The following is a 121,456-nucleotide window of genomic DNA, read 5'->3' on the forward strand; positions in this document are numbered from 1 at the left end:
CATTTATTACATTCCTGTGTTGAGCAAGTCCTACAGAAATAGAATCTAGATAAAGATTCTTTATAAAAAAAAATGAATTATTAGATACAGTATAATTAATAAAATATTTGATGAAGAGTTAATCTTGGTTTTGTTATTTATATATAATAATTAGGCATTTATTTTTTAATATTACTATTATATTAGTTTAATTTTCAAAAGAAGAGTATTTATAATAAATGGAAGTGTAATAACTAATAATTAAGCCTTTATAATGTATTTTGACTTTCTTTAATATAATTAAAACACCCAGTTCAATGTTATTTGTATAGAACTTAGCAATGTTTCACCAAAAGAAAAATAAATATCTATTCTATTATTTCTTTATTATAATATGTTAAATCTAATCAATTAATATTATAGTTTCAGTTTGAGCTTGATTATATAATCCTCTTGACAACATTTTTAGGGCTTTTTTTAATAATATATTTTGAATTGAAAGTATTTTTTGTATCATTTGACTCAATCCATAAGTTCTTAAGTGCCAAAAAGCCTCATTATATTCATAATAGGAAAATACTTTATCAAAATCTTTGGCCCATATCATCTTGGGCAACTTTTAATAATGATAGACAATATTGTAAACTTAAATTTTTAAGATAACCTACCCCCTTTTAACCACTAATAAAACATACTTTAATATGTTTAACAAAATTTGTTAAACCCTTAATCCATAGTTCTTAAATACCAAAAAGGCTAATTATATTCATATATAGGAAAATACTTTATCAAAATCTTTAGCCCATATCATCTTGGGCAACTTTTAATAATGATAGACAAAGACAATATTGTAAACTTAAAATTTAAAATAACCTATATGAACCTTTTTTAACCATATATAAATTAAATAATATACTTTAATATGTTTAACAAAATTTGTGTTGAACTTTTTATCATTTTTTTGTTTATATAGATTTTACATTCAGCCTGTACATTGTTTTTTTAACTTTAAATTTCCATATAAAATTTTAAAACTCAGGAGAAGTTATTTTCATCCAACTTTGATACATACTATTTTTTTCTTTTATAAAGAAAAAGCACAGTGAATTTAAAAATGAGATTACCAAACACCTCAACGAATTCTCTACACAAAAAAATATATCACTGCAAAACCAAAGTGGTTCTGGTTGCAAATCCAGACAATCTAAATTAAATTTTAACAATCTAAACATTCCAGCTGTATCGCAAAAAACAGCAGACAAGGTTATCATGGATTTTATTATTGACACCTTCCAACCACTGTCTCTGGTTGATGATCCTTCATTTGAAAAAATGATTAAAACTTTTTCTCCTGCAACAAAAATTATTTGTCGCCAAACACTGGGCAACAGGATATCTACTTCCTTCTCTTATATGACGACAAATCTTATAAGAGATTTGTCTGAAGTTTCTTATGTATGCACCACTGCTGATTGTTGTAGTGGTCATCAAAGGTATATTATATTTATATGAATTTTATAATGTTTATTTTATTAGGGCTTTTATTGGACTTACTGCACATTGGCTGGATTCCTTTACCCTCAAGAGAAGGTCAGCCGCTTTGGCACTGAGGAAGATAATTGGGAGGCAAACATATGATGTTTTGGCCAACGAAATCATGGGTATCCCACGTTCTATAAAATTCATAATAAGGTGGTGAAGATGGTGACTGACAATGGAACCAACTTTGTCAAGGTAATATTTATATTTAGCAAAAAATATTTAAATAAATTTATTTTTTCTAGAGTTTTTGGAGAAAATGAAGAAGATAGTAGTGAGGATATGTAATTGATAAATATGGATGACATATTATCCGTTGATGACCGAATTATTCCTACTATCAGCCTACCAAAACATCAACGTTGTTGTTGCCGTAATCTTAACCTTATTGCAACAACAGATGCGGAGATGGCAGATAGTGATCTCAATTATAAACGAATATCTAGATCCACTTTTGCAAAAGTTTTGTTTTAGTTAATAAACAAAATATGTCGTCAAAAATGGCGGATATTTTATTGGAGAAATTGGGAAGATATTTAATAGCTCCCAACAAGACAAGATGGAATTCTTATTACCAATCCATGAAATTAATAGATAAGATGCTTTCTGAAAATGTGATCAAATTGGATTTGCAATGTTTAGGCAAGAGGAATGTTTTTTTGTTAAAGAGTATGCAACAGTAATACAATGATATTCTCTAAATAAATTTAAATTTTATAGGTTATGGAACCTTTGGCGATCTTGTTAAAAATCTTAGAACGGGAAGATAATATGGAGCAGGGATATCTAACTCCCGTTCTATCGATATTGATAGATAAATTAACGAAATTTAGCTGCCTGCGGTATTGTCAGCCCCTTATAGATAGTGTTCTTAGAGGTATTGATAAAAGGTAATATTTTTTATGCAATTATTTTATATTATCAGATATCTGCAAATTATATTAAAAAATTGCAAAGATCTGGCAAATTTAGTTAAATATTTTTAACAGGCCAGTTCTACTAAACCTCTGATATCTAGTAAAACATTAATGGGCCTTTGAAGAAATTAAAAATTTATTAGATTATTTGAATTTTAAGCTAATATTTTGATTAATATTCTTTGTAAATAAATTACAATGTTAATTTCTTTGTATATTAAGTATTAAGTTTACATTTAATCAAAATTTATGATATGACCCAAATATAAATAAATACCATACAGATGATGTGCCAGACTTGACTGTAAAATTTAAAAGGGTTAAGTTTTGCAGATACTTGATTTGATTTATATGAATAAAATGAACAATTATTTAATAATAAATTAATTATCATTTCATAATATAGATTTATTTCCTTCACTGTATGAAGACAGTAACATTTTGGCAGCCATGATTCACCCTAAATTTAAACTTAATTGGCCTTATATTAATCTACCACAAAATATGATGGTAAAAGAAAGATTAGTTGCCCATTTGGAAAATATGCAGGAACAACCATATGCGGATACCTCAAATGAATGTATGGATGACATTGATGCTTTTTTGGGGAAAAATACTGTACAAAATGCTTGTTCCGTTAAAAAAATTTTTTATTCAAATGATGATTCCATGAATATTTTTATATTAATTTTAAAAAAATATTTATTGAATATAATACACCTTTGCCATCAAGCGCTCCTGTGGAGCGCTTGTTTAGTAAAGCTAAACATGTTCTAAATGAAAGACGCGGATGTTTAAATGATGATAATTTAGAAAAAAATTTATTATTAAAAGCTAATTTTAATTATAAATAAATATATCATAATTGTTATATTTATTATTCAATTACAATAAATTTCTACCATATTTAATTTATTTTTATATTAGTTAATTTTGCATCGGTTATATTATTTTATGGAAGGCATTGCATACAAGGTACTAGTAAAACAAACTTTTATTGAAAAATTTATATATATCTGTTTTTTACAAAAATATATTAAACTTTATATACATTTTCAGTAATCAGTTTTTGTAACTATTCACAAAATAAAATGATATAAAAATAAGGTTTTTAGTATGCTAAATAAGAAAAGACAATTATAAACTCTTTAACATATTAAAATAGAAAAGACAATTTTTAAAAGGTATTTTGAATATCATATAATATAAAAACCTTCAAAAAATATAAATATAATATGACATGTATATTAGTCATATTCAACAGTTTATATTATATTATTATTCAATTATAATAAATTTATAACATATATTAGTTAATTTTGCATCGGTCAGAAATTTCCTTCAGAAATTTAAATAGAAAAAGGTCGATCCTGGATTTCGATCCTCATTTTTTGAAAAGATCGTGATTCGATCGTTTTAAAAAGATCGGTTAACAAACCTGCACCTATCCATAGGCGTAGCCAAGGGGGGGGCAAGGGGAAATTCTCCCCCCTTCAGAAATTTATCACTTTTTGTAAATATCATTTTTAGCTAATAAAAAATATCCCCCTTAGTCCTCCCCCCACTCCCTGACCCTCAAATATGTATGCATATATCTTAAATAATAATTTAAAAGAAAGAATGTAAAAGTTGATATTTTTTTATAAAACTATTCATCATAATTTATAGATTTTTGGGAAAATAAATTTATAAATATATAAAATGAACCAAAAATGTTTTTTAATAAATGGAATATAAGCCAAAGATAAGTCTTAAGACAGTAGTGAAATGTATTCTAATTATTAATAGTAGATCCATAAAATTACTAAATAATATAATATATCAAATATAATTTTTTATAAAGTGTGTAATTTTAATTTATTAATCTTAATAAAAGTAAAATATATTTTTAAAACTATTGATAAATTAAATCATGAATTAAAAAAATATTAAAGCATAATACAAGCAGTGGAATATTATATGTCGTAGATTTCCAGTATATCTAATTATCAAATGACAATCAAGTAATTTTAACCAATATAGCGAATAATCAACAAATTTTACTAATCAATGCTCTTGATATTAAATATAGCAACAATTTGCTTTTAATTATTTAACGCCATCTATTTATTTTAAAAAAAATGATATTTTAATTTAATTTTCATATTATTTATCCTACAATGTCTTTAAAAAATATTTTCTATCAATATTTTATATTTATCTGTAAAATAACTGTAATATATTCTCTAACTGTCAAATATGTCTGTAAAAGTATAATTTTACCTAGAATTTTATATCTAATTCTATATAATAGAGTAAAATCAATTAAATGTCTACTTACTTTTTATAAATAAATTACTTATAATTGTTTGGAATAAACTATTACCATGCTTTTATAGTAAGGTATATACAATACAAGTAATTTATTATATTTTTATTTTATATAAACTAATAAAAATATATTTCATATAAACTAATAAAAATATATTTCATATAAACTAATAAAAATATATTTCATATAAATTAATAAAAATATATTTCATATTTGTTCCAGGCTTATTTTTATTTTATTAAAATTTGTAAAAATATTTATGACTATATATAGACTAAAGTAACCCGGCCGAAGGCCGGGAAAAGCGGGCCGAAGGCCCGCCCAAAAGAGGGTCTGGGGGCAAAGCCCCCAGTAATTTTTTAATCCCCCCCCCTCCCCCTTATGAAAATCCTGGCTACGCCTATGCACATATTATACCAAACCATTAAGTGTACTTAATTAGTAAAAATATCATAGAAATAGTAAGGAAATTAAGATTACACAAAAAAATAAGATTATATTCTGTGTTATGCAAATTTTTTAAACATTATTATTAGAGAAATTATCTGTATCTTTTGTCAAGGAGATGAAAAAGATACAAGATTCTTTTCAAAATAAAGAATCGTAGATGCAGGTACTAGTATCCTATTAAAATGCCAAAAAGATACTAAGTACATGTTACGGAAGTATCTATTATCTTAGATAAGTAATCGCGGTACTGCCCAACTCTGATATTATTCAGGCTTGCCTTATGCCTACAACTAAGTTCGTGTGGAAGTTTAGCACTGAGATGCATTTGTTTTATATAAATATTCTAAAGATTTAATATATAATTTCCATCGAATTTTATCCTAAATGAATAAAATTTAATATATATCACAATAAATTCATATAAGCAAAATGGTTTCACTTATCAATTGATCAAATCCAGTATCCATTTGCATGTATTACTGATAAAAAAGGAAGAGATCTAAATGAAGTATTTTTATTTTATTATATTTGTATATAAATTATATTTTATAAATTATTATTTTACATTCTACCATGTCATTATTTGATATCTGTCATGTGACTGGTCAAGGTTAAGGTTTCCAATCTTTTAATCCATTCCAGTTTATTCCTATTTTAGCGGACCCAAATCATTTCTTGTTATATGCAATGATATTTTTGTCCTATTATGGATATCACGAGGAAATCTATAATTCTTATATGATTCTTATTATTTAAAAGTTATACGAATGTTAAATGAGTTAAAAAGTACCAAACCAACTTTTATTATTTAATGCATATATACATGATCTTGCAAGTTTTTTCCAATTTCCTTTTTTTAAATAAACTATAGTCAATTAGTTTTAATAAAATATTAGTACATATTTTATAAAAATTTTTAATGGATTGTCAAGCAAGTATTTATCTGAATTATTCACTATTTTTTTAAAGATATGTTGGTAATAGCTTATGATTGATTATATTTCTTATGTCAGTTTAGAACCTGAATGAAGAAATATGGTCTATTTAAAAGATTATTTTATAAAATTTGGAAAATTGGGTTTATGTTCCTAAATTTGAGGTGGCTTGGGTTCCAATTCCTTACTCTTAAGATGTATCCAAAATATGCTTAAAAATTACAAATTTTAGATTGCAGCAGATTAGTTAATTGTAATAAAATGTTTATAATTTAAAGTTATTTTATTTCCTTTCTTGGAATTACTGTGTATTTTATTGGTTTGCATTATATTACTTTTTTTACAAAACTTACAAATATGTAAAAAATACAAGGTATTTAAAAATGGATAATAAAAATAAGCTAACAAAATTTAAATTGTAATAAAATATCTTAAGATTAAATTTGGTTTAAGAAGAAAGGTTATTGCATATTATAATTTATAAAAAAATATTCAAAATTTATTCTCTGGGCTGGCCTATTAAAATTTTACAAAAAATGAGAAATTTGCAAGGTCCTGCTTGATTTTTTATACATAAATTGCTTGGTTCAGCACAAAATTGTTTCTATATGAATTGCCTTGACCGCTAAAATTTTTTGCTTTGCTCAGCCAATTATAACTTTTTTTAAAGTTTTCCCAAACCAGCCCACAGGATTTGTGTCCAGGTAATACCTTACAGATTTCTATTGCCCTTTAATAATAGATGAATAAAGGGAAACAAAATTTATTTATTTAAAAATAAAACCTTTTTAAAGAAAAGGTAGATATAAAAATATAATGTATTTCCAAAAAAAAATATTTAAAAAAAAATTTAATGAGTCAAATAAGCCATTAAACACTCATATTTTATATGTAGTGAGTTGGGGGGAATAAAATACAAAAAACACTTTATCATTCATGAATATGCACCAAATATCACTTAAATAAAAAATTTAAAAGAGATTCTTGCCTTTATAACAATTGCTTATTATTTTTGGTTTTGTAGAATATCAGATTGGATCAGTGACAATATGTGGAATAGCACAGCCCTCTAAATAATCAAACTTTTAAAAATCTAGGATAGGGGGTTTAATAAAATAAAAACTAGTGCTGTGCCGATATTAAATATCCAGGTCGATACCTGTAAAAAAAACCAATTCGATCTTTTAAATTAATAATTTTCTTTTTTTTAGTTATTTCATGATATTTATTTTACATTAATAATATTTTCTAAATAATTTGCACAACACTCCTTAAATTTTATTAATTTTTTAAATAGATTTATAGTGTTTTAAAAGTTTTTTTATAAAAATAGAAAGGAACCCCCAAAGTTTTATTTATTTTAAATCTTTTTAAATAATAAAGCCGATTTTATTATTTATACTTTAAATAAAATAATTTTTTAAATAATATATCTGAATTTTGGAAATATTTTACAAAAGAAAAGATAATTTTGCAAAATGCGTTATCTTCGGAATTCTAATTTCATGGGGAGGAATAATGAAAAATTCATTTAATATTACCAAGTGAACTTTTTTTAATTATTGTTTAAATAAAAAAATTAAATTAAATGCATAATTCGATTTTTTGTATAAAAAATATTGATTTCTTAATTATATTTGGTTCAAAGGGCGGTGGTGAAAAAATCGATATAAATATCGGTTTGGGATCGGATTGATGAAAAATATATTGATCAACATAGCCCTAATAAAAACCTTGGGTCATCTTAGAAATAATATGATTAAATCATGCCACATTTTGAAAAATATATTTTCAAATTTTGACTGTACCTCAAATTTTGATATTTACAGGTCTCTGATTTTATTTTCACCAATTAATTTTATTTCTATGTAAAAGCTTTTAAATTAAATTTCATAGATGTTTTTGAATCAAATTCTGATCTAATAAATTATAATATTAACTGATTTTATTAAATTTTTTAATTATAGAATAAAACTCTTATTCATGCAAACTTCAGAGCTCATTTACTTGCATTAAATTATTAATGCAACCAAATAGTTATCATGATTAAATGTTAAAAATATAAAGCAGTTACTAAAACATTATGCTGTCTAAAATGAGAATTATTACATTTCTAAAAGTTTTTTTTGTATTTAACTTTTAATAGGTTGTATACAAATGTCAATAAAAAATATATAATGGCAAGAGAAAAATATGAACCTCCAAATCCACGACGGAATTATACTATACTTCCTAACACCAGCGCAAATACAAATTTATTGCAGTCACAAAGCAGTTATTCAAATGCCTATAATAAGTAATTTATATTTCCTTTTTGATTATAAAGTTCAATTTAAATATGTCTCAACTATGTACATTGAAGGCATAATATTTACTAGTGATATTGGTCCTGAACAATAGGATAACACTGTAAATAAAATCTAGTTAGTTAAGGTAGGCAATTGTCTAATTAGCCCAAAGAGTTAAGTGACATAATAACTAACTAAGTTACACTAGTTGCCATGAAGTATTAATGATAAAAAATGTAGCTTTTATATACCTTTATTTATGATAATTTGCTCCTAATTCAATTCTTTCTCATCCTACTAAGTAATCTGTTAAACTAGCTTCTTTTAAACATCTACTTTAAAACAATTAAATTTCGACCTTCTTTCTGAGAGCCATTTATCAAAATTGTGCAGGGGGGAGGGGTATCTAGTTGTCCTTTTTATTATATAGCCAATTGCTCGTTAATAATTTATTTATAGATATAATATAAATATAAAATGTATTTAATCTTATCTTAAAGGAAGGATTATTCGCTGGAAAACGATTACAATAGTTCCAACATTATAAATAACAACCCTAATAATTTGGCGCCAAATTACGGATGGTCCGAGTTGGAGATAACGGGGGCGGTAAAAAACATAAGTCCCAACTTGTTTTCCTTAACCCATTTAACCGTACTCTACTTAAACGATAACAACTTAGCTAACGTAAATATTTTAATTTTTTATTAAATCATTATTACTTATGTGTGCTCAATATATTATGTTGGAATGATCGTATAAAGATTTTTATACTTTATTATTACCATAGATGACAAGAAAATTTGAGATTTGTTAAATTCCGTTAGACATGTTTATGATTTTATTTTATGTTTGACCTTAGATGTAATTTATGTTTATAATACGAACATGAAGTTTTTTTTTAAATTAAATAAACATATGCTTACAAATCACCCCAATTTCAAAAATTTTAAGCCTTCCAATTCAAATAGATCTCATAATTTAATGCAGAAGATCAAAAAAATTATTCTTATTATTTTTAGAATTTGGATTTGAAAAATATATTGACCAAAAAAACGAGATTTTCGGCCGACCATCTCAAAAATGAATGAAACTTGGCATATTAGTTATTTATGTTGTAAATGTTTATAAAATCAAAATTTTAGATTGCTAGCTCAACCAGATCCAAAGATATACACCTTGAAAGTCGAAAATCGCGAAGTGCGTGATTACATTATATCTTGTTATTTTAAAAATTACTTAAGATAGAGTTACAAATTTTATATCATTTTATAGCCCTTAAAATTTTACGTTGGAAAATGTTTAAAAAAAATTTAAAAAATTTTAAGTGTTTTCTTATTTCCGGTGAAGATAAAAAAATTATCATTGTTAGGAAGGAATTTTTTTAGGTGTTAATATTCACTAAAAAATTTTATTACCCTTATATTAAACGATTTAATAAAAAATCTCGATAGCTATTTTTGTTTTTTTTAATTTTATTTGAATTTTTATTATTTTTATAAATAATATAATATAGATGGCGGTATATTAAATTTATTTTATAATATATAATTTTTAATAAAAATATGAATAATATTGTGATTAAAATTAAAAAATCAATTGAGTATAACCAAGAATGATATCCGGGGGCGATATGTAAACAGTCAGCCCATATAGTTATTATTTTATTGACGCTATATTGTAAAATAAACATATTTTAAAATTTTATATTCAAACTATTATAATTTTGCGCTAATTAATAGCCTAAGGCCATAATTTGTAGATATATCCTTTCATTGTTGTGGATCTACTATCATTATTTTATGAAAATAACGATTTTATCAGTTTATTTTAATTTTTTATTCCTATCATCGCTACCAATCAATCATCATATATTTCAAAACTTAAACATTTTTTACAACCAAATGAATTTATGATAATTTGTGATTTATCTAAAAATTGTGCATTCATAATCCAAGACACTGTTCGGATTCCACTGGAATAATAATCAAGCCACTATCTATCCTATAATAGCATATTATAATAATGGCAATATATAAAATCTTAATTATATGGTAATATCAGAGTCACTTCAACATGATGTTATTGCAGTACATTTATACCAGACTAAAATGATAGAATTTTTGGCCAATCAATTCAGCAAAAAGCCAAACAAAATATATTACTGCTCTGATGGATCAGCTGCACAATATAAAAACATAAATTTTTTTTATAAATCTGTGTTATCATGAATCAGATTTTGGTGTAGCAGCTGAATGACATTTTTCAGCTACATCTCATGGAAAAGATCCATGTGACGGCCTTGGCGGAACATTAAAAAGTTTAGCAGCACGTTCAAGCCTTCAGCGCATCAATTCTGCACACATTTTAACGCCAGTTGATTTATATCAGTTTGCAAAACAAAACATGCAATTATTAAATTTTACATATATAACCAACAAACAATACAATTTACAAGAAATTAAACTATGAGAATGATTCAATTTAGCTCGTCCCATTCCAGGAACTCGGGAAATACATGCTGTATTTCCTTTGAGTTTAAGTAAGCTTAAATCAAAAATATATTCATATGCAGAGGACTTTCAAATTAACCATATCTCAAATGCCGATAATTTGTCTTTTGCCGATATTAAAGAATTCTTAACATGTGTTTATGACGATTTTTGGTGGTTAGCCACAGTACTAAAAAAGAATGAAATTACTGGGGAGATATATATTTCCATTTTACATCCCCATGGACCATCACCATCCTTCTTTTACCCCACAATTGAGGAAAAGATATGGTTACCCATTAATCAAATAATAACAATAGTAGATCCTATTACAGTAACAGGACATACCTACAAATTATCATCTCAAGAAATTCTATTAATAAGCACAAAATAGGATAAGATTAAAACAAGAGGTGTTCATTTTTATATTGTTTGTGTATAAAATTTTAAAATATGTTTATTTTACAATATAGCGTCCTAATAAAATCATATGTATGGGCTGCCAACTTATATATCGCCCCCGGACATCATTCTTGGTCATACTCAATTGATTTTTTAATTTTAATCACAGTACTATTCATATTTTTATTTAAAATTATATATTATAAAAAAATTTTTATTATAACGCCATCTATATTACATTTATTTATTTTAAAAAATAATAAAAATTCAAATAAAATTAAAAAGACAAAAATGGCTATCGAGATTTTTTATTAAATCGTTTAATATAAAGGTAATAAACATTTTTAGTGAATATTAGCACCCCAAAAAAATCCCTTCCTAACAATGTTAATTTTTTGTTTACTGGAAATAAGAAAACACTTGATTTTAATTTTTTTTTAATATTTTCACGTAAAATTTTAAGGGCTATAAAATGATATATAATTTGTAACTCTATCTTAATTATTTTTTAAAATAACAAGATTTAATGAAATCACGCACTTCGCGATTTTCGACTTTGATGGCGTATATCTTTGGATCTGGTTGAGCTATCACTCAAAAATTTTGATTTTCATTCATTTTTGAGATGGGCCGAATCGCTGGTCAATTTGTTATGGAATTACCCATATAGCTTCTTTGAGACTTTGAAAGATGCAAATTGGATAGATATCCTATAATTATGAAATATAAATTGCATCCTAAACATTTAACACTGTACTTTTATAGGAATTAATATCATTCACTGTGAAAGAAACAAAGACCAGATTAAAAAAGAAAACTCTTGCAAATTCAGATATGATGTCGAAGAGCGAATACGAGATCATATAATATCGGGAAGTATTTTCCCCATTGAAAGGAATGGGTTCTCTGGCCCAGGTTATCAATTTGAAACCTGACCCAGTACGGTAAATCCTGTCGTTTATGACATTGTACTAATGGTGAAGAGACATTCTATGGATGTAAATATCCTGCGAAATTATAATTATATGAAATTTGAAAAAAAACGGGGAAAACCGGGAAATTTTCTTTTTATATTTTTTTTACTAGTCAATATTGATTTTTTATTCAAGTTCTATTACAAATGCATAAATTATAAACTTATTATAAAACAAGTATGATATAATTTAAATTATTTTGTTTGTTATCTTCGTTTAAAGATTAAAATATCCGGTTTTTATGATTTTTTAAATCTCTATAATTTCCCTCTGCAAGAGATTTGATATTATTTTATAATTGTTAAATATCTCCTGATATAAATAAATGCCCGAGAAACGTAAGATAAAATGGATTTATTCGCTTACACTATCTATTTGAATAGAAATGGCTTTTATAATGATTACAGGATATTTAAAAAACTTTCATTATGAAGAAGAGTAAGTCTCTTATCTCTATCTGTAATATCAAGTATCGCCTTTTCTGGTAAATACCTTTTTTAAACAGGCTATTAATGATAAAAGCTATACTTGCCCAGTGAGTTGAGATATTACTTTAAGGAAATAATCTTATTTTCTGAATAACTGTTTTCCTTTAAATGTTGATAAATGAATATTGTTGGATTATACATTTCTTTAAAATATTTTTGGCCTTTGCTACTACAATTGGAAGCAATATTTTATTTGTTATATTCTTTAAAAGCAAATTAAGTCAATGTGCTTCACACCAGATGCATTTGATAGCTGGATATTTAATTCCAAGTGTCCATGTTTTCTTCAAATTATTTGCATTATCAGTTATTATGGTGTAAATTTTTGTTTCATATTTCTTCAATTACTTTACAAAATTCATTAGATATATTCTACCTTATGCATATTGGTTTCTGTTTCAATTTAGTTATAGAATATGGGACTTAGGATTGCTATAATAAAATTCATAATGCTTTCTCCTCTTATTTTTTGTCTAGCCATTTCGTTTTAATCCTTGCATATTCATTGTTTAACAAATTCTGACTGAGTAAACCTATCCCATATACCCAACCTTTTACTCATCTACCTCAGTTATTACGTTTTAGTTTTAAATATTTTTCTGCTAATTAGAGCTATTATATTATCTTATCGATGATTAAAATCGATCAAAAAAGAGTCATTGTCGTGGATCTCAAATCGAATGAAATTTTGAATTATAATAATTTTTTTGTGCGGACCAGTGCAATTTAATTTTTTTTGTTTTGCTTAATTAGTTTTGGAGATATGGCGGGTTAAAGTTAAAAAATAGCATCCTTACAAATTTGGAAAACGCGATATAAATAAAAGTCAAAAAATATAAATGATAAAGATTTATATTTGGTATTATTAGATATCCCTTAAAAATCACTTTCTTAAAAATAATTAAATTTTTTTAAAAAAAAATCTCAGGTGTTTTTTTTATTTCCAATGTAAAGGTTGAGTTTTTAATGTCTGATTGAGCTTAAAATTTTTAAAAATTTGTAAATTTATATTTAAAAAAATAGCTTGGGAAAATCATTATTTTTTTAGTTATTTTAATTTTTTATAGATAAAAATTCATTATGAATGGCGATGTGCTAAAAAATCTAAATTGTTATTTTTAAATAAAATTAATATAGAACAATATTTTAATAATAAAAATAAAAATAAAAATTTACAAATAAAGAACCTCAATTGTTTACTACCAATTTTTTTAAAAATGGAAATTTATTTTTGCCATAATATATTTTTTTAAACTTAGGTGCCGCCTCAAATAAATGAACTAAGGCATTTAACCTACCTAGATTTATCCTCCAACAAACTTAGGTGTTTACCACCTGAAATGGGAGATTTGATAACTCTACGAGAACTGCACTTGAATCACAATTATGTGAGAACGCTTCCCCTAGAGTTAGGGCGACTCTTTCAATTGCTAGTGCTTGGACTCAAAGGTAGCTATTGTCATTTGTAATTAGTAGCCTTATAAGCATAATTTTTGAGTTAACTGGTGTCCTTAATACTTAAATAAAGTTGGAAAATCTATAATAAAATAAGATTAACAAACTTTTACTGCATCCTATAAGAGATCATATAGTGTATCATTCATTATACAGGTAATCCTCTAGCTCCAGAAATTTTAAGGATATACAGCGAAACCAATGGAACCCAAAAGCTTTTAACCCATCTCCTCGACAATTTAATGACTCTAGCTTGTTGCCCGACCTCGAACTCTTCGTCATCTACTCGTAATTTTAAATATGTTATATATCTTTTATGCTGTTGTTCAAATTAGGTGAATGCTCGCACATTAACCAAGTTCAAGTTCGTTATAATTGATTAAATAAAACGTCGTCTCTTCTTTAATTTTAAATGGGACCCGTCACAAAGACGCTATCCCTTGGAGGGGACTTAGTCTTTTTGGAAATAGATAGGCAGCGAACAAATTTAGATTCATTAGAATATATTTTAAATTTGGGCTGGTAAAATGTCACATTTATGGTTATATAAGACCATTCTCATTAATTTCTTCTTCCATTTAAAAAGCATGCGAAGATTATAAAAAAAATATGGATAAATTATACTTTTTTTTCAAAGGATGTAAAGCGCATACTTCGAAAAATTTTCACATTTTTAAATTAAAATTTTATAATTGATTCCATTTCAGTTTTTTTTAAAAATACCAGGATGGGACGCGATCCGAAACACACTATATTATGACTGACAGCGTTTCAGTCGGAGATGTATTCATCTAGAGAATGAGCGGGTTTTAAAAAAAATTAACCCGCTCGTCTATAGTTTTAAGTAATTACCTTCCCGCCCATTTATTAAAATTTTTTAACCCGCTTTCCCTGTGTTTGAATTATTTGATTGATTGTTTTGGCGCTTTATTTATTTTAAATAGCCAACATTATGAGATGAAGAATTAATTTTTAATAAATACCCCTGCTCATTCCGCCCCTAGAATAATTTTCAATCCCCCGTCTGCCCATTGTTTTAAAAAAGCATGTCCGCCCAATATTTAATTTTTTAGCCCACATGTAGACCTTTAGTTTGCATTCTATTGTGATAATTGATACCAGAAAGTTATTTTTTTTCTGTTTACAATATTACATTACTAGATATCTTATTTTAAATTATGACAGAAATAAGTAATAGAAAAATCCTTTAGAAATTATCATTATAATATATATATATACCACTTGTAATAATAAAATTTTGCAATTAAAATTAATTTTTAATTGCTGCATATGATATTAATTATAGTAATTTTTAATATAATTGATTTTCATATATTAATTCCTGAACACCATTTAAATTCAAGAGGGCACTGCGTATGATAAAATTAAATAAACACTTATAAAAAAACGCATACAATTATGATAGTTATCAGGGAAGACTCACCCAACAACAAAATTAAAACTGGCAAAAATAACGCTAATAAATCAATCTTCCGTGACAAAAAAATGGATAATGAGCTACGTCAATCGGACATCATGGATTTCGATTTTCGGCGTGCCACTTCAGGTCTTCCTTCTCAAGCCTCCGGAATCATTCCTTCCTTACTCGAAGATCCTATTCCGCTCAGGTTTTTTTAAAATGTTTTTTTATGCTTATAACTCCCATTCTATATTATAACAATTGGATTTATTTATTTTCATTCTTTTTTTTGTTAAATGGAGTGATTCTGCTCTTCAAGTTTTTATTCAATTATTATATAATAAACAAGATTTTATATATTCTCTTGAAAGAAAGAAAGGAGAAGAGAACCTATCTTCCTTCCTTCCTTCCTTCCTTCCTTCCTTCCTTCCTTCCTTCCTTCCTTCCTTCCTTCCTTCCTTCCTTCCTTCCTTCCTTCCTTCCTTCCTTCCTTCCTTCCTTCCTTCCTTCCTTCCTTCCTTCCTTCCTTCCTAGAAAGAAAGAAAGGGGTCATTCCATGTCAAATCAATCACTTTTCGGCCGACCCCTTTCGATTTCGATAAAAATTCGTAGGCTGGTTATATATGTTCCCATTAGATTATAAACAAAATTTTAGCGCATTAGAAACTATATTAGCGGAGATATTCGGGGTTAAAGGTCCAAAAAACGTCTTTTTTTGCTTTTTACTGATATTAAATAATTAGTTTTTAATTTTAAAACTAAATATGATCAAATATTGAATCTAATATCAATAGCTAAGTTAATAATTTATAATTATGGCTAAAAACATCAAAATTGATTTTTGATAAAATATGGGTCATCTTATGGTCAGTTGAAAACTTGAAATTAATATTTCGAAATGTATATGATCTCCGATTTTTAATTTTTTTAAGAAATATTATCCGTTTACTATTTTTTTAATAATTTCTTCAACAATTAGCATGGCTGGATATTTATTTAAAAAAATATTGCGATTTTTATACTTTTAAAAAATAGATGACGCTATATATAATAGTTTTAATATGTTAAAATACATTTTTTTTATTGATTAAAAATATTTTAATGTATATATATCATACTAAATCGATTACAATGTGCATTATATATATTTATTTGTAATTCAGATCATAAATTTTTAAAATCTTCACAAATTTTACCTAATTAAGATAGTTTATAAATTAATTAAATCTTACTTTATCTAAAGGAATACAAAGCCTGGCTAGCTTGTGAGATTCTTCAGGAGATAATATATATGTTCGACTGGTGGGAGTAGAAGGATTGACCAGCGAGAGAATATGAGATTTAGGCAACACTAAAATATTATCTTTCAAAGGAAATTTAAATGAGGCTGAAGGTCCACGAGGGTGTAAAAATCGGATTTTTACTTCTTCATTTGTATAAATTTTATCGATTATATATCCTAACCACCATTTATCATCATATACACATGTTATATATCCATTAATATTTTAAAATATAATTTTCTCATTTAAAAACGGAACTTGTTTTATATTATATTTTTTGGAATTAGAATATATTTTGGTTTTTAGTTTATTTTGATCAATGGGAATAATCCCGTGAATTTTTTGGGTCCCATGTATGGGCAGTGCAGAATTAAATCTTTTACGAAGAGCTAATTCCTCTTCGATATATTCTTGATTGGATACATATTCAAATTGAATATTAATATTTTCTTTAGCATAATTATATAATTCTAATGGGGTTAGGATTTGATTTTTATTTGGCCTTTGAAGACTAGCTCTGGCAACTAATCTTTTGACAGTTCCTCCGATACCGTCACATGCATTTTTGCCGTGAGCAGTGACAAAGAAATGCCATTCGGCAGGAATATTAAAATCGTATTTATGAAGGCATATGTTCAGAAAATTTTTGCGATTCTTGTATTTAGACGCGGCTTCATCCGAAAAATATATTATTTTTTCTGGTTTAGAATTAAATTTGGCTGTTAAGAATTTAATGAATTTTTTTTGATAAAGTTGGACTGCACTAGTATTATGGCTTAATGATTCGGACAAAATAACAAAATTTATATTTTTTAATTCTTCTCCAGATTTATAATATGCTACAAATGGATGTATAGTGGCCTGCACATTGTTCCAATGAAATCCCTGAACTTCATCTTGTAAAATAAGGGAATAATTTTCAGAATAATCTAGAATTGTTAAAAATTCCTCATCTTTTAAATTTTCTTTGGAATTCTTCAAAAATAAACTTTGTGTTTAGCTATAAACGAGTGAATTCGATGAAACCATCAATGGACTTTATAATAGTTTCAAGATTTGCTCTATCCACCGTGATCCATTGTTTAAACGTGACATATTCTAAACGATTTCTCTGAAACAATTGGTATAATTGGCCCATAAGAGATTCTATACAAGGGCATTGATCACAATTTGTTAAATAACATTTTGGCTGAGATGGATTACAAATAATTTGCGCCAAAAGATTGTTATAAGAATTTATACAGTAATCTTCTGCTGTAATTTCAGCTATTACATTTGTCATTAATTTCACATTCTGATGAATGGCGCAGACACAAACAGTGTGTGTGCCATCCAACTAAAATTCAGTTTTTTGGTCTAAGTTCGGCAAATTTAGGGAATCCAATTGATATACTTGGGTATTCTTCCTTAAACATCTTGAATATTTCTTTAAGATTATTTAATATAAACCTTTGCTGATTCTTTCTCGCCTTTAACAGATACACAATCTTTTATTCCAGGCATGAGTCGGCTTATTTCATCAGAACTATAATTTTGTTATTTTTATTGCTTAAAAAAATTTTCAAAATCTTTGAAATTATTTTTATCTCTGGTTATTTTAATAATGTAAGATAATGACAATTTCATAACATTATTGGTCTTGATGAGTATTATTTAGTCTGGGGGGGGGGAGGGTTGGGGGTAGGCCTAATAATTAATGTGATTTTCGATTTTTCCCTTAATAATTTTCCTGCACCCCTTTAATCCTGCTTTTTTGTTCGTGTGCTAGTCCGATTCTTTAATTATTTTAATTTACATTGAAATATTAAAAAAATTATTAAAATTTTTTATCCTGCGAATATCTCAGGGGAATAAGGTTTACAAAGTTATATGATCGAATTTTATGATATATTATACATTAAAATATTTATAATCAATAAAAAAAATGAATTTTAACATATTAAAACTATTATATATAGCGCCATCTATTTTTTTTAAAGTATAAAAATCGCAATATTTTTTTAAATAAATATCCAGCGATGCTAATTGTTAAAGAAATTATTAAAAAAATAGTAAACGGATAATATTTCTTAAAAAAATTAAAAATCGGAGATCATATACATTTCGAAATATTAATTTCAAATTTTCAACTGACCATAAGATGACCCATATTTAAAAAAAAATTATTTTTGATGTTTTCGCCATAATTATAAATTATTAACTTAGCTATTGATATTAGATTCAATATTAGATCATAATTAGTTTTAAATTAAAAATTAATTATTTAACATCAGTAAAAAGGAAAAAAAGGCGTTTTTTGGACCTTTAACCCCGATTATCTCCGCAAATATAGTTGCTAATGCGCTAAAATTTTGTTTATAATCTAATGGAAACATATATAACCAGTCTACAACTTTTTATCAAAATTGAAAGGGGTCGGCCGAAAATCTTGATTTTTTTGCTCATTTGACATGGAATGACCCAAAGATGGAGTAAGTTATTTTGAATAATTCGGTATATGGGAAATACGTTTTTATGACTCTAATCTTAATATGTTTATGGAAATTATATGAACCGAACCAGAGTTTCTAAAAATACTTTTCAAATATATCCAAATAGCAATACATGGCATTAATGGTATCTAAATATAAGATACATTCTCTAAAATATATCCAGATATAGACACAATTTTTCAATACATTTTTTACTATTAAAAGCATTCGCTTAACATCAAAATTGTTAATTTAGGGAAAACTCAAATTTTGAATTGAACTAAACATTTTTATTCAGTATTTATGTTTTACTTTTTAATAAAACATTTTTAAAGTTTTTACCAGAGGCATTCCCTTATATCCTTTATTTTAGCCATACTAAAAGACTTCACTGGTGCACTGCACTGGAAATTATTGTTGCCTTATGAATAACACATTTATATTTAGTAGGATAATCCATAATAAAATCCTTATTTTTTATAAAATCATTTAAAGTTTGATGGGTGTTATAAAAATTTCTTATCTTATCCTCTATGGGCTACTAAAAATAGTGTATTAAATCTTTCAATATAATTTTTGGGATTTTCTGGTTATCCATTATGTAAATAAAATTTGCCATTAGTTTTTATTGTAAAAAATTAAATTCGGACAATAAATTTAATACCAAAAATAGGATTAAATATTTTTAATATAATTATATAGAGATAGGTATTAATATACTGATACAAGATTTACATATCTAGATATAACTGATATGAACTCAAAATCCTATTTTACAGGATCCAATTTATAAGACTATATTTTAAAATTATATACATCCTTCCAGACGATTTATTCAACTTGTCGAACCGAATTATAGAAAGCAGATGACTAATTCTAATCGTGATAAAGACCGAGCCAGTGGTAAAAGAAATAAAGGAAGATACGAGGAGGGTAAAACAAGTTCACAATTTTTATTGTTCTAAATAAAAGAATCAAAAAGAAAGAACTTGATTAAATCTTAACATTTATAATTAAAAATCTGAAGGTTATTTATTTTGAATTATTTAAATTTAAGTAGATTGATTAAATAAAATTCAAGGATTCCATTGTATTAAAATTCTTAATACAATAAGATAAACACTTTATTTCAAATTTTTTATTTTACATCCTCAGAAACATTAAAAAAAATGATAATGATTTAGAGTGTAAAAGGACAACCATTCGTATGATTTTTTTTTAAAACGATATTTAGTCCGGATAGTTATAAAAAATTTATATAATAAGTGATTATTTTTTATATTATTAAATAATAGTTAGCATTGGTGTACTATTTGTATATCCAAGATATTCTAGGGAGGATACGACTTTTTGATCCCCCCCCCATATGATTTTATTTAAGGACTTTACTAGTGTGGTTTAAAAGGGGTTTTCTTACGACTTCGACGATGGGCCTCTTTTATTCTCCGCCTTAGCCTATTATTATCATGGGTAATTTATATACCTTTCTTTTTTTTTTTAGCCTAGGCGGGCTTTTGGATTGAAATCGGGTATTTTTGTTGCCTATTTTTTTAGGAAAAGAAATAATATAAAAAAAAGAGCTCACTCATTTTAATTTAGAAAGAATTTAACCGTCATTTATAAATCTAAACTAGAAATTGCAATGAAATATTTCATTTTTTTAAAAAAAAATGATTACTAAAAGAATGAGTATAATGTTTTTAATGGTTAAAACGAAAGTGGAAGATATCAAAAACTTCTGTGAGAGAAGGTATGACGCAAGAGCGTATGGGGGGGGGTGGCATTAAGACGATCGCCATTTGAATAAAATTGAAGAATGATTAGTGGATATTTTAGAATTTCTATGCTAGCTAGGCCAATTTCTATTGGCCTACTCAGAAGCTCAAATTTTTTAACAATTCCCCCAAAACTCTTTTTAATTGTGCAAAGGATAGACCAGTAATTAAATACCTTTTATATAAATAATTACTAATGAATTAAGTTTATTTTATATTCAGAGAAAAGAATTCTTTTAACATATATTTGAGATGTCTTTATATTTTTTTAAGCAAATATATGGCAAGCATTTTTTTTTGTTTTAAATTTATACGTTACATACTGAAAAAATAAAACTTAACGCTTCAATTTAAACACAGCTGCTTTTATTTTTTTATATTCGTTTTTAAACGCTGCGTTGAAACGTTCAATACATGTGCACTATATTTGTATTCATTTTTAAAAATTTCTATCGACTGACTCGAATAATAATTATTCTCATATGGAATTTTTTTTTAAATTAAGATGTTAAAGTTTTCATCTTATTTTTTTAATAAATGGAATCCGTTATATTTTTTTTATTAAATTTTTTTGCATTTTCAGTTCAAATAAGAAATTTATACTTTTGTATAAACGATCCAAATAACAACTTAGACAGTAATAACACATCAGATGATTTTTACACTTCCGGTCGTACGAATTATATAACTAATTTTACCGAAACCATGTGTTCCCATGATGCCAATAATTATGGTTTATTTTTCTTTCCTATAACCGAATTCTCGAGATTGTTAAGTATGGCTTATAAAAATATACATAATCTCAATAGAAATTTTGAAAAATCACCTATTTTTCCATGTTAAGAGCTTCTAAATTATTAAGTATATATAAGCCTATCTATCATAATTTGTGGCTCAAATTAAACTAACTTGAGTGACCTTTCAAACCCCAAGTTTGTTTCTGAGCTTGGTTAGAATTTCACATTCCTTAAATAGCTGAATGTGGCATTTAATTAGTAATTTACAGCACGTTATATCATTTTATTGAATCCCGGAAAAAAAACCCTGGATTTTTTTTCCATATTTATAGAATTTACTTAAGACCTAATAATATAGATATATTTTTATTTGGATTATAATGGATACTCATATTTAAAATGTATAGACAAATTAGTATTTTAGAAAAATATTATATATTAATAAGCTAAATTTCTTTAGACCCTAACTCATTATTTAAAGATTATTCATATACCATCAATAAAAAATGCTTAAACAAGATAAAATGCGGAAGTTCAAATTGGTACTGGGAAATACCCCAGTAAAATAACCCATGTATTTCTTATTTTCGTAAAGATTATTTGCTATAGTAATAAATACAATATCCATCCTAAATTACGATATTAAGTAGACTAAATTTGACAAAATTTTATAATAAAATATATATATTTTATTGGTAAATCAAGATTATATATATACAAATTTAATAATTTAAAATAATAATTATATTGATTGATATCGAATATTGAAGGAAGTTGCCCTTATAAAATCTAGAAGGCTTCGCACCCCATCACGGTATTCCTTGCAAAGTTTCTTTAATCTCATCTGGGTATTATAACTCCGCGATTTTTTTTTGATGTTCAACTATCTACACTCAAGTTTGGTTTCATCCTTAGCCACCTCGCATTCCATTTTTTAAATCAATACCCATATTGATGGGTGTTTATTCCCAACCAGACAAAATGATGATTCCAACCTTCGCGTTGATTATTTGCGCGTTTTTCGTCGGATAGAGTGCTCTGATTTACGTTCCAAGTTTCTGGAGGAAACGAGGCTCAATTCGACGTGTTTGGAATTAAGAATTGCTTCTTGTGTCAAATTCTATAAATATGAAAAAAAAATTCGGGGGTGTTTTTCCGTGGGGTATCTTTGGGGGGTTTTTTCCGGGGGGAGGGGGGTTTCTATTACCCATTTTATTGATATCATAATGATGAGTATAAAATTTCTAATAAAAATTATGTTTTTATATTAAAATGATTTCTGTCATGCTGTTATCAAACAAAAAATATTATATAAACCTATCTCTAGATTTGGTCCAAAGAGGGTCAAACCTTTCTGCCTTTTATATGTAAGGCAATTTTTTTATAGGTTAAAATCTTGATTTCGCCGTGACAATATTTGTGGATTGGTTAATACTTATTTTATGTCAGTTTTTTAATTATATTCTTTTATCGCTAAACTAAGGATCACCAAAAACTCTTTACAGCAGAGCTGTGAACTCTCGTTTTAAAAAGGGTTCAGGGTCAGTAAAAAAATCCATGGGTTTAGAGTCCAGAAGACTAATTATAGTTAAAACAACAGAAGCATCAGTTTTTGAATTTATTTTATTATATTTGATATTCATTATAAAAATAATTTATCAGAATAATGCAATAAAATATATTTAAGTAAATTATCATGATACAATCTAAAATAACATTGAGACTTCCATCTAACTCTGACATATCTTAATGATGAAAATGCTCCTTCAAAGCTAGCCTAATAATTAATTCATATTATATAATATATATAATGTACTTGTGTTTCTGGAAAACTTGGAACAATATTAGCCAGTGTATAATATTGTTGACTTCCCACAAGTCAACAATATTTACATCCTTATTAATCCTTTTAATATGTGAGAATATTTTTGACAAAGAAATGATCATAATCTGTTCACTTTCATATTGGTCTAATTTTATTTTATTTTTCTAAAAACAACTTTTCAAAATCATCATCAAGATCATTTGTAGATTAAATTAATGTTGTCTTCGACTATCTTTTAATTTAAAATCTAACAAACAACATTAACTATTAAAATATATATTATTATAGTTATGATAAACAATTTTACAAAATGTGGTGGTAAAATTTTTACATAAATTAATAAAAATGATTTTCACAAAAAAATGTTTTTAGTGTTGATGATGTCCCATCGCCTGAATCCAATAGAGAAAAGGATTGGGGCAGGTCAGTTATAGCATGCTACGTTGAATCCCTATTATCTAGCATTCTCTCTTCACTTCTTTACTTAATGAATCCGGGCATGAATTTTTAGAAGTCATTCTTTCCAAAAATCTTTAACTCCAACTAACCGACAGTGAACTAACCCATTCAATAGGAAACCGCGTAATTGTTCAAAAACCTTTACTCACTTCTGCTCTGGCTGCAGAATCCCCATAGACTGCAAAGGGTGACTCTCCTTACATTGCAGATCGTGCAAAGGACGACTCCTCAGGCACACACAATGCAATTACTTGATCCAGTAAATGGAAAGTGGCCTGACGGAATCACCCTGATCCCATTGAAACGGGGCCAATTTCTGGTTTGGGACTATTCTTGTATAGATTCATTAACCTTATCCAACCAAACTCCAAACCTACTTGAGCAAAAAGAACAACATAAAATTTCCAAATATTCGGAAATATCATAAGATCACATCTTTACCCCAAGAATATTCACTACCTTAACCTCCTTTGGTAAGCTTGCATTATCCTTCTTCAAGGATTTCGAATCTTACATCCTCAAGCATACCAGCGATCCTCGAGAAGGCTTCTTCAGGCAGAGACTGGCCGTAGCTATCCTTAAAGCTAATTATCGAAGTTTCAATGACAGTCTTCTCTCCACAGATCCGCTAGATTCACTTTTATCCCCTTATTCTTATCATTTTAGTTTTACACTATATTTCATTTTATATTATTTAATTTGGAATTTATTTTATTTATATATAAAAATTTTGTGTTGACTTATATTATGATTAATAAAATACTATAAAATATTGAAAATTAATATTTAAAAAAAAACAATTCCTGGACCCTAAATCTAAAAAGAGGTTGGGTTCTAGTTCAGTAAAATCTCGAGGATTCCGCTTCTCGACCCTGCTTTTCAAAACCTCAGTTGTTTGTTTAAGGCTACCACCGACTCCATTCTCAGATATTTTTTAAATATATAGAAACAAAATAGATTATTTTAAAATATTACGCAATCTATTAAAAATTTGACGATCTAATAGACATGGTTAAAAAAAATTTTTTTTTAAAATGATTTAAACATTCGTATAAAAGCTTTTCGTGGGAAGGTGTTCAATAAAATTTTGACTTAATTTAGAAGTTTTAGAGTGAGCTTTAAAATATATACTGAATTAAAGAGAGCCAATAATTATAAGTGAGGGTAATTTCTTTATTACGAATGGAATTAAAATAGTGTCAAATCTTATATTAAAAAATGAATATGGACATAGTCATAATAGTTGACAAATTTATTGTTAATCAATAAATATTTATATTTATGCTTTTCAATAAATAATAACCTTTTTGGATATTTATAAAAATATAAGGTGGCTTTACTTTCGCTAAACCAGACTTTTTTGTGGTAGCAAACGATTCATCTTCTGAAGGTGATAACTATTACGAAGAAAAGGAGAGTGAAAATCGTCCGCCAAAAACTGGATCCAAGACTATCCTCAAGGAAAATACAACTTCGAGACCTCGTGATATAAAAAAATTGAGTTTGAATTTACCTTGTTATACTTGTTAAATTTTTTTTATATAAGACTATTAAAACCTATGATCGAGGAATTTCAAAAAAATCTAAAATTCTATATAGTTTATTTAAAATGGAATAAATTTATAAATTAAATACAAAAATAAAAAAATCATTCCCAAAAATATAATTGTTTTACAAAATAAATATAACATCAATTATTAGCCCTTGTTGAGAGCATTCATAAGACCCAGTTAGCCCCTAGAAAAAGAGTTATTACTTAAAATCCTGTAAATATAGGTTTGAATTTTTCAGTACCTAATTTGTCTAAAAATACGTATGCAAATTTTAGTCTAATTTTGATTAATTGCTTTTGAAATATCAATTTTTTTTTTATAAATTTTAATCAGCCCAAATTTTTTTTTATATATGCTCTAATTTCAATATAAATGGGTATTTTGGGCAATTTACTTTTTAACAATTAAAATTATTTAATATCTATAAATAAAAAGCAAAAAAATACAATAATATAATTTCAATTATTGGGGAAATATTAACGACTATATTTTTGCTGAAAGGAGTTTGATTTTATTTTGAAATATAATTTGATTTCAATCCTTTCTTTGGGAAATATTGTTTGTATTACTTACGAATGTTTAAGAATTCAAGGTTACCTATAAAATTACCTAAATCATATAAAGAAAGTTAAAATATATTATAAGGTGAGGTGATCATCTCTACAAACTTTTTACGAGGAATAATACTATCTGAGAGGGTTTTTTTAAAAAAAATTATTTTATAAAACTTAGGACTACATTTCCTATATATTGGAAATACACGAGGCATTCAAATTCTTTATTTTGAGATAAGTTATTCGATATTAGCGTTGTTAAGCGGCAAACTAGATTTTTTTTCGCCAAAAATATTACTCAAGCCTGAGATTTTACTCATAAACGAGACAGAAAGGTTTGGACATCTATTAGCGAAATCTCGAGGCGCTTACACAAATTATTTATTTATTTAAGATGTCGGTGAAAATAAGCTTGCTAAATCTTCTGCTGATTCCCAGACGACATCATATGAATCTGCAGCGCAAGAAGGCTCGTCCTGTATATCATTCAGTGAAGATAGTTATTGTTCGTCCTCTATATCGGATATCAACGATTCTGACGATAGTAAAAAACGAAACAATATTTAAATATTTTATAAAGTGATCAATAAATGAATTGGTTACCATAACTTTCTCATAAAACTTGATATTAAGTAATTTAAAAAAAATTAATTTAATATACTTTTATATTTTCTTACGCCAAGAGAATAAAATAATCACATGTGCTGAAGTAGATGTTCTAAAGCTGCCAGTAAAATCAAAAATCCCTGGCTCACCCAATCAGCGTAAAGATAACATTCTTATGAAAGTAGATGAATCTAAAAAATCTATTAAAAAAACAACAGCTGATGATTCCATTACATCGGCAGAAGAAAAAACACTCACATTTACTAAAACAAATGATAAAAATGATGTAAATAGAGATCAAAAAATTTCGAAATTTGAAGAAAATATGAATGATAAATCTTCCGTCGATAACGAAACTTCAATATCTACTAAAATCGACGACGACAACAAAATCACCAAATCAGATGAAAAGTGCCTTGTTAAAACTAATGAAAAATCGCCAAAATTTTTAAAAACAGATTATAATATAACCGCCGATGACAAAATCCAAAAATTGGAAATCGAAATGACAGAAAATTTCAACGTACATGATAAAATAGAAAACGTAAAAATCTCTAAATCCTTGGAAGCAATTTGTATAAACGATTTGCCCACTAAATCTTTTAAAATACACAAAGAACCTAATAACACGTTCACCCTTATGTGCTATAACATTTTATGCGACAAGTATGCCACCCGTCAATTATACGCTTACTGCCCGACATGGGCCTTGGCCTGGGCCTACCGAAAACACAGGATTCTATCCCAGCTTGCCGAATCAAAGTTTGTGGTGTAGTATTTTTTATTATTTCTATTTTTCTTTCGATCTATCTTTTTTTAAAATTTAATCTTCAAGAAAAGAAAATTCAATCTAATATAATTATTTCAAAATAAAATTTTATTTACAATATGAGCATTCTATTTATATTTATTTATATATTGGTATTAGTAAACTAATTGAACATAACTTGTTTATTTTAATATTTTTTTAAATTATATTTTCTAGGGTGGCTACGGTTAGACCTTAGTCTTGTCATGAATTTCCGGGAAATTGGGTGGCTTTTTTACCATATTTATGGAGAGTTTTAGGCCCGCTCTTTGGTCTTAAGTCGATTATTTTAATGTTTTTTGATTTCATACTCATTTATAGTGATTATTTAAAAAAATAATAACATATTGTTTGGTTAGGGGGAGGGTGGGGGGGGGGGGCAGAAAAAATTTAAGGCGATCATTTTTATTCGGTTAAAATGATATTAATGAAAGCTGCCAAATTTGCTAGTGAAAATTTTTCCCTCCCCACCAATTGGTTACGCCAATGGGATCATTTAATTAATATTAATAATTTTTATTTTTTTATCTAAATAAGTAAGATTATAATTTTGAAAAAATCATTAGCTAGAATCTAAGCTAAGGCTACAAGTTGACTTGACTATAAAAATCTTCACATTAATTTTGATACCGCATATGTTATATTGTAAATTAAGCCATTTATACATGTTTTCAAAATTAAAATTATTTCTTACCTTATGGCCACCTAATCATTTATAAACCCATTTAAAATTGTTTGATTGTCCTTTGCAAACTATCACATTATTCAAGATAGTTATGATGACCATTATACATGAGATTAATATTATGTTTATTTTTAAGTGTGACCTAAAATCTTGATTACTCCTATATAGGAGAATAAATTATTACTTCTTTACAAATCTATTAGAATTGTTGGTTAGCACGGGAAAAATAAACACACCCACTTTTTATACTTTACTTTTATAAATCTAGAGCGGATATCCTTTGCCTGCAAGAGGTAGAAACAGAGCAGTTCTCAGATTTTCTTCTTCCGGAATTGGAATTTCTCGGTTACGATGGAATTTTTGCCCCAAAATCTCGCGCCAAAACTATGCGGCATGAAGAGCGTAAGTTCGTGGACGGGTGCGCCATTTTCTACAAGCGATCGCGCTTCAGACTGCTCAAGAGTCACGTGGTTGAGTTCAATCAGGTGGCCATTGCTAAGGCTGAAGGTAGGAAAGAAATATAGAGTGAATAAAAGATGAAGAAGAAAAATAAGGAATAAATAAAATGGAAAGATAGGTTGAGCTTAGTGTTGCGTAATCGGCTAATTTTAGCCGATTATAAAACGGCTTAGCCGAGATTTTAGGTGAATAAATCGGCTAAGCCTAAAAATTGGCTAAAATAAATTAGTCAAAAATTCTGCATCGATGCCTAGCATTAATTATTATTTATTTATTTTATTCATATTTAATGTAAATATTTTATTATTATCAACAAATAAACATATGATTTAATATTTTTTATTTATATAGTTTTATTTTGAAATGAAAATAAATTTATTTATTTTATGTTTTTTTAATAAAAAAAAAATAATATGCGGCTATTGTAAAAATGTAATATTCTTTTTAATATAATTTATTAGTGATTTTCACAATCTTCTTTGTAAATACATCTTTAATTGAGGAATTATATTGTAAATTTTATTAGATAAAAAAACAATCTTTTAGGTGAAATTTTTTATAATATTTTTTTAACAATTTTGTAAAATTATCTATTTTTTTATTAAATGAGGTGTTTTTTTTAAAATAATTTTATAATCTTTTTAAGGATAATATTTTAATGTGACAATATTTTATAATCTTTTTAAGGATAATATTTTAATGTGACAATTGTCATAATCGTTATTTTTAAAGTTTTTTGATTTTTTTTGACGAAAATAGATTAAAATAAGTATTGATAACATGTTTAAATAAAATTTAGTGAAGATGTACCATAGAAAAGTGACAATTATCATAATCGTTATTTTCAAAGTTTTTTGAATTTTTTTGACGAAAATATGTTAAAATAAGTATTGATAACATGTTTAAATAAAATTTAGTGAAGAAGTACCATAGATAAGTGACAATTGTCATAATCGTAGTTTTTAAAGTTTTTTGAATTTTTTTGACGTAAATAGGCTAAAATAAGTATTGATAACATGTTTAAATAAAATTTAGTGAAGAAGTACCATAGATAAGTGACAATTGTCATAATCGTAGTTTTTAAAGTTTTTTGAATTTTTTTGACGTAAATAGGCTAAAATAAGTATTGATAACATGTTTAAATAAAATTTAGTGAAGATGTACCCTAGAAAAGTGACAATTGTCATAATCGTAGTTTTTAAATTTTTGAATTTTTTTGACGAAAATATGTTAAAATAAGTATTGATAACATGTAAATAAAAATTTAGTGAAGATGTAAAGTGACAATTGTCATAATCGTTATTTTTAAAGTTTTTTGAATTTTTTTTGACGAAAATCGATTAAAATAAGTATTGATAACATGTTTAAGTGAAGATGTACCATAGAAAAGTGACAATTGTTATAATCGTTATTTTTAAAGTTTTTTGAATTTTTTTGACGAAAATATGTTTAAATAAGTATTGATAACATGTTTAAATAAAATTTAGTGAAGATGTACAATAGATTGACAATTGTCATCATCGTAGTTTTTAAAGTTTTTTGAAATTCTTTGGCGTAAATAGGCTAAAATAAGTATTGATAACATATTTAACATAAAAAAAATCCAGGACGGGCCGGCCCTGAATATATAAAGTACGGACTATAAATCCTAGCCAGGCCTAATTTTTTTTTGAAAAAAGGAGCCTGGACGAAATTTTTATATTTTAAAATTAGGGCCATGCAAATAACACCTCTACTGCTATCTCATAAATTAATTATTTACAAAAACCACATTTAAAAATTCATAAACAACACTAATATGAATAAAAATTATCTTTACATCAAATTTTATGAAAAAATAAAAAAAATGTCGAGTTAATAATTGATTATTTATTAATCAAATTATCTTTAGCTTAAAAAAAATAAATATTTGTATTTTAAATTCTTAACCAAAATTAATTATAGCACTAATTTTAACCTATTTGCTTCAAAAAACTTAAAAATAACGATTATGACAATTGTCGCTTATCTAGAGTACATCTTCACTAAATTTTTAATTAAACATGTTATCAATACTTATTTTATTTTCGTCACTAAAAATAACGATTATGACAATTGTCACTTTTCTACGGCACATCTTCACTATTTTGTTTAAACATGTTATCAATACTTATTTTAGCCTATTTACGTCAAAAAAATTCCAAAAACTTTAAAAACTACGATTATGACAATTATCACTTATCTATGGTACATCTTCATTAAATTTTATTTAAACATGTTATCAATACTTAATTTAACATATTTTCGTCAAAATACTTCAAAAACTACGATTATGACAATTGTCACTTTTCTACGGTACATCTTCACTAAATTTTATTTAAACATGTTATCAAAAAAAATCCAAAAACTTTAAAAACTATGATTATGACAATTATCACTTCTATGGTGCATCTTCATTAAATTTTATTTAAACATGTTATCAATACTTAATTTAACATATTTTCGTCAAAAAATTTAAAAAACTTCAAAAACTACGATTATGACAATTGTCACTTTTCTACGGTACATCTTCACTAAATTTTATTTAAACATGTTATCAATACTTATTTTAACATATTTTCGTCAAAAAACTTTATAAATAACGATTATGACAATTTTCACTTATCGACGGTACATCTTCACTAAATTTTATTTAAACATGTTATCAATACTTATTTTAGCCTATTTACGTCAAATTCAAGAAACTTAAAAATCTACGATTATGACAATTGTCACTTATCTATGATACATCTTCACTAAATTTTTATTTAAACATGTTATCAATACTTATTTTAGCCTATTTACGTCAAAAAAACTTTAAAAACTAAGATTATGACAATTGTCACTTATCTATGGTACATCTTCACTAAATTTTATTTAAACATGTTATTAATACTTATTTTAACATATTGTCGTCAAAAAAATTCAATAAACCTTAAAAATAACGATTATGACAATTGTCACTTTTCATTGGTACATCTTCACTAAATTTATATTTACACATGTTATTAATACTTATTTTAACATATTTTCTTCAAAAAAATTCAAAGAACTTATAAAATAACGATTATGACAATTGTCACATTAAAATATTATCCTTAAAAAGATCATATAACAAAAAATTTTCATAAAATCCACCTCATATAATAAAAAATAGATAATTTTAAAAAAATGATAAAAAAATTATAAAAGATTTCACTTAAATGATTGTTTATTTATCTAATAAAATTTACAATATAATTCCTCAATAAAAGATTTATTTACAAAGAAGATTGTGAAAATCACTAATAAATTATATCAAAAAGAATATTACATATTTACAATAGCTGCATATTATTTTTTTTATTAAAAAAACATCAAATAAATAAATTTGTTTTCATTTCAAAATATAACAATATAAATAAAAAATATTAAATCATATCATGTTTATTTGTAGATAATATTAAATAAACCAAATAAATTATTTTACTAAAATAAATAAATAATAATTATTGCTAAATATCGATGCAGAATTTTTGACTAATTTATTTTTGCCGATTTTTAGGCTTAGCCTTATTAGGCTTAGGCGTAGTTTTTAGCCGATTACGCAACACTAAGTTAAGCTAAAGAATGTGGTGAATGAATAAAATATCGTATATTTTAATGTTAATTATGCTTCTTGAAAAATTGTTATCATGGTAGGTAGTCAGAACATGCTGAACCGTGTTATGACTAAAGATAATATAGGACTCACCGCTCTCTTTGAAACTGTCCCGGAGGAAAGTGAAAAGCCAAGAAGAAACAAAAGCAAAAAAAATAGTAATTGATAACCATTTATATAAATAATAAACGTATTATTTATTGCTTCTCTATTTTCCCATTATAAGTTAAAATTAGAAATTGAGGAATAAATAGTATTTTGGGATATAATAGGAGATAATTAGGGTTTATATTGATCTTTTTCATTTTTAACAAGGTTTATTTTTCTCTAACAAATAGGAAATTTTAAATCTCCTCATAATAGATTATACAAATTATTTACAAAAAACTATTAATCATTTTTATTTTCCTAGATGAACCCAAGGCTGAAGAGAAAGAAACAAATGCTAAAACAGAAGAGGTAGATGATTCCTCTTTACACATTTCCGATTCAAAAACACTGGGTCTTCACAATATTACTGCCACGTATTAAAACTAAGATTATATAATAATTATCTATTAATATTTTTCATCCCTTTTTTTATCACTTATATCTGATTGTTGACATTTAACTCCAATCATTTTAATCTATCCAATAATTCATTCTAAAATAATCAAATAGGAGCATTATAAAAAATTTGTCATCCATTCTGTATGATTCATTTCCAATCAATGATTTTGTATCCCCTTATTATGCACCTTAACGACATTATTAAAAAATGATATTTATATGAACTATCTCAACTTAGTAAATGTAACTAAAACTTCAACAAATTGTTAATTTGTTTAAACATAAAGTATCTTTTATAAATCACAACTAAATAGTAATTTTATTTTTTTAAAATAAATATGCCTTGGAGATTTTAGGAGGAACAGGAGCAAAAGACGAAAGGTCAAGAGGAAAAACTTTCTGGTTGTTAGCACTGCCCACATACACTGGGATCCTGAATACAGTGACGTGAAAATAATTCAGGCTATGATGATAGTCCACGAACTCAAGGCCTTCATGCGCCAATGCTATGATCAATACGTGCTGGGCGGTAAATTGCTTATAATAAATCTTTGAAAAAGTCATTTTAAAAAAAGAGGAAGCAAATATAAAATAAACATATTTGGTAACTCAATAAAATGACATTAATATTATTAATTAATACCAGGTAATATGCTTTTTGAAGGCTTTTATACTTTTTCTGGCAAATGAAAGATAATTTTTAAAAGCTAGAAAGAAAACTTTAAAAAAATAATACCTTTTTGAGAACTGCCACTAAGATTAGATATTTTCTTATCTTAGATTTCTTGTGATTAATAAGAAGTTTGAATATTGGAAAATCAACTTTAATCTATTTTAGGTAGCACCGGCAAAGATCTCTCCCGGAGTCTGTCTCTCAAAGAACCAGCCCATCATTCCTCGCTCATCACCAGCTCCAAAAATAATAGCAAGGCAATTATGATGGTAAAAAAGAAGAGAACATGCTCAGAAAATAATCATAATTCACCTACTCCCCCTTATCAAAAGCCTTGTGGGAGCAAAGGAGATAAGCACGTCTCTCAACTAACAACGGCTTTATCGGACACTGCTGCTGATATCGAGGTAGACCAAGAAAGTCGGGAGAATGATGAAGGTAAAAATAAATATCAAAAGATATTTTCAAATTTTTTTATGGGTTTTTTTTAAATTATGCCGTTGAAAATTAATAAGGCATAAATATTTATTTGAAATGATGTCTCTTTACAACATATCGATCGTAAAAAGGATAATTTAGAAACACACTTGATATATTTCACTTCACAAAAATAATCTATTTTTTTAATAAACTATTACTCCCAATTTTTTAATCATATAAGTTTTGAATGAATTTTATTTTAAAACTCGAACAGTTCAAAACAACGAAAATTCTTTTATTGAACGGAAAAATATTTTGGAAATTTAGCATATTATATTGGCTGATTAGATATATTCGATTCTGATTTGTCTAATGCCTAATGTTGAAAAATAATCCAATGGCCCTTTTTGTGTCAAGACTTACCCCCCCCCCCCCCTCCTAGTTATTATTCTTTAGTTATTATAATATTTGTTTTTTCGATATTTAAATAAATTTGTAAAAAACAACCAAAAGAAGGAAGAAGAAACACTACGATATTTGATCATTATAGGCGTTTCTACGAACGTCGTGTGCGGAAGAGAAAACAACGAAGGAGTAATTTACTATCTTCATCCCCTTCCCTACTTTCCAGAACCCACCAAGAGACGACTCGGTTTAATAACAAGTTCTCTAAAGATTGGGTAATACTTCCTTTTAATTCTTATTTAGGACTAAAATCTGTTTTCACTTCTATCAAAAATTGATGACTTAAGCGCGTTATTTTTTAATAACATTTTCTTTTTTATTTAAAAAATTAAATGGCAAAATAAAAGCCTTTAGTGGATCTACTCCCTCTAGTGCTTTGCGGGGATCTCAATTCCCTTCCTGATTCTGGCGTTTTGGAATTTTTACTAACTGGCCGTCTGGATGCTGACCACCGAGAATTCAAAGATCTAGGTTAATTTTAATTAAATTCTAAGGACATATAATTATTTTAAAGTTTATGAGTGTTTTTTAAACTTAATAAAGGCACCAATTAAATTTGAAAAGACTAATATGAAGGCAGACGCATTAATGAAATATAAGAGGATATTAATCAGATATGAAAAGACAAACCGTGGCTAACTAACAATTTTAATTATTATTGATTTAAAAATATAATTAAATTTTAAAAATACATACTATATTTAGGTTGTAAAATAAAAAATATTTAAACCCATCGTTGCCACCCATTTATTTTAGGTTACCGGGCATGCCTAGCCAAACTCACTAACGCTGAGGACGAAAATTCGAACGTGAATAACAATTCTACTCTAGAGGCAGATGCATCTATCGACATAAAAACAGATGATACCAATAATTTCGAAAGGGGTGGCTCTCGATTCAAAGGAGATGATAAGACAGGTAGGTATCTAAGTTTTTACGAGAAGTATTTTAAAATATCCTTTTATAAGTCCAACTTTTTGGTTAAATTTTTAGCTATTATCAGAGTTGTTAATGCTCCTTTTTAAAAGTAGCTAGCTCCCGCTCCCTACCTGCTCAAAAGAAGCTAGCTCCCACTACTAAATTTTAAAAAGCAGCTAGCTCCCGCTCCAAGTACTGGGTGCCACTCCATAGCCGCTCCTTTGATTTCCATTTTTTTAGAAAGTACATGAAACAATATCATAATTTTTTTTATCAAAAAGTTTTATTTATATTAAATGATATATCAAAAATTTATAATCCTTTATTAGCTTTTAAAAGTAATAAATTTTATAAATTTGAATCTAACAAACATCCACTCCTCTCCCCTAAAACCTGTTTAGTAATACTAAGCGCGCTCAACAGGCGCACTAGATGGAAGCGTGGTATTGTATTTTATAAAAATATTTTTAATTCAGGAAATTTATCAAAAATAGTAATTTTGATATCATTATTTAAAAAATCTTCAATATATTATCTTCCTGATGATCAATTTCATGGAATCCAAAAAAATCTTTTAAATTATTGCAGGGTTCCCGTGAATTAGTAGCTATTTTTGCATCAGTAATTTGTTTTCCTAAAAAATTAATTAATTTGTATTTTAGTTCCATGTTTTGTGCATTTTTTATCCATTCCTAATTTGAATGCAACGGATAATATCCGCAATGATATTTTCATCATTATAAACATTTGAAAATCTGCAATATTATTTAAATAGATAATTTATTTTTTTCGATTTCTTCTTCTATATGTTTGGATCCATAATATTAAAAACTATTTTTTATCATATATCTACTAAGACTTGCAAGATTTTCTAGGAAATTTTCAATATAAAAAGAAAGACTTGATGTTTAATATTATAACTGTTTAGATGAAAACCAATATAATAATATTGCCTAAATTTAAATAAAATTAAATTTGAAAGAGCTGTGAAGCGGCGCTCCTCCACTCCAGCCATAAAAGGAGCTAGCACCTTTTCCTGCTCCTGATTTTTAAAAGGAGGGACGCTCCAGGTGTTTTTTAAAAAGTTTAGAGGCGCTACAGGAGCGCCTCTCCTTAACAACTCTGGCTATTATTAACTTTTTTTATATATTCAAGATTTATGCTTATTAAATAATTTGATACTAAAATAAAATCTTACATTTATGTAAATCATATGAATAGAATTGCTGATAATATTATTCCAATGCCAAAGATTTATTAAGAATTTTATAATGGGTATCACGGTCGATTAATATAGACTTATATATTTCCCTTATTGAAAAAACCCTTTCTTATAAAAGAATAAAACATGCGCGCTCTATAAAGATAAGGAAGATTTACTACCTAAAAAACCCTAACAGATTTTTCATAAATTATAATGTAATTTAATTATTTTAACGAATTATTAGTTAAAAACATCATTTTTATAAAATTTCGTATAGTGCGCACAAATTGAACATTGCAACGCAGCGTTTCAAAACGTAACCATGTTTAAATTGATGCGTTAAGTTTTATTATTTCAATGTGAAACATTTAAATTTAAAACATTAAACAAAAAATCACTACAAGACCTTTCTTATCTAGCAGGGTGAATAATTTTAATACAATGGAATCAAAAATTCTTAGAGACAAATTTAAATTGGACACTATTCTAATAGCACATTGAACTATTTAAAAGCTTTTAAGGAATGAGCCTCAAACTTAAAATAATATTAATTAAATTCTCTTACAACATGTTACAATTGAAATTTTCATAGAATTTAAGACATATAATTGAATTATTTTATTGTGTAAAAACTATATCTAAATAAGATTTATCTGTTGCTTCTATAAATACATTTTCAATATCAGCCATAGTAATTAAATGATATAATTAAATTAATTGAATATTAAGAAAAATTTAATTGATATAATCCTTAATTTTTATTAAATGTTAATTTGGACACTATTTTAGGTGTATCCCATTGAGCTATTAAGCTTGAGGAATGAACCTCAAACTTAAAATAATATTAATTTTATTCTCTTACAACATGATGAAATTTTCATAGAATTTAAGACATAGACATATAATTTAATTATTTTATAGTCTAAAAACTATACCAAAATAAGATTTATCTGTTGCTTCTATAAATACATTTTCAATATCAGCCATATTAATTAAATGATATAATTTAATTTATATATTTTTTGTATTTATGTTCATGAATTCCTCCTGATGAGCCTGAAGGTTTTCCTATTTTCTCCTTATTCAGCTGATCCTTGAAGTTTCTCAATCTAAGAGGACTGGTATAAAAACCAGGGAATTCCAAAGCTAAGCTAATTATATTATTATATTAATATGCTTATATATTTTTACCTGGAACCAATAACTGATAAATGTTCCATAACTATGAAACTTTTTTTATGGTCGGGATGTTCTTGATTCCAAATTATTTCATCAGGTTCCAGCATTTCTGCAAACCTTTGGGTAATTTCATCGTTCCATGTCCTGAAAATATTATTATGTCATTTTATAATAATTATTCTTACAATTTAGAAGATGTAATATTATCCATTTTATCACTTTAAAATTTAAAAATTTAAAAAAACACAAGCAAGTTTGCCTTTTAAAAAATAATTTAAAACGGAAAACGGAAATGTGCTCAATTTGAACGAATTCATTGTTTGCGTTTTGATACTGAATGGTTATAGTACCATATATGGTACAGCTGAAAACCCATTAAGATTTTGATGGATATTATCAGTCCTTTATAAGGTCATTAGTGGAAAATCATTTTTTTTATATATAGGAAATTGGAGCCACTATTTATGGGTTTACTTTGTTTGATCAGCAGGGGCGGACTGGCGACGCTACGGCCTCGTGGGCATTTTTATAGAGGCCTCGTACCCCCATTTTGCTCGCTTTCGCCCGGTCTTTGACCGGGTTCTCTTAAATGGCTTTTTCGCTTTACATGATTTTTATTACTTCTTATTTTTGAAAATAAGTTCAAATGTACATTTTTAGTAAAAAAAAAAGAATATTATTATACGATAATAATATATTTTATTTTTAAAAAAGCGCATCTAAAATCATATTCATTACCATTATAAAATAATATTCATTGCACATATATATTTTATATTATTTACAACGATATTGCACTATAAAATCAAATCATACATCACATGTTAAATATAAAAAAATACATACTCAATATCAAATAAATTAATTAAACATATAAAGTTATTGCAGTTGTAGAAAATTGCTGCACTTATAAAATCAGGCACCGATCATATTGTAAATAGATATTAATAAGATTCAAATAAAAGAATTAAGAAAATATTAATTTTTACGTTAATAAATCTCTCATTAACTTTGAACCTTTGCGTAAATATACAAGAATATCTTTTCTCTGCGCTAATAGTTCTCGTTTAACTGACATCATTAAAAACGCTTCTAATTTTTCTTGATCAATATTAGCTCTCAGCTTATTTTTATAATTTTTAATTTACTAAATGTTTTCTTGCAACTAACCTGCATAAATGACAAAGTTAAAATGTATTCATATGCCGTGTCACTTTTATGCATATTGTATCTTAAGAATTTCATACACGCATATTAAACACTTGTTATATTTATTATCACTGAGTTATTATCATATTGTAATATTCCATCTTCTTCATTTGACTCCTCACTTGTACATACGCTGCTACCAAATCTTTGAATACACTGGAAAATGAACATAATTCGTTACGTAATTTAACACTCAATATATATGCCAATTGTGCCAGTTTTTCCAAGGCCTTTTCAGAACCTTTACTATTTATTTCATCAAATTGTCTTGGATGCAAATACTGCACATTCAAAATAAGCTCTCAATTCGCAGAAAGCCGTTCCGACAAACTGTTTATAATTTGATCAATTTAGGACGAAATACTTCGAACCTATAAAGGTCAATCAATTCTTGAGGACGTTCATCTTGGCATTTATCACTATATATTCTCTTCGCTCGTCCTATTCAATTTTTTGGCTGAGCATTCTGTAACCTGATACTCTCCGGGAGCTTTAAATATAAAAGTGTTTCATTTAAATTAGAAGCCATTTTATTGCTTTATTTTGAATCGATGTAATAATCGAGGATACCGAAGACTTAGCATCTTCTATCATTTTCCATGCTGACAATTTTTTAGTTTGAAGATATGATAGTGGCCCCATTATTTCAAAAATTTCCAAATATATTATAGCTGTAGAGTCTTAAATTTTTATAAATTATCAAGTTTTTGTCTCAAATGATTTATTATCTATTAGAAATTGAAGTGCATTTATCGTTATTGGGAGCAAGCTCTCTTTACCATATATCGATCTAAGGGTTTTTTCACGTGCCCACCATCTTTACCTATTTTTTGCAGCCTTCTCAACTATTTTGACCAGTTGAATTCTTCTGTTTCACTCAAGCATCCATCCTTTTATCTGATTCACCGACCTGGATTTTATTTGATTTCAATGAATTAAGAACGAGAAATGTTGGCTATATTATTTCTACAATAAATCAATGTATAAAAATATAATATAATACTTAGCTTTCACTCTACTCAAAGTGAAGCGTTTTCACTTCATTTGAAAAAAAAACAAAAGAACGTGTTAATGATGTATAGCGTCAAGTGACGTTATTGATATTTTATGCATTAAAATATAGTAAACAACATGACAATTCTCAAGGAATGTGTTATTCAAATCATAGAGATATCATTAAAAATAAATAAATGATATGAGAAAATAATGTGAACATAATAATATTTATTTTTTTCTAATCGGCCTCTTTTATGATATTTTTCTCTGATCGGCCTCAAAAATCGACATTTTCTCGCGGCCTCGTGGTCAAAATGCCCACCTGGTCTTATGGCCAGTCCGCCCCTGTTGATCAGGAAGATAGGGTGCTATATTAATTAAGTGGCATATTTAATAACCATGTAGTTATTACATATTTCGTTTCAAGGTCAAACTTAAATTTGACTCTGAATATTGTACTTTTCAATTATTAGAACATTACCACCATATTATTTTCTTTTGCTAGCCCCCCAATAATTTTTCCAGTTTTTTTATCTTATTTTCCTTTTGCGAGATTGCCTGATCATATATATATAGTTCTCGACTCTGCGTTAGCAATCGGCATAGCTCCAACCTTTTAAGATTTTTACACTGATTTTCTGGTAAAAGGTGTTATAAGTTTGATTTTTTTTATGAAGTTCTGGGCCAGTTCTTAAAATAATTTACTCAAATTAAGGGATCTTTCAGATCAAAATTTGGTTCAACTGACTTGTAAGACCTATTAATTGGCCTGAACAAGGCTTTTTGACTAAACTAATACATACCATTGATTTTACTCATCTAATATAGATAAAGTGTTGGATGATGATATCAATTACGTTGCAAACGCAGCGGTCGGCAAAAGTTGTCAATATTCTCACTCTTTCAAGCTGGCCAGTGCTTACACCCCGTCCATTATGCCTTACACCAATTTTACCTACGATTTTTGCGGCGTGCTCGATTACGTGCTCCACTCTCGCAATTTTTTAACTCCGCTGGCTGTCTTGGGACCTCTAGACCAGGGCTGGATCAACAGGAATAAAATCGTTGGAGCCCCTCACCCTTTTATACCTTCTGACCACTTTCCCATAGTTGTTAAATATGATTTCAAGCCTCTTGGATAATATAGATTTTGAATATTACATTATATTGTTTTTATGAATTATTTCCCTTTGTATATTTTTTTGATTTTATATGTTGATTTATTCACAAATTTTATTTTATAAACTTCCAGATGTTTCTTTTATAAAATCGGAAATTCGATTGGTTACTCCTATTTTCCAATGTTAAATTACATTGTTTGAAATTGATATCCTCCTATAACAATAATTTTTTGGGTCGTTTCTCTCTTTAAATTTTATATGCACATAATTATTCCGCTTTGGGACATTTTAGAAGACTTTTGGCTCATTCTCTCCTAGAATAATATTGCATTTTACAAGTTTTAAAATAAAAATTAGTGCCAAATTTTGCTTGCTATTTGATTTTAATTGTGCAAGAAATTATATTTTCTAAGTTAATTAAGTCATTTAAGATATTCTATCAGTTATTAATATATCTCTGCATAAACACCTGGATCAACTTTTACACAATCGGTGAGGATTTGATAAAAACCATACTAATTTAATTTTAATCTTGAATATAAGGATCGAAATATTTTTTTACTTTGTTTCTTTTAAAGGCTAAAACTTTCTATTGTAGTATATAGATATTTCTTCCTTTTTTTAAATATTGTTTTTTATTTCGTATTTTAAATATTATTATATATTTATTTCATTAGTTATCATTATAGTTGTAAAAAACAAAGTATATTTCGATTATGACCATATATAAATGAAGAAAGGAAAATAAAAAGTCTCAATGTGTTATTTTTTTAACTTTGAGCCCAAATCATTTATTTAGTTTATTAAATTTGAGAAATATATTCCAGCATGCATGTAACACTACCCTGTGAATTTCCTAATATTTTGCAATTACCGAAATTCGCATGATATTCTACACATATTGGAATGCATTTCAGGCAAAATGATATTCAAATTTAAAAAAGATGCTCATTAAATATTTTTAAGTTGATAAAGTAACACAATTTTATTTTTTAAAAAATTAATTTATTTAAAATTTACGAAATCGAGTTTGGACGCATAATGTATAAATGCGAGAATCATTTTTTTTAAAAAAATTTTTTGACCTTGATGCACCCAATGAAGCCAACATATATATAAGATTGATAAGACGACATATTTAATACTAAATAGGAGTGCTCTTGATCACCACTACTAGATTACAAGGGCTAATGGGAAAAAGGTATATATCTTTCAAGTTATAAGATTTGTTATTTTTTTAAATCATTTTATTTTACGAAACTGTCTAATTTTCATTAAATATATATTTTATAAACACGGATGATCTTATAATGTTTTTTTATAATAGATTGTAAAAAGAGACCTCACCTTATTTATATAAAAAGTTGAGTTTATGATAGGTACTTCAAATTTGTATTTTGCTTATTTTCCATTTGGATAAACAGTGCCTAGTTTATTTATAATATATATGAAAGATCGTGATTTTCAGAAAGCATCTGGCCTAGTCTACAAGAGCTTTATTTGCCTATCCGATGGTTCTCGCTTCAAATCCCCAAGGATCATGTTTTTTCTTACGCTAACTAGGTGATTCCGACCTTAGAGGGATTATATGTAGTAAATTGAACTCTACCACATGATTCCGTTAATATATATTAAATTAGTGAATCATATTTTAATAAATTTTGGGCGGTATTTAATTTAAATTAGGTTGATATTTAGAAAATTGCTATATATTAACTTGTCAATATATATCATTAACAAAAAATAAGAGATATGTAAATCTTCATTAAAATAACATCTAAGAAAAATAAATTAAGTGAACAATTTAAAGACAAATAAGAATAAAAAAATATGGGAGGCTTTCAATTTTTTTTATAAATAGTGAATTAGATTTGCCCCTATTTTTTGTGTTTTCTATTTTTAAAATTCCCAATACGATTATTAACGCTTATATATAAACGAAATTAAACCAACCAAATTGATGTTAATACATCAGAGTATTCACGGTTTTTTTATGTTAGGTAAGTCAGCCCCGTGCGACACTTTTGGCCATAATAAACAAAATTTACCTATTTGATTAATTTTCTCAATGAGAACTAAAAACATATACACTTTATTAATCATTATAAATGAGTAACGCACATTAAAAAATTAATTTAATCATAAATTAAAATATTGCAATTTTATTTATCCTCCTTTCCTTTTTATTTTCAAAAGAGGATACTATATCAGTATAAGCTAACGATGAGGTGAAATCATTTTTTATTGAAATTAAAGAGAGATTAACAAGTCAGTCTTGTATTATACAGGATCCTGAGTAAGTTTTATGCCCAAGGTAATTGGAATGGTTAAAATAATCCTTAATACAATGGATATATTTGGTAAGATGGAGTTTTTATGGGATGCTTACTTAATATATTCACTAAAATTTTTAATACAATTAGTAGATCTTGCGAATTAATATCCCTTTCTAACGTATCCTGATCTGTTAATAAATTGTGAAAACATTTTTCCTTTAGCTCGCTTTCAGGCTCATTTATTAATTCTGGTATATTGAATAAGAATTCAAAATGATCTTTAAAGAGCTTTAATTGCTGAAAACGTTCCTCTAATGAATATCTCGCTTGATCTAATGATACATTGAAAAATTCAATTTCATATTTTTTTTTGAGGACCATGTGTGAGCGTGTCATCTTCGTAAGAAAATTATTTTTGAACCTTCCGTCTACGAATTGATGTTATTGAAGGAAAACACTCCTTCTCTATATTTATTTCCAATTAGTGTGCAAGCTCTTTCGCTGAGTTAAGGGAATTCTGAAAGCCGTTTTCCTTAAAGCAATCTAAAATATCTTGCGTACTTTCTAAAAGTGTAATGACTCTTTCCTATTAAATAATGTCAATTTACATGACCTTATTTACTTAATTAATGTATCTAACCAGATGACAAGGGTTACCAAAAATGGAAATTAATGAAATGGCTTCTGTCCAGAATTTAGGGTCATTAGTCTTTCGGATACATCTATTAGCGCATGGTAAATATTTTACTCAGAGACCTGCAGAGATACCATTTGCACGGCCCTGCCCGGATTTTTTTTCAAAAATTTTTTAACCCGGCTCGGCCCGGATATTTTTTTAAAAAAATTTTTTGGGTCGGATTTTTTTAAATTTTAGGACCGGCTCGGAATTTTTTAAAATTATATTCTACCTGGTATATCCAAAATTCACCTATTCGGTATTTTATCATATTTTTCGGCGAGCATTATCATTTAATACGCAAGCAGATTAGCGAATGTTGTTAAACGGCTAACTCAATATTTTCGCCAGAAAAATATTGATTAAGACTCGAAATTTCGATACTATATGTCTAGACCTTTGCTCCTTCTATGAACAAAATTTTCAGGCTTGCGTAATATTTTTCTGGATAAGATACTGTTAGCCGTTTTTAAAAATCGGCTCAAAACGAGCCGTTTAACAACTCTACATATTATATATTTTATTTTTTTTTATTCTAAACAGATATTTAGTATATTACAAATTGATACTATAAGAAATTTGTGTAAATTATATTTTGAGAATATACTATATTAATTGTATTTATAAAAAAAATAAAACTGATATTTTAATTAATAAAAAATATAACATTTATTATATAATAATTAGTGATGTTAAGGTAACTAGTTACCATTTTGGCTAAAAAATAACTGTAACTAGTTAATTTTTAAAATTGTAACTAGTAACTGTAACTAGTTATAATTTTTGAAATGTAACTGCCAAAAGTAACTAGTTACTTTTAAAGATATATTCAAATAATTAATTTTATTTTAATATGTTGTGATAAATTAATTTTAAATTAAATTTATTTTTTAAATTAAATTTATTAATTTAAAATTTTGTGAAAATGTCTGATTATTATAATTTCCCGTTCAAATTGATTTTCTTTTCTTAAATTTGTTACATTGCTGCTGGGCTTCATAATTTTGTAAGCAAATTTAAGTAATTTAATAAATTTTAATATTATATTTATTTACAAATGTAGCACAATATATTTTTTTCCGTCAAGTAACAAGCATTGAAACTTCATATCATACGTAATAAAAAAAATTTTAAATTTAGTATAAGGAAAAACAGACAGATTATTTTAGAATTTAATATTAAATTATTAATCATTACTTACAAGAACCAAGTCTAACAAAAGCATAAGCACATTACTCAAATTTTAAAAAATGATTGCTTTCTGAAATTTATTTTTTGGTCTAGCCTGAATATTTATTTATAATCAAAGTATATATAAATTAGACACATTTTAGAACTGTATGTTTCACTCATTAATTGATTATTCTATTCCTAATTTAGATAGTGTTATTTATATTTATCTCCTAGATAGAAACAAAATACAATATGAATTCTGAGTCAGATGATGAAGAAATTATACCTTCTCCTACAATAATTGCAAAAAAAAGGACCTTCCTTGGCCAAGTTTTGAAAAATATTTTGAATTCCACAAAGAGAAGGCTGGTAGTAATACTAATATTATTGTCAAATGTCTCTTTTGCCTACCATATAAAAAGTATATTGCAGCATCTAAGTTATCCACAGCTAATTTATGGAAACATATCTCTGTAAGTTTACATAAATTGTATTAATATTATATAGAATAATTAAATGAATTAACTTTATAAGAATAATTAATATTAATTAAATATTTATATATATAAAACATATATCTATAGAGAAAGCATCCTAACCAATCCGTAAATATAAAACAAACCATAGATAATAAGAAAATTAATTCAGCCACATCAAGTAAGTTAAAACAAACTAAACTTGACTTTGGTGGAAATTCAAATTTTAAAGGTATCAGCAAAGATAAATTTAATTCACAAATTATTAAATATATAATAAATGGAAATCACCCATATACAACTTGTGATGATGAAGATTTTATTGAGCTGATAAACACCCTGCAACCTAATATGAAGAGTATATGCAGACAAACATTAACCTTAAGAATATCAAAATATTTTGTTCAAATGAAGGATGTTCTAATAGAAAAATTGTTAGAGCCTAATTATGTTTGCACAACAGCTGACTGCTGAACAGCATTTAATCGGTAAATATTATTTTTTACTAAAGTGCACAATACATTTGGTTATCTTTTGTTATATTAATAATAGCTCCTATATTGGTATAACAGTACATTGGATTGATGTGGAGAAATTGGAAAGGCGTTCAGCTATTCTAGCCTGCCAAAGACTACAAGGTAGGTATACATATGATGTGATCAGCAAAGCCTTAACTGCTATTTTTAAGGAGTTTCATATCCAAAATAAAAATATCTGCACAATAACGGATAATGCAAGCAACTTTTCAAAGGCGTTTAGGTATGCCTAACTAATTTACTTTATAAATTATTTCTCTTAGAGTATTTAGCTGCCCATCTTTTATAATGGGCAAAGATTCTGTTTCTGATATTGAATATATCTCAATAGAAGATATAATGTCTTCTTCTGGGCTCTCCAGTTATGATATTAATGACTTCGACTACCTTCCAAGGCATCGAAGATGTTCTTGCCATACATTAAACTTAGTGGCAGCACAAGTTGCCAACAAGTTACTTTTAAACAACGAGGGGTATAGGAAAGTTTATAACTTAGCTATATCTAAATGCCAACGTTTGTGGAACCTCCAAAATAAATATGGGCCATCCGCCGAACTTATTAAAAAAAATTACATTCTCAACTCCCATATCCCGTTATAACAAGATGGGGTTCCTTTTATAAATCCCTGGCCAAAATATTATCGTTTTTAAATCAAGTGCCTGTGGAATTTGATTCATTACGTGATGAATTAAAATTGTGTAGATTCACATCAGATGATCGTGATTTTATAAAAGAATATTGTAGTGTAAATTTAAATTAATGTCTTATAAAAATTTACAATTTAAAAATTAGATTATGCAACCAGTGTCCAAAGGTATTGATATTCATGAAGGGAAAAATACATGCATCTGGGTTATTATAACCCAACAATAACACAAATACTATGGCAGATGTGCAGGGATTAAAATATTGTCAACCTCTAAAGGATACTATATTAGCTAGTATTGAAAAAAGGTAACTTAAATCAAATAATTATTTATAAATTAATAATATCATGTTATAGGTTTAATAATCTTTATGATAATGACAACATCATTGCTGCAATTCTTCACCCTCTTTTTAAAACTGACTGGCCTTGGATTAGGCAAGAAAGGAATAAAGCAAAAAAGGAGGAAATTTTAAATTTAATAAATACCTTAATACCTCAAAGTGAATCCCAGACGAATGAATCATGCTCAAAACCAACATCACTTGATGATTTTTTGACCTAAAGCGCCAAAATATTCTGGATAATGAACTTATAGAAAACTTTATCAAATCTAATAACAACACTTTTTCTTTATATAACGATTTTCCAAAGTTAAAATTACTCTTTATTAAATATAATGTTGTTCTAACATCAAGTGCTCCCGTAGAGCGCTTGTTCAGTTTAGGTAAGCTCATTTTTGGAGATAAACGAGCACGTCTCCTAGATAATAACTTTGAAATTAATTTGTTGTTAAAAGCAAATAAACATTTATTAGATTCTAATTTTTATGAAAAATAAATGTTTTTTTTTCAATGCAAATATATATTTTTATATTCGATGTAAATATTCAATTTTGCGATATTTTTTTATATAAATAAATTGTATATTATTTTAAATAACTGATTATACTTTGTTTATCCTAATTTTTTTGATATTAAATAAATGCTTTCAATAAATAAATAATGCGCATATGAATGATGTATAAAGTAAGTAACTAGTTACTTTTGAAAATAACTGTAACTAATAACTAGTTACTTTTGTAAAAATGTAACTAGTAACTGTAACTAGTTATGTTTTTGCCAATGTAACTAGTAACTGTAACTAGTTATGTTTTAAAAGTAACTTTTAACATCACTAATAATAATGTATTTATTATCTTATATCCTATGCATAATTCTAATTATATTATGTAATAGATACTATGAGTGTTAGCTAGTGTTAACTTTCACCCAACATTATATTAATCATAACTATATATAATCAATATAACCATATCTAATTGACGAATATAATAATTCATGTTGTATAAATTTTTTTTTTTAAATTTTCAGGCCCGGCCAGGGTATTTTTAAAAATTTAAAATACGGTCCGGACCGGGCCTGCAGATCTCTGATTTAACTTATCAACACTCTAAATCAAAATGTTTTTAATAACTATTCTAAATTTAATTCTATTAACTCTCTCTTATATTACTTATAATATTTTTTGTTGTACAATTTTTATATTTTCAAGACCTTTTTTTCTTAAAATTTTTCAACTTTATTTTTATTTAAAATCACAAAAAAATTAATTATTTTTTATAAAAAAAATGTAAAAAAAAAATATAATATTGTTTTTTTTATCAATGCAAGGTCAAATAAATATAAAATAATAAACTAAGAATGACAGCAAATATCAACCTGATTTCTAATGTCCTTTATGCTCTCCACTTTACATTTCCATAGCGTTTCAGGTAACGGGTTTAACGTAAAATTATTCATATGATCCTTCAAAATAAAATTTTGTAATTTGTGTAATATTTGAGAGGAAAATGACAAATGAGAATATGATCTCATGGAAAATATGGGACAATACAGATTTCTGCAGTGTAATAGCGACTTATAGTTTAGAGATGCTCTATTAAGAAAGATAAAATGGGGAAAAAACCAATATAATCTTAATTAAAGTGTTGTTAAACGCTATTTCAAAAGTAGCTCGCTATCGCTAACGTTACTTTTTTTAAATAACCCGCGATTGGCTACTTTCTACTTAAGAATTTTTTTTTTAATTTTTACGAATATCTATTCTATTTTAACAAATAAAAAATGTTTGTAAAAAAATTATTTATTGCATTCCAAAAATTTGAAATTATTATCAAGGGTTGTCAGAATACTTAGATTTTCCTATTTGTTGTTTGTAAATTCCTATTTTTTTTCTAGAAATGATTATTTTATTAAATTTATTTGTTTCATCTTGAAATGATGCAATTTTATCATGGTCATAACAATTTATATGAATTTGTCTTACAATCGAGCAGCCATTAAATATATTGATAACTCGAATATTCAAAATTATAACTAATTTATGTATTGTTGATTAAAAACATTACTACAATTAAATTTTCGGATGAAATTTTTAACCGCGTTGTTTAAGGTCGTCCCTATATTAATACCTTAACCTAAATAAGGACTCTTTTTTAAAATTTATTTTAATATTGATTTGTTGGGGAGGGGGTGGGGGATTATAAGATTTAACACAAGTTAAACTCTTTCGAGAACACCATAGAAGTCCTGATCATTCAATATCATGAGGATACATAATTTCCTATCCTGTTTGTGAATCTTCTGAGTTTTGCATAGCATTTCATATACACTATTTCTATAGCATACTACTTTCTTCCTGCATTATCAATTATATGACAAAGACAACCATAAAATTCGGTCTACCTATTCCCGAAATTTTTACTCGCGTTATCCGCACAAAAGATTGTTAAATTAGTCAGATGTTAGATTTTTCAAAGCTATGCATGCAATATTTTTCGATTTTTCCAAGTCCAAACAAATATTTTTTTTAAAAAACCTTAATTTATCTAAATAGGGCAATATTATAGGGAATGTTTTAGTATTTGCATTTTTTGAAGCCCCTGTTGATAAAAAAAAGGATGGCCTTCCTTCAAATCCTCTAAGATGTGTTTCTAAGTTTCAGGGCTTAGGGTATTTAACATGATTTTTGAGGCTGTTCATCCAAAATTTATGTTTTTGGCTATTTTTGAAATCATGAAAGAGAAAAGGCAATAAGTTTGTAATGTAATCTGTAAATATATATCTAAGAATCTAGATGTTATGATAATGCCTTATTTTAATGTGGACATATGTTTTTGCCTTGTTGAATAACTGATATATTTTGTATTGCATATAATATAAATTTCATTTGAAAATATTTTCAATATAATCCTGAACAAATGGAATTCTAGGTATAGTATTGCGATTTAAATCTTTTGTTGTTAATTAATGTTACACTTTATTTAAATCTCTATATAATTGAAATGTAATTTAAAATAATAGGAATAAATGAAAAGAAATGAAATATTCAACTAAGAAAAATTTTTTCAACATAAATTTTCTTTGAAAATAGTAAAAAATTGGAGAAGCAGCTAATTTTGGCGTAATCATGAGTAGAAAATCGGAAGAAATTGATGAATCCCACCTCATAATTATTGGGGTAAGATTGATAAAGTTTAGGTGACACATTAAATTTTTTAAATTCAATTTTGAAAATCGATTATATGTAATCGTAAAACATTTCAATTATTCTAATATTTACAAAAAAAACATTATATAAAACGAATATTCACATAATATAATATATTTATATTTGCAAAATTTTCCTATTTATGTTTTATCCAATAATAGGTTTCGAGTACTACATCCCTCGAGACTCCGTTTGTTTTTTGTCGTTTGTCTTTTGCTTTTCCAATCCTTTCCCCTGGAGGACATCATCTTGTTTTTCGTTCATCATTTTATCCATAATTTTTGGTGAGGCAAAATTATCATTATCATAACTCTGGTTTATTTTGAAATTGTCATAATAATTGTCTTGAGTAAAATCTACTGCCCAGAAAAATCTCACCATTAAGATTCCAGTGCAAATTATCCAAAATAGGCAAGTTATCCAGCTAGCAACCTATAAGATAAATTGATATTTTAGGTAGTGGAAGTCAACCAGTCCTGATTCAACCCTCTCCAAAAATCGGGATTTTTTTTCAAAAGAAATGTAATCTTCATTTAGATCTAATATAGAAACCAAGAATCTAGTTAATTTATTTACCAAAATGATAGACCAATTTTGACTGATAATATAACAGATTCCATTTTCTTTCTAAATCGATCTTATGCAATCGATCTTTTAAAAAAAATTAGTGGCTCAGGGGCGGTCTGAACCATTACCTTTATTAATTTTATAAAAAAAAGTGAATATTTAGAAAGAACGCAATAAATATTCATGATAATTTCAAAAACAAATCTATTGATAAATTATAAAAAAAAACAATATTTAAAAACAGAATAACTATCTTTCCCAATTAATACCTTTTTTATTTACCTCAGAAATTCGGAGAAAAGTGTAAAATTTTCCAGTTCTTTTCATGTTTATCAAATGTTTCTCATTGTTAATCCACACGTAATTCTGAACTTCCTCGCATCTTTTTTATAAAAAGAATTAATTGTCAAAAACAAAGCAAAATTTTCCATAATATTATTATATTTCTCAATTCAGATATATTTATATATTATTATAATCAGAATCAAAATTCAGGAATAAAATCCCCTCCTCCCATACTAAAAGCCAAATTTAAGTTTACATGGTATTTTAACATTTGAAAAATATTTTTGCTGAATATGATATTACACCCAACATTAGCAAAATCAGATAACTTAGGAGTAGAATCCGTTATACTAAAACTTCATATATGCCAAGTCTGATCTGGCTAAGGTTATTATCTGATTGATTGCACCAAAAGGAAAGCTAGGAAGGCTTGGTATGGGCCATTAATCTATATAGGATGGCTTTGATTAGATTAATATTTAAAAATTTGATCTAAGCAAAATTCCCTGCGATAAAATTAATCTGATAACTTTAAGAGCAATAAGTTATGTTTTTTATTGAAATTCGGTATGGGCTAGGCTAGTATCAGTTTTATTTTATCAAAACTGAGTACAAAGGCTAAAGTTCAATGCTGGCTATCTTGAACCCCAAAAGTTCTAATTCATTATTTATTTATATGTGTAATATTTTAATTTAAGATCTCAAATATCCATGATGAGACAAGATAGCTTGAAATTAATTAGCATGAAATGGAAGTCCACAAAAGCTAACTGCCTTTTTGAATATAAACGGGAAATAGATGGCTATCAGTAATTATATAAGGCACTTATTTCGATATTTTGTAAATTTTCCTTGTCAAAATGATAGATTACGGATTTATAATATAAATTCGACTTTTTTGTAAAAAGGGGAGACCGTAGAGCATGCGAGCCTTAAAGGGCAAACGTCAATTGAATTAAAACTAATTGATAATATTGAATAGATAATATATCATTTTATTTCACAACATTTTTTCCAAAAAAAATATTTGGAAAAGATGAGCTATACACCGAGAAGGATGAACTTTCTCGTGAGGCGCGTTTGAGCTGCTAGATTATTTTTAAATATACAAATAATATATATTATTGCAACTACTACTATATTGATAAAAATAAAGCATAATGGAAAATAATTGTTAAAAATTAGTGAAATTTATTGACAATAACGAATAAAAAATAGATTTGCCATAGGCCCAAAAAGGAGCATTTACATGTGACAATATTATATAATTGTATAATATAGCTTCTTTCACTTACTTGAACATTGCCTTGATTTAAACAATGTAAAATCTCAATATCATTAAACTTGATTTATACCTTTTTACTGTTGCATAATATATGTTTGTTTTCTCCATAATGGCTATCAAGGACGCATTTTCATTAAATTTATTAATGATATATCATCATTAGTTGTTTCTTCTTTCTAATATGATATTTAACCATATTGAAATTTATAATCAAAAATAAATTTTAAAAATAACGGTCAAATAGCTCATATGAACCTCTGAAAAGTAGCCCCAAACCTCTTTAAAATTTAATTTTAGGTAGTTTATACATATTTTTTGTTCAAATAAAGAATAACTCTATATAGAATAGGGTATAATCTTTTATATAAGATAGTTATTGGATAATTTAAACCTTTGTTTTTTTATTTTTGATAAATTGCAGCATTTAAAATAAGTTACTTTGATGGTATAAATCATATATTGTGTTATAAAAATTTTACATGTATTCGATAATAAAAAATATTATAGCCGCATATGTATAATGTAGTTATATATATTTGATTAAAAAATTAACCAATAGAGATGCTTAATCTAGATGAAAACCCTAAAGTTCGCAAGAACCTCGGGCTCATAAAATTCCCGGTCTCCCCTATTCATGTTTCAAATTTTTATTAAGCAACCCTATAATCACAAAGAATATATCCAAGCAAAACTCTTTCTTAATAAATAATATTATTGGTAGATATAAGAGCCGAGATACCTGAATTCTTTTGTATAATTTTGAGGTTTATTATCCATAAGGATATGATAAATGAATCTACTCTGGTGGTTATTTTGACTTAGAAATACTAATACTTAACACATTGGTTGGTGTTTTAATCATAAGGAAATTTTGTTGCAAGGTTTTTACAATTGGATGCCCTTCCTGACATAAACCTCTTTAAGTGGTTTTTACACCCCGTCGAGGAGACGGTGATCCTATTCAAGACTCAGATCACAGAGAACTTTTTAGACCTTCATTAGCAGCCAAAGACGTTACCACTCCCCTGCCACGATGAGGATGAAGTTAGAATTTTTGTATCTTACAAATATTGATGCTTAGGACATTCAAAAATGGAAAAGAAAATCAGAGGGAAAACTAGCTTACCTGTGTACACTTGGAAATCGCCATAAAACAGAAAAGATGAAGAAACACATTGGTTGGTTAATTTTGAGTCAATCCATTTGTTTGAATCCTCTCTTAAGCGGCTAAAAATTAATTTGACTATCAGCATATTCCAAATCGAGATTCATTTAGATAAATAAATCTACACTTGATGATTTGATAAAATTATATCATAATCTATTCCAATACTAATATAAATAAGGGTGTATTGTATCATCTTGTAGAATACCCGTATTTAATTCAGATAAAATTTTGTCAAATGAACCAAAGATTTTTTAAAAGTAGATGGAATTCAAAATGATGTAAGGATAGCAAACATATCATAAGCGTAGCCAGGGGAAAGAGGGCAAGGGAAAATTTTCCTTTCGGAAATTTGCCCATCATTTTAAGCTAATAAAAATCCCACCTACACTGCCCCCTCCCTCTTTCTCCCACAAAAATATATGCAATATATCACTATAAATATGAATTTAAAAAATAAAAATTTGTAAAAGTTAATAACTTTTTACAGGGCAAAATATTTAGAAAAAAAATCTTTTCATAAAAAAAATGAAACCTAATTTTTATAAAAATCGAATAAAGCAAAAGTACAATAAGTTAAAGATCTCCAATCTATTGCAAAAAACCAATATAATAGTGCTTTCTCCTCCCTAACCCATTAGCAAAATCCTGGCTATGTCTGAAACATATTGTCTCTCATAAGTGAGTCAAAAGCTTTGAAATCAATAAACACCACAAAACGTGGTGTTAGGATATCGTTTCTTGTAAGATCTGAACTGCATAAATTTTTGGACCATACTACTTACCTTTATGGAAACTAACTTGAAAGGATGTCATATGACTTTCTGCAAAATTCAGGGTTATTTATTGAAAAATCTAGAATCTATTGGTATTAGAGTAATACTACTATAATTTTACTTTATATACCTTTTGAAATAGGAACTATCGTTTTTAAGATGTGAAAATGTATAATTGAGAATGTTATCAAATATTTTGCTTAATATTACAATAATCTCTTGGTTGGATTTTTTATCTATACCTGAAGATTTATTATATTTCAATTGTTCGGACTTCGATAATTTCTGTCTTTGAAATATTCTCTAGACAAAGCATTTCTACACTCCCTCCTCAAGCCAATGCTAATTACTTCTTGCCCCCCCCTTCCCTACCATTTCAAAATTACAACAAAAAAGGAAATCCGTATCGAAATTAGCAAAAAAAGGAATCTAAATTTAATTGGCAAAAAAGGGTAATCCAAATCAAACCTACCCTCCCTCAATTTTAATATGTTCATCCTATATTCCAAAAATGTTATTGTGCCAATATTGTATAATATCATATTTATATGATTCACAAGTTTATGAATGATTTGTGAAATTGCTTTTAATAATTTTTCTTTTGTTTAAATGCATATAATTTGAATATTTTCTACTTGATTCCTAGTTTTGGGGTGGGGGCTACTATTGCAGGTCATATTTATTTTTCTTTTTAAAATAATGACAATTGTATAAATTATTTGGGGAGTGGCGGGGGTATATTATTATTAGCTTAAAATGATATTTAAGAAAACAAGTAAATTTTTGAAGCCCTTTGGTTACATCTATGATGTGATTCAATTTATTCCGTATGATGCTAACATTGTATGACTACCCAAGGAATTTTCTTGGTATTAAGAATTTAATGTTGAGACGCCACCATTCGTATGTTATCACATTAAAAAAAATTTAAAAATATTTCATTTATGGACTAAAAAATCAAATTTATGTGATTCCCAAAAAGCCTATAATTATGATTGCTTTTTATTTCTGAACCCCCGCCTAATAATTATTATCATGATCGAAATTAAATATATCTCAAAGAGAATAAAAGCTCATAAAATTTTATTAATTAAGGAGATAAATAGTAAAACTATAGTCTTAATTTAAGGTGGAAATTGCCTCTTTTTACTCCTAAAGAAATTCGAAGAAAAATAAATCTGCTCGAAATTCGTTAAAATAATTTTGGAGATTATTTTTTCAAGGAAAGTATTTTTTTCCGGCGTTATGTGAATCACATATTTTAGTTATGTATTACTCTAATAAAGGACCATCTTCAATTCCTTGGCACCATAAATTAATTCCCTTGGAGATCAACCAACTTGACGCAATTGTTAACAAGGAAAATATCAAACTAAGAATGAGAGTTGGCAGCACTAGTCTGGATGGATGTTCTAACCTAATTATTAAATAGAAATATCCTGTAATTCTATAATATATAATGTATATGTAATTAAAACTGTTTAAATTTCAGTTGCTTTAATACTTTTTTTTGGAAACATTCTGAGTAAAATAAATCAAAAATTGCAACATTATAATGAATTTTATAAAACAAATATTTCCCAAAAATAAGCAAATAACAAAAATCGAAGGTAAAAAAATTTAAAATGAGGTTGTTAAATCGTCTAACTTTGACAAACCCAATACGGCTTAACCAAGTTTTTAACTAAAAAATTAACTTAACCTCAAGTTGAGCCCTTGGTTATGCCGTAGTTAGCCAAAGTTAGGTGATTTAACAACTTATCTGCCTATTTTTTTAAATTTAAATATTTAAGGACTCCCTTGTCATTGGAAATGTTTAAAATAAAAAAAATCAATAACATTTTCAAACCATCTTCTACATGTCTTAATAAAAAGAAAGGAAAAAAAATATTATAGATTTCTTTACATTTTAAATTTTTTTTTCTATCCTTAGGTGATCTTAATAAGAAAATATCTAACTCTTTAATTGTTTAGAATTAAAATTATTTATTTAATTAAGTTACATCATATATTGTAGAGTAGATAACAATAAAAATTACGTGGAATATTGTTTGCGTCCTATCTGACACAGGGAAAAGAACATGCAACACAAGAAGGCATAAAAGAGGGAAGCTACTCCTATGTATATGCAAAAGTTACAAATACATATGGGACCCCAGGAAGAATATATATAATCTATAGTAGCTACCGGAACTAGATTCACCTGTTGGTTGTTATTGGTTGGTGATTTCTTACGACCTCTATTAGTGCTAGGGTAGTGGTAATAGTCCTCCTCAAGTTTTTCAAGCACTGTATGGTTAAATGACTGAACAAGGCTTGGTGTAGGGATGAGCCATGTATAATTATCCCTCTTGTGTATGTTATTAGTTAACAAAGCCGAATTGTTTGGTAAAATGGTTAAAGCTTTAGATGAATTTACGACTATTGTGTGACTATATGAAAAATTAGGAAGAGTGTTTGTGTAGGATTCCGTTAATATATTAGAAGAAGCAAGTCCCAAATCTTTACTCGTATTTGGTGAAAGTGAATTGGTGTCGGTATTATTATAAGCGTAAGTAACATTAAATTGTCTTCTCTTCCTGATAACTGATATCGTTTCGTAATTTAATTGGGGGAAAGTCGTTCCAATCTTGGCTAATTCCGAAGACTTATTAAGATTAGGGGAAATAAATCTGGGTTCAAATCAATTTATGAAAAATAAATTATAGTTAAATAATATAATATAATGGGAACGTTATATTATAGTTATTTTGATGACTTATTATAAAGTGGTTATTTAATATCACAAAGAATTTTGTCAATATAATACATCTTGCTTACCCGTTGTTATATATCGAGTCGACAATATTTATTCTTTATATTTTTATCAAACTTTTTATAATTGGCAATAAGTATACCTTATATAAAATATTCATATTATTACCTCAAGATTCGTTTTGAATTCCCTACTTTTACTGTTCATATCTTCTCTTGTATAAAACTAATTTTCGAAGATTAGTTTTAGCTCATTATTGTTCTTATCTTGGCTTTTATAAAACTATTTTATGAATTATATTTAAAAATCCTTGATATACTTACTAAAACTTTTTCAATACCAAATAATATATTCATTTAATTTGAGTCAACACCTTCCTTATTCAAAACTCATATTGTATTACATTTTTCTCGCGTGTCTTAGGTATTTGTTTAAATATATTGCTAATTTTCATAAAATATATGTAAATGCAGAGTTAATTTAATAATTTAAGAAATGAAAAGAATTTCAATTTGTTTTTATTTCTATAATTTCTACATATTTAAATGGGTTGAACCCATAAATAAATAAGCTTCAGCCATTTTTCAACAAACTACGAATTTAACCGGATTTGGTGTTCAAAATTCAGTTCAGGTTGAAGCCACTGGCTGTTTTAATCCTTAATACTTACCCTCTTTAAAATGAAAAAAAATATGAATATAAGTTATGTTCAATTTTTTAAAGCTATTATATAAATTTGCCATTTCAAATCATACTTGTGGTACTCTAGTAAAATATTTTCGTCTGTGATATTGATGTCGAGATCATTTTCTTTCACGGACCCAATTAAGGTATATTTGAGGGTTGAAAATAGCACACAAAATCCTCTAAAGTCATTTTGAGCTGCTCCTAGAGAGACTACCAAAATCATGGAACTTACTATGCTGCCAAGGTATAAAATGACCGGCAAAAATCTCCATATAGCAGACAATTCTTGTGGTTCTAAATCGTAATCAGCAAATATTGACGCCCTTTTATAAGATGTCTCGTTAATCCAATCCTTGTAAAACTTTAGTTCCTTTTTCATTGTTATGTTGTTTGAATATTGGTCTCCCTTAGAATGCTGCTGTTGTTTAGAATATTTAGAGTCATTGTCAAGGAAATTGGTATTATCATTAAGTTTAACATCTTTGGTTTGTTTGGATACATTTTTATCATCCTCATTATCACCTTTTACCGAATGAATCATAAGTATATAGTATTTAGATAAATATTTCTGAATTGTTTACTATATATTTTATTCAATTTAGATATCAAGTTTCTATTATTTCATTAGGATTATAATAGTTCTGTAGATTTGTTAGAAAATTTTATTTTATTTTATAACAAAAAATAATATAAATAAAATTATGTCTGAACAAAATATATTGATTTGATTGTTAAAATGCAATCTTGAGTTAACTATAATAAAATTTTGATTATTATTTTATACCTCTCTAAATCGAGTATCGAAAGATAAATTAATCAAATGCTCTAAAGTTTGGACTGGGATAGCATTTATATATAATATAATTTGTTTTTTTGGCAGAATTTTATTTATTTTTTTTTATTTTTATATTATATATTCAAATCAAACCATTTTTATGTTATTTTTTAAATTTAAAAAAAATATCAATTTCCTTCATTATTACTAAGTAATAGAATAAAGTTTTAAAATAAAATAAACTATGTTGAAAATAACAAATAATACTATTAAATTAATAAAAAAAACAGAAATGTGTTAAGTAAATATACGGAATTCGGCTGGATAAAGATATAAATTTTTTTATTATAATATATAACATCTTTATATTTAATCAGAGAGGTAACTACGCGATATTTTGAGGGTAAACCCTCCTCCCGTACTCAATATTAATTATGTTGCGTTTTTGCCATCTTCATACACTTTTCTGCCCCATCTTGATGAGCGTTTTTTTTTCACGCAAAATAAATATTATTTTTGGTTTTTGAAGCTTGTTTGGCTTGCGCTATATTTTCAAAACAAAAATATTTATCAAAACGGTGCCTTAGGAAGTGAAATGTATTAATAATATATAAATAATGCATAAATTATCCTTATTACATAAGGATTATGCTTATTCATTCATGCCCATGCTAATGGACGGAAAAAGTATACTATTATGGGGGCCGTTAACCTTTAACTCTTGTGCAATTTTTGACTAAATTTATCTCTATTTTCAAGTCCAACGCAGCCCATTTGGGATTTAGTTTTTGCTTAACCCATCCAAATTCATACCCGTCCCCATCCAGTTTCAATTTTTTAATAAGGTTGCAGAACGGCCCATTTTCTCATTACAGATATAAATAGAAAATGTAGGAAAAGGAAAAAGAGATTCGTATTTATGAACGAATAATCATAGTAGCCGGCTATTTATTGCAAAATATCAATTATTTAACATATTGTTAAATTTTAAAAAATAAACATATACCAAGTACAGCATTTTTCTGTATATCATTTACTTTAAGTACAATTAGTTTTACGAGGTGGGCTTCTTCAATAAAATGTAAACAACAAATACAAATTTGCAAAAGAGTTTTAAAAGCGTCCGTCGTTGAAGAAACTGTTTGTAATTATATTCCCAAGATCATATCTTAGACGAAGAACTATTTTGGATAAAAATTAAATTTTTAAATATACCTAAACCACTAGCTATGTCATTATTGGAATTTAAGGGGGCAAATGCACTTTTCTCTAAATAAAAAATGAGATATTATCTTTAGAACAACTTATTATTCAATCATGCCAAGACCCAATATTTTTTCTATCAGAAGAAAATAAATTTATAAATATATTTAAAATAAGAAAAAAGATCTAAATACAACTGCCCATAATGTATTTATTAGATCCCCAATATCAAGCACAACATCTCACGATTAATGAATTCCACGAAAGCTTGTGATATGATCAAACCTAGGAATTCTACTAGGTAGTTATAACAAACTATATTAGGTGGTTTAATAAATTTTCATTGTAAAAGAGGTATTCATAAACAAAATATGTGAAAGCGGTAGAATTCATAACCATTAATCAGATTTCGGCATCAAGTTGATGAAAAGAACTTTGTCCACCTTACCCTTTAAGGGAAGTAGGAAATATATTAACCCTTCCAGGTTCAACTTATTCTTCAGAAAGAAATTAGTCCTTCTATGGTAATATTCATATATACTACACTTAAAATCTATTAAAAATGTTACTACGGGAAAATAAGTTAGTGTTTATCATAATTTACAAATAAATAAAAACATAAAAGAAAATGATTATTCAGTTTCAAAAGAAAACGATTGCCACAGAAAGTAAAAACGAAATAAAATTAATCAAAATATTACCAATATGAATATATTATGTATATATTAGTGAAGGTCAACGGTCCGGTCCTATTGGTCTTAGACCAGTACCGAACCGATTTTCGGACAGATCTTTTTTGATGACCGTGGTCCTGACCGGTCTTTTTATTTTTTACGGTCCAGACCGCGGTCCGGACCGGTTTTTTATTATTATTTAAGTTTGCTTTACTATTCATTTAATATAATTTTTTTTGTATATTTTTATGATATTTTTATAGAAGAGTTATTTTAGATTTTGTTAATTTTTACATTTTATAGTCCTAATAAAAAACATAGAGTATGTGTTAACTGCAGTACCAAATTTAATGTATCGTCAGCAACAACAAAATAATTGTTTATAATTTTTTAAGCAATAAATTAATCAAAATAAGCAGTATTATTATTAAAATATTTTGGTTATTATTAGTTCTATTTTTTCTTAAGAAACTGTCTGAATAATTCATTGTCAAAATAACTTAACCTTATTCTTAATAAAATAATTAGGTACCTTAAGGAGACATCTGATAAAACATAAAATATATACTTCTAATGATGAAAATGAAAATATCTCAAAAACACAATCTACTCTTAATTTTATATGAACTCCACAAGCACAAAATCACTTTCTTCAATACCATTGGATAAATTTTATTGTTTATATAATACTCTATATTTAATAAAATGATAAAACAAATTAAATTAGGTTTAAAAAAAAATGTTTTTTAAACAAAAAAAAAGACCGGTCCTGGACCAGTCTTTTTATTTAGGACCACGTTCTGGATCGATTTTTTTCTTAAGGACCGTGGTCCGGTCCGGTCCGAGGATATCGGTCTAGTCCGGATCGTGACCTTCGATAGTATATATTACATAAACTTAAAAAGTGAAATGTCATAAAAACTAAAATTGAATTTGACCGGTCAAATACCCAGCCCCTGAAATATATTATTTAAAAAAATTAGGGTTTGGAATAATTTTTTCTATTCTCTATTAAGTGCGCCGTAAATTTCTGCTCTTGCAGGTCTAGCCTGTTAATCAGACCTATGCCTGAATTTTAAAAAATGAAGCAATTAGGGAGATATCAAACTCCAAATATTTAGTATGTTCTCTAATTTTATGCGTTAAATTTAAATATTCAGCAAATAAATTTGATAATTTAATGATGTTTATAATATTTCGCACCTACTGATTTTTTTAAAACTAATCTTATTTTTTCAATTTCATTTTATAAGATTGTAATATTCAAGCGCTGTAAAGGCAGATTCATTAGGCATTCAAAATGCAATGATACCAATGCGAGGGCCTTAAAATCCGCCGGCATCCCATCAACCCTCGAACCTACTGGCCTTTACAATTCAGATTGTAAGCGGTCCGATGGTTCGACTATGATCCCTTAGAAGAGGGGGGAATTCCTAACTTGGGATTTCTCATGCATCGATCCTCTTGCCTCTTCCAATATAAAAAGAGATGCCATATTAGATGCCGAGGCGAATAAATTAGCTAAATATTCGCCATCTCTTCCCGCCAATTATACATTCCTACCATTAATCGCCACTACCTTAACGTCGTTCGGCTCTCATGCCCTAGACTTCTTTAAAGAGGTAGGAAAACGGATCTCTGCTAGGACCGAGGATCCCAACGAGGCATTCTACCTACGCCAACGATTAGCCATAAACATAGTAAAATACAATTATCTCAGCTTTATTTTTTCAATATCCGAAACGCCGTAATTGAACATCCTATGCATAGTATAGACTTTGGCCATTTTGTTGCAAATTATTATAATGTTAGCGCTAAATTTATATTAATGTATAATTAATCTATGTTATTTTATTTTATTAAATTATTTTACTAATATATTTACATAAAGCAGTGACCCCTACACTTTTTGTGGGATAGAAGCAGAATACCCCCCTAAAGTACCCCCCCCCCCCCCATTGTAAATTATTTTTTGACACCAATAAATTTCAAAAATAATTTTTATTGCATCAATATTTATTATAATATAAATATAATGTAAAAAATATATGCTTTAAAAATATTATTTTTAAATTAATAATTTAGATAAATTAGGGGAAGAGAAAGCAAAAGAATTTATAATTTTATCAATATTTAATTGTTTAAATAAATTATTTTCCATTGATAAAATGGTTAAATTATTAAGAAATGGATCTTTCATGACACTACGAAGTCTTGTTTTAATTAGTTTAATTTTACTCATGACCCTTTCGGCAGTACATGATGTAGTAGGAATAGTTAATAAATATTTATATAAAATTGTTAGGGAAAGCAGAAAAATTTATAAGCAGATGATAAGGTAAAATAAATGAATAGTTTTTCCAGTCTGAATCATTCATCTCAGAATTATTATCATCATCAGAAGAAGCTAAATAATGTATTAGTAAAAATATTTTAATTAAATAAATTTACAATTCTCAGAATCTGACAAATCTTCTTTAACCTCTAGGTCACGAGTAATAATTATGTCCCCCGTTTTAGCCATTTTATAAATATTTCTAAACATCAACATTTCCTCAAAAACTTGACTTGTATTTAATTGATAAAATTCACAGATATCCTTGATATCATCTTTAACAATTGCCTTTTCCGCCATTCCCTTTGGGGTAAAAAATGATGTTTGACTCAAAAATTTTATCGATTCATCGTTAAATCTTTCACTAAACTGCATAATAATTAAATCAAGTGCAGCATAAAACACACTGATTTTAAAGCTAAAATAAAATATTATATTTAATGATGAAAGTATATATATATCTCTCCTTTTTGGATTGTAATGCTTGAAGTCTTGAACTTTCAAAATCAAAAGGTAAATTTCTCTTCTTCATAAAATCTTGGGCCTTTGAAAAGACATCCAAAAATTCAGTGTTATTATCTATTTTAGGATTATAAAATAATAAAAGATAATAATTTAAATTATACTTCTCATATTAATCAGGCAATCTTTTACCAATTGAATTTGATTTATTGCAAACCCTATATCCTTCGAAATAGTTTGCAATTTTGTACAAGCCAAGCTTGTTATCAACAATATTTTATCCAAAACACATAGTGATAAAATAAAATCAAATGTTTCTATTCTATAGACTATAGCACTAGCCATAGTGGAAGTGGCAGGATCTTCAGAATCCTTTAAATTTGCCAAAGCTGCCCTCAAAGCATCATAAAGTAGGAAAAAAATTACAATCGCCTTATATGATGTTAGCCAGCTTCTATAAATATAAAATAAACATTATATATCGAAACAATTAAGATAATATTACCGAGTGGTATTCTTGATGCGTAAAAATCTATGTGATTTTGTCAGTAAATCACTCTGACATGTTTTGAGTACTTCATATCTTTTAACACCATTAAAATATACGTAAATTTCGTCTAATATTCCCAAGACATTTCGCAGCTCTTTTACTGATTGGCATAATTGAACAACTATTAAATTTAATCGATGACAATAGCACCAAATTAAAGCTGCCTTTGGCGCCTCCGCTCTAATCGAAGCCTGCACTCCATTAATTCTTCCACTCATGTTTGAGGCGCCATCATAGCTTTGCCCCACTAGGAATTCGAGAGGTAGATTCATGGAGCCAAGCTTGGATATTATATTCTTTTTAATATCGAGGCCCGTTGTATTTCTCGTACAATAAATGTCTATCAGCCTTTCAACGGGCTTAGGTGTCTCGCTATTTTTAACATATCTCACTATCAAAGCTATTGCTTCTGATTTCGATACATCATATGTGCCATCAACTATAATTGAATAGCACCTGTTGAATTCAATCTCCTTTTGAATTTTTTTATAACCATATTTTTCATGGTTTCAATAAGAATATTTATGTTATTATATGATAACAGATTTGAATATAATTTAGATTTTAATCCCTTAATTTTTTTCTCACTTCTTCTTTCTTCATTATCTTGTATATACATTTTAAGAACAGGCTCAGAATCTGCAATAAGTTTAATAAGGCTCATCATATTGTCATCTTGTTGCCTGTTCCTCCAGAAGGCTTGATTGCGAGATAAGCATTTATATTTTTTTTGGTTAATATTTTTGCGCATATTTTGACAATGATCTAAAAATTATAAATGATTATATATAAGATTTAATATTTAAATTTTTACTATTCCCTTTGATAAAATTTTAATTTTGCGCCAAATCTTGAAAGTGGAAAAATAATTTTATGATAAGAAATATCGGATAACAAACTAATTTGCTAAACATCGACCATAAAAATTTAAAAAAAAATAAAATAAAAAAATTTTTTTTAAAAAAATTTTGAAATAAAAAATTAAAAAAATTTTTAAAAAAAGTACCCCCATAGAAATTTATAGAAGCAGTTGCTTCGGACCCCCCCCCCCCCGTTGTAGGGGTCACTGACATAAAGTATTATTTTAAATTGATATAAGCTAATATAATATTTATAATTAAAGCAATATAATATTAATATTTTAAATAATCGCTTTTTATTTGTAAATTGATTTCTATAAAAACTTAATATATCTGAATCTGAAAGAAGAAATAAAAAAGATATATAACATTATTATTTTTGGGCCGAGGCTATTATTTTATTGATGATGTTCCGGCCCTCGCAGGACTCTAATTTAGTTATTATTTATTTTATATAATTTATGAGTATCAGAGTTAACCTAATTCATGATAGCGACAATTTACAAAACATAATGCATAAACTAAGCCTGAGTAAGCGCGATTGGTAAAAAAATTATGGGGAAATTTTTCACTACGTAATTTACATAATCAATCTAATAATAGATATTCTTTATATAATAAAAGCCGTGTCATAAATATACTATCACAATTTCTAAAAAAGTGTACCAATGCCAGGAGTTGGAATCGAACTCCCGAATACTGCTGCTTACCGCAATGCCCTCATGAGTTCTTATGATTGATGTATTCTTTATTTTCCATTCTATAAATAATTTTAAAGGTTGAACAATAATTAATATCATATATTATGGTAATTGAATAAGAAATCTTTAAATCGGTATTCTGATTGTATTTTTAAAAGCATTATGATTTTTTTAAAATTTATTAGTTTTCAATTACCATAAATGAAGAAAATGAACATATTAATTATTAAATAGTGAGCGAAATATTGAAATCGCAACAGCTGTTTACTTATATTCTAAAGTATTATAGCTGTAATTTAGTTAGCGACTAATTTCGTATCTCTTGAGCGAACCGTGCTTATTATAAATACAGAGAAGATGCACGCATAAATTTTCCATATACTAGTTAAAATGTTTACAAGTATACTGAAAAAATTTATAAAACAGCAGACAAAATATCCACCATATATAGTTAATATTTGATAATATTTTTAACTTGCGTTTGTTTGTAATGATGCATTATACTCCTTTTTGGTGGAAATAGGTGAGTAAGAGATTAAGAGTACAATTATAATAACTAAAAATTATATTTACCAAAACAATCAAATTTGCTAGATGGAAATATCCCGCTCCTCCTGTCAACGTGGCGCTTATTATAGATCTTAAGATAGTGACTGATAGTAAAACAGGTTTATTTGGTAATTGCGTTTCTTGTAAAAAAATTTCCCCCGTAAATTCTTAATAGATCTACAAGAGCACAGCGGTCTATATATGAATCTACACTTCAGATATTCTTTACAAATTAAAAGCATTGCCAAGAAAAGTAAAAAGAAATTATAGCTAATATTGTGAGTTTACATTAAGTAAAAAAAAATTATGGCTAATATTGTGAGTTTACATTCTAAGATTGCTATCCTCATGGATGAATATTTATTTATGTAAGAACTATATTGATGTCCTCTCTTATGACGATCCCATTTTTGTAATTTTAGACATAATGGAACTGAAATCTAAAGATGCAGTAGAGATAATTACTTATCTTTTATTTTTTAAATCCGTAATTTTTGCAAAAAAACTGATTTCCTTTGTAAGCGATCAACTAGCATCATGATTGAGAATCTGGTGTGACTACACACTTTTGTGCATCATATCGGGTTATTTTACCTTGGAATTGTTAAAATCCCTTTTAGAATTAGCGGTGACAGATTCTATAAAAAGTGACCGGCGTTATTTATTTTAAAGCTTTATTGACACGATTTATAGTTTATTCAATTCAAGAAAAATAAAATACTTTCAATAATATTGCTACTGAATTCCATATTCAGTTGCTATTGAAAGGGTACCTTAGCTACGATGGCCGTCTAGTTTCCTCCGTACCTTAAAGGTAGTTGGGAATCATTAAGATGCCATTTATATGCATTATAAAAAATCGACTGAACTGGATGTCAACTCGCTTCAAAAGCTATTAATCCTTATGAGGTGATGTGGGTTTCTTTAAATTATCTAATCTGTTTATAAGGCTTTAGACAAGGATCTAAAATTTGTATTACGCTGAAAAATCAATGCAAACTTAGGTTATATACGGTAAATTCTAAATCTCTTTTATAATTTCTAAATTTTAATTAGATATTTTATAAGATAAAATTCAAGATTCTAGGGCAATAAATAAATTTGGTTTATTAATATTTGAAGAACAGGGAATACACTGACATCAATGAAAATGAATCCATTACTGCCTTCATAACCCTTTGGCACCCCAGGATCATTTTAGGAAATCTGCCTTTTCTAGTTAATTATATATATTTAAAAAGCCCGTTGATGCTGTTTAAACTTCTAATTTAAAAAAAACCATATTTATTGTACCATATGTACCAACTTAATATTTCAGTTGTTTATTGTATCATAATATATTAGTGAATATAGTATAATTTTTTAACACATCAATATTTGGTTTCTTATATATCAAAAACGAAGGTAATTAATTATATCGGTTGTTAATTTGACTATAAATATATTTTTATTTATAAAATATTAGAAATTATTTTTGTCCAAATTACATATGGCATGGTATATATTGTAATATTTACCTTTAATGTTTTATAAAAAAACTCTTGCGCTTTGTTTGTTTTATTTAAGAAAAATTAGAAACATAAGAATATTCTTTTTATTATTGTTAAGTAAGATTAGGTAAAAGAAAAGAGTACTTAATTAGATGGGGGGGGGGGGGGGAAATGAGAATTAAATCTGACTAAGTAGGACTAGAGACCAAAAAAAATTTAAATTCTAAATTCACAAAATTAAATTTTTTGAATATTTCAAAACAAAATAAATTTTAAAATATAAAACAAAAAAATATTATGTTTTATTAGCCTTGTCCAAATATTGAATTAATTAGATATCATGTTTAAAAAATCTTCATTTACGTTAAAAAAAGTAGTAAAGGTCATTATATTTTTTCTAAACTCACTACGGATTAAGTTCTCATAAGATATTCTAATTATCAAAATTTTCATGCGCTACCTTTTTCTAATCTTCATTATTGTAGTTTGAATTTCTTTTATAAATATTTAAAATTAACAAGACAATTTTTTATTATCAAGTGATAAAAATAATGAATGGTTAAATAAATAGGATCCTAATCCTATAATAATTAAATATTGGGCCATAAGGAGATATATTAGATAAAAAAATATTTTAGAGTTAATTTTTCTGGTTTTTTAAAAGTACAGATGAAGGGGACCCCTAAAAAAAATATTTAGGCCATAATTCCATTTCAGTCAAAAGTGGGCATAACCCTATAATAATCAAGCTACGATATATATATAATAAAATGTTCTGGATGAATATTTAATATTTTTAGTTTTATTCCCTTTTTGAACAATCAGGAAAAAAGTATATTTTAGATAAAGCAGCTTTTATTTAATACAATATTATATTTTTTTTTATCTTTAATCTTTGCTTAAACTTAAATGCCATTCCAAGCCAATTTATTACATTTTATTGACATAGTAGCAAAATATGGGAAATAAAATTGATCCCCTGCCCTAAAATAATAAGTAAACGTGTAAGAAAAATCACCGAGAATCTAAAAGAACAATTATTTCCGAAACTCGGGGAATTAATTAAAGATTTAGTTTTTTCATGTAATACTGATATTCGGTGTAAGAGGTAAACAAATTATTTAACTCTATCGATCTATTATAGGAAATTAGAAAAGAAATTTCTTTTAATATAGCAATTTCAAGAGAGATAATATTTTAAAGGGATTGCTAATAAATTTTCGAAAAACTTGGTATTTCATGGGAGTACTTTTCTAATCTCGTTTTTGCAACGGATCAAAAAGCGAACGTAATAAAAGAAGTAATTTTTTTATTAAACTTTATTATGTTAAATTTAAAAAAATATATAGGTTTAAAATATAATGTAAAAAAAAATTCTAGTATAACATACATGTTTAATGTTACAATAAAGACATAAAAAATGTTGATATGTAATAGAAAAAATTATATTTTTATAACATTTCTTAAAATGTTTACTGACAGATGGACAAAACAGATTAAAACGCTTATCTATCATATTCATAACATAATATTAGATAACTATATTTTCGAGAAATTTACTTTACTTTCCTTTTATTTTTTTAAATTATATATTCTAGACTAAATTGTCCTGTTCACATGCTTAACACTATCATTAGGATTATCTTTAAAAGTATTTTCATTATGCAGAAATTCCTAAAATTAGCCTTGTTTTATCAATTGCCAAATCGCTAATAGTATTAAGCATTTAATTAGAACTTTAGACCTAAATATCGAAATCAGGTAGAATACCAAATTCAAAATGCTAGAAAGCATTTATCTAATGTATGATAAAATTTATGAGTTTTTATAAACTATCATGACCAATAGGGATCATTGGGGCTTAATAAAAGGTAATTAATTATTTAACTCAATATAAAGAAGCAACAATGCTCTTGAGGGCAATTGTAGGCTCCGCTAAGTATTATATTTGGTAAATATTAAATATAAAATTTTTTATATTTGTGCATATTTTATATAAAAATAACATTAAGTATAAACTTCTCCAAAATGAGAGTATGGAAATGGCAGTGGAAAGCTTATTTTTTATTATTTATCAAAATGATAAAGCTATAGATTTTTTTTCAAAATTATGGCAAGCTAGGTGATAATTTTTTTAAACCATGGTTGAATAGGGTAAAAAATTGAAAAACAATGAGGCTGATATTTTATCAAAAACCATTAGCGGAAATTAAAAACGTAGAACAATGGGCAAGCGGAAATTTTTTTTCAAAAATCATGAGTGAATTTTTTAAACAATTTAAAATGTACATTGGGCTTCAAACCGAACGGAACCGCGAAACCTGAATGAACAGTAATAAAGAAAATACAAAAAAGTGAACCGAACTATTATAAATATTTTGAACCGGTTCATAACGGTTTTTTAAAATAATGAATTATAAATTTTTAATCTAAATTTGAAATTTTAGTTTTTATTGGGGCCAATTTAAACTTGTGATTTCTTTTCAAATTAAAAATTTTTTACAATAAAATCGTCATTTCTTCATAGCTTATTGTTATTATTTTATTTTATGTTACATGTTTGAAACTATATATCTAATATACTTTTCATTTTCGAATGTTTAAGGCGATCGTTTTTTAGTAACGATATATTATATTGTAATAATATATTATATGTTGTAAATTGGATAACGTGATTTTATGTTATATAATTTTACATAATTGATTTACGTTGTATATAAAAAGAGATTATATATTATAAAATTCAATCAGTTAACTTTTCATAATAAAGAATCATTTAAAATCTTATATTTAAATTAAATTCATACTCCTAATATACATTATACCAAGTAATTCCCCTCAACAGACTTCAAATATCCTACTAATTCCTATCAATTCCGACGTCCAAGACAAGCTAATTCCCCCGCTTGTCAACACTTTATATATTCAATATTATGCATATTACTAGTTAATTAGATTAGAAATAATCTTCATGGTTAAAATAAATAAGAAATTATAAAAATATAAAGTAAAAAGATTGTTCTCTACGATTAATAATATTATATATATCTTTTTTTTTAAATCAAATTTATAAAAACCGGAACGAACCGAAAAGAACCGTTATAATCTTAAACCAAACCAATTGAATTTCTTCGAAAAATCGAAATGAAACAAAACCTTTATAAAATTTTTAAATAAAAGCCAAAACGAACCGAACCGCTATACTTAACGGTTCGAAGGCCTGTATAAGTAAAGCTAAACCATTTTATCCTACTTACCTACAATTTCCGTTGTGGTAAAATATTGGCATTCGTATTTTCGTAGTAGCCAACTTTTTCTTATTTGCGGAAATTTTATTTATTTCAGGGGCTAGCTGCTATTGTTCTTTTTCCGTTTTCTATATTTTTCATCCGTCACCTTATTAATTCGTTAACCAATCTTGGAAGATTTACCCCTGCTATGAATTGATTTATAATCTCTTACTCTATAATCCCTTTAAAACTACAATGTATGCTCACACACGTTCCAGATGTTAGATTAATGTATCACTTTTCTTAAACAGTTTTATCGAAGCGATCTCCTCGAACGTGCCCGTAATCCCAATATAAGCTAGTATTGACTTATAAATATTCGCTATAATTGGGACTTGTATGACCTCCATTACGAATTCGAAGTTTCTAGTTAATCATCAATATTTGTGATCTGTTCGAATGGAGGTAGCATCCTTTTTAAAACTTTCGATATATTACTTCCTTCAGTATTATTAATATCCTCTTTATTTTATATTATCATTATTTTTACCATGTTTTATCAACATCCATATTTTCATAATTTTTCTTTTTTTAAATCATTTTTTGTTTGATGTTTTTGTCATGATATAGTCGGAAATTTGGTAAATGCTGCTGCTGATTTTATATTATGGATTTTAAGTTATGTTATTCGGACTTACAGTGTTAATGATGATATAATAATAATACAATAAAATTATTTTTTATATTTCTAAATTATATTTGTTTATATCTCTGGAAATTGATAATTACAACCTAGTAAATAAATAATATAAGCGAAATAACGCGTCAATAATCATTATAATCAAACGAAAGACAAATTTAATAACCAAATGAGAAAATATTAAAAAATATTAAAGCTATGGATATGCGAAAGGTCAAATAAAAAACGGTTTTATAATTATTTTCATTTTTCTTAACATAGTCATGCTAATAAACTAAACTCTAATGTAACTTCACAATTAAATCGGACGTGAAGGGCATGAGTGAAATTTTTAGTATTCAACAGAAAAAGATTTTTAAAAAAAATGTGTTGAAGGGTGATCGGTGATGAGGATGACTTCATTTATCTTGGTGAATCAGAGGTCCCGAGTAAAAAAATACTAAAAATACATCCTCTTATTAAAATAATCTAGTGTTGATTGATATTTTTTAAAAACATAGTCCTAAATTAACTTCAGAATTTTTCTCAAAAATAGGATTGATTTATTGAGCATAAGCAGTTTGATATATTAAATAAAATTTATTTTATTAAACTGTACTATGCATTATAAATTATACAAAAATAACTTTTATTTACCTATAGTATAACAATGTTGATTGATAGTGATTGAATATAATTTAAAAATATAAATTATAAAAAATATTATTAATCTTATATTATATGATAATTTTTCAGATCTATATTCTATAAACATTTGAGCATTATTAAAATGTTAATATTATAATATATTACAAAATGATATTCGTTTATTGGTTAAATATATATTACACGATTTGATATTAGTATATTAATTAACCCAAAAAGTGCGTTGTCTTAATTAATCAGCATTCTAATTCTATTTTCAAACAGTTAACATCTTTACCTCTTTCAAAAAAAGTTTATTTTAAAAAAACTAATGAATTTTTCACACAATTTTCTTGAGGCCAAAGTATTTTGTTAATTGTTCTAAGAAAACGAATGTTAAGACTGTATGAGGCGCCAATCTTAAGAAAGCTGGAATGTAACCCTTTGTAAATATATATTTAATATATAAAAAATAAGAATAAATTAATAAATATTTCCTTTTTTTCTTTCAGAGAAGCGAACCTTTATAAATTAATGTTACAATTCATTTAAAATTTTAATTAATAAAAAAATATATAGAAGCTACGATTAAAATTTGGAAAATTATAAAGGTTCATTCAGTTATATTTTTTGTATAACAATAAAAGAAATTAAAAATATAACCCTTAACTCCTCAGGGAAATTAAGCTGTCTCCATATTACAAAAATCTGGAAAATATCTTCAATTATATATCATAAAGGTTTCGACCCCCATTTTTTAAAAATGGAAATTAATATTTATAAAAAATTGACGCTGCAAATTTGATCTCCTTATTATAATGTTCCAATTCCATATTTTTTTATGGTCAATTTAATTATAAATATAAGGGAGGTTTTAATATTATTTTTATTTTATAATTATAAACGTATAAATAATTTTTTTTTTAATTTATAGAAGTAGAGTAAAATTATCAAAAAAATTGTGGAGATAGAACTCTATAATAATTAATCTACAAATATTATAAATGTAGTATATTAAATCTAACTTTATAAAATGCGAATGGACCACCAGATTTATATAGTTGTAACGTGCAATCCATAATACCCTGTCATAATTTGATAAAAGTGTAAACGAATTTTATACAAAACTTGAAAATTATCATAGGAGTATATTGTGTAAAATTTGTAAAATAATATCGTCTATATTGTTAAAAAATAATAATTTTTATGACATTTTTGTTTTGTAAGAATTTTATATAATATAATAGGTGAGAGCTAATGAAGGTCAAAGATCCCGCCCAAACCGAATAGATAAAGATCAAATTAATTTTTATAAAATAGCTTCCAGTTTTTTAGGTTTGGACCGTTATAAAAAATTATAAAATTAATAATAATCAGAGACCGACAGAAGTCCAAATTTTAGGCTAGGCCCGGATTTGAAAAAAATAATAATTTTCAAGCCTTGCTTTATTTTTGATCATTTTAAAGCCCGTCTTGGATTTTTTTTCGCTATTTTAAATAATTTTGGTCGTATTTGTAAATTGTTTCTTAAGAATATTAAATGCTCCATTATATGATTTTCCAGCTGATTAATTGATTTTTAAAAAATTTAAATTGCCTGACACGACCCAGGTTTTATGGGGTAAAAAAAATTAATATTAAACCTGACCCCAATTAATTTTCTTTAATATTTTAGGGCTCATTGGTCCGAGATTCCCTACTCTAATAATAATATTAAATTATTTTCATAATAATAATCGTCTCTCTTTATTATCTAACCCCCTTAAGCTCGTTAGCTCTGCTATTTAAAATAACTATAAAATGTTCTATATTAACGAACGTAACCTCCATTAACTGGCCCCATTATGACACTTAATGGAGTAGAGGTTTTCCCGGACTTTAAAAAATCGATTTGGTGAATTGATATCGGTTTGATCTTTGAAGTTAGAATTAAAAAAAAATAGTTGGATACAACATACGACCAATAAAAGAATGAATGAATAAATAAAGAGTTTAACTTTATATTCGTTAGGTTTGGCGTTCATTAAACGAGTTTTCAACACATCCAAGGGTTGAGTTAAAGTGGCAGCTATCATACTCTAATCAGGGAAAAAATATAATAAATTGTATAAAATAATTAGTAAAGATGTCAATCTTGCTTTTGAGGCAATCAATTAATGTAAACTTTAGTGTTAGGAGATTGGATACAAATATTTTTGTTATCCCTAATTTTCATTTAAAAATTGTCATTGCAATTTAGAAAAAAATTCAGGCAATTGAAATTCATAATTCAATAATGTTTACTATATATTGCAATTTTTCTGAATAAAATGATTTTTAAAAGTTTAAAAGTTTATATTCTTCTACTTTTCAATATTTAAGGCTATGTATGACCTAAGGATATTTTAAAAAACCTCAAAATTTCAAATTTGTAACTTTATAAAATTATGAAACATCCAAAATCTTCCATTAAAATATTTTAATTTTAAAATTTATAATTCCTACCAAATTATTTTTATACTTTAGAGTTGAGACTATTTAATTTAAATAATCCCCATTTTTTATTATAATTTGAAAAATATAAATTAAAATTGCTTAACTTTTATTAGTAAATATTTCCCAACTTTAAGCTAAAATTTATTAAATTTTATTAATTTCTCGAAATTTAAAAAATTAATAACCTTCGTAATTTGAGAAAAAGCTACTATTTTAGTTTTACATTAAAATTAATTTATTTCCCTTTTTTCGTAGGTTATTTTGATATTTTGGTCACAGCTTAACATCAATTTATCTAGAATTTTAAAACATGAGTCTGAATTAATATTACAACTTCAAACTCCTAGTGATAAATTTTATTTGAACAAATTTTTATCTTATATTATCTAATCCTTAATTTCTAATAATTTATAAACATTTTTTCTTTCTTTGGTTTTCTATTCTCTAAAAAAAATTTAAATAATAAATTTTAAGTTATCCTCCTAATTTAGTCGATTTATATAAATTATTTATAAAGAATTGGAATTTACGGCTGAGACACTGGACATAATATGAGTGTGAACGTTGTCCGAAAGTTTTAAGTTTTGAATCAGGTATTGTTTGACTTGATCGTAAAAGGCTAGCTTTAAAAAAATTTCTTGTAATTTTATATCTTTTTTCTTTTCCTCTCCCCTCTCTTTTTCTTTCCTTCCTTTCTTTTATATTATCATATTCCTTTGATTGTTTATTTTAAATTCGTAACTTGTCCTATAGTCATAAATATTCCTCTTGAAGTTGCCATAGTCACTCCTGAATAAAGTTTGAGAAAACCTTCTTGGTTGTTTACTTTAATTAAACCATCTAACGCATGTTTGTAACTTTAAAATAATGCGTTTATTTCAGTGAGTTTTATATTTCATATCTTAAATTCAATTATTTTTTTATACATTTTAAATTATTGCAATTTATTTTTTATATCGAGTATATCTTTTATTTTCTCCATTCACAATAATGGAGGCAATAAATTAGTTAGAAAAGGGGAATTAGAATTACAGTATTAATGTTTAAATCTATGATTGATAAAAACTTACTTCCTCCTTTTATCAAGCGGTAATTTGATGTCGTTTTGCATTCTGTCAAAATTTTATAAATATAAAATTATTTTTGAATGAAAAGAGTATTGCAACGTTGGTTTTTGTTTGTTGGGGGTGGGGGTTGTAATTTACCTAACATTAATCATATCGGCCGGGCTACCTATGACTCCACCACATAACCCCGCTATGGCTGCTAAGCTTAATTTCACATATAGGGGCATGTTTTTCTCAAATATTTTGCAGTCATCCTTATTTAGAGGGGGTATTCGTTCGTTTTTCACGTTCAAAGTATTGTAATTTTTATCATTATTAGAGATTGAATTTTGATTCAAATGTATCTTATTGGAACCGACTTGAGATTGGATCCAAAATTGTTTGCATATCTCGTAAACGCCGAAACGGGTGGTAGAATAGGTGAGCTTTTTTTATTGAATATGATTAAAAAATACAAATCTATTTCGTGTAGCATTCCTAAATAGCTTTTATATTTAAATAATTTTGAATCCTCATGATTCCTAAATAAATATTTTAAATGATACATTTCTTTACATTAATATATTTTCCCTTTCTTAGTCAGTCCTTCCTTGTACCATTATTGTATCCAACTCTTTCACTTGTCCTCCAATATATGTGGTATTTTGATTTTTTGGATTATCTAGTCCACACCAAATATTTCAAAAACTTTAGCTCATTTCATATAAAATTTCTATTTTACATGACATTCAGCATAGTTCAGCATGCTGTACATAGGATTAGATAAATAAATCACTTGAGATTCGCATTAAACTTACTCTTCAAAATAAAATAATTAAAAATAAATCAAGTAGTTATTATTTTTCTTCATTAATACAAGAACTTAGACTGAAAACAACTTTTAACCATGAATATCTACCGTAATATACTCACCTGTATCAATACATCTTCCATGTATATTTATAATATATAATCAATGTAAATATCTGATCGAGTTTTTTTAACAAGCCATATTAATAATATTAACTAATAATTTATTAGGTTTAATAATTTTAATATAATTTTCCTAAACATTAACCCATATATTAACATGCCCTTATCTTGTATATATCCCATGTTTCCAATAGTGAGAGAGACTTACAAAAATAATTATTAGTTAATTTGGTTTTATCTTTCCTACCATGTATATAATTATCAATGTTTATTATAAAGTAATTAAGCCACCCAAACACCTCCCTAATTTTTATTTAATCCTTTTCTCATTCTTCTTACTTCCCATAAAAGCAAACTCGGCTTGTTATGCGTACATGTTGTTACATATTCGTAACAAAGTTATTTATTTCTTATTGTGTAAAGTTAATATACTTGTCCATTTAAATAATGAAGGTTTAATGGGACCGTGTGATATATTAAATTAAACTTTGATATTATGTAAATTGAACATATAAAACGTTATGTGATATATATCAAACAAATGTATACATATTTTTGGATAATAAAGAAAAGTTACATTTTAATAAAATACTATTACCGACGACAATCGACTTATTATTATCATACTACCGACGACAAGACATTCTTAAATACTACTACTGACTACTAGCGAGTCCCTAACAATTCTCAGGGCAAGACCTTACCCGCTTGTCAATATGGTGGAGGATAGGGGCACCAGGTTATTGGAAGCTGGTGCGGTGAGAGACTGAATATGACCTTCGCGCTCCTGGTATGGTACTGAAAGAAGAAACACTTGTTTTAAGAAAGATTGATGTCACTCGATATATGGAAATTTTATATTCACATAAGAAAAAATTTGTAAACATATTTTTTTTTGATAATCAAAACAATTTTTAAAGGCTCTTAATTTTTTTTTGTTTAACATTTATATTAAATAACAATGATTAGTATGTTAAAATAATATATGAATGGCCTGTGGTAATATAATTAAATTAAAACCAGTATTAATTATTATTATTATATTATTCCAATTAATATAGTGTAAGTTATACCTTTCTTATATATTTCTAAGTCAATGGTACAACTACGAAGGGCTATATTGTATTGTTAGGTTGACCCCTCCCCATAATCTATATATAGTGCAATTTATACCTTTCTAAGTTAAGGGTATAATTACGTTAAAAAAACTATTATGGATAACTATTAGCACCATTATAGTGTAAATAATACCTTTCTTATAAATTTCTAAGTCAAGGGTATAATTAGGAAAAATAAAACGTTATATTGGTTTGATAGTTTGACCCCTCCCCACTCCCCGCCCAATTTATTTGATTTGTTTGTATACTAATTGTTGTTATTTAACTATTTCTCCCAGATTTTTTCTTCTCAATTTTATATAACATTGGTGTCATACATACCCCGTAATACATATGATAAATTCTTGTTATTATATTTTATTCCCTACTTTACCCAGTTTTTATGATTATTTTCATTGTTATCAAAATTACCCCTACTTAATGTAATTATTGATTGTATACAAAAATATTATACATTATGTCCCTTTTATTATTCCTTCCTTAAGATATCTCTCTCATGGCAAGCGAGTTCCATCCCTATATTACTTTTTCATAAATTTTTAATTTAAATCTACATTCATTATTGTTAATACATCGTTTTGATAAAAAAAAATTTTTTTTTGGAAGTGATGCATGTTACATTTTCGTAACAAAGTTATTTATTTATTATTGTGTTAAAAGTTAATATACTTGTCCATTTAAATAATGTGGTTTAAGGCGATCATGTGATATATTAAATTAAACTAGTGTTGTTAAACGGTTCGTTTTGAGCCGATTTTTAAAAACGGCTAACTCAATATTTCATCCAGAAAAATACAATGCAAGTCCAAAGATTTTGCTCATAGAAGGAACAAAGGTCTTATATTGACAATATCTTGAGTAAACAATGTTTTTCTGGCTAAAATATTGAGTTAGCCGTTTTAAAAAATCGGCTCAAAACGAGCCGTTTAACAACACTAAATTAAACTTTGATATTATGTAAATTGAACGTAAAAAACGTTATTTGTGATATATATAGATTAATTTACCAAACAAATATATATACCTATTGGATAATAAAGAAAAGTTACATATTAATAAAATACTATTACCGACGACTAGAGTTGTTAAATGGCTCGTTTTGAGCCGATTTTTAAAAACGGCTAACTCAATATTTCATCCAAAAAAATATTATGAAGCCTGAAGATTTTGATCATAGAAGGAACAAAGGTCTAGTCATATATTATCGAAATCTCGAGGCTTATGCAATATTTTTCTGGCTAAAATATTGAATTAGCCGTTTAACAGCACTACTGACGACAATCGACTTATTATTATCATACTATTGATGACAAGACATTCTTAAATACTACCACTGACTACTAGCGAGTCCATAACAATTCTCAGGGCAAGATCTTCCCTACTTGTCAATACATATAACAGTGGCCTTCCAAAGAGACATGAATGGTCTTTCTTCTAATTATTTCCTTTAATAGAATTAAGCATTGCTGTTGTATATAACTTCATTATGTATAAAAGGCATAGGACTAGGTGTTTAATATCACGTATCATATAGTTATTCAGAAGGGGCATTTATTGCTTTGACCTAATTCTAAATATACCATTTATCATGCATCTCTAAGATAGATGCCATTTATAAATGAAAAAATTTGCATGATAAAAATATGTGGCACATCTTAAATATCCTATATCTGATATGAGTAATGAAGATAAATGATCCAGCCCAGTCAGTCTTAGACCATGATTGGACTAAACCAATTGATGGACCAGTCTTTTCCCATAAGCCTATTAATATTAAGTTTATTAGTAATCAAATTCAAATAATTTTTAAAATATTTTTTTACATATTTATCTAGAAATAATTTAGTTTTGATACAATTTTCATATATACTTTGCAACATACTATGAAAATAAAAAGTTTGTCATAAAAAATATTACTTTTAAATTAAACATTTTATTATCCATATTTGATTTAATATTAACATAAAATACTTTTATATTTAATAAAATAAGAATTAAATTAGGGAAAAACAAAAATATTTTTAAAATAAAAACATTAAAAGTCTGATCCTATACATTATGTCACTTTTATTATTCCTTCCAATCTCTCTCATGCCAAGCAAGTTCCTTCCCTATATTACTTTTTCATAAAATTTTGATTTAATTAATTCTATAATACATAGAATTTCAATATTGTTTATACATCGTTTTGATACTTATTTTTTTTTCTTGAAAGTGATGCATGTTACATATTTGTAACAAAGTTATTTATTTATTATTGTTAAAAGTTAAATATACTTGTCCATTTAAATATTAGGACCATGGTCCACATTGGTCTTTTGTTTGAGGAACATGGTCCAATTTGGTCCATGTATATCAATTAGGACAATGACCTTCACTAGATATGGGTGGGTTAAAAAATAATTCAACATTGGATAGGTGGGCGGTAGTTTGAAAAATATTTTATAGGTGGAATGAACAAAAAATGTTTTATTTATTAAAAATTAATTTTTTATGACATAATATTATATAAGCTTAAGTATATATATATTAAAACAATATATACAAAGAGACTAAACAACCATATAAATAATTTTTAAAAATAGGTGTGTACATAGACTAAGCAAAATTTTTAAATAACTAGGAAGATGGGCCTAAAAAACTAAAACCATTGCATAAGTATTTTTTCTTAAATGAGAGGTAGAGTAAGATAGACTTCTACCACTGAATCTCAATATTTATGAATTTCCTATTATTTGTCAAAACAAATGTTCTAAAAAAAATAATAACTTGTCTTAAAATGGATGCAGATAAACCATTATAGAGAGAAAAAATTCCTTGTTTTTTAATTATATCTAAGGTGAAAGGTAGAATTCTGATATGGCCATGCTCCTGAGTTTGTAAATGAACCTAATTCAAAAAAAAAATTTTATATATAACAAATAAGGAAACCTTAATTAAATCCAGTGGGTGAGTACATACGGCAGCTCCAGCACTGGCTAAACCTCCAAAATACCATTTTGGAGATAATTTTTGATCTCTCATGTTTTTGAGACTTATTTTAAATTGAAATAAAATTTTGTCAACGCATTCAGCATAAATATTGATTTTATTTGAAATATTCAAAAGATTGAATGGAAATGATACCCTGTCAGCAGTCTAAAATATATATATTATAGTTTTAGATTATTGATAGTTCACTCACGTATAACCTACAAGGTTTTTTAATAAAAAACACATCAAAGAAGTTTAGTCTGATTATAAGTTTATAAATTTTTTAGGTCCCAGGTAACAGCCATGAATGTTTTGCGAGGGGGGATACAGGAGGGTCCGCTTTCTCGGCAAAGATATTTCAATATTTTTGCAAATGTAAATTTGAGTCCCTTTTTTCTTAATTTTTGTTATAATAAAAATTTTATAAAAAAGATCTTTTTCATACAAGAAGATATTGAAGCAAAAAATTTTATTTTTCAATATTTTTTATCTTCATCATTTTATTGGAATTTTTATAAGTTGTTCGCTGATGTATTATTTAAAATTTTATTGTTAAACGGCCCAATTTAGGTCTATTTTATAAAAGTTTTATTGAGATTTAATTAAAGTCTCAAGATTTGGAGGTTATACCCTATCTACAATCTATAAACCAAATTTCCATTATCACACACATAATATTATTTTGGCTTAAATCATAATCGTGTCGTTTTTAACAAACCAATTTAAGGCATAGAATTAGGTTTACCCTTGGAAAGTAGGGGTGATAAATATCTCTGTCGTGATTGACGTTTTATTGAAAAATGTTAATGTCAATCAATATATTTAATCTAATATTGTGCGTGATTAATATTCAATCATTCATATATTACAATATCTCCATTTTTAAAAAGTTTTAATTCTATCATCTTAGCTTTGGTCGAGGTAAAGGATAACTCAATTTTGAAAAAATATACACTTACCTTAAAGGTTAGCGAATTTTTTTGTTAGCAACACTACAGGCAAGAAAGTGTCTAATTTTGATTAAATCTTTTAGGATTCTCAAATAGGTAGGTTGTTAGTTGTAACCTGTTACAATAATTCAATTTACTTTGTAAGAAATAATAAATTGGGTCAATTTTTTATCATTAAGTGTCACCATATTTGATTGACTGATTTAAAAAGTCATTAAGAACATGTTGACAATGATAAAATATTATGTAGGTAACATCTAAATACCCGAAAATTCGTTAGAATCAAACCCCCTCCTAAATATACCCCTACCTCCTTGAAATATATTTGCGGCCTTCGGCTCAACATTTACTCACACATCATGCTCTAACAATTTCGTAATATTTAACAAAAATTTTATAATTAGCCACCTTTAAAACCTCAAATCTATTTATTAAACTCTTTCAAGGCTCTTTACTATTTAGTCTAGGAATAACAAATCATCCATAGTTAGTGCTAATCGACTAGTTTTTACTTACAGAATTTTAAATATTAGCCACGAGCATGTAAAACTTCAAACTGTACAAAGAAGTTATCTGTAAATGAATGAGAAATAAATATTTATTCATCAATTTAATTTTTATTTATCAATTAATGTTTAATCTACAATATGTTAATTTTTACTTAAAAAATTGGAGGCAATTAGCTTCTACTCCCATCTCTCAAGTATCCGCTCTATGTTGATAGATATTTACAGATGTGGCTCGATTCATATTTTCCACTTTTATTTAAAAATATACTATAAAATAAAATCATAACTAGTAAGATTAAAAACAGACTCATTTATAATTTATCTAGAAAGCATCATGCAGTCCCGTCTAATGAATAGTTTTGAAAACGAGGGTAAAAGAATTTATAATTTAGAAAATTTTTTCGATATATTTCACAATAAGCTTAGCGAGGAATTAAAAATGCAATTAAATTTTTAAAAGATTTATCTTCAATTATTGAATAAGCTAGTTATTTTTTTAAAAAAATTCAGGAATTAAAAAATAATACACTATACATTCCTCAAAAATGTAAGAGATTAATGAACATTTGAATAGTATTTAAAAAATTGAAGCCAAACAACTCCCATTTGAGATGCAGAATCTATCTACATCAAAGATATCATTAGCAATCAGCTGTTGATGAATTAGTTTTTAATTTTGTAATTGAAAAATTACAAACATTTTCAATTATAGAAACACTGCATTTATTAATATTATCAAAAAATTGCAGCCAACTAAAAATGTGATGTATAGGCTTACCCTCATTATACAAATATACAATTCCTTTATTAGTATCTAAATATCACATGACATAATGGTCTATATTTACAACTGGTATATACATGCATGATTGATATGTATATGACATTTATAACATTAATAATATAAATAATAAATCTCATTTATAACATATCCCCACACACAACTCCTCAATCAGCCTATTTGTAGGTTTTCTAGCTCTTTGTGATTTCCGCGTTTCTAGTTTTCCATTATCTTCCACATTTTCTAAAATCTCAACTATATCCAACTCTCTATTTTTTATATTTTCTTCTTCTCTCTCTGACTCCATATTTTCTCCATTTTCTTCTTCTCTCTCTGACTCCATATTTTCTTCTTTTTTTTCCCCTGGCCGAGTCTCCATTTCTTTAGCTACCTCCCTTTTAGAAGTTGATCCGCATGCTTTCGTACCATTCTATCCTTGCTTTCTACCAAATAAGAATATACCAGTTCTGGATTTATTAACTCCTTCTCTCCAACCTGAATTTATTTCATTATGCACCCATACCGGTTGTGCAATCTAAAATTCCCTCATTTGACTATGATCATCATGCTCTGCTTTTTGTCGTATATTTGATTGTTACATTTCATCCCTAATTTGGACGTAACCAATTTAATCCCGTTTTTAAATTTCGCCCCAATAATAACTTTGCCGGTGAACGTCCAGTTGATTGATGTTAACCCATTCTATATGCTATCAAAACTTCTCCCATGGCTTCCTCAGGCTCCCTGATTCCTAGTTGCAAAACATCGACTCTTGAGGGTTCGTATCGTTCTTTCCTCTAAACCGTTCGTTTTTGGATGGTACAGTGTTGTATGTATCAATTTAAAATTTTTCTTGAAACAAAATTTTCGAAATTCTCCAGAAAGAAATTGAGGTCCATTATTTGATACAATTTGTCTAGGTGTTCCAAACCGTGCGAAACATTTCCTTAAAGCCCTTATCATTTTCGTAGACGTGGTCTTTCTCATTAACTCAACCTCAACCCATTTAGTATGTGCATCTACTCCAACTAACCATGAATACGAATCAATAGGCCCCGCGAAATCCAAATGAATTCGTTCCCATGGTATATTAGATATGTTCCACGAATATAAATGAACCTCCATAATATTCGACAGGTTACTTTGACATGACATACATTGACTAATATATTGTTCAATATCTTTATCGCAATTAGGCCACCAACAATACATTCTAAAAATTGATTTCATAGCATTTATTCCTGGATGCCCTCTGTGTATAATCGTTAATTCTGATTTCCTCAAAACGGTTGGAATTACCAACTTCCCATTCCATTCAATAACATCATGATCTACAGACAATTCCTCTCTACGATTATAAAAACAAACTAACTCTGTATCTTTTTTCGCATCAAAATCCACCCATCCATGCTCAATGTTTAACTAACTTGACTAATATTTATATCGTGCAAATTTTCTGATTTTTAACGCATTTTTTTGATCGTTATTTGATTCTATGCCTTCTACTGGCAGTCTAGATTAAGTATCAGCTACTTTATTTTCTTTTCCTGGAACATATTCAATATCAAAATCATATGCGGACATTTTCCAAGCCCAGCGCGTTAATCGACTATTGGAGGATATTTTTGTAGTTCCCGTTTATCACCAAACAATTTTTCCAAAGGTTTGTGATCTGTTCGCAATATAAATTTTCGACCAAAAATGAAAGTATGAAATTTTTCCATTTGTCTCTTTTTCTATTGATGCATATTTTTTCTCTGACTCAAATAATGTTCGTGAGGCAAATGCGATTGGTCTGCTAATATCTTTTTTTACTAAATGACACAACACAGCTCCGAAACCAGTGTTGGAGGGTCACATTCCAATATAGTTGGCAAGTTTGGCGAATATGGAATTAGCGTTTTATTTGTTGACAAAAGCTGTTTTATTTTATCAAATACCTCTTGTTCCCTGTCCGACCAACCCCAGCAACATTTAACGCTTGTTAATTTATGCAGTGGAGCGGCAATTCCATGCAGATGTGGCAAAAATCTCTCGTGATAATTCACAAGTCCTAAAAAAGATCGTATTGGTGTATATTATTAGGAGTTGGTATCCTTCGAATAGCATCTATTTTTTCTTTCGCTGGGTGTATTCCATTTTTGTCTATTACAATACCTAGAAAAGAAACTGATTGATTTAAAAAGCGTATTTTGGCCCATTTTGCCTTCATACCCACCTATTTTAATTTAATTAAAACTTCTTTTACGTTATTCAAATGTTCTACATCATTTTTCTCCGTTATGATAATATCGTCAAGATATACTCCAGTCATTTGGCAGTCTTGTAATATATTATCCATATATCTTTGGAAAATGGTCGGCGCACTAGAAAAACCGAAAGGCATACATTGATATTGGAAATAACTAATGTGGGTTGATATGGTTAAGTATTCTTTTGAACTCTCTTTTATTGATAATTGTAAATATGCATCTTTCAAATCTATTACCGTAAATTTCAACCCATCTTTTAATTTTAAAAGATCATCCACCGTTGGTATAATATGATAATCGTATAAAATATATGGGTTTAATGTCACCTTAAAATCCGCACAAATCCTGATTTCTCCATTTGTTTTGCGTACGTTTACTGTTGGAGTAGCCCATGTCAAACGTTTTTTTTGTTGGGTCAATCTCCTTCAATATTCCCGATTTAACCAATCTATCGAGTTCCATTTCAATTGGTTTTCGTAATGGAAAAGGTACTCTACGAGCTGGCCATGATTTCAGCCTTGCTGCCTCACTCAGATGTATGCTAACTTCTATATCATTCACCCGTCCTGGCTTGTCATCAAAAACACTGAAAAATTCTGTCGTCATGCCAGCAATTTGTTTATCAGTTGTCATAACCTCTTTACTTGTGATACTAAGTATAGTAACTTGTCGTGGGATAAACATATTAAATGCCAGTATCCATGGTAGTCCAAATAATGGTATGTCAATTGAACGGGTCACCACAATCGGTAGTATCTGCTTATCTTTTCAAGACGAACCCTTACCATAGTCTCACCAAGTACATCCAGCGGTTGGTTACCATATACTGACAAAGGTTTGGTTGGTCCAAGCTTGGGTAGGCCAATTTCATCTCAATATTGTTTCCCAATCACCAATACCTGTGCTCCCGTATCATAATGAAATTCTATAGGTACTTCATTTATCCTAACAGATATCTTCGCACTATTTCTACCAATTTGGGAAATATTATTAATTGAATCTAATGAGTAATTGTCATATTGATGCATAGCATGTAACTTCGGTCCCTTACAATATTTAGCATAATGCCCTACCTTTTGGCAATTATAACATTTCACCCTTGATGCAAAACATTGAAAAGGGGGGTGAGTTCTTCCACATTTTGAGCATTCATTGTACTTATACATATCATTATTGTTAAATTTACTGTTATCTCTAAACTTAAAATTGTTATTATTATTATTGTAATAACTAAAATTTCCTTTTTCTTTATTATTATTATATGGGTACTTTTGATTAGAAAAATTTCCTTGATTATTCTCTATCTGCTCCTTAGGTTTATTGACCTTTTTTTACCATCATATTTGTCACTTCATCCTCAGCCCTTTCCATTGCCAAAGCCATATTAAACCTGTTGAAAACTCACCCTTTCTTCCATGTCATTTATTCCATCTGGAAATCTGATGCGAATATCTTTCTCCAATGCACCCATTTTGATTCCAGCCACCATCTGATCCCTCAATCTCCCACCCAGGTCAGATTCAAATTTACATTCTTGTGCCAATTTTTTAAGTCGGTCTGCAAACTCAGCAACTGCTTCACCATCCCCTCTTTCTATCGGAAAAAACTTAATTCTCGAGCTGAATAACGTTGAAATAGGCTTAAATACTTTTTTACCTACATCAATTATCTCCTCATAATTAAGTTCTTTCAAAATTTTTGGATATACAAAAGACCTCATCTCTGCCAAATTACTAATCCCCATATAAGCAAATAATATTTTTTTTTTGGTTTTATTATTTATTAATATATCTCTTACCTCTAACACATCATCTATATATTCATATTCAATATTACCTTGAAAGTTGTTTTGTTTGTCATAATTTTCAAATTTTATTTGTATAATATTATTTACTTTTAATATTATTTCTCTCTTCTTTGTTCATTATAAGATCGTCGCCAATATACAAATATACAATTCCTTTATTTAGAATCTAAATATCACATGACATAATGGTCTATATTTACAACTGGTATATACATGCATGATTGATATGTATATGACATTTATTAATAATTTATATAATAAATCTCTAAGAAATTGAAAAATTATTTTTGGCATACAATTTTTAATGCACAATAAGCTTAGCGAGGAATGCAATTAAATTAAAAGATTTATCTTCAATTATTGAAAAAGCTAGTTATTTTTTAAAAAAATTCAGGAATTAAAAAAATAATAGACTATACATTCCTCAAAAATGTAAGAGATTAATGAACATTTGAATAGTAAAAATTGAAGCCAACCAACTCCCACTCATTAAGATGCAGAATCTATCTACATCAAAGATATAATTAGCACAATCAGCTGTTGATGAATTAGTTTTTAATTTTGTAATTGAAGAATTACAAACACTTTCAATTATAGAAACACTGCATTTATTAATATTATCAAAAAATTTCAGCCAACTAAAAATGTGTGTATAGGCCTACCCTCATATTAAAAATTAAAAAAGTATATTACACCATGGCAAAGAAATTAGTGGATTTATTTTGTATCCCCAAAATAGTCTACAACTGTGTATTCTTAGTCAGCTTATCATCGATATATAAAATGTATATTATTTAGATTGATAATATTGTCTTTTAAAAAGTTCTTATTTAGAGATGACGGCACACTGCACCCAAACACTCTTGAGAGTGTTTCAGCCTGCTTAGCTTGTAAAAGGCTAAAAGAAACACACATTTGATTATCTAGCAAAAATAATCTTTGGAATTTTTAAATAAAGCGACCAAATACCGACAATGCTAGAAATTGTATAAAAGCTTTCAAGTAAAAAAATTATAATATATTTATTAGAGTATATGAACAAGGAGAGGAATTGGATGATGAAATAGTCCTCTGCCATTATTTTATCTATTTGAAAATCGATATACTAATGATAGTAATGTATACTTACCTATTCCTATTCAGCACACACTTTAAATTGCAAGAGTTGACATTGAAAAGGCAGTACAATTCCATTTTAAAAGCTTTTAAAAATTACATTATCTAAGTGTAAGCTATTGTGGAATAAACATGGGCAATCTTCAAACTGTAAAGCCATTTTTAAGGAAAACATGGGAAGATATCTGATTAAACTGGTTATAACAAGATGGGACTCTTTTTATAACTCCGTGAAATTAATAGATAGTCTGCCAAAAATTTGAAGAATCAAGTGTTTTATGGAGGAATATTGTATGGTTATTGTTAATTAAGAAATATAATATATATATATTTGATTTTATATATAATTGGACCGATTGCTACGGCTCTTTCAATTTTAGCGAGCGATAAAGAATGTATTTGGGTATATCCCATGATAACTATTATAATATTAATAAAAAAGATTAAATAATTTCAAGTTTTGTAAGCCGCTTAAAATCAATATTGGAAGGCATCGATAAGAGGTATGCAGTTAAAGTATTGCTATATTTTGATTATCTTATATTTTCAATGGATTCAAACATATCTATAAAGATGAATATATACTATCCGCAATAATTCATCGGCCATTTAAATTGGATTGGCCCTGGATAATATTAGAGATCAACAAGGAAGAATGCTATAACTTATTTCCAGTTTTAACAAAAGATCTTGATAAAGAAAGAACAGACTTCATTTCTTTATCGAACACACATACCAGAATATTTTCTGAAAAATAAAAAATATTTTTGATAAGGAAATGAATGAAGATCCTTGGGAAAATGATCTATTAAGTTTTTTTCAAAATAAAGATAATTCTTTAAATATTTTTAATAAATTCCCCTAATTAAAATTATTATTTATTAAATATAATACAACTCTTCCATCCTTTGTGCCAATTGAAAGTGTGTTTTGCACGGCAAAAGCTGTGTTGAGCACTAAATGCTCTTGTTTGTCTGATCAAAATTTTGAAAATCAATTGTTGCTAAAAATAAATAAAAAATTATATAAAGATGTTATTTTATATATAATATATTATTTTTGTATAATTTTATTTATATTATAATTATATATGTTTTTTTATAAAAAGATCTTACCTTATTATATATTCTTTTTGTATAGCTTTATTTATATTATATATTGTAGGAAAAAAATAAATATTTTTTTTTGTATATGTTAGCGTCAATGTGTTATTTTCGGCAATGTACACATTGCCTGATTTTTTTTAGGCAATGTGTTACAGTGGTAGGCAGGGTGAATTAGTTATTTAGGCAATGTATTTTATTTTATAAATTAATAAATTTATTATTTATTTAAAAGATTAATTTATTATTTAATTGATATTAATTTAATATTTATTTGGGAGGAATTTATTATTTATAATATAAATTTATTATTTTTATAATTTAAAGATTTTATTAGATATATTTTTAAGTAATATTTTTAAGATTGTCAATGTTTTTTATATTTTTTTTTGAGATTTATATAAATATTTTTATATATTAATTTTTTACGTACTTTTTTATGGTACATTTTTGATCGTAAATATTTTTATATAATTTTTCTGGTACATCTTTTGATCGTAAATATTTTTGAATATATTTTTGAATATATTTTTATTAAAGGATTTTTAATATATATATTAAATCCTTTATTTTCAATTTTCAAATAATAAATAATATAAAGTATTAAAAAAACGAAAATATAATATTTTATGTTTTAATATATTTAAAAATGTTTGAAAAATATATAATAATATTATATAAAAAAAAAGAACGGAGATGGTGTGACGCAGGGGAACAAAAATGAAAAAGGGACGTAAGTGTTGTCTAGGATAGCTCTTTGGCTAGAAGATTACCATTGAAACTGATATAATTAGCTTTGAGAATCGCTATGGATAATCGTTGATGAAGAAAAAAACCCTCTCGAGGTTCTTCTGAGAGTTTGCTGATTTATGATCCTAAGTTTTTGAAAAATGCTAAGGCGAGTTTGCCCAAGGTGCCAAGAGTGGTTGATATGATTGGGATGAAGCAATAATCGTTCATTATTTCAGTGTATTTAGAAGTTTTAAGTTGTTCCTTCTGGTCAAGGATGTTGATGGCGTGGTTGGATGGGGCCAAGGGGTCAATACAGGAATAGTCCCATACCAAAAGTTGGCCTCTCCTCCATGGGATTTGAGAGATCCCGTCAGGACGTTTACCGTCAGATCTAAAAAGACCCTGTGGTTCTAGAGTGGAAGGAATTTGGGCGGATTTCAGTGCATGTTGGATGATTGTATTACATTGCTTGTGTCTGATGAATCGTCCATTGCAGGAGCGACAATGTAAACTATGTCTACCCTTCGAGTCAACTGGCGAGTTGCACCCTTAGCAGATGTGAGGGTGAATGATGGAACAATTTAGACGAATGCCGATGGCGTGGGTAAATTCATTGTCAGATAGTTGAAGCTGAAGATTGGTAGATGGGATGGCCTCAAGAAACTCATGTCCCGTACCATTGAGCAGGGAAGAGAATAGGGTGCGGTCGATAGATTGCATGCTAGATAAGAGAGTTTCAACGCAGCGAGCAACCACTGGTCCATCCCAGTCTTTCTGTCTATGGGTTGTGGGGGGATGAGAATCAGCATTGATCCTTGTTTTCCAAATATCCATAGCCACGATTAAGGAAAGGTCTTCTTTAGAATTATGGGAAGTGGTTATTGGCTTTGTCAAGAGACTACTCGATATGAAAGTAGTTATTGCTAAGTCATGTGGAGATCTGATGCCGAGACCACCAAATTTGGTTGGAAGAGTTACTATTTTCGTTAAATCTGATATTTACTATTTTTTCGGTTAAGTCCTTTATTTCTTTTTCGTAAGTTTGGAGAGGAATAGGATATTTAAAAATTGGTGTTGACCGAAGTGCGTAAAGAATCCTTGGTATAAAAAAGAAATTGAAGTAAGGTGCTTATTGCCTCGTGTCCTCTTACAGGCGATCCTAGATGTGTTAATTCTACGCTTGATGTGGATTTGAAATCGTGAGTGTTGGGAGCATTAGAATTTAAATGTGAGAATTCAGATATTTGAATAATTTTTTTAAATTTGTTATATTATTATTTTTAATATTTTGATTGATAATTGTTTTAAAAATAAATTTTTTAAATTATTTTTTATATATTAATTTTTTAGGTACTTTTTATCTGATACATCTTTGATCGTAAATATTTTAATTTTTTACGTACTTTTTTTCTGGTACATCTTTTGATCGATCGTAAATATTTTTGAATATATATTTGTTTTAAAGGATTTTTAAAATAGTACTTTTTTTCTGTTTAGGTAAAAATATGTTTTGTAAACATGTTATATTAAAATTTCAGTTAAGATGTACCATAGAAAAGTGACAATTGTCATAATCGTTATTTTTGAACTTTTTTGAGTTTTTTTAAAGTAAATAGGTAAAAATATATATTGTAAACAAGTTAAATTAAAATTTCAGTGAAGATGTACAATAGAAAAGTGACAATTGTCATAATCGTTATTTTTGAACTTTTCTGAATTTTTTTAAAATAAATAGCTAAAAATATATATTGTAAACAAGATAAATTAAAATTTCAGTGAAGATGTAACATAGAAAAGTGACAATTGTTATAATCGTTATTTTTGAACTATTTTGAATTTTTTTAAAGTAAATAAGTAAAAACATATATTGTAAACAAGTTAAATTAAAATTTCAGTGAAGATGTACCATGGAATAGGACAATTGTGATAATCGTTATTTTTGAACTATTTTGAATTTTATTAAAATAAATAGCTAAAAATATATATTGTAAACAAGTTAAATTAAAATTTCAGTGAAGATGTAACAGAGAAAAGTGACAATTGTCATAATCATTATTTTTGAACTATTTTGAATTTTTTTAAAGTAAATTAAAAAAATACATATTGTAAACAAGTTAAATTAAAATTTCAGTGAAGATGTACCATAGAAAAGTGACAATTGTCATAATCGTTAATTTTGAACTTTTTTGAACTTTATTAAAATAAATAACTAAAAATATATATTGTAAACAAGTTAAATTAAAATTTCAGTGAAGATTACCATAGAAAAGTGACAATTGTCATAATCTTTATTTTTGAACTTTTCTGAATTTTTTACAAATAAATAGCTAAAAATATATACTGTAAACAAGATAAATTAAAATTTCAGTGAAGATGTACCATAGAAAAGTGACAATTGTCATAATCGTTATTTTTGAACTTTTCTGATTTTTTTTAAAATAAATAGCTTAAAATATATATTGTAAACAAGATAAATTAAAATTTCAGTGAAGATGTAATATAGAAAAGTGACAAGTGATAATCGTTATTTTTGAACTATTTTGATTTTTTTTAAAGTATATAAGTAAAAATATATATTGTAAACAAGTTAAATTAAAATTTCAGTGAAGATGTACCATAGAAAAGTGATATTGTCCAAATCTTTATTTTTGAACTTTTTTGAATTTTTTACAAATAAATAGCTAAAAATATATATTGTAAACAAGTTAAATTAAAATTTCAGTGAAGATGTAAGAAAAGTGACAATTGTCATAATCGTTATTTTTGAACTTTTTTGAAGTAAATAGGTAAAAATATATATTGTAAACAAGATAAATTAAAATTTCAGTGAAGATGTACCATAGAAAAGTGACAATTATCATAATCGTTATTTTTGAACTTTTTTAAAGTAATAGGTAAAAATATATATTGTAAACAACTTAAATTAAACATAGAAAAGTGACAATTGTCATATAGTTATAAACAAAATTCCTTAATTCACTTTTAATTATTATAATCAAAATTAATGATGAATTTTTTTCCTGCAAATCGTTTCTTGATTTTATAAAAACTCTAGATATAAAAATTTCTATGAGATTTATTATGGTTGTATTAATGACTAAAATAATAAAATATTCCACTATTATAATTAAACTTTACTCTTCACAGCAATCAGAAAGGTTTTTAACATAATGAATAATAGCTCGCATATGTATAATTAATTTTAAATTAATTTACTTTTTCTAAATATGTTTACTAAATATAGGTTATTTTGTATATCAACTAACTATAATATCTTTGACATATTTATTAAAAATCTATAAATAAATATATTTTAGATATTTATTCACTTTAATGAACTATCTAAAATTACAATTTTATTGGAATATTTAAAACTATAACTAAGATTATATGCAAAACATTAATTTTTATATCTAGAGTTTTTATAAAATCAAGGAACGATTTGCAGGAAAAAAACTCATCATTAATTTTGATTATAATAATTAAAAGCGAATTAAGGAATTTTGTTAATAACGATATGACAATTGTCACTTTTCTATGGTACATCTTCAATGAAATTTTAATTTAATTTGTTTACAATAGATATTTTTCGCTATTTATTTTTAAAAATTCAAAAAAGTTCAAAAATAACGATTATGATAATTGTCACTTTTCTATGGTACATCTTCACTGAAATTTTAATTTAACTTGTTTACAATATATATTTTTAGCTATATATCTTAAAAAAATTCAAAAAAGTTCAAAAATAACGATTATGACAATTGCCACTTTTCTATGTTTAATTTAACTTGTTTACAATATATATTTTTACCTATTTACTTTAAAAAATCAAGAAAGTTCAAAAATAACGATTATGACAATTGCCACTTTTCTATAGTACACTTTCACTGAAATATTAATTTAACATGTTTACAAAACATATTTTTACCTATTTACTTTAAAAAACTCAAAAAAGTTCAAAAATTAACGATTATGACAATTGTCACTTTTCTATGGTACATCTTCACTGAAATTTTAATTTAACTTGTTTACAATATATATTTTTAGCTATATATCTTAAAAAATTCAAAAAAGTTCAAAAATAACGATTATGACAATTGCCACTTTTCTATGTTTAATTTAACTTGTTTACAATATATATTTTTACCTATTTACTTTAAAAAATCAAGAAAGTTCAAAAATATCGATTATGACAATTGTCACTTTTCTATAGTACACTTTAACTGAAATATCAATTTAACATGTTTACAAAACATATTTTTACCTATTTACTTTAAAAAAACTCAAAAAAGTTCAAAAATTAACGATTATGACAATTGTCACTTTTCTATGGTACATCTTCACTGAAATTTTAATTTAACTTGTTTACAATATATATTTTTATCTATTTACTTTTAAAAAACTCAAAAAAGTTCAAAAATAACGTTTATGACAATTGTCACTTTTCTATGGTACATCTTCACTGAAATTTTAATTTAACTTGTTTACAATATATATTTTTACCTATTTACTTTTAAAAAAGTTCAAAATTAACGAGTATGACAATTGTCACTTTTCTATGGTACATCTGCACTGAAATATCAATTTAACATGTTTACAAAACATATTTTTACCTATTTACTTTAAAAAAACTCAAAAAAAGTTCAAAAATAACGATTATGACAATTGTCACTTATCTATGGTACATCTTCACTGAAATTTTAATTTAACTTGTTTACAATATATATTTTTACCTATTTACTTTAAAAAAAGTTCAAAAATAACGAGTATGACAATTGTCACTTTTCTATGGTACATCTGCACTGAAATTTTAATTTGTCTTGTTTACAATATATATTTTTTACCTATTTACTTTCAAAAATATCAAAAAAGTTCAAAAATAACGATTATGATAATTGTCACTTTTCTATGTTACATCTTCACTGAAATTTTAATTTAACTTGTTTACAATATATATTTTTAGCTATTTATTTTAAAAATATTCAAAATAGTTCAATAATAACGATTATGACAATTGTCACTTTTCTATGGTACATCATTACTGAAATTTTAATTTTATATTTTTACAATATATATTTTTACCTATTTAATTTAAAAAAATTCAAAAATAACGATAAGAAATTTTTATATAACATGTTAATATTTTTACCTAAAAAATTAGCGATCAAAAGAGAGAAAAAGATACGTAAAAAATAATCTTAAAAAATATTTAAAAATAATATTAAAAATTAGTGATCAAAAGATATATCAGAAAAAAAATACGTAAAAAATAATCTTAAAAAATATTTAAAAATAATATTAAAAATTAGCGATCAAAAGATATATCAGGAAAAGATATGTAAAAAATAATCTTAAAAAATATTTAAAAAGAATATTAAATATTAGCGATCAAAAGATATATCAGAAAAAAATACGTAAAAAATAATCTTAAAAAATATTTAAAAATAATATTAAAAATTAGCGATCAAAAGATATATCAGAAAAAAATACGTAAAAAATAATATTAAAAATTAGCGATTAAAAGATATATCAGGAAAAAATACGTAAAATATAATATTAAAAAATATTAAAAATTAGCGATCAAAAATCATTTTATAAAAATATTATATTTATATTATCTAAAAAAAATTATAAATTAAGTAAAATAATAATCTTAAAAAATTAATAATAATAAATAAAATATTATTAATAATATAATAAAAAATAATACATTGCCGAAAATAACACATTGACGCTAACATATATAATATTTAATTTTTTAAGTAACGAGTAACCCGTTACTTTTTTGAATAGTCAGTAACTCGCGTTCCTTTTTTAAAAAGGTAACGAATAACAGTAACGCGTTCCTTCTTCGAGACGTACGCGTTTCTTATTTGTAATAACGTTTATAGCACTACAAAAAAACAAATAAGAATATATTAAAAATTATATGAATTTATTTCTTTACTTTTACGATATATTTTTTAAATGTAAAATCAAGGCTGTGTATTTGTCCTGTCAAATAGATTTTGGTCAATTGACCTATATTTGATCCCTCAAATATGGTTAAATACGGTGAGATATTGTCAATATTAACTTTATTTTATATATAATTAAATCACTAATGTTTAGCTCTCTATGGCAGAGTCTTGTTCTAATTTATATTCATTATTATCATTTCTATAATATTTTTTAATATAATGTACAAGGGCTTTTTCACGGACATTCAATAGAAAAAGAAATTTTTTGAGATGATTTTATAAGTAGAAAATTATGAAAGGGAATTTACCAATTTAAGGGTCTAACTTCATCACTTAACTTTAATCATAGATAATCTGATTATTAATTATATAAATATTTAGCGTGTTTGTACTGAACTTTAATTCCAACTTCGAAATATTGCTTAAAATATTTTACGGCACATTTATTAAATATTTTCTAGTATGAGCTATATGCCAGGTTAAAGTAGAATAGAAAGTTCATTGAACTTCTTTTTTTATATATTATAAAAAGAAAGCAATTTCTTTGACTACTTTATATATAATACTCTTTTTTTTAGTAATTAATAAGTAAGTTGTATATATGCATGCATAGTCAATTTTTTATTTATACTTATACTATGTTTCATTTTATTTTTGAACCTGATTCATAATTATTTAATTCTAACCGCTTTAGGGTATATCAATTTTTTTTTATTAAAAAATCAAAATATTCTTCCTATTTTTTTTAAATATTTATTTTACAGTTCTTTAACATTTTTACCTTGTACTGTAAATTAAAATCATCGTGTATCAATCCTCAAATTTAAGAATATTTTCATTCGACTAGACTATATTTTTTTTTGCCTTATTTGATTTATCAAAAAATAAAATTTATAATAAAATATATTTTATGTATCATAATTCATAAAATAGAGTTTGTGAATTTAAATATAATAAGATGAAAATATTTTATGCCTAGAAATAATGTTCAAAATTTGGCCAAAATGAAGAGGTACTGAAGTCACTTTATAAAAACAACTTTATTAGAATTAAATTAAATCTTGTCCTTTTTTAAAGATGGTTTTTCTTATCCTTAATTTCGGTTTCTTATTATTTTTTTTATATTCACTTCTTCTTTTTTTTTGATTTATTTTATCTACCCTCTGCTGGTTCCAATTAGTGATAAATTCAATAGGACTACAGATAAATAAACACTCATTTTAAACCAAAAATAAAATTTATAGAAAAAACATAAGTAGGTGAAATAAATTACAACTGGTGACATTCACCTTTTGATATAGATTTTATAAAAAAAAATCATATTATTACTTATTTTATTTTTATTGCATCATTTAAAAATATTTATAAAAACAATCATAATTTTTAAAAATTTTACTTTCTTTTTCCTTTAGACAAAACAAAAGACAAGGTATTAATCTTTTTCTTTAACAAATAAACATGATTAAAGTGTCGAGAGAATTGTTTATTTTTTCATATTTAAATACAAATGAACTCTGAAAATGTATTTTTCTAATTTTTTTTATATTAAATATTGCTTTAATACATAGACAAAGGTAAATGACTAGTATCTGGTATAATTTTATTTACAATTTTAATTTGATTTTTTAAATATAATATTAAAGGTAAAAGAAGGTTTATAAAGTAAGGGATGATCTATCATATAAAGGGGACAATGACATTAAATAATTTACGTTATACAATATTATTACATTATTTTATTTATATTTGAAATCAATTAGGGGTGAGAGTGTTTAATTATCAGTATTTTAAGTTAAAAAATAATGTTGGAGAAAAAGTGAAAATGTGATGTATTGAAAACTCTTTAAGATCAGAGTTTGACCTTGGTCTGGTTGAGTAATATACAATCGATTTTATTTCTCACATAATATTGGTTGACAGTGTTTTTAAGCATTCTACCTTAGAAAGTGTAATATTTATTTTTATTAAATGTTCAATCATATAAAGAACCATCGGATTAAAAAAAACACTGTTAATCATCATAAAAAAAATTGAGAAATGAATTTTAGAAGTAATAATTACACGAGTTTTCGCGGCATTGAAGCCGATTAATCGTTATTGTTACCAAACCTGAACAGTTAAAAATTGTCATCCAAACTTGAACCGAACTAGGTATTTCTACACCTCATTAAACCAATAACGATTTACCCCTTACAAATCTTTTATCCCCTTTTATTCTCTTAAATAAAAAAGGAAATCAGAATTAAAATTAGCAAAATAAATTTAGGACCTCTAAATAGATATGTGAAATGGGCTTGAACATTTTAGAATCTTAGTTGTTTTAAAGATAGCGATGAATCATTTTTAATTAATAAGTATCATATTGTTATTTGATGGTAACAGCTACTCAAGTAATTAAGTTACATAGGTATTCTTATTTCCAACAGTGGCTTAGCCAGGTTTGGGAGGGTACGGGAAATTTTTTATAAATTCTGATTAGGTATTTTTGATTATCTCGTGATTATTTTTATTAAGCTTTTTTAAACTAGATAATATCTTTATATCATCTCCGTTCAGGGGTGAATTGGCATTAAGCTTGATAGGAAATATCCCAAGAGACGAAAATGCAGTTAGACTGAGAAGGTTATGCTACATTTTTATAAGAATAATTTGGGTTTTCTTATAAAAATTTTTTTTTCTGGAAATTTTGAATAATAGTCGTTATTTTAAAAAATTATTAAACTTTTTTCCCCTTCAAATTATTGTTTAAAGTGATATATTGTATACATATTTTTTGGGCGGGAGGGGGGTAAGAGGTGTGTAAGGAGAATATTTGTATTGGCTTAAAATGATATTTACGAGAACATCAAATTTCAGATAGGATGGGAAATTTTTTGATTTCCTACCACTTAGTTATGTCTATGTCTGCATGGCCGGAACCGAACCATTCATATGGTTTTGCGCGTTATTCAACCCAGCAGTCTTTTTGCACGGTTTATACAACTTTTTTGGGTACTCGACCCAAAATTTAGAAATTATTAAAGCGGCTTTTTATTCCATTTAATATTTCATTCTATTTAGTTTGCAATTAGATAATTAACACAAATTATTTTGTACAAATGATTCATTTATTAGTCGCAAAATTATTGTATTATAAAAAGAAAAGGCTAAAAGCGATAGATTTTATTGCTTAATTTTTGTGAAAGAGTTCAAAAATATAAATTTTTTTATTATAAGATTTCTGAAATCATGAATACTAAGCCTTAATAGCGTGAAAACGTTAAATATGCAATATATAGAATGTTGTCTTTGAATAAACAATAAAAGATATATTTATATATTCAGAGATTTGAAACAAAAATGTAATTATTTAAATATTGAAATCTATAAATTCATTAATCCATATTGGTTTTTAATACTTTTATGATAGGAGAACTATAGAAATGTTTTTTCAGAAATAAAAGGGGGGGGGGACTAATTCTTCTGAGAAAAGTCTTTTTGATTTAATAAATGACTGCTTAAAACATGGATTAAAATTAAATAATGTTATTGGATAGCAAAAATATGGAGTGTGAGTATTGGATTTCGCTTGAAACCTCAAATCCAAAAAATTCAGATAGTATTTATAAATGGTGATAAGGTGCCCTTAATTAAAGTATTTGCGACTAATGTGATAACCCCTAAGCCAAGTATATATTTGGTTGGCTCAATAGACATGCATTTTTTAAAAGAATTATTTAATATAGATTATTAGTATAAAACATATCCATTGAAACAAATGATTTACAACACATAATTCACAAAATATTTTTTATACCCAACCATCATCTGAGTCACAATTATTTTAGCTTTAAGAAAATTTAGAAATATATAGTAATAGTTAAATTTTTGAAATACTAATGCCACATTCCAGGTGCATACAAACTAAAAACTTATATTTTTAGCCTGAAAAATGGTTAAAGATGCCAAATATTCTTTAACTTCCATATATTTAAATATTTATAAGTAAGCTACAAAAATGGCTATATCTAATAATAAAAAACTATCCGATCCGAGATTTACTAGACAACATGCGTTTAAATTAAAATATAGCAATAGCAGGCCCATGGCCATCCCCCAAAAAATAATAAATTCCTATCCTCCAAACCTTGCGCTTTGATAGAATATTTGCCTCCCATAAATGGCCCCTAAACTGCCTTTTTGATCCTCGACAAATTGATGTCAAATTTGTCAGTTGCCATGATGATTCTTCTCAACCTCTTCTTGAACATGGTAACAGTCAATGTTAGCAAGTTTAATTAATTAAACAATTAAGATAAATTATAGATATTGCGGACTACTTCCTGCTTATCACCCGATGATAACTAAACGTTAATTAAATCAATACATGTCAACTTTCATTATTATATTTAAAAAAAAATTGAAAGAGACGAATATTCTTACATGAAAAGGAGGAATACTTTTTCAAAATATAAATTTTCCGAGTGAAGTTTAATTTATTAAAAATGACAAATACTTCCAGCCTCTCACACGATCATACTTAAACGTTAATTAGAGATCAAGACATATGAAATATTAAAATAATATATATAAAATTTAAAGAGGATGAAGATTTTTGAAGAAAGGTTTTAAAGCCCGATTTTCGCTGAGCCAGTCCAAATTTGTACTCTGCCTGGCCCGATTCCAATTTTATCTTCTAAGATTACCTCGTTCGGCTTCGTTTTTAATGAGAAATGTATCCTATGGATAATAACCAATAATGAGGATATAGGTTCGACGAGTTTCCTACTATAGCAATAAACACAGATATATAATTATGAATGAATGATCATTGAGATAACAAAATAAAATATATTAATTTAACAAAATTAGGCTTTTAAATATTTTTTTCCATTCTCTATTAACCCCACTTTTTGCTGGTCCATCCAGTTAATTTTTTTTACCGGCCCAAAAATATTTTTTCAGCAGTTACTCGGTCCAAGCATTGTAGATCATTACATAAATAATTTTAATCAATTTGTAAGACAAAAGGTTCAAACTGTTCAAACGAAACCAATATAGTAATTTTTTACAAATCGAACTTGAACCGTTATTTTTATCTGAATCCTAACCTGAACAGAAGAAATATTATTTTTTCGCAATTTTGGCTAGTTTGTATAAAGGGAGTATATTATATCATATTAAAACGTTAAAACAAGCGGAATATGAAAAATATAAGTGGATAGAATTATAGACAGTGTTATTCTTAAACATTAGATTAATTCGATCATTAAATATCTGATTTTACCTAATATAATTATGGGCTAGAGTCTATATATGGCAAGGGTCAGTTTAGTTTTTGAATAAAAGTTGGACAAAGACAAAAATTATATAATTACGAAAAGGATAGGTAGAGTGTTAAACCTGACGGACCACCATATACCAGTACTGGGAGGAGGGATCGTCCCTCTCATAAAATTATCCAAATTTCTTACTTCTATGTTAATATATATTTATATACAGGATATTCAAAAAATATAATGGAAAATAAATCTTTTATAATATTGGAATTACAATATTATTTTCGAAAGATATCTTACAATTGGTATTATTGGATATAAATATCTGTCCAAAGTAAGGTACCAGATTAAAAAACACTGGGCCAAACAACACCCAGACAAAAACACCAAGGATAAAAATATTTTTTATATTTTAAACCAGGACTGCAGCCTGAACCCAGAAGCTGTAAACCTGTTTAAGAGGTAATGTGTAAACCTAAACATAATCTAAATTGGTTTTCAAACTTCAATTAAATCCGCAGACCCCTTTTTCAAAAAAAGTTGGGTTCGGTTTGGGTTCATGGGAGTGTTGGAAGATTTTCTGATTGTGCGATTGAATAAAATTGTTAATATTGGTGAATAAAATATTATCATTAATAAATATTATTGAATTATGTATATTATTATAGAAATAATCAGGGTTAGAAACCCTGTCTCAAATAAATTTAATATTTATAAAATGGTATCTTCAAATAATAAAACGGTATATAAAGTATATTATTTTTTGAATGAAAATATTTGAAATGCAAAGTAGTTTTTTTTAAAGCTTATTTCCAAAAAAATAAATAATCAATCAAATTTTAGTTGATCAAAAATATATAATAACAAAAGTGTTGGAGACTAATAGAACCTAGTCAAATCAATGTAACCTCTTGTTACATTTCATAAAAACAAGAACCTCTTTCAAAATTTATCGGAACCCCAACCGGTTGGGTGAATAATTTGGGAGAAATTTCATTCAAAGCAATAAAAATTTGACAAAATATAATCTGCTCTCTTTGTTAATGGTGGGAAAAGTATATTTTTTAACCCTGATTTAATGCAGATACAAACAGAGTTTATAAAATATCTTTAAAAAAATTTTGAACAAAGATCATAGAATATTTTTTGAAGATTTTATTCAAACTCTATGGAAAATTATTTAATTTAATGTCATCATATTTTGATAAAAAAATGTTATTGTTCAAATAACCATTGATGGCCTGGCCATATTATGGTAATTTTATTAATTAGCTATAATTAATTTATATCACCCTCCGTAAATTAGATATGTTTAAACGAATGCTGGCAAAGAAATTTACATTAATCTGCTTCTTTTTATCATTCTTGTTTTTTATAACTATTTCTGTTCTGGATTTATATTCTCTTTTCATATAAAATTATTTTACGCCATCACTTTTGTAAGTTGACCCGAATCCGGAAAAAATCCCGGGCTTAAAAAATATCTCGGACTTAAAAAACTCTAAAAAATAAAATTATATTCTACAAAACCAAAAAATTCGATTTGCAAATTTTTGAAACTTAATTGATAAAGAAGAAATAAGATTTTTTTTATATAAAAATAAAAACATGCCCAAAATATAATACTAGAAAATTATAAAACTCGGACCTAAAATAAATTTAGGTCGGAAAAAATAAACAAAACAATCAAGCCAGGCTTATATTTTTATAGGAATTTTTTTAATAAATATTACTACTTGATTTTAATTTATTTATTTATTTTAATATTCTTATTATTTGTAGAAACGCGTTTTGATAAAAACCTTAACAAATAAAAACATTTTCATCTTCTTTCTACCCTCCATATTTATAATTTTATAATATTAAAGTTTAATTTTGTTTAAAAATTTTTAATTAATTATTAAAAAAATTCATCATATTCTATTCTTTTGTAGCAAAAAAAAATCAAAGGTATGATTATTATTTTTAAAATATTTTTCGCCTTTCTTAAATATTAGTTTAAGTAATGTCGTATATTTATGTTTTTATAATATTTTAAGTATATTTTTTAATTTAGATTAATTAATAAATATACATCCCCAAATTTGAAGCCTTAAAATTCATCACATTCTATTCTTTGTAGTAAAATAAGTATTTGTAAAATGTTTTTTAAGTATTCGTTAAGTAATGTCCTCTTTTGTAGTATCATTTATATTCTTAACAGTGTTTTAAAGGAATCCTTATTAAGTTTATTTAGGACAACAACACTAATAAATGAAGTTAAATATTAGTGCTTTAAATGACCAAAGACCACTTCAGATTGATTTAATTACTGTCAAGTAATTTATTAGCTTTTACAAGTTTTAAAAAATTATTTTTTTGGTTCCGAGTTAATTCGACGCAGGGTTAATTCGGCTCCTATCTAATGTAATTTATTCGTACAAAACCACGCAATAGAAATCATATTGAGAGTTCGTCCTATTAATATATTTTTCATTTTTTTTACAAAAATCTCAAATTTATTTACTAATTACGTAATTATCAATAAAATATTTAATAATATCATAAAAAATTAATTTAATAAACAAATATTTATCAGATTCTTTGGTGGATCAATTTACGATGTTATAAGATATGTTGATCCAAAAAAAATCAAATTATTTAAACCAGGGTTTCGACCGTTAAAGTATAACGGTTCCATTCCTTTAAGTTTTTGGTTTAGAATTTTATAAAGATTTTGTTCCATTTAGGTTTTTTTTGAAGAAATTTACATCGGTTCGATTTAGAATAACAGTTCTTTTTGGTTCGCTCCGGTTTTTATAAGTTTAATTTTTTTTAAATAATTAATCATAAACCATATAAATAATATTAATTTTAGAGAAAAATCTTTTTAATTTATATTTTTATAATTCCTTATATAATTTACCCACTAAGATTATTTCTAATCATTAACTAGTAATTTGCCTTATTTCTAATAACTTGAATATATAAAGTAAAAACAATAAACTTGGTATTAATGACATGAAGATAATAGTGATGAATTATAATTTGAAAAGAAATCACGAATAATTAAAATTTCAAATTTAGGTATAATTTAATATTAATAATTTTTAAAAACCTTTATGAACCTGGTTAAATAGGTTAAAAATATTCATAACAGTTCAATTCACTCTTTTTATATTTCTTTATAGCGGTTCGGTTCGAAACCCTGAAAAACATAATATAAATTTTTTAAAATGATTAATAGAATTATTTTAATGATATTTAAATTTCTAAAATGAGTCAGTCTTATTAAAGGTTTTATAGTCAACAATTATTTTCTAAATTAATAAAATTGATAGATATGATTGAAAAATGCCAACTCTAGAATGAGACCTTCCTTTTGTTAGTCCCTTACTAATAATTCTAAAAATAATTTGAATTTTTTTTGATCAACATTTTTTTAAAACGACCGATTAAGATTTTAGCCAAAATAATGTAAGATAAGAAATAGAGGTCCAAACCTTTATGCCATCTATGAGCAAAATATTAATATAAATTGGTCCTCTTATAAATATTGGTTTATTAATTTTTTGGTATTATTATTTTTCATTGATATTACACAATTAGTAAATAAAATTGAGATTTTTGTAAAAAAAATTAAGAAATAATTAATAGGACCAACCTTAAAATGATTTCTATTTAATCATCCTTTTGTTTATTCTAATAAATTGCAACTGTATTAGATACGCGCCGAATACTCGTGATACCCTTATTTTCTATTAGCAATTGTCATTTTTTTATTCAATCTAATTTGATAATATTCAAATCCATTCTAGTATTTTATAAATGATAAATTTTTCTAATATATTTTATTTTATCTGTGTCGTAAATTGTGAAATTTTATGCAATATTAGGATAAAGTTAAGTCAAATCGATGGTGTCATTAGGTAAAGGCTGGGGGAGGGGGGGGGCATTCCCCATCAAAACTCCATTAAGCAACCCGACTATTGACCATTTAATTTCTAAAATAAGAAATGAATTATTTTTAATTTAATAGCATCATTTTATAAAATACTTTCAATTTTATATTAATCAGCAGTATATTTATTAATTTAAGTTTAAATCTTTTGATTTTGAAATTTCAATTTTTTAGGCCCTTCCCTAATACTGATGAAGATAGATACAAATAAAATAAAAAGTCCTTTAAATTGTGGAATTTTCTCACCACCTCTAGCCCCCCTCCTTCCAACACCTAGTTATAAAATACTCACTATATTGTGTTGACTAAGAGCAGAGGTGAGTTGTTAAAACCTATCTTTAAAAGTAGCGCGCTACCTTTATTTCTACCCATCAAAAAAAGCAGTGACCCCTACACTTTCTGAGGGATGGAAGCAGAATACCCCACTGAAAAGCCCCCCCCTTAAAAAAAGGGTCAATTATTTTTTGACACCCATAAATTTTAAAATAATTTTTATTGCAACGATCTTTAATATATTATAAATAAAATGTAAAAATATATTTTTAAATTAATAATTTAGATAAATTGGGGGAAGAGAAAGCGAAAGAATTTATAATTATATTATTATTTATTGCAGAGACCTTCAAAGGCTTTAATTTTTTGACCAAGCCTGGCCCAACCTCGTAGTAAATTTTTTAGGCCCAAGCCCGGTCCGGCTTATATCTAATGTTAAAAAAAAATTCCTAAGCCCATGATAAGTTTCAAAAAAATTTCCAAATCCGGCCCAAGCCCATATTCAAAAGTTTAATTTTTTTATTTAATGAAAATAAACAATATTTAAATATATTTAGGCAATCATTTTGTTTACAATACTGAAATTTATTATTATTAGAAGAAGAAAAGGCATTATTTCTTTAAATTAGCAACTGTTTTAAATAATCTAAATTTAAATTTAATAATTTTAACCCCAAACCCAGCCAATCCCATTAAAAAATTTTTTTTAAATCCAGACCCTCTAGAAAATATAATATTAGACCCATACCTGGCCCATGAAGTTGCTTAAATAAAAAATTTTTCAATGATAAAATTAGATTCCTCTCCTTCATAAAATCTTGTACTTTTGGAAAAACATCCAAAAATTCAGTGTTATTATCTATTAGGATTAAAAAAATAATTAAAGACAATTTAAATTATACTTCTCAAATTAATCAGGCAATCTTTTGCCAATTAAATTTGATTTATTGAAACCCCTATATCCTTCGAAATGGTTTGAAATTTTGTACAAGCAAAACTTGTTATCGACAATATTTTATCCAAAACACAAAGTGATAAAATAAAATAAAATTTTTCTATTCTAAAGACTATAGCAATAGCCATAGTGGAAGTGGCAGTATATTCAGAGTCCTTTAAATTTGTTAAGGCTGCCCTCAAGGCATCATAAAGTAGAAAAAAATTTACAATAGCTTTATATGACTATAGCCAGCTTCTAAATGAAAAAACATTTTAAATCTAAATAAATAAGGTACTATTACCTAGTGGTATTCTTGATGCGTAGAAATCGTTGCGATTTTTTCAGATCATTACACTGACATTTTTTGAGTATCTCATATCTTTTTACCACCATTAAAATAGATATAAATCTAATCTAGTATTCCTAGAACATTTCGAAGTTCTTTAATTGATTGGCCTAATTGAACAATGATTAAATTTAATCGATGACAATAACACCAAATAAAGGCTGCCTTTGGCGCCTCTGCTCTAATCAAGGCTTGCACACTATTGATTCTTCCACTCATATTTGAGGCGCCATCATAACTTTGCCCAACTAGAAATTCAAGGGGTAAATTCATCGAGCCGAGTTTGGATATTATAGCACAAAGTGTTTTCCAACAAAATATTATATTAATATAATTTAAAAATAATGGAAATGAGTAATATGATAATTTCAAAAAATATCTATGTCGTATGGGGTTTCGGAATCGGTGGGGATTCGGCATTTCTCAATTTTAAATCATTTAATATGGACGATTTTTTGGATTCTAAAATTTTGATTTTACAGGAATTGAATTCCAGCATGTGTACAGTATTTACCCTATAAATTTCAGCCCATTTCAGCGATAGAATTTTAGTATTTTTTTAATTTAAAAAATCCATATAAATTAGAAGTAGTTCTAAAGTTCATGGCAAAATTGTTTGAAATTTACAGTATGGGTATTCTACCCATGCTAGAAAGCATTTCCGATTAAAATCGAACTTAAAATTTTTTTAAATCGCTCTCGATAAAGGATTTAAAATCAAAAGATTCCGAATCCCCACGGATTCCGAATCCCAATACGACATATACTAGAATAATTTCAAAAGGGAGTTGAGAATTAGATAATTGTCTAGTTTTAAATTATATCAGAACATTTTTACTTATGTTTAATTTAAAAATATATAAAATGAGTAATAAGACAATTGTCACCTTTATAGGTAGTAAGCTCATTAGTACAAAAAAATAGAAAAAGCTTAATAATAACAATTTCTATGGTACATCTTCACTGAAATTAAAAATGTTCAAAATATATAATTTTACCTATAAGCTTTAAAAAAATTAAAAATAACGGTTATGACAATTGTCACTATTCTAAGATACATATTTGATGAAATTTTAATTTAACATGTTCATAAAAAATATTTTTACCTATTTACTTTTAAAAAATTTAAAAATATTCATAATTAACGATTATGACAATTGTCACTGTTCTATGGTACATCTTCACTGAAATTTTAATTTAACATGTTTACAAAACATATTTTTACTTATTTGCTTTAAAAATTTAAAAATGTTGATATATCGATTATGACAATTGTCACTGTTCTATAGTACATCTTCACTGAAATTTTAATTTAACATGTTTACAAAACATATTTTTATTTATTTGCTTTAAAAAAATTTAAAAATGTTGATAATTAAAGATTATGACAATTGTCACTTTTCTATGGTACATCTTCTGAAATTTTAATTTAACATATTTACAAAACATATTTTTACTTATTTACTTAAAAAAAACTCAAAAAAGTTCAAAAATTACGATTATGACAATTGTCACCTTTATATCCTTTACAATCACTGAAACCATCTTGAAACATGCTCAACTAGCTTATTTTAATTAAAATTATTTTTAAAGGTTCTGATATGAGTATGTCACTTTTATACTCTACATTAAATGTAAAATATTAATTATGATTATGACAAAAAAAACACCAAATATTAAAAAATATGTAATCGTTAAATTCTCACATTTACACAACTTATGAAATAATATTTTTCTAAGATCAAAAAATAAATATCAAAAATTTTATTTTTAAAAAATCACAAAATATTTGTACAAAAAATTTTAGGATCAAAAATGTTATAATAAAGATTTTCTTGCTAAAGATTTTAGTATATTATAAAATTACAAAAAAATTTTCTCAAAATCATAGAAGATTTTTTTACAAAAATTTTTTTTTATTTTGCTCAAAAATCTATTTTTTTAGCGAAAAAATCTTCGCATTTTTTTATCTTCAAAAGAGCTACGATCTGTGAAGATTTTTGAATTTTGAGCAAATGTTAAACCCTGACTATAAGTAATCCAATTTCTAGCAATTTTGCTATTGTCAATATTAGTTTTTTCATAAAAGCTTTCATCAAAGGATCTGTTTCTATTATTATTATCTCTGGGGAATAAATAATGTGTATGTTGAAGAGCTTCTAATTCTAGATATTTATTAATTATAAATTTGTCAATTATTTTTTCAACAATATTGATGGAATCATTTGATTCCTAAGAAAAGGGAGGGAGGGAAGATAAGATATTTAAATTAAAATATGAATACTACTATCTATTCATATTATGCTTAAAAAAATAAGTAGAAAAATTTCCGTCAATATAAATTAAATTAAATATTAAGTTGGGGGGGGGGTGGGGTCTTATTTTACATTTATAAACCAGAAATCACTTGATCATGATGGATGTAACAAAACAGTAAAAGAATTTTTAATAAAGAAAATTTAAAAAAAAAATGTACCCCCACTCAAATTTACTGAAGCAGTTGCTACGGACCCCCCCCCCCCGTTGTAGGGGCCACTGGCATTTAGGATCATTAGTCTTTTGGATATGTCAATTAGTGCATGGTAAATATTTTACTTATCAACACTCTAAATCAAAATATTTTTATTAACTATTCTATATGTAATTCTTTCAACTCTTTCTTATATTACTTATAATATTTTTTTGTTATACAATTTATATATTTTCGAGACCTTTATTTTTTCTTAAAATTTTTCAACTTATTTTTATTTCTAAAATCACAAAAAATTAATTATTTTTATAAAAGAAGTAAGAAAAAAAATATAATATTGTTTTTTTTTATTAAAATCAATATAAGGTCAAATAAATAAAAAATAATTTAAACTAAGAATAGGACACTAAATAACACCAACCTAATTTCTAATGCCTTTATGCTTTCCACTTTACATTCCCATAGCGTTTCAGGTAGCGGGTTTAACGTAAAATTATTCATATGATCCTTCAAAATATGTCATTGCTGGGTCGAAACAAAAAAGAGAATATATATTTGTTGGACAATGCTAAAAAAAATGATTTTGCCACTAATGATGATCGTGCCATGTCACTAAGCAGCAGATTTAAGCTGTGGTCATCACAAGGTATAAAAAATACTCAGATTTATTTGTAATATTCGAGTCTGAATCCCTTTAAAGCATCTGATCCATTATCGTAACCTTGTTCACGAAAATTTATTTTATCTCTAATCCCAATTTTTTAGATACTGATAAAAATACTTCTACCAAGGTCTAGACAGTACTGGAATCTTTTTAGATAGCCAACAAATCGCTCATTTATTTCAATGGAGTTGTTAGGTTCTTTGTATATAACTATAATTAATTGTTCTTGGCTGGTTATATCTGGTGTACAGTCTAATATTACCGACGAATATATTGCATTTTTAATAGCATCACCAATTTTTTCTAAGATTTTATCTCCTATCAAGTTAATAATCTCATTTTGAATTCAATTTCCAAAGTAATGATTATGAATTTCACTATTCATAATTCGGCGAATGTGGTCAAATAATTTTATATTAAATTTCGATAAAAAAAACTAAATTTCTTAATTAAAAAATAAATGAAGTTTTTTTTACTAAAATATAAATCAAATATTTTATTATAATGCATCAGCTAGACATGCAAACATTTTTTCGAAATTCATACAGGGATATTTTTCAAGAGCTAAAAATAATTGAGTAAAATTACAAAATTTGGCGGCCCTTAGAATTGTCTAATTTCAACGACCTGGAACGATTGCCCCTTCTGCACGGCCCTGAGTATACCATAAGTAATATAATAATGACCAACGTCTCGGACCAAGCATCAACACGACCTCAAATTTTATAAATTACATCTACTAATTCATGTTTTATAATTCTAAAAAATTGTCCAATTAAAAAATAGGATTAATTCAGATTTTAAAAGCTTAATTTATAGAAATTTAAATACTATGCTCCTTTTTTGATGAAAATTTTTTCTTTTTTGATTGGACTCATTTCTTTTTAGTTTGACACTTTTCTTTTTTTGATAATGGTTCAAGAAACCGGATTCATATTCCGATAACCCGAAAGTAGTGATCTTCATCGGACCTAAATTAAATTATTTTTTCAATATAGATTTACACTGAACATGATCAAGTTTTTTATTATTTTACCAACAAATAAAAAATTATTGGTGCCATGTTTCTTGAAAAAAATTTTAAAATATATATATTTTATTTTATAATTTAGGCCATTTTTAAAAAAATTAAGCTCTTTGGACCCGGCCTGATTTTGCAGATCTCTAGTTTATAAAAATAGGCCATGAATTTTATATCTTTAGACAAGCTTGAAAGAAAAATTCGACAAGTATGGCCCTTAAAAGCTCAAGAAAATTTTTTTAAATTTGGTTTTCGATCAATGGAAGAAAAGATTATTAGCTGTTCTGTCATACAAGAAAAAGGGGGACCTATCCATCATATTTTTTGTTTATTTAACTATATTTATGTATTTTTATAATTTTATTTAAATAAAGATTTCAAAGTATTTTTGTGTTTTGTGTTATATTTTATGATTAGGGAATGTTTTGAAAAGGCGAAAGTCAGGCTATAATTCAAAACAATGACAACGCATTCAGCCTGCTTATGAAAAAATTCCTTACACCTTTTAAGGAAATATAAAATTAGGACGCATTTTAGAGTTATAAAGATTTCAAAAAGTGACGTATTTTTGAGCCACCCCATATAATTATAATTTGAAATAATTTTAACAAAAATAATAAATTTCAAAAATTTTTATATCCTATAACCAATGTTGATTATGATTACACAAACATTTTTATTTAGAAATTAAAGCTGTTTTATATTTATATAATAGGGGCAGGAATACCTAATGGTAGACAAAGGAGAGGAACACGATGTATTTGAGGCAGCCAAGATATTGCTGCATATGTCAAAGGGCAAAGTTCAACCCAAATTCTCACCATTAAGACTTGCTAATAAGGATATAGGATCTTTAACACCCCCAGCAAATAATCTCGACAAATTTTTATTCAAATCGCCACATCTCCAGCCGCTAATAAATAATGATAATAATATAAATATGTCAATGACCAAAATTAAAAATTTTAATCAAAATTGCCGGTTTTCAATCAACGATGGAGTCAATCAAGATCCGTATTCTGTGTGCCCCTTATCTCCAGAAAGCCTTATTGATATTAACGTCACAAATAACAATAAAAAGATATCTAATAAAGTTACCACAAAAAAATATATTTGCCCCTATTCAAATTGTATACGCTCTTATGACAAATTAATTCATTTGACATCACATTATAGAACTCATACAGGTGAAACATTTAATTTATTAATAAATCATCGCTGTCATTTGCATATAGGATATGGTTGTAGTAGCAAATGAAATTATTGATAAAACTTCCTTTACCTTCTCACTCTTAGCTTTTAGCTACCAGGGTTATAAAGAATATTTGTGGGCTGAGGTTATTGATTAGCCATCGTATATTTAAGAGTGAAAGAAAGGTAAAGTTTTCTACATTAGAGGGATTAATTGTCAGGTTTCGCTTTTTGATGATTTGTTTTAATTAAAGAGTTTTAGTTTCATTAAGCCTTCTGATAGATTGATTTTTATAAAGCAATTAATTATATTTTTTACTGGTAATAAAATACTTATTTACGAAAACACTAAAATTATAAAATCTAATAAAGCAGAGGAGAAACGCCAATATTTTTTTTCACATAATTTTAATAATGTTTAAGTTTGAAAATTATAAAGGCACCATGCCAATACCAGAGCGTTTGAGAATTGGAGCGCATAAGGTAAAAAGATAGCAAACCAAAAACCGTTAAAATTTAGATATTAAAATTTTTATCGTCTGCTTATTAATTGCATTAATTCCTAATAATTACATAATTTAAAGTAGTAGGTATATATATATATATAATATATTTAAATAATTTCTAACTGTTTTATTTACTCTTTATAATGGCTAAACCCCCAAACGTTGGAGAACGCTCTGGTTCTAGTATGACCCAACCATAAGAGAATGAGCTGCATAAATGTCACATCGGGCTATCTTTAATTATTCATTAACTTTATTATAGAGAATAAGAGTGAATATGGACTTTAACAAATTAAGGTCCATATTTTATTTCCCTGGACCTTCAGCGACCTTCATGGGCCTTAATTTTTTAACCAAGCCTTGCTCGTAAAAATAGACTAAGGCCCCGCCCATATTCAATATTCCCAAACCCATAATAAGTTTTAAAAAAATTTCCCAAACCCATGTCCAAAAATTTAATTTATTGTATTTCATGAAAATAGACACTCATTTTGTTTACAATACTGAAATTTATTATTATTGGGAGAAAAATATTTTTTAAGTTTTGCAACTGGTTTAAATAAGCTTAATTTAAATTAAAAATATTTATGCCCAAGCACATTTAAAAAAATTTCAAAAACCCAGGCCCACTAGAAAATATGTTATTAGACCCATACCCGGCCCATGAAGGTCTCTAAACTTACTCTATGAATTTCAGTTGTAGTGAATTTTTAAGCTACTCTTAATTTGTTATAATTCTTGATATAGTTCATTTTCATTCATTAAAAAATCAAGGACAGAATTGTCTAAAATTCATAGGGCAAATAGAGGCAACTCTAATACGGAAATACGACGACAAAATCGTTATAAATAATTTAAGTTTTGAAAATCTTTTGCCTTGAATTCGCTAAATCGCTATGGACATGTATCCTCAGGAAAAGAACTAATAAGATATATAAAAGTTTAAAAAACTTTGGCAAAAAAAGTGAATAGAAATGGAAAATCTAATTTTTAAAAAAGGGAATTGAATATATAGGTAAAGAACAAATTGAAATAAATTCGAACTTAAAGATCTGATACCATTATTAAAAACATAATGACTAGACTTAGCAGGGTTGCCAAAATATTCTTCCCTCAAATGCTTGAATTTTTCTCCCCACTCCCAATTTGCAAGTATTCCGCCCTTTTTTACCCGGCCTCCGTCTGGGTTTATCAACAGCATATTCCTTTATGATACTGTTTATTATATTTAATAATAAAAATTTTAGTATTAGAAACCATTTTAAAAAACGCTAACTGGTTTACAATTTTTTAAAACTTTTTTATTCATTTGGAAGAATTCGGTTTTCGCAGGAAAGCCTACAAAACCTTGTTACCCAGATAAGTATAATAAAGTGGGGGGGGGGGGGGCTAAAAATCTCAAAGTTGAATTTATGTAAATTAAATTTAATATATATAAAATATAAAAATAATAACTTATCTTTTAAAATGGAATATTTATAAATTATATGAAATAAAATGACGATAATATGATTTGCAAAACCAATTCTTTCTTTTAACTTTGTTAAAATTTTGAATCGACGATACTAATAAAAAATGGACATCCTCAATTTAAAAGGATACGTTACGTTTTTTATTAAAAAAAAGCACGGCAAAATGTAAACGCTTAATTTGTGCGCACTATAGAAGATTTTTTACCGTGCTATGGAAATATGCTGAAAATTATTTGCACGAATAATTGTAATTTAAGTTCAGCCTTCAATAAAGATTAATATAATGGTAATAGGAAGATTAGTCTCACCCCCACCCCTACCAGAAAATCGGCCTTAAAAAAATATTCTAAACTATTAATAATGGATTATAAATCATTTTCGAGGCACACTTTGCATTAAAAAAAGAAAAGATATAAATATTTTTAGGTGAAAATACTCTAATTTGAGCGAATTCAAATAAAATCTTAACACAAAGTTTGAGAATGACTAAGACCAACCTATTTTTTAATGAGATTCATATCCATTCTAATAAAAACGGCAGGTCATCTTAAAAGCTAAATATAAGAAGGACAATAGCAGACACCTTGACAAGACCTGTCCAAATATTATACAAGACGAATATGCCATGCTGCATAAACTATCGAGAGAGAAATCAGTTTTAAAAAACTCTGAGAAATTTTAAAATTTATGATTATTTTTTAAAATTTTTTGATTGCGATAATTTACCCTTTGAAATGATTTTACAAACTAAAATTATTCAAATAACTAAATTTTTTAAATGGGCTTGGTCTGGTCATAAAATATGCAAATTTTAAAAAAGACCTGGGCTAAACTTAAAATCAAACAGCCAGCGCTGAGCTAAAAAAAAATCCCGGCTAAGCATAAAAAAATTTTCTTTTTTTGGGTTTAAATTTTGACTTCTGCAGGTCATATTATAGTATACCATATTTATAGTGATCATCGGTTAAAGATCTCCGGACTAATAATCACCAAAAAGGAAAAAAAATAAGGGTAAAACCCCTTTCAATCATCTTTTAAGTGTAACAAACGTGTATTTCAGAGGTTACAGATCTGGACTGAAGGACTATTTTGATCCCGGTTCGATTCCAGTGGATCCCATTTTTCCTGAAATTAATCTCCAGGACGAGTCATAAAGTTAAAAGCTTAGGGAGATATGTGTCGGATAAGATAGGATAGGGCGCTGGTGGAACCGATTTTTACAAAATCGGCTATAATTCCTGTGTTTTTTTAGGTATTATAAAGAGCAATATATGAATCGATACCTATAACTATACTCTATAAAGGTGCCTTTTAAGAATATAATCATATTTTTGAAATCTTATTTTTCATAGAAGTTAAAATTTTGCTCAACATGCCCCATTAGTGGGGTTAAGCATTCCACTACAAGGGGCTTTCTAAACCATTAGTTTTAGGCTATAATGAATTGAAATGCATTTTTATTTATTATCAATGATATATATAGAATAATTTTATATTTCAAAATATCATAATACTTTTAAATTAAAGCAAATATAAAAATTGAAACTTAAATTTGGTTATTTTAATAAATATTTTGAACATATAAAAATAAGAATCTTAAAGGAGATTATGATTTCTTAGTATAAATCCTAAATACCAACTATACACAGCCATAAATTTTTAAATATTTTTTCCATACTAACTGCCATAATTGACGTGTATGGTATAGCAAGCCCTGCTATCTCTAAATTGACTAAAGTATTGAAATAATAACTAGACAAAATAAATACTCAAAAACTTTCTCAAATTATAAAAGGGTTAAAATTTGCTTTTATATAACTTAATAAAAATTAAAATTCTGTCAGTAAAAATCTTTTGACATCAAAATTTTATTTGTAAATTAAAATTTTTAATAATTAATTTTTTAAAAAGATTTTCCTATAGATGTATACTAATATTAATTATATTAGGAAAAATTTAATATTCTAGTCTATTTAAATTAAAAACTAAATTAAGAGGTTAGCCAAGCACCGGGGTTTACTTAACCCCAGTTTCCCCTAATATATATTTAAAAAATTTTTTAGTTAATGGCTATTCGATTTTTTTTTGTCTTTTTTCAATTTTGGTGAATTTTTATCCAGGATAATGTGCGAGGGTGTATCAGGCGATTTATGTAGGTTTAATTATTCTTATTCTTCTTAACTTACTAATGAAAAATAAATATTTTAAGTAATATTCAGAAATAATTATATTGGATAGGGTGTAATTTTCCGAAGGCTAGTCTTCCGTGGTCAATTTTCATATCAAATCCAATCCATTTTGTTTTTTTCTTTACACAGTAGTCCTTATCAGTATCATGAATATCTTCCCGGATGTTGTATATGAGTGGTTGTTAAGAATATAAAATTGCATTTTTTGAAAAGAAATCTATTTTTCGTTTCCTGAGCATTCATGTTATTTTTTTTTTGATTAATTTGTTTTCTTCTAGCAATATCTGTCTATTTTCAGTTCAGGATTTAATATTTTGAATGTTTATCAATAAATGTTATTGTTAGCTACTATTTACAAATTCAAAAATAAATTTGACGCATTTGAATTTATTTTAAAATTAAATTGTGTGATGTTTTATTTGCTCAAAAAACGTGAGAAAAGAGTGAGGTATGTGAGAAAACATGAGCAAGTTAAAAATAAGACCCAAAATCGTGAGAAACTCGGTAATTGTGTCATCTGGCAACCCTGAGACTAAGCTTAATTTAATATTTCAAAATAAAAACTACTATATACTACTTATTGTTTCTAAATTTAAAAAAAAAATTGTTTTATGGAAAACCTTATATTATTTCTAGATGTACGTGTGAAGAATTGTTGGAGAAGGAGGAGAAGAGTGTGAAGAAAAGGAAAGTTGACATAAAAAAATAAAATATATTTATTGATTTTTATGTTATTTAGAAGACTATTTGTTGGGGGGAGGGTCAAACAGACTTATAACAGTTACATGAATTCGAGGAGTTAATTTTTTTTAAAATCACTGTATAATTTGAATTCAAATCTTACGCAACGACCTGATCTTACAGGCAAAAATTTACATTTTTGACTCTTTATGATTTTGTTAGACCCCCCCCCCGTGTTCCGCTGCTCTTTTACGATTTTCTTTTAAAAAATAGACTATTTAACATCTGGAACTAATCATGCGTCGTCTAATTCTTTTAAGAACTTGCTTTTATTTTAGGTATCTTTACTAGATTTAACCCTCCGTAAGTAATATTTATAATAAGTTCTTGCTCATTTTTAAATTTTGCTAAATATTGAATTGTAAGCTAAGGTGTTACTAAAATAAAAACATAGTTATCTAATTATAATCAAGCGCTTTTTAATATCAATTTCATTATCCTTTATATTTTGAAAGGTGAAAAACCGTTTATTTGTCAGTGGTCGAATTGCTTTAAATGTTTTGCAAGGAATGATGAGCTGATAAGGCATGTGAGATGTCATACTGGTGACAAAAAATTCGATTGTCCAATATGTGATAAGAAGTTCAGCAGAAGAGATCATTTACAAAAACATGCAAAAATACATCCCTCATTTAGACAAGAGATGATCCCGACGAAGAGAAAATATTCTCATAGAGAATCCTATGATGATTAAATATTTTATCTATTTTTTTTGCCGCATGAAAATTTCGGAATTCATTTTTGTTACTCTATATTTCATTCATATTTTATCTAAAAATGTTTATATCAAAAATCATGATATCCCATCCCTTTAGTTATTTCTATTTTTTTAAATTCAATTTATTATATCCAAATTTGTATTTTATTTAACAAAGAAATTTAATAAATATTTTTTAGAAATTTTTATTTACGTTTTTTATTATAAGAGTTAGCATTTAACCTTTTTAAATTTTATTCGTCACTTAAATTTGTATTTTTTTACATTATTATAATATAATCATGAATTTTTATCAATTATTTCTATGCAAAAATGCGCTCAATCATTTAAAAATCAAATGAGATTTAATATTATCTTTTATTTGCGATAATCAAATTTTATATATACCATTTAACTTAACCTATTCAAAACTACCTTTTTTTAAAGTTAATTTACATCTTTTTTAAATTGATAACAAAATACTTTAAATGACTTAATATGGAGTGAGAATTATGAGCAAATGTTATGTTTTAGAAAAATAATGTTAACATTTTGAAAAGAAACTTGCCCGTTTACAAATGTTTTATAGTAATATTTAATATATTATATAATGTTATTTAAAAAATAAAATATAATCAAGAATATTACCTATATACGTATGTAATATAATTAACCTATATTATGTCATTTTAAAATATAGATTCTACTAGTATAATATTTTATTAAATACTATTTTGAATAAAAAGCTTGAATTTATTATTTCTTAGATTTTGACAAAGTAATTTTTTGTAAAAAACCAAGGCTGTGTCCTAGATTGGCTTAATTGCATTTTAGTATGGGCTAGAGGTCTGCAAAGTGATTTTTTCACAACCCGAGCCCGAATTATAAAAAAAATTTGTCTGAGCCCGAGCTAGAATTAAAAAAAATTTTAACCCGACCCGAACTCGACTAAATTTTTTTAAATTTGATTGTGAATATTATAATATCCAAAAAACAATTAAAAATGGTGTTTTACCTTAAATAATAGTTTATTTGACCTCCATAATATAATTAATAATTATATTAAGCTGCATTTTATTTAAATTGGTAACATATATTTTATTCAGTTTAAATATGAAAAAAGTTGAAATACAATCGAATTTAAAAATTATTGCGATTATATAAAAATAATTTGCATGATATAATGAACATATAAAGTATATCAATATCATTTATCAATAGTATCACATAGTAAATAATTGTGATTTATAAATAATGAGGGTCAAGTTTGTCAGGCTTTAAACAAGTCCTCCTATCTTCAAAAGACTTGCCATCCACTGAAAACGCTCTTTTACTGCTAGCTGAGAAAGCAGGGATAGCTAGGAATTTAAGAACCAAAACACTTAAATTGGGACAGTCGTTTTGATAAATCTTCCACCAATTTAAGATTTGGTAAACGATCTTAAATATTGAAAATTTGACCTAAATAAAATAGCACAATCACAAAAATATAATAACAAAATAGTTTGGTTAGATGTTATAAAATATTAATTGAAAATGACATTTTATTCTGATTGACATTTTAGTGATGAAATGTGTTAGTTAAAAAAATTATTATTTATTCAGGATATTTATAATTATTTATCGGGTAGGGTCGGGCCCATTTTACAACCCGAGCCCGAAAGTAATTTTTATGTCCTAACCTGGCCCTCACCCGAGCTCGGATCGGGCTACGGACTGCCCTTGCAGTCTTCTAATATAGGCTAAAAGATTTTTGAACCAGGACACTTTTGGTTTGTTTTATTAAGTATTTGGTAACATTGTTATTTTTCGTATTTTATTCCCGTTTTATAGCTAATGTTTTTTTTTGTCGTTTCTTTATAAAAAAAAATTCCTTTTGCTTTTTTGACTATTTAGCCTATACCAAATAGTCGTATACTATTAAACTGACCTAGGACACGGTCTAACATCTGAAACTATTTTCTAGATTCATTCGATAAGTTATCTACGATACGAAATGTAACTTCATTTAAAAACACCAATAATTCAAGAGCCCAACATATTTTTAGGTCCAGCTCCAATCCAAGAAAATATTTAAAATTTTAGTTGGACAGGTTCATGCTGGATTCTTCTAATACATTCATACAGAAATGAAAGAGAGTAACAAGTGATATATTCAAATTATAATTGCTGAGAAATGTACAGAAGTTTTATTTTTGTGGGATAAAATGGTCGTCGAACATAATTAAATGAACGATTTATAACTTAAATATCTAAATTTAATTCCTTTGCAAACTTATTTATATTTCTCAAACAAAGGAATACTGAAACTGAAAGTATCAAATCAGAGATTTAAAAAAATTTATTTGTTACATTTTATCATGTCTCATATTTATGTATCATTTGTATTTTTCTTTAACATAATAATTTTTTATTTCTCCTCGCTTGCCCTCATGTACTATATGCATAAACAAACAAATACAAGTAAACCCTTTATTTTTTTTCATTAATTCTATCATTTATCATTGAATAATTTTATTTTCTATTTCCTATAAAAAATTTAATATCATAATTTAATTTTTATTCACCTTTTTTAAACTCTCCTTCAGTCGTAATAATAATTTTTTTTTTTGATATTTTATCATAATTTTTGATTTGATGAAAAAAATGTTAAATCCATAAGCAACTTGTATTGTATATCCTTCAATTGTATTAGGAATGTATATGTTAGCGTCAATGTGTTATTTTAGTAACTTTAAATCATTTTTTGAGCGCGTTTTTTTAAATTAAAAAATGGAGTTTTACCTGAAATATATTCTATCATGTTTGGCATACCTATCTTATGAATTGTAGACAATTTTGCTGTTAACCCTTGAGTCATTTATAATTTATATAAAAAATATATGGAAACTAATATAAATTATATTAAGTTTAAATGTTCATGAAAAAAATTGTCTGAATTTCTAACATGATGAAATACATTTCCGGTAAAATCAAGTTTTAATTTTTACAAAACGCGCTCATAAAATGATTTAAAGTTGAAAAAATAACACATTGCCGGAAAAAACACATTGACTTTAACATATATACTTATCTTTTATTTATGTAATAAATTATGAAACTATTATATTGAATAAAAAGTTTAACAACTGTTGGGTAAAAATTTATTTTTCGGGTAAATTTTTATCTCTATGGATGGTTGGTAGTTAGGCGAGCGGGTGATTTTTTTTAAAAAATGGGCGGCTATTGTGGGTTAAAAATCCGCTCATTATGGACATCTAAAGGTAATGATAAGAGTACCACCATGTTATATTTAATGAATATTATTTTAGGAAATTTGTTAAAAAATATTCAATTTTTATCTTATATTTGAATTTTTTTTGAAAAATAACCCTTTTCTAAATGGTTCACTAATTCTTCATCAAATAAAAAAAAATCGGAATCGATATTTCGTCCTGAAGCTTCTTCAATTTTAAGGTTTTCTACCCCTTTAAATATGTTATAAGCTTATTTTAATTTCGTCTTGTGGAAACCTTATTCAAGGTCATTCGAGTTTAATATTGGATGCATATATTTAAATATATAAAGAAGTAGATAACATTCAGAAGAAAATATACTTTTTTAAAATTGAATGAACGCTTTGATCGAAAATAATCAAAATTCATCAAGATAAAAAAAACTATACTTTATTTAATTTCAGTTTACTTTTAAATGCCTAAGAAACAAAATTAGATACCCTAAAAATAATCTA

General features: G+C 26.5%; 4 protein-coding genes across 8 annotated transcripts; 2 read left to right on the forward strand and 2 right to left on the reverse strand.

Moving 5' to 3' along the window:
* Positions 1 to 5,844: 5,844 nt before the first annotated feature.
* On the forward strand, positions 5,845 to 41,998 carry LOC135926530 (uncharacterized). Of its 3 annotated transcripts, none has more exons than XM_065462439.1 (19): positions 5,845 to 5,982; positions 8,278 to 8,427; positions 8,920 to 9,106; positions 14,035 to 14,224; positions 14,387 to 14,518; positions 15,657 to 15,858; positions 20,231 to 20,337; positions 25,531 to 25,701; positions 26,702 to 26,851; positions 26,991 to 27,675; positions 28,675 to 28,913; positions 32,565 to 32,681; positions 32,936 to 33,047; positions 33,429 to 33,601; positions 33,911 to 34,183; positions 34,679 to 34,845; positions 34,978 to 35,101; positions 35,387 to 35,548; positions 40,965 to 41,996. In XM_065462439.1, the coding sequence occupies exons 2-19, from the start codon at positions 8,309 to 8,311 to the stop codon at positions 41,276 to 41,278; spliced, it is 3,624 nt and encodes a 1,207-aa protein (XP_065318511.1). In that variant the 5' UTR covers positions 5,845 to 5,982; positions 8,278 to 8,308; the 3' UTR covers positions 41,279 to 41,996. The 3 variants fall into 3 exon arrangements, with proteins under 3 accessions (XP_065318511.1, XP_065318510.1, XP_065318509.1); XM_065462438.1 differs by lacking the exon at positions 5,845 to 5,982 and adding an exon at positions 7,635 to 7,675 and having other exon boundaries at positions 34,682 to 34,845; positions 40,965 to 41,998; XM_065462437.1 differs by lacking the exon at positions 5,845 to 5,982 and adding an exon at positions 7,635 to 7,675 and having other exon boundaries at positions 40,965 to 41,997.
* Positions 41,999 to 50,472: 8,474 nt separating this feature from the next.
* On the reverse strand, positions 50,473 to 58,769 carry LOC135926531 (uncharacterized). 2 transcript variants are annotated; one of them, XM_065462440.1, is made up of 5 exons: positions 58,182 to 58,769; positions 56,711 to 57,343; positions 55,948 to 56,088; positions 51,443 to 51,542; positions 50,473 to 51,025 (listed from the first exon to the last, which is right to left on the reverse strand). In XM_065462440.1, exons 1-5 carry the CDS (start codon positions 58,652 to 58,654, stop codon positions 50,765 to 50,767), a joined length of 1,608 nt encoding a protein of 535 aa, XP_065318512.1. In that variant the 5' UTR covers positions 58,655 to 58,769; the 3' UTR covers positions 50,473 to 50,764. The 2 variants fall into 2 exon arrangements, with proteins under 2 accessions (XP_065318512.1, XP_065318513.1); XM_065462441.1 differs by lacking the exon at positions 50,473 to 51,025 and adding an exon at positions 51,209 to 51,288.
* Positions 58,770 to 72,415: 13,646 nt separating this feature from the next.
* On the reverse strand, positions 72,416 to 80,955 carry LOC135927567 (mitochondrial dicarboxylate carrier-like). 2 transcript variants are annotated; one of them, XM_065463629.1, is made up of 10 exons: positions 80,770 to 80,939; positions 80,608 to 80,727; positions 75,947 to 76,233; positions 75,812 to 75,853; positions 75,484 to 75,598; positions 75,272 to 75,364; positions 74,264 to 74,344; positions 74,091 to 74,181; positions 73,292 to 73,351; positions 72,577 to 72,708 (listed from the first exon to the last, which is right to left on the reverse strand). In XM_065463629.1, exons 1-9 carry the CDS (start codon positions 80,860 to 80,862, stop codon positions 73,320 to 73,322), a joined length of 954 nt encoding a protein of 317 aa, XP_065319701.1. In that variant the 5' UTR covers positions 80,863 to 80,939; the 3' UTR covers positions 72,577 to 72,708; positions 73,292 to 73,319. The 2 variants fall into 2 exon arrangements, with proteins under 2 accessions (XP_065319702.1, XP_065319701.1); XM_065463630.1 differs by lacking the exon at positions 74,091 to 74,181 and having other exon boundaries at positions 72,416 to 72,708; positions 80,770 to 80,955.
* LOC135927568 (Krueppel-like factor 9) lies at positions 77,735 to 117,767 on the forward strand. The gene is made up of 3 exons (XM_065463631.1): positions 77,735 to 77,782; positions 111,646 to 112,117; positions 117,485 to 117,767. Exons 2-3 carry the CDS (start codon positions 111,661 to 111,663, stop codon positions 117,721 to 117,723), a joined length of 696 nt encoding a protein of 231 aa, XP_065319703.1. The 5' UTR covers positions 77,735 to 77,782; positions 111,646 to 111,660; the 3' UTR covers positions 117,724 to 117,767.
* Positions 117,768 to 121,456: the final 3,689 nt, after the last annotated feature.

Source organism: Gordionus sp. m RMFG-2023, chromosome 3 (genome assembly GCF_954871325.1).
Source record: "Gordionus sp. m RMFG-2023 chromosome 3, tfGorSpeb1-WG-v2, whole genome shotgun sequence".
In the NCBI taxonomy this organism is placed as follows: Eukaryota; Metazoa; Nematomorpha; class Gordioida; order Chordodea; family Parachordodidae; genus Gordionus; species Gordionus sp. m RMFG-2023.

Bases quoted from the DNA above. Each gene is read 5' to 3' on its own strand.
- LOC135927567 (XM_065463630.1), bottom strand. From the start codon at position 80,862: ATGAGAGATCAAAAATTATCTCCAAAATGGTATTTTGGAGGTTTAGCC. The intron at 74,345-75,271 runs GTAAATTCCAAT...TTCCCTGATTAG, and splicing joins TTATGTCCAGTGTCTCAGCC to AGTATGATAGCTGCCACTTT. The intron at 73,352-74,263 runs GTTAAACTCTTT...AAATTATGACAG, and splicing joins CCAAACCTAACGAATATAAA to GGTATTATGGATTGCACGTT.
- LOC135927568 (XM_065463631.1), top strand. From the start codon at position 111,661: ATGGTAGACAAAGGAGAGGAACACGATGTATTTGAGGCAGCCAAGATA. The intron at 112,118-117,484 runs GTGAAACATTTA...ATATTTTGAAAG, and splicing joins ACATTATAGAACTCATACAG to GTGAAAAACCGTTTATTTGT.
- LOC135926531 (XM_065462440.1), bottom strand. From the start codon at position 58,654: ATGATTCATTCGGTAAAAGGTGATAATGAGGATGATAAAAATGTATCC. The intron at 57,344-58,181 runs GTATGATTTGAA...ATTTGAACCCAG, and splicing joins ATTTTACTAGAGTACCACAA to ATTTATTTCCCCTAATCTTA. The intron at 56,089-56,710 runs GTAATTTTTATT...TTTAATAATTAG, and splicing joins GGACGCAAACAATATTCCAC to GTTAGAACATCCATCCAGAC.
- LOC135926530 (XM_065462437.1), top strand. From the start codon at position 7,650: ATGAAAAATTCATTTAATATTACCAA. The intron at 33,048-33,428 runs GTATTAAAACTA...TGGAGATTTTAG, and splicing joins CTTCACAATATTACTGCCAC to GAGGAACAGGAGCAAAAGAC. The intron at 35,549-40,964 runs GTAGGTATCTAA...CATCTAATATAG, and splicing joins CAAAGGAGATGATAAGACAG to ATAAAGTGTTGGATGATGAT.